The sequence below is a fragment of the Antechinus flavipes genome, chromosome 3, assembly GCF_016432865.1.
Source record: "Antechinus flavipes isolate AdamAnt ecotype Samford, QLD, Australia chromosome 3, AdamAnt_v2, whole genome shotgun sequence".
NCBI lineage: Eukaryota > Metazoa > Chordata > Mammalia > Dasyuromorphia > Dasyuridae > Antechinus > Antechinus flavipes.
Genome location: NC_067400.1, coordinates 517,306,285 through 517,450,463, shown reverse-complemented (window position 1 = coordinate 517,450,463; position 144,179 = coordinate 517,306,285). Strand labels below are relative to the sequence as shown.

The 144,179-nt window shown below is 36.4% G+C and overlaps 1 protein-coding gene and 1 long non-coding RNA gene across 6 annotated transcripts; one reads left to right on the top strand and one right to left on the bottom strand.

Moving 5' to 3' along the window:
* Nucleotides 1–28,942: 28,942 nt before the first annotated feature.
* Nucleotides 28,943–38,160, bottom strand: LOC127555055 (uncharacterized). Its single transcript, XR_007952148.1, has 2 exons — nt 37,799–38,160; nt 28,943–32,184 (listed from the first exon to the last, which is right to left on the bottom strand). It is a non-coding gene; the product is annotated as an uncharacterized LOC127555055 (long non-coding RNA).
* Nucleotides 38,161–38,411: 251 nt separating this feature from the next.
* EMSY (EMSY transcriptional repressor, BRCA2 interacting) lies at nt 38,412–123,041 on the top strand. 5 transcript variants are annotated; one of them, XM_051987070.1, is made up of 22 exons: nt 38,412–38,495; nt 41,043–41,151; nt 46,235–46,334; nt 50,801–50,875; nt 52,274–52,315; nt 56,243–56,418; nt 58,078–58,227; nt 59,842–60,101; nt 64,829–65,105; nt 73,702–73,956; nt 76,101–76,250; nt 77,542–77,715; nt 83,433–83,569; nt 90,064–90,237; nt 93,037–93,235; nt 105,142–105,306; nt 108,327–108,482; nt 109,708–109,749; nt 112,809–112,963; nt 115,907–116,479; nt 117,453–117,950; nt 121,310–123,041. In XM_051987070.1, the coding sequence occupies exons 2-22, from the start codon at nt 41,082–41,084 to the stop codon at nt 121,502–121,504; spliced, it is 4,023 nt and encodes a 1,340-aa protein (XP_051843030.1). In that variant the 5' UTR covers nt 38,412–38,495; nt 41,043–41,081; the 3' UTR covers nt 121,505–123,041. The 5 variants fall into 5 exon arrangements, with proteins under 5 accessions (XP_051843030.1, XP_051843028.1, XP_051843032.1 ...); XM_051987068.1 differs by having other exon boundaries at nt 58,075–58,227; XM_051987072.1 differs by lacking the exon at nt 52,274–52,315.
* The last annotated feature ends 21,138 nt before the right edge of the window (nt 123,042–144,179 follow it).

Here is a 144,179-nt window from a genome sequence, read left to right as displayed (position 1 = left end):
GTATTTGATTTATATCAAATCTCTGTGTGTGTGTGTGTGTGTGTGTGTATCTGTATGTAATAGGGACTGGGACTGGCTAATGAGGGCCCAGTCCTTCAATCCTGCACATTATGTTTTGTTTGTCCATCCATGTGGAGGTTTAAGAGTGAGATGGAAGGGTTTTCTTTCCCTGCTCCAGAGCAGAGAGAGATATTTTCTGTTTTCTATTAGCTTATTATATTGAGATGAAAAGCTTTTTAATTGTTTACTGAGCTCTGAGGGTACATTCAAAAAGCTCAGCTGAAATCTCTATTCCATTCTATAAGTCCACAGGGTCTTATCTTGCTTTTTCTTGGTGGTAAACAAGCCAAAAACAGTCATTATCTTCTGAATCAGGAGAGACATGGAAGTGGCTTGCTGCCTGTCTCTACTCGGTGACTATGTGGCCATGAAGGAATATTGTTGCTGTTTCAGCTGTCTGTCAAGGTTGATTCTCTCCTACTCTTAAGTGAATGAGTATCTAGAGACAAACAGACAAGGTGACATTGTGTGAGTTTCAAAAGGTCAAAAGATCCATCCGAGGTCCAGCTGAGACTGTGGCAAAGACTTTCAGCATCTGTGGCAGCCAGGCCAGGGTAGTGATCTCATTAAATGATGAGCTACTGTACTGGTCAAGCCCATTTTCCCTAGGAACAGAGGTAGCAAAGGAGAATGTGATCTTGATATTTTAGGTCATTGTTCTTAGTTTTTTGCTATACCTTTTCAGTAAATATTTTTTAATCAGAGTTAATTCATGCTAATTATTTAAATAATATTTGGGAGATTAATGGTGATTGATGTGGAGGGAGGAAGGGAGGGACTCATCAGATCGAGGCTTGTCAGTAATAGACAATAATAAAAAAATCCTCAAGCCTTCACTCTGAATAAGTAATATTATTATATTACTCATTACCCCACCCACTGGGGACCTAACTTAAGGATTCAACTCTGAATAGCAAAGTATCCCATAAGTGCTATGCAAAAATATCATAGAATGAAAAAGTATGGATGAGCCACAATTTATATCCAGGGGAGCACTACCTGGATGTGTGTGATGACAGAGAACTTGAAGGAATGAAGTAGAAAGAAAACACATTCTTCTTTATATTGCTCTGTCTTCATCATGGCTTTCTTGGATTAGGAATAATACAAAAGGGCTTAAGTTTATTTAATGACTTGATTAGTCACTTAGTTCCAGCTAGTAATTATGGGAGACAGGCTCACAGCACACCATGTAGCTAAACCCCACCTCCCATCACTGACCCACAGAGCTTCATATTCAGCGAGACAAAATCTTCTTTGCACTTTCATGCTGCTCTGAGAGAAGCTCTCTTTTATCCTTGAACAATGTCCAGTGCTACAGAAGGGTCAAGAAGGATGAGAATTGAGAAAAGATTTCACAATTAATTAGATTTTTAGTAACTCTGAAGAAAACAGTTTTGACTAAATTATGACTGAACAAGAGCTACCAATCAATTTCTGTGGGAGAGCTCCCCTTCTCCCTCCCCCGCCTCGGATGTCCAGTGGGTCTTAATGATATCTTGATTTCAAGATCTCTCCCTCTTCAGCATATGTCCTTTTTAAGATAAAACACTTATGTAAAATAATAAGGCCAGCCAGTTCTGAAGTCATGCTCCAGCTACAAAGGCCAGTCTCTAAAACTATGGTCAGCCTTAGCCTTAAGAATCAGTCATTCCCACTCCTTCCCACCTTATCCCCTCATCTCCATCAGCTGATTTTTTTCTTCTCCCCATTTCTGCCACTTCTCTTGTAGTTTTAACTCTTTTACTACCACATGGTTAATACCAATGCATAATTCTGGCCATTTCATTACCCTGCTCAAAACCTTCAGAAATCAGTTGCTCTAGATACCTTCTGAGACTGTAGTTAGCATAAAATACATACTTCTTAGTCTGGCATTTCAGACTAGCTCCTACTTATCTTTTCAGCCTTATTTCTCCCCATCCCCCATTTTTCTTCTTCATGCATTCTGTATTCTAGCCATATTGGACATGTCAAAAATGAAACTCACTAGCTTTCCCCAAAATTTACCTCTTTTCTGAACCTCCATATTTTTATTGAAGACATCACTATTCTTTCCTTAACCCAGTTTTACAAACTCAGAGTCAAACTTGACTGCTCAATGTCCTTCATATCAATCAATTGCTGTGTCTTGTAGATTCAATTTCTCCAGCATTTCTCATGCTTATCCCCTCCTCTCCATTCAATAGGTAACACCCTAGCCAAGGTCTTCAATTTATTCTTGTTGGTCTAGTGTGGTAGGTAGCTTCCTACTTAGTCATCCTTTCTCAAGTTTTTCCCCTTTTCAATACATTCTTCACTCAGCTGCTGAAGTGATATTTCTAAAGCATTAAGTCAAACAATGTCACTTCTCTGCTTAGTCAACTTAGTTGTTTCCCTATCATTATTAAGATCAAATACAAGCACCTCTGTTTTGTTTTTAAGTCCCTTGACGATATGGTTCCAATCTAACTTTCCACCCCTACTATATATTATTTTACTTTACATGCTCCATGGTCTAGCCAAATTGGCTTTTTTTCTTATGTCTTAACTTTTTACAATCTGGTTTCCAATCTCATCATTTAGTCAAAACTGTTTTCTTCAGAGTTACTAAAAATCTAATTAATTGTGAAATCTTTTCTCAATTCTCATCCTTCTTGACCCTTCTGTAGCACTGGACATTGTTCAAGGAGAAGAGATCTTCCTTTTATTGAGATTCTTTTCTCTCTAGGTTTTATTAAGAGCAGTCTTTCCTGGTTCTCCTCCTTCCTATAAGGAAATTCTTTCTCAGTCTTCTTTGTTGGATCTTCACCCAGGTAATACCTGTTAATGGTGGTCACCCCACAGGAGTCCTGATCTTCTTTTCTTCTTCCTCTTTTTCTCTTGGTAATCTTAGCAGCTCCCATGAATTGAATTATGCTGATGATTCTCATATTTACTTATCCAGCCTTAATCTTTATGATGACCTCCAGTATTGCTTCTCCAACTACCTATTAGCCATTTTGAATTAGATTAGTGCTAAACAGCTTAACATTTTTTGCTCTAACATGCACACATATAAGTATGAACAAACTAAAAACAAAGTAATGGGATGGAGGGGCCAAGGAGGAATAAGAAAATTAGGAGCTGGAAGAATTAGGAAAAATCTCCTGAAGGAGGTAAACATTTGAGCTGAGCTTTGAAGGGTGCTCAGGATTCCAAGATGACAAAAAATGAAAAGGGCTTTGCATTCCAGGCATAAAAATACTATACTTGTAGCAGAAAGTATGTTTTTCATTATTCTGTTTATTAATATCAAGCAAGAAATAAATCAAGGAGGCATATGCTTACTAAAAGTGATTGCCACCATCATGGGAAATGTTTAATGCAGAGTCCAAAAGGAATAGTAATTCTCTATAGATGACAAGGTCCTCCAGAGCTCCTGTTTGCAAGAGGCATTCTTTTGATTACATGAGACTAAAAAGATAAGTGGGAGCCAATCTGTGGAAGGACTGAAATGTCAGATGAAGAAGTGTATATTTTATTCTAGACACAGTCTCATAAGGCATCTAGAGCAACTGATATCTCTGAAATGGCCAGGATTATATATTGGGTAGTATTAACTATTGTGGTGGTGAAGGAGTAAGTGACAGGAAAAGTGGCAAAAATGGGGAGAAGAAAAAAATCAGTTGATGAGGGTGAGATGGTGGGGTGAGAAAGAGTAGAAAACTGATTCTCAAGGTCAAAGTCAACTACAATTTTAAAGACTGGAGCATGTTTGTGGTTGGAGCATGGATTTAGAACTAGCAAATTTTAGTATTTTATATATATTTTATCTTAAGAAGAAATATAACTCTCATTGAGGCATCTCTCTAGTATTACAACAAGAGATATTAATTTCTGTGGGTGAACTCTCCACCTTCACTGATGTCCATTGGGTTTTAGTGATATCTTGATTTTAAGATCTCTTCCAGAGAGTTATATTTCTAAAGAAGAGTGTGACTTAACTATGCACAAAGGTAAACATAAAAATGTAAAGAATGTTTACTTTCTGGTTTATCAATATATTTGTCTTGGGTAGATACTGCAGATGAATTCAGATGGAGAAACAGATGATAGAAAAATCACTTAATTTCATTTATGAAATTGTATAGAACTTGAAAAAAAAGGATTATGAGATCAAAGATCTCAGAAGTTATTTAGTCCAACTCTTTCATGTTACAGATGAAGAATCTGTAGCCAAGGTTAAGTGACTGATTACTCACTTGTAATTACTCAGATTGTAATTATCTGAAATGAGATTTGAACAAATATCTGCTGACTCCAGAGTCAATGCTATTCCTCTGGACCCTATTTCTTCTGTAAAGACCCTAAGTTTCTTCTTGGAACACTTGAATATCAATATTCTTCTGATGACACTCTAAGACTAAAGCAAGGAATACCATAATCTCTGAAGAATCAAAATACTAGGTAAACCAAAGGAACTACAGACAGTGAGATGCACGGTGGGGACAAGAGGCTGCAACTTATTACCAGTAACTATGTACAAAATGATACATGGAAAATATCCTCAGTGCAATGAATGAACAGAAGAGGAAAGGAGCCACATATCTAGCAAGAGTAGGGGGTAATAGGTTTCTAAAATTGTAGTTGACCTTGGCCTTGAGAATCAGTTCTTCCTACTCTTTCTCATCCCACCATCTCATCCTCATCAACTGATTTTTTTTCTTCTCCCCATTTCTGCCACTTTTTCCTGTCACTTACTCCTTCACCACCACAACAGTTAATACTACCCAATGTATAATCCTGGCCATTTCAGAGATATCAGTTGCTCTAGATATCTTATGAGACTGTGTCTAGCATAAAATATACAACCCAAGGACAATACATGAAGAGACTTAGAGGATGTCCTCTTCTCTGTCCCTTTTCAGCATTAGGTGTGGCCACCCTGTGGAGGATTTATAGGACACAGACAAGAGTTGCACAGATTGAGTTGTAGATACATTTCAATCCCCAAGGAGCTAAACTACAGGTCTGATGATGTTATTCTCATGGTCCAGGAGCTTTAGTGACTCCCTAATGCTTATAGGATAAAATGAGATTCTGTCAAATAGAACTACAGCTTCCAGCTTAGAACTTGTCTATCTAATTGGTGAGAGAACTAACCATCTCTAGCTGGTCCCAGACACCCACCCATGTTTTACTGCCATGTTTTCATTATGCTCTTTGGTGTGTACCCTATCTCGCCTTCCCTTTCCTTCTCTTGTTCTAGGAACCACATCAGCACTACCATTGCTACTACAAATGGCAATAATGTATCCATTACTAACTATTCCACTGCACTGATCACCATTCTTATGACTTCCCAGACTATAACACCCTTTCTTGGCCACCATTCCTCTATGTGTGTCATTGCCCCATATGTGAATAAAACTCTTTGAGGGAAAGGACCATCTTGCTTTTTTGTTATCTTTAGGACTCAGAACTATTTCTGGGACATAGTAAGTACTTAATAATGTTCTTTGATTACTTTGAGCACTTAATGTTCTTTACAATCTAATTCTAACCTAACTTTCTAGACTGATTTCACATTAATAGTCCTCCCCTACCTGTGCCTCTATCTACTTTATATTCTGGTCAAACTGGCCTAGGTGATGGATGTTCCCATTGTAACATGGGAACACAGTTCAGCAGTAGATCTACCTGGTAGCTCTCATGCCATGTCCTGCAAGCCAAGGAGAAGTTCTGTCTATAGACTTTGCCAAATCTGAAACATGATTGGGTGAGGAAATACTTGGTAGCCAAGTATTGGCTAAGTAAGTTTGAGCCCATTATCCCTGAGAATTAAGGTGGTAAAAAGGATAGTATGTCCCTGATGTTCGAGAGCCTGATTATACTTCTGTTCCTAATAAATAATCCTTTTTCCAAAGATAATTAATGATATTGAGGAGATATCAAGTAGTGAAATTCATAGTAAGGTGGAAAAGATAACTAACTGAAATTGGGGGAAATACACAAGAATGGGGATTCAAATCAATAACATTAGAAAAATTATCCCAATTACCTGGGTTTACTCCTAGAATCCTGAGGGATGCAACTCCATCTATGCTGAGTAGTAATCATCCCTTTGTTGATCCTTTTTTTCCCCAAAGAGCTTCAAAGACACCTTTTTTATTGTCTCTGGCTTTCCCTGATCATTCTGGACTTTAGATTCCCGGCAATATTCTTACCAATTCATGTCCTGCTTCCTTCTGTACATTTCTTAAAACAACAACAACAAAAAAACAACAAAAAAACAAAAACTACAATGGTTGATGAGTTCCTTGTGGATTTATTTATACCAATTTATTTGGACAACTTTCTCCTTTTCTCCTTATTGAAATTATCCTTGAGAATTTAGCATTCCTTGTGGGCTATTGTCCTACCTCTCTGTTCTCTGAACTATGTATCTACAATGACTATCAAACTTCTCTATCACAATACTAAATTGAAATTGTTACAGTTTCCATAATTTCTATTTTAGCACCTACTTCTTCTTTGTCAATGAGAAAATGTCCAGAATAGCAATTCCATTTATGTCTGTCATCTGCCTTTTGAAGAATGAAATTATCTTCTTTGGGAAAAGGAGCATCTAGGAATGACTGGAATAGCTCATAACTACCAAATGATGCATCTCTGATAAGCTGTTTTCTTTTTTCTTTTGAATGCAGGAAAGATTTATTTTACTTTCTTACAAGAATGGGTGCCTAAGTGAGTAGACATACCTTTGAAACTCCCAAAGGCAGCATTTTATTTCCTATCATGAAGCACAAACCCTTCCCCGTATTCCTCATTAATTCAAAGTTACAGAAATTACAGGACATGAATCTTCACCCCTCATTACATAGCCAGTTCCTGCCCCAAAGGAACTTTCATTCTAGAAGTGGGGGGGGGGAGGTAACTGAGGAAGATTAAGGGTAAAAAACAAAAAATTCTTTTCAAATCTCAGGTCACCACCCTTCATTACAAAAGTCAGTCCCTGCTCCCTAAAAGCTTACATTCTTTGGCAGAAGAAAACCTTCATCCTTTATTATTCCTTGATGTCCTTGTGGGTTTCAGTTTTCTAATTTAAGTTTCATTTCTCCAATTTTCATAACTGTGGAAAACAAATGCCCATCCATTTCTCACAATTTCTCCATTTTTAATAATTTGGTATAAGATGGATAATTAATCCCTGAATTCTTTGCTAATTCTTCTGATAGGGCTGTAGTATGAATGAAACTTCCAGTTGTAACACATGTTCCTCCTCTTCCTGACAGGCTGTTTTCTGAACTCTTTATCCATGTATTCTTTCTGTCCAAGTGGTCTCTAGTATATTGTGATGCTGTCATCACTTTTATTTCTGTTTCTCTTAGTCTTTACCCAAATTTCCTCCATCCCACCATCCAAAACTTCCTTATATGATTATATCTTCTTAATATATACTGTTATTCTACCATTTTCCTTGTTGTCTATCCTATTTGTTTTGAATAAGGCATCCTTTTCAATGACATGTTCAAGGCATGATTCCCATACACGTGAGTCTTAGTGCATAACTGTGAAGACAAATTTATCTCCTCCTGTTAGACTTTCTAGTTCATTTTGATTGCTATCCATCTACTGTGTCCTGTTAACCATAGTTAGTGTTTTGGAAGGAGAAAGATGACATGATGAAAGACTAATCAGGAAGGTTAGACTTAAAAGAGCAGCCATTCAGCCTTGGGATTTGCTTTGATTAAATGGTCCTGGCCTCTGAATGTTAGTTTGCTAAGCATGATTAAGATCAGATTTATTTCAGGCCAATCTGGAGTCGGTCTTCACAGGATCTTAAAGCTGGGGCTGTATCAGGACACAGCCACAGATGTTAATCCTAACATTTGGAAGTTAACTACTACTCCCCAGATGATCACTTTGGCAGAGTGAGTCCAGCATTTCTCAAATACTAATGAGTAACTCACTTTGCCAGGGCAGATCAACAGAGAGAATTCTCCAAAGTTTTCCATACATTTGCATTATTATTCTTTTTTTGTATAGTAAGACCAAATGAAATTTTTTTGGCAGCTCAGGATTGAGTGGTTAGCCTTATGAAGAATGAACTTAACTGTACCCTCCTCATATGTAGCGAAGTAGAAAGGATGGTGGTTTTGAAGTCAGGAGATTTAATCCATCTCTGTCCTCTACTGCACATATAACCTAGAGCAAGTAATTTCAACCTTTCTAAGTCTCTGTTTCCTTATCAATAACATATGGGAGTAAGGAGAATGATCTCCAAGGTCCATTCCAACCAATCTAGTGCTTAGAGTCTTAAGAATATCTGCACTTTGAGGCACCTACATGGTGCACTGGACAGAGCACCAGGTCTGAGTAATGAGGACCTGAGTTCAAATTTGACCTCAGACACTTAATACTTCCTATCTGTGTGATCTTGGGCAAGTCACTTAACCCCAATTGCCTCTCAAAAATAGCAAAATTAATTAATTAAAAAAAGGATACCTGCACTTCAAATATACCCCTGAGGATGGCTGCTTGAAAGTTTGTAGGAACAGAGAATGGGGAATGGGCAAATTTCAGCCTATGGATAAGGTTTGTATTGCATGTTGAAGATCGGAATAGGTTTGGTGGAAGGTAAGAGCTGGACCTTAGAGTGCATAGTTCCTACCATTCCCAGGAAAGGGATACTATACTTTAACTCATTTGACACAGTTGCTAAGTCCCACTGTGGCAGTAACACTATTAAATGGATTTTGGCTAAATAATACATACTGGTGCAGTAAAATGTATGGGAAACTAGAAGAACTGAATTTGAGTCCAGCCTCAATCGCCTATGAGTTATGTGATAACAGTCACTTTAACTTCTTTGAATCCCAAGTTGCCATTTCTGCAAAAAAGGCATATTGTAATATTATATTCAACTAACAAGTGCTGCTATCTATATATTATAATGTACTTTAAAGAGATTTTTTTTAAAGGAAAGCCTTTGTAAAGTGCTATATAAATATGAGCTATTATTATGGATATACACTTAAGACACAGTACTTTCCCTATGAGTTTACAGTAGGATAAGACATCAGGCAAAGTAGCACTGCAGAGTGTAAAGAGCACTAGTCAAGGAGACTGGGTTCAAATCCTGCCTCACTTATTACTTGGGTAACCCTGGGCAAGTCATTTAAGTTTTTTAACTTGTAAAATAAAGGGATTAGGCTAACTTTTAAAGTCTTTTTCAACTCTAACTCTATGATCCTATGTTGTATCATTCACTGGTGTAAATAAAAAGTCAACTGTCTCTTAGCAGATCACTTAATGAGTCGCTCTGGATCAAAACAATCATTGCCTAAAATTGATTTACTTAGGATTAATATGGGGATGACAGATACATACAGTCCATCACTGGTTCCTTATTCACATGGGGCTTTTCTAGAAAACCAGGCCCACCTTCACTTCATTCAAAAGCATTTAAGTATCTACAGTACACCTAGCACCATTCTATATACCTGAGCTACAAAGACAAAAAAAGGCGACAATTCCTGCCCTCAAGGAATTTATAATGGACTATTTTGCAGGGAAATAATATAGACACACATAAACCAATACAAAACATAGAACAAGTAAATACCAAACTATTTGAGTGGGAGGAGATCCAGGAGAAGTCTCATGAAAGAAGCTAATGACTATCTTTGATGTGGTGCTTTAAGTTTTACAAAGCACTTTACAAATAGACAATTATTTGATCTCATTTGATCCTCATAACAACTCTTGGAAGATTTTGTTGTTAGTTACAACTCTTCATGACCCCATTTGGGGGTTTCTTGGCAAAGGACTGGAGAGGTTTGCCATTTCCTTCTTCAGCTCATTGATAAGGAAACCAATGCTAACAGTATTATGTGACTTGCCCAGGGTCACACAGCTAAATGTCTGAGGCTGAATTTGAACTCAGAGAGAAGTCTTCCTGACTTCAAGCCTGGTACTCTATCCACTGTACAACCTAGCTGTCCCTTTGGGTAGGCAGGTGCTTTTATTAAAGAAGTGGCAAATGATACTCCAAAAAAGCAGAAAGGAAAAGAGGGATAGTCAAATTCACAGGGCCATAGATTTTTTTTTTTTTCTTGCTGGAAGGAACATTAGAGACCATCCAGTTTAACCCCTCAAAACTGTATCTGGAGCAGAATTTGAAACTAGGTTTCTTCTAGATCTGCATCTGGCTCTCTTTCCATTATTCTCTAGAGGAGCAAAGGAAAATGAAAATGGAAGGACTGGTTGAGGTGAGACAGCTAAGGATTTTGGACACTCTAGAGGTTTCTGACTAAGAAAATGTCATGATGAAATCCTGTTTTAGGAAAATTAATCTGAGAGTGGGGTGCCCCCCCATAGTTTGGAAGAATAAGGTAACATTAAAAAAGATTATTAATTCTCATCCTACAAGTGAAGGATGGAGGTCCTGGAGGAGGGGAGTGACTGTGAATAGGAATGGGGGAGATGGATACAAGAAACTAAGAAGGAACAAAATAATCTTTGTGGCTGACTGCGTCACTCATGAAGTATGAGGCCTGTAATATCTTCCCAATTTTTGGACACAGGAGTCACACTTACAACTACAGAGATATTGGAATCATAGCATTTTAGAGCTAGGATGGAATCTTAAAATACAAAATGTCAGTGCTAGAAGGGACCATGAGGATCATTAAATAACTAAGGAAGAGTGGTGGAGATTTGGAATCTGAAAGATGAAGTTCAAATTTCTGCCTAAGACACTTATTAGCTAGATGATCCTGGACAAATGTCTGCCTCATTTTCCTACTTCATAAAATAGGGATAACAGCACCTATTTCACCAAGTCATTATGAAGATAGAAATACTAGCTATTGTTGCTGTTTGGAATATCATCCTTATTGGATAGTTGGGTAAGCTGTTCCCCCAGAATAGAGAAGTGTTATACCCTCAAATCAAAATCAGTCATGAGTTTCTTCATTCTATATCTAATGACTTTCCTACTAAGTAATGCTAAATAATAATAATAATTTCACAACTAATCTGTCATGTATTGTGCTAAGAGCTTTGACTTCTTTCCCAGTATTCTCTTTTTGTATACTGGGCTGCAGCACATTTCTTTTTCTTCTTATTCTGGAGTTCTACTCACTCTTCCTTCCCTTTCCTTCCCCCACCCAAAAAGGTTTTGCTTCAGAAGGAAGCATTGTCTGCAGTCAATTGTTTAGGGAATATGGAAATAGCACATCCAATTACCTTTAGTACTATGGTCAGGGAGAAGAACAGTGGAAACAAAGACATCTGGAAGATTTTAATGAAGCTCAGGTTTGTTTGCTTACCCAGGTTGGACTGCTCTGAGATCTCAGCCATCTAATTCACTTCTTGCTACTAAGATCCTTCAGTATTTATTGGGAAAAGACTTGTTACACTTTCTGTCGGCCTCCTAAAACATTGGGCTTACTTGCTGCTGAGGTCATATATCGTGTATTTCTTATACAAATGGTTATTTTGAAAGTGTTTCACAATTAGGTGGATTTCAGACACTGGCCAAAAAAGAAAAATGAAAGTTGCTTAACAAAAACATTATCTGCTTGGGTCAAAAAAAAAAAAAATCAACTTTGTAAGTATATGAGAGGCATGGTGGAAGCAGTTTGAAAAAGATCTGGGAGTCCTAGTGAATTATGGATAAAGTGCTTTATCAATCAAAAAGTGCTATAATATGAATGTATATATATATATACATACACACATATACACACACACATATATAATAAAACTATTATTATTGATTAATTTAATTGAACAAATGTGTATCAAGCACCTATTATGTACAAGGTATTGTGCTAAGCACTAGAGATATTTTAAAAAAAATCAAATAGTTACTATCCAAGGAGCTTACATTGGAGGGAGGAGTTATAGTAAGTAATTATAAAGTACATATAAAATGATAAAAGAAAAAATAGCAACAGTGTGATATGGCAATCAAAGAAGCTACTACAAGGTTAATTTGTATTTAGGGAAGCAGAGTATCTAGCACTAGGGAGATGATAGTCTTGTTATGTACCTTCTGTCCTTTTCTAATTTTAGACTCCAAATTTTAGTAAGATAATTGATGAGTTAGAGAATAGCTAGAGGAAAGAAATGAGGATGGTAAAAGGCTATCAATTCATATGATACGAGGCTCATTGGAAGGATCAGTAAATATTTATTATAGAAAAAAGAAGATTGATCATCATCATCATCATCATCATCATCTTGGAGAGGAAATCTTTGTTCATCTATAGGTTGGACTAAATGGTTTTTGGGGTAATCTACAACTCTAAGAGTGTAATTCTGTAATACTATTGGACTCATCATTTGTCAAGGACCACAGAATATTTAGAGATTCTCTAGGGGAGTCCCTCTTTTTTCAGGTGAGGCCCTAGTGGGGCAAACGTCCCAGAGGCAGTTGTTATAGTCAGGACCAGAATCTAGGCTTTCTGGATCACAGGCTTGTGTTTTTTTATACCACGCCAAGCATTTACAAAGCATTTTTCTGTATGTTATTTCACTGGATGAAAGTATATGGATGGCAGATTAGAGGCAGCCACTCAGCTGAATTCTTTCAACATTCCCCTCCAAACAACTTTTTAAAATTTTATTTTTTATTTTTAAGCTTTTTATTTTCAAAATATATGCATCATTTTCAACATTCATTCTTGCAAAACCTTGTGTTCCAAGTGGTTTTTCCCTTCGTTCCCCCCATCTTTCCCTTAGACAGCAAGTAATCCAATACGTTAAACATGCAAAATTCTTCTATAAATTGTTCTGCAATTATTGTTCTGCACCAGAAAAATCAGATTAAAAAGGAAAACAAATGAGAAAGAAAACAAAAAGCAAGCCAATAACAATAACAAAAAAGTTAAAACACTATGTTGTGATCCACGCTGAGAACTCACAGTCCTCTCTCTGAGTGCAGATGGCTCTCTTCATCACAAGACTATTGGAATTGGCCTGAATCATCTTATTGCTGAAAAGACCTACATAAATCAGAATTGATCATAGCATAATCTTATTGTTGTCATGTACAATGATCTCCAGGTTCTGCTCAATTCACTTAGCATCAGTTCATGTAGGTCTTTCCAAGCCTTTCTGAAATCATCCTGCTGATTGTTTCTTACAGAACAATAATATTTCATATCATTCATATACATAACTTATACAGCCATTCTCCAACTGATGGGCATCTACTCAGTTTTAAAAAGGGGTACTACAAACATTTTTGCACATGTGGGTCTTTTTCCCTTTCTTATGATCTCTTTGAGATATGGACCTAGTAGAGACACTGCTGGATGAAAGACAATTTGTAAGCCCTTGTGCATAGCTTCATATTGCTCTCCAGAATGGTTGGATCAATTCACAACTCCACCAACAATGTATTAATGTCCCACTTTTCCCATATCCCCTCCAACATTCATTATTATCTTTTCCTAACATCTTAGCCAATCTGAGAGGCATCAAACAACTTTTTAAAAGAAAGTCTCAAATCAAATTTTGCAGTTAAATGACTTGTTCAGTCACTCAGCTAATATCCAAGGCTGCACTGGAACTCAAATCTTCTTAACTCTAGACTCTGTATTTTATCTATCATGCCACATAGCAGTCTTCCAAGTCTCTGAAGGACTATCATATATAGAGGAATTAGACTCTTTTGGTCATGAAGGGCAGAATTAGAGCTAATAGGGAAAAGCTGCAGTGGCTCATTTGATCTTAAAGTAAGGAAAAGCTTGGCAACAAATATCCAAACATGAAATGGGCTGCCTTGAGAGAAAGATCAAATGAGATAAAATTCATAAAAAGTGCTTAACACAATGATTGGCAAATAGTAGGTGACAGATAAATGCTTATTTTCTTCCTTTTCCCTTCCCCTTCATAGTGGATGCTCCTCCCTGAGGGTCCTCAAGCCAAAACTGGTAGATCATTTTTAGGCATGTTTCTTCTTAGGCACTGGAATGATCAAAGATGAGTTGGTGGATTCCAGAAAAAGCTGAAGAGACTTAACATCAACTGATATAAAATGAAATGAGCAGGAACAGGAGAACATTATACACAGTAAGGGTAACATTGGATAATGATCAACTCTGAATTACTTAGCTCTTCTCAGCAATACAATGATCCATGACAATCTCAGTGAACTCATGATGGAAAATACTATTCACATCTAGAGAAAGAACTGATAGAGTCTGAATGCAAATCAGAAGCCTACTATTTTTCACTTTATTTTTTAATGCTTTTTTCTTTTGCTCTGTTTCTTATTTCAAAAAGTGACTAATATGGAAATATGTTTTATATGATTACACATATATAATCTATATCAAATTGCTTACTGTCTTAGGGAGGGGGAGGGAAAGTAAGGAAGGAGAATTTGGAACTCAAATTTTTAAAAAAATGAATGTTAAAATTTGTCTTTATAAACACTATTAAAATTGGTCAAAGACAAGAATAGTCAGTTTTCAAAAGAAGAAATAGAAGTTCTCTATATTCATATGAAAAATGCACTAAATTACTTTTGATTAGAGAAAAGCAGATTAAAAAACCTCTGAAGTATCATCTCATACCTTTCAGAAATGAAAAATACTGGAAGTGATATGGAAAAATAGGTATACTAATGAACTATTGGTTGAGTTGTGAATTAGTCCAACCATTCTGGAGAACAAGTTGGAACTAGGCTCAAAAGGCCATAAATCTGTGCATACCTTTTGATCCTGCAATACTGTTACTGTATTCCAAAGAGATCAAAGAAAAAGGAAAAAGACCTATATGTACAAAAATATTTATTGCTTTTTTTTGTGGTACCAAAAAATTGGAAATCAACTGGGGAATGTATGAACAAGTTGTGGTATATGATAGTGATGGAGTACTATTGCACTATAAGAAATGACGTGCAGGGTAGTTTCAGAAGACTCTGGCAATACCTATATGAACTGATGCAAAGTGAGGTGAGAGTAATTGGGGGATTATTGTGGATAACACCAATGTTGTAATGAAGATTAACTGTGAAAGACTTGGTTATGCTGATCAATACAATAATCTAAGACAGTTCCAAAGAACTCATGATGAAAAAATGGTATCCACATCCAGGGAGAGAATTGATGAACTATAAGTGCAAACTTAAGTGTAATTTTCTCACATTTTTTTGCTTTTTGTGTGTGTGATGATTGACATGGAAATGTTTCGCCTGATTTCACATATATAATAGCATGTTTCGTGCCTTCTCTGAAGGTGTATTAAAGGAATTTGGAATCCAAAATTTAAAAAAAAGAAAGTACATGAACAGGTGGGCAGGAGAGTCATGACAATAACTGACCTTTTTAATTGCATGTTAAAATTTTCAAAGTGTTTTACATAAATAGGTTGTCCCCAAAATCTTAGTGCTCTTAAAAGGTTAGGACTTATTAAGCCTTTTGGAATACCCTGCATTTTTATATATTTATTATTATAATCTGGATTAAACTAGATAACACCTGAAGTCCTTTCCCACTCTCAGATTCTCCTCTTCTGTGAAGACTGAATTCTGAATTCAGTCAAATTCAAATACCAACTTGAATTCTAAATTAATAAATAAAACTGAATTTGTTCTGGCTTTGTAAAAATGAGGATGAATTCCAATACATTTGTGATGGAGAGAGCCATCTACATCCAGAAAGAAGATCATGGGAACTGAATGTGGATCATAACATAGTATTTCACCTTTTTTGTTGTTGTTTGCTTGCTTTTTTTCTCCTTTCTTATTTTTTCCCCTTTTTGATTTGATTTTTTTTGTGCAGCCTGATAATTGTGTAAATATGTTTAGAAGAACTGCACATGTTTAAATTATATTCCATTACTAGCTGCTATCTAGGGGGAGGAAGGGGAAGGAGAGAAAATTTTGGAACACAAGGTTTTGGAAGGGTGAATGTTGAAAACTATCTTTGTGTGTGATTTAAAAATAAAAAGCTATTATTATTTTTAAAAATAATAAAAATGAGACTTGGAGGAACAGCTGCAAGTTCTTTATTTGCAAATTCAGAGTTTTAGACTAGATTATCTCAAGGACTGCCTCTGAATTGCAAATTATGATAAGTAGAAGACTTATCATTCTAGACATGTCAGACTAGAATAGAAGCTATCCTAGTTCTGACCTCTTTACTGAGTGGTCTCCTGAACTTCCAACTTTCTATTTGTCATTTTCTTAGGATGTCCCACTGACAAGGCAAACTCAATATGTCTTAAATAGGTCTCTTACCCTTCTTCCCCAACTGGTGATGTCTCCCAAGATTCCAGATTTATGCTGGAGCCAGCTCATACTAACCCATGGGAGCATTCAAACTTTGGAAAATGGCTAAGGTTACAAATCAGGGCTCAATTTATTGTTTTTGGGTTTTTGATTGCCAAGACTTAAGAAAGTAATGGTAAAAAAAAATACTGATAATGAAGATTAAACTTTAAAGATGTCCTGCATACATTCCCACTTAGCCTAGTTAAGCATTTTACCAATACCCCCTCACTAAGAACCTTTGGTCACTTTAGATCCTCCTTTTTCTGTGTTCTTCCTTCATTTAGTCCTTATATCATAAGATTATAGATTTAAGGACCGAAAGGATCTTTAAGGTCCTTTCGGTCCTTAAATACCATTCTTTCACTGAATTGTGCCTCACATCTGTCCTTTTCTCCTTATTTCCTCTATCACTATTCTGGTTTGGGCCTTTATTAGCTTTAACATTAAAAAAAAAATCTGGATCTGTGACTTCAACAATTCAGGGAACCATTGGTCAGAATTCCTTCTAACAATGCAGACACGCAACTATTCTGTAACCTACAATTTTAAAAGAGTGCCTGAGACACTGAAGAGTTAAATTTTCCCAGATTCAAAAAGCCAGTAGATTGTGAAAGTTGTACTTAAACTCAGTACTTCCAGGTTACAAAGCTATCCACTAGACTATGCTGCCTCCCTCCAACTACTTCTGACATAGATTACCACAAATAAGTTTCTACGTAGTCTCTGCCTACCTTCCTCACGAGTCCTGAGTTTACAGTAAGGTTTACAAAGTATTTTATTTTTTTTTTTTTAGTGTTTTAAGTTGCAAAAAATTGTATATTTTGTATACAATTATTTAATTTTTAAATCTCATTTTATTTTATGACCTAGAAAGATAAAAAGTGCAACTATAATGATTCCTACTTGTACAGATATGGAAACTGATGATCAGAAATATGAGGTGGCTTGCTTAAGGTCACACAGATTACAAGTGGCAGACACTGAATGATTATTATATATAGATATATTTGGAAATAAGATATTTGTGCCAAATAAACAGAGATAGAGATTTAACACAGGTTAACATTTTGGAGATCCAGGATATGGAATTTAGAATTTATTTCTAATTCAGTACTCCATCACTAAAGTACCACACATATTTTCAGACCTTTTAAAATAGAAAAGCCTGAATTTTAGGATTATAAGGCATTCATTCAGTTATGACTCTCTATCTCTTGGCCGTATGGACTTCCACATGCTACTTCAGCTCTCACAAGCTCAGATTTCTTGGTTAAAAATGAGGGGGTTGGATTAAATGATGTCTAATTTTCCTATTTTTTTCAAGAACTCAATAAATCTGACCACAGGACAATTGCAACAATTAGAAGAATCTCTGCCTTGGTCAAAAGCCACTATTTCTTTACTATCTTCCAAAGGAGTTCATGTTAACAGAATGATACCATTTTGTGATGGGGAAAAATCAGAGTCCTCAAGAACAAAGGAAACCAACCAACCAACCCAAATACCTAAAGCCTAGTATAGTGTCTGGGATACAGTAGGTACATGCTGATTGATTGATAAAGCCAACTTCTAAACTTAAGTCTCTCTCACCTCCATACAATGTTGATCATCAGTACTCCAGAAGCATCATTTCACATACTTCTCCACATGATTATTCCCCAATGATTCCATACTCTCTAGCTATCCCATCCTCATACTTGATATGTATGGTGGTTTCTTTATTCTTTTGCTTTTAACAGATCAAAGATCTGAACTGCTTTCCTAGGAGTGACAAACTAAAGCTCTTGGGTACCATCTTGTTCTCCGTATGTGCTCCTTTAACCCAAGGAAGGACTCCATGGATCAGACATCATTATGCCAGTAATGAAAACAAAAATGAGAACAATCCACTTTGGGGATTTAAGGAAAAGGATGCTCATTTGAAATGAAAAGAATGTCCAAAGTGCTCAACACATTAAAAGTCAGCAAGGCCACTAGTTCATTTTGTTGTATTTAATACTAGCATGTTACAGCACTCAAAACGAAATCAGGGTTCATACTTGGCAAATCATAGCAGAACTTAACAGCTGGAAACTCTTGGAGGTGAAGACAAGTTAGATAGTGTGTCTGGATTTACAACCCCTTTCCCCCCATCATGCCTGCATAAGAGAGTTTATTCCCATTATTATTTCTACTTTGAGGAATTATCTGGGATCTTACCTTGAATAATTACTGATTATCATCAGCTAATCATCTGAGATTTCTTAGCACTTAAATGAACCTGAAAGATGTTAACATATATAAATAACTAGGAGTATTGTACATACCTGGAACTGGGTCTTTTATTTTTGTTTGAAATGTGTTTTTTTTTTTTTTTTTTGGCTTTCTAATAATCATGGAATTCATCAATGCCAACTCATTGTTCAGCTCATGGAAAACATTTTGTGTGTGTGTGTGTGTGTGTGTGTGTGTGTGTGTCAACTGCTCCATTATTTAATGCATATTTTTGCTTTTTGGTGTCTCTGCTGTGGTACTGGTGTCATCAGAGAAGCAGGGAATTTTAGAGCTAAAAAAGATCATCCGGCCTAAGACCCTCATTTTGCAGATGAAGAAACTGAAGCCCAGAGAAGGGGAAATAGAGCCTTTCATCCTTTCTTTTTTTAGCCAATAGGGGATAATTGAATGCTCCTTCTGCATCCTGTTCATTTAGCTACTTTTGGGAAGAGATGTGCAAGCACGTAGAAGGGGGGAGCTAGTCTGTGATTTTATTTTATTTTTTACTCTTAGTAAATTTATTTGTTTTTAATACATATTGCTTTATGAATCATGGGAGAGAAAAATCAGAGCAAAAGGGGGAAAAAAAACTATAGGAGAGATTTAAAAAACCATAAAAAAGAAATGAACTTAGCATGTGTTGATTTATATTTAGTCTCCTTAGATCTTTTTCTGGATACAGATAGCATTTTCTGTCCAAAGTCTATTGGGATTGCTTTGGATCACTGAACCACTGAGAAGAACCAAGCCTTTCAACCAAGTTGATCATGTGATTTTATTTTTAAAAATTACTTTTATATTCTTGGCCCTAAAAAAGTTATGATCAGTTAGTTTAACCACATGTCATGATTAGTTGGTACTTTTGATGCTTTATGATTCTGTGAACTTCTTTAAATTTCAGGTTAACTTGAAGTTGTTTTCATAATCGGACTTATTTGAGTGAAATTATAACATATTAAATCCAGTGCTGGGTAAGGCAATATTTTGTTTTCTGTGGTCCCATTAGTAGCTAAGAGGAAGCAAGATTCATGAAACTGATATAATCCTCTTTGGCTTGGGGATCTCATGGATCAAGATGTTCTACAACTAGGAAGCTCTTGTACAGGTAGACATTTAACAGAATTGAAAGAAACCAAGATCACACATCATGAATGCAAGCACCTTCAGGGCAGAGATTATGCTTTTTTTTTTTTTTCCCCTTGGTATCCACAGGACCTAGCATAGTGTTTGGCACATAGTATTTTGTAAATATTGATTGATCAACACTTGAAATGATCAGAGTCTCAGAATATGAAGAAACCTCAAAGAACAAGTCAGTACAACCAGTATCTGAAAAGAAATCCCTAGGCCAATTTTTCTGCCAACTGGTACAATGGAAGGAGCCCTGTTTGGAGTCAGGAAGTAGGTTTGAATTCTACCTCAAAACCTAAGTAGCTGGATGAAGTTATGTTAGTCAGTTAATCTCTCCAGATACCTGATTCTTAATCTCTAAAATCACGATATTAATAGCAACAGCATCACAGAGACTTTATTGTGAGGCTCCAGCATGCTAATGAATGAAAAAGGATTTTGCCAGCCTGAAAGCCTCTAGAACTGCCAGCTATTATTATTGGAATTATCCAGCCTCCACTTGCAAATCTCTAGTGATGGAGGATTCAATTGATCATAATTATCATCATAATTATAAAAAGCTAACATATAACACTTATGTTATATATACTATGTGTTAAGCACTGTGCTAATAGCTTTACAATTATGATCCCATTCGAGCCTCACAACCACCCTGCAAAGAAGGTGCTATTGTTATCTCCATTTTACAGAGGAAACTGAAGCAACTACAATATCAAGTGGCTTGTCCAGGATCACACAGCTAGTAAATGTCTGAACTCAATTTTTCCTGACTCTGGGTCCAGATGGAAGAAGCTCATCTCTTTTCCACAGCTCTAATCATTAAGAGAAAAAAAGGAAGGGGAAGAAAGGAGAGAGGAGGATAGAAGCATTTATACTGTACCCACTCTGGGCCAGGCGCCATGTTAAGTGCTTTTATAGATGTGATTTATGTAGATCCAGCCAACATCTGCCTCTCTGTAAGATCCATCTTTTGCTTCTAGTTATGTAGTATGTGTTTGTAGAGGAAGGTGATAGGATAAAAAGGACAAGTCAAATTCTCTTTTTATTTATTTTTTCATGTAAATAGCTTTTTATTTTTTCAAACTGCATATAAAGATAGGTTTCAACATTCATTTTTTAAAAAAAGATTTTGACCAATAATTTTCTCCCTTTCTCTTCCCAAGATGGCAAGCAATGTTAGCCTGTACATGTACAATCATGTTAAACATTTCCATATTATTAGTATTGTGAAAGAAGAAACAGAACAAAAGAGGGGGGAAAAGCATGTGAAAAAAGTTTGCTTCCATCTGCCCTCAGATTCTATCAGTTCTTACTCTGGATGTGGATAGCCATTTCTCATTATGAATCTTTGTGAATCATTGTGATCTAATCCCCTTTTTAGAAGAGATTCTTCCTTGGAGACAGCTATCATGTCCTTCATTACCTTTTCCAAGAGACACTACCACCCAACCTCTGCCAATTTGGTATCTGATACCATTTACCCTTCATGGGTACAATGGGTACCATCCTTGCATGATTCTGGTTGTTCTTCACAGATACTTCAGTTTCTCTGTCTTTTTTTCTCACTCAGAACTAAACCTAATACTCCAAACTTGGTCTAAGCATGTTAGAAATTATAAAGGAAGATCACCTCCCTCATTGTAAGATGAGGCAGATGAATCACAGAACTGAAAGAGCACCAAAAGAAGAAAGGATGATTTCTGCAGTAAAAGTAGGGTCCCATATGGACCCCTGTGGGGAAGCATGAGAGATATAAATCTAAGATCAAGGTCATTCTGTACTGGGGGCCAGCTAGTGAGTCACTAGTTGGTTATCTCAATGAGTTGTAATCTACTGTTCTGTGACCACAGGTATGTTTTGATGCTGTCCAGTTTATTTTGCAGTCCCTTCAACTGGAGAACTTTGTGGCCTCTCTGCTCTTCATAGCAACGGTTTAATTTTTGTGGTTCCTCAATGATAGGAGTCACAGCTGCTTAGAACAAAATACAGTATGCTATTATTAGTATTAGAGAGACAGGGAAGGAAGGAGGAAGGAAAACATCAATACTACTTTTTTTTCCCTTTGCCTTTCCACCTTTTTAAAAAAATAGCTTTTTATACACAAAACATATGAATGGGTAATTTTTCAACATTGACCCTTGCAAAAATTCCTGTTTCAACTTTTCCCCTCCACCCCTTCCCCTAGATGGCAGGTAATCCCATACATGTTAAATATGTTAAAGTATATGTTAAATACAATATATGTATACATATTTATACAGTTATCTTATTGCACAAGAAAGATCAGATTTAGAAAGAAGGTAAAAATAATCTGAGAAGAAAAAAACAAAAATGCAAGCAAACAATAACAGAAAAAGTGGAAATATTATGTTGTGGTCCATACTCATTTCCCAGTGTTCTTTCTCTAGGTGTAGCTGGTTTTGTTCATTAAAGAGCAATTGGAACTGATTTGGATTCTCCCATTGTTGAAGATGGCCACGTCCATCAGAATTGATCATCATATAGTATTGTTAGTGAAATGTATAATGATCTCTTGGTTCTGCTTATTTCACTTAGCATCAGTTCATGTATGTCTCTCCAAGCCTCTCTGTATTCATCCTGTTGGTCATTTCTTATAGAACAATAATATTCCATAACATTCATATACCACAATTTATTCAACCATCCTCCAATTGTTAGGCATCCATTCAATTTCCAAGGGCTGCCACATTTTTGCAACATCAGTACTACTTTTTAATATGACTTTTATAAATGCACTTATTTTGAATGCCCTTCATTTTTAGGTAATCACAAGAACACTATATAAACTGAGAGTTGGGCTTTAATTCTTCTTCAAAGCAATTTCCAGGTATGTACATGGTAGTAAAGGCCTGTAATGCTTGTTACTGGGGAAGCTGAGGCTAGTGGGTCAATAGAGATTGGGAATTCCAAGCTATGGGGGCTTTGCTGATGGGGTCTTAACTAAGTAAATTTGGCATCAATACAGTGAGCTTTCAATATGGGAAATGGTCAGGCAGCCTTTGGAGGATCAAGTTGGTCCCCCTCAGAAATGGTAAAGTTCAGAATGGGACTCAGCTCTTGCACTTTCAGTGTGAAAAAGATGGGAAGATCTAGTTTTAAAAAAAATTTAGAGCCAATTCAAGGAGATATGCTAAGGTCAGTACAAGACCTTGTCTCTTTTTCTTACTACATCTGTATCTCCAAGCAGGCATCCTGTTAATTGTTACATTTTCACTGTGAAGCATTTATACTTCAGAAATTGGCAAATCTGTAAAACTCAAAGTGTGCTCTATACATCTATACATCTACCCTCACTCTTCATGCCAGCTATTTGTTAAACATTTACCAGCAAACTGTGTTTCCAGGACTATGTAGAAGCAAATGACATTGATAACCCTGAGCTATTAGTGATTATCAGTCATTAATAATGATTATAATAGTTAACATTTACATAGCATTTATTATGTGCCTATAGGCACTGTGCTGAGCACTCTACAAATTTTATTTCATTTGATCCTCATAACAACCATGGGAGGTAGTGTAATGCCAGAGAAACTGAGCAAGACAGAGATTAGAGAACAATTTAATAATTTATTAAATGGAGAGATATACTGGGACCAAATGGATGCATGGTTGGTCCCAGGACTGGATGAGACTATCGTCTCAAAGAATCCAGCCCTCAGTATTGGGACAGCAAGATTTTTATAGGATAACAAGAACAATGACATAATGGGGGAGGTACCTAGGATGGAGAACCTAATGGAGAGAGGTACTGGAGAGGTTACTGATATTCTAATGATGTCTAAAATGGATAGACCTTTATCCTGTCAAAAATTAAGAAGGAATGATTATAGCCTGGGGTTTTAGGGCAGAACAACTGAGGTAGATCTTTATCTCATCAAACATTAAGAGGGAAAGATTATAACGTGAGGCAGAGTAACTAAATAGGACAATTAGGGAAACTGGGTCAGGTATAACAGTAGATGCTATTATTTCCATTTTACAGATGTGGAAATGAGGCAGACAGTGATGAAGTAACTTGTTTTGGGTCATACAGCTTATGTCTGAAGCTGTATTTGAATTCAGGTCTTTCTAAACTTTAGGTTTAGAATTCTTATCTGCTGCAATTATATTCATTAGGATAGACTTATTTAACAGGGAAACACACACACACAGAGATGAATTTCAAAAAAAAATTATTTTGAATGGTCTCTAAGGTACAGTGTATCACAAACTTAAAGCTGGAAGGGATACTTATATGGTACTCAGTACAACATCCTCATTTTAGAAGAAAACTGAGATGTAGAAAGAACATGTGACTTGGCCAATGTCACACAGCAGGAAGTGTCAGGTTTAGAAACCACTCCAGAGCCTTCAACCTCCACCTCTATTTACATCTTAAATGATCACTTCAATTAGCAATTCTGACAGATTGAGAGGGGGGGACACAGAGCTGGGAGATCTGGATTTGAATCTGACCTAAAACAAGCTGGCAGTATAACAATGGACAAGTCACATGACCTCTCAACTCTTGTTTTTTCCTTTCCAAAATGGGGATGATAATACTGGCTCTGCTGAGCTCTCTTAGCTGCGGCATTTTCTCTGGCTCTCTTCTGTGCCCAAAATGCTCTCCCTCCTTGTGGCTTCTCAGGTTTTCTTTAGGTTCCAGATAAAATCTTGTCTTTCATAAGAAGCCTTTCTTTTCTCAATTCTAGTGCCTTCCCTCTCTGGATTATTTCCTATTTATATTTCTTGTCTATTCAAATGTGTTTGTCTTTTTGTTGTTGTTGTTGTTGATAGAATTGAGGTTAATTGCACCAGGGTCACATAGCTAGGAAGTGTTAAGTATCTGAGGCCGGATTTGGACTCTGGTCCTCCTGACTTCAGGGCTGGTGCTCTACCTACTGCGCCACCTAGCTGCCCCTGTTTATCTTGCCCATTACATTGCGTGCTCCTGGAAGGAAGAGACTGCCTTCAGACTCTTTTTGTATCTCCAGCACTTAGCACAGTGCCTGATACAAAGAAGGCATTTAATAAATGCTGACCTCAAAGGGTTGTTGTATTATTTTGCCTGTGATTATTGATTCATGCATCTTAAATTTCTATCCTTAGAATTGTTTTTCTGATTTAAGTATTGATCTTTTAACCTTGACCCCTTTAATGACAATTCCCAATTGGATGTCTACTCATGTTGTTTAAAATTCAGTTTACTTTAACATGATTCAAGAAATACAGAAATACCTGCTGTGTTCAGAACAGATAAGCAGCTTACCTAAGAAATGTTCGCCCTCATAAAGCTTAATGTTTTTTTAGGGAAGATGTGTTTTGTTCCCTTTGATCCTATAACATCCTGTACATTGTGGTTCTAAGCTTTCTTGTTCCTTAGTGCCTGTGGTTTAATACTTCATCTGTCCCTCTTAATTCTCTGAGTCAAGGTTTTGTCAATAAATCAAGGAAACACACAATCAGTATTTATTTGTGCTAGGCATCATAGTGAGCACTGAGAACATAAGCATAAAGAAATGAAACAATCTTTACTTGTAAGGGATTTAAATTATGAGAAGACAAGTATATACTGTATACAAATATATACAACATAAATACATAGTGAATAAGTCATAAGATATACAAAGTAGTTAAATATAAGGTAGTTTGGGAGGGAGGAAACAAACAGGATGAATGATAAGGGAAGGCTTCAGATAGTGCTTGACCTGCACCTTAATACAAGAAAGGTACATCATGAGGCAGGGATAAGGTGGGAGTGAGTGGCAAATGCAGTTACAGGGATGGGAGATAGGGCTTCTGGATTGAGGAAAAGAGAAAAATTTGGTTGGATTGCAGAATGTGAGAAAAGGAATAATGTCCAATGAGGTTGAAGCCAGATTGTGTAGGATTTTAAAAACTAAACAGAGAGGTGGTACATGCTTAAATTCTTGCGACTGGAAAGGGAAGGGAAGCCGGTATTGCAAGTAGGTCACCTGAGTTTGGGAATTCTGACATGAGCTACAGCAGCCCCAAGGCAAGCAGGCAATAGGATTAAGTCTGGCACCATTATTGTGAGGGCTCCAAGTAAGAGAGGCTACCTAAGGAAGAGCGTATCAGTTCAGATCCAAAACAGCATGTCAAAGCTTCCAAAGTAATAAACAGTAGAATAGGATGTAGACACAATTTTGGGAATCTCCCTCACAAAACCTTTGACTCCTGCCACAGAAGAATAATGGAAATATTAGTATCAGGCTTGTATTTCTAAAAAAAATAAGTAAATAAAATCCACTGACTCATATTTCCACCTAGAAAATCTCCAAGAATGTCAGGGTTTGGCTCATTCTGCTCTTCCACAAATTGCCCTCAGCCCCCTTACAAGCCAATGCTTGTAGTGAGTGAGTATCTTGAGTGAGAAAGAGGGACCAATTACAAAACAAAACAAATTAAACAAATGGAATTTACATTTCTTCCTAGAGGCAAGAGGAATCCAGTCGAGGGAGTAACATGGTCAAAATCACTTTGGCAGGACAGTCAGAGTAGTGAGAGATTCAAGGCAAGGAGGCTAGGAGGCTGTTACAAAAATCTGGACAAGAGGTGAGGACAGCCTGAGCTGGGGAAGAGGCTGTAGGAGTGAGGAAAGGGATCAAATGTGGGGAGATGTTATGAAAGAAGAAATAGCAAGGTTTGACAAATGGTTAGAAATGGGGGTGAGAGAACATAAGGAATTGAGCATAATAATAATAATGATAGCATTTTAATAAATGCAAAGTGCTTTACAAATATTACTTCATTCAAGGTCTCACAACAACCCCAGGGAGTAGGTATTATTATCTTCATTTTACAGATAAAGAAACTGAGGCAGGTAGTGGTTAAGTGATTTGCCAATATATCTAGTAAGGAGATCCTGATACCAGGAGTAATGCTCTGTCCAATAAAAAACTGAATTTATGAAAATGAGAAACTAGACTGGCCCTCTACATAGGTCCTCTTCTCTTTTCCCTCTATGCTCTTAGTTACCTTAAAAGACCCTATAGGTTTAATAATACAGAAGTGAATCAAAAAGTATAGAGGGAATAGTTAAGCATATGGGAGTTTCTGAGATGAGAAACAGAGAGAGACATACAGAGAAATATTAGGAGGCAGAAAGGAGAAGAGAGAATGTTTGGGAATAACCTTAGTTAGGAGATATGATATGAATGATGAGCCAGCAAAGGAGAATGAGGAGTGGTGGTCAGACAGAAAGAGAGTCAGGAAAGAAAAAAAATCTAATATCCAGGAAAGAGGCCGATCAAGAGTATCAAATTAAGTAGATCAGAAAATTAGAATCACTGAGAAGAGAACGTAAGATCTGGCAGTTCAGAGGACACTGGTAAGTTTGATTAGGGAAGTTTTAATTGATGGAAGAGGTCAAAAGTCAGATGGCATAAAGAACCAGTGACTAGAGAGGAGGTGGAAGCAGTTAGTGTAGACAGATTTTTCAAGGGGTTTGGCTCAGAATGGGAGGAGAGATATAGGATGATATCCTGGGGTATCTCCAGGGTTTAAAGATAGATTGTTAAGGATGGGGGAGATCTGGGCACTTCCCCTCTCTCCTAGGTCCTATCTATTTCTCTTGCATTTTTTAATCTCATTAAGGCTGCAGGCCTCTCCTTACTACCTAATCTGCTATTGCTCCAGGTCCATAAGGCAATACATCAGGCTCACAATGGTTTTGATACTATCCTATCACCCCAGTGTGGTACCAGTTCTTTGGTGTCTATGGATCCTGGCACAGGCCATGTAGCCATACATACCTCTCTTGAGAGGGTGGACCTTACTAATAAAGGAACATAGTAAAGCTTGGATTGTTCTTCCTCAGCATTTATATACGCAACTCCCTTTGAGAGTAACCCAAAGGAACAAAGCAGCTGAACAAAGTGTGAGAACTGAAAGTGGTCTAGGAGTTTCTCCCTATTTTTCCTTCTACAGTGTGGTAGTAGTTTGGCAAATAATGTGAAGGCTGGTTTAAAAACAGAGGAGCAACAAACAATAATAGTGAAAAGGGAGAATGGCATTTTAGGAAATAGGAATCCACGGTAGAACATGCTGATAACAGATGAGGAAGCAAAGGAAATGTTGAGAAAGCAGATATAGGATGCTATGAAAGAGAAAAAGAAATGAGGACAACTGTTATTGTTATGGGCTCCAGTGAGAGAGTGGAAGGAACAGACTGAGGGAACGGCAGAGATAATCAATGGGACCCAAGGTTAAAGCCACTTTTTTCTTATAACCTGATAACAAAACACTTTCCTCACAACAACTTTTCTCTTATAATCTGATTATAAAACACTTTCCTCACAACAACCTCATGAGGGCAGTATTGAAAATATTTTCATTCTACATTTGAGAAAACCAAGATTCAGGGAGGACTAGTAATTTACCCATTATCACAAAGCTGGATCTTCAGGTCTCATGCTCTTGCCACCATAGTGCATGTGAAAAAGTGTACTCTTTTTAGCTTGACCTGTCATCAGACTGTCCTCCCATCCACAACTGTGTATTCTGGCCAAGGGTCACTCAGCGAATTAGAAAAGTTAAATGGACCACAAGTCAGTATTGGGGAGTCAAGAGGCCTGAAGTCCCATCTGCAATGCCGTGTGGCTGTGTGAGAAATCAAGGAGGCTCTCGAAGCCTAGGGGATTCCTGGAGTTTCAGGGCAGCTGGCATCCTGTTTCTGGTCTTACTCAGAGAAATCATAGGTCCGAACCCCAAACAGGAAGAATGAGTAAAGAAACACACTGTGTATGGGTGGTGATGGTGAGAGCTGAATGGCTGAAAGGAGGCCCGGATAAAAGAGGGGTGGCCAAATCCTACCAGGGACATCTAAAAAGACCCTACGGAATAGGAAAGGAGCCAGCTCAATCTCCCAGAAAAAGCCTTACAGGGAATGAAGAAGTCCAAAGCAGCTAGGAGGGGGGCCTAGCCCAGTGCCAGCCCTCCAGGAGAGAAGACTTATTCCCCCATGTCAAATCTGGCCTCAGACATTCATTAGCTGGATGATCCTGAGCAAGTCACTTAACAATGGCTCATCTGCAAAATGAATGGAGGAGACAGCAAGCTGCTCTGTCAAGTTTTCTTTACCGGATAACCTTCTAGTGCAAATGTTCTCTGGAGAAAAAAACCAAACAAACAAACTTGATTCGATTTCTCAAGTCCACACAAGCACAGGACACAAATGTCCCCCCAAGCCTTGAATATTTTTTTTTTTGCTTTGTAAGCATTTTATTTTATTTTTTTATAATAACTTTTTATTGACAGAACCCATGCCAGGATAATTTTTTACATTATCCCTTGCACTCACTTCTGTTCCGATTTTTCTCCTCCCTCCCTCCCTTCCCCAAGATGGCAAGCAGTCCTATATATGTTAAATATGTCGCAGTATAGTCTTGATACCATATATGTGTGCAGAACCGAACAGTTCTCTTGTTGCACAGGGAGAATTGGATTCAGAAGTAGAAATACCCTGGGAAGAAAAACTGCAAACAGTTGACATTCATTTCCTGTGATGTTTTTCTTCTTTAATATAAGATGATAGTTCTCTCTGGGAGAAAGCAGGTTTCTCAGGGAGGTTTTCTGGAGGCAGCCTTAGTTTCAGTTAACTTGGTTCTAAGAGCTCTTGCAGCTTTGTCCTTTGCCTCTGCTCCCTTCAGCCTCTAGCCAGCACCAAGTTGAATCTGTTTTGCCTCCGAAGAGCTCTTGCAGCTTTGTCCTTTGCTTCTGCCTCTGTCTCCAGCCAGCATCAAGGTAAAAGTTGTAATGAATCTTTCTTGCCTCCAAGAGAGGGCTTCTGGCTCTCCCAGAGTGCTCTGTGTCTGGCCCAGAGTGCTCCTCTCCAATGTAATTCAGCTGAACTCTCTTCTGCCACCAGCCAGCCAAGTGGAAAATGGAATGAATCTCTCTCTGAGAGCCTCTGTTTCTTATATATGAGAAAGAGGAATTGTGGGATACGAGAAAGAGGGATTAGTTACACAGTTAACTTTGTGACTCTCCCATAATTGTGAATTCCAATGAGTAAAGGTGTAAATACAAGCACTGTATCAATTAGCTCTACTTAGTACCTTGTTTCAGGTTCTGGCCCAAAACATCTCAACTCTAATGATTTAACAGTTTGTAAAGATTCCAACAATTTCCCAGTGTTCTTTCTTTGGGTGTAGCTGATTCTGTCCATCACTGATCAGTTGGAACTGAGTTAGATCTCCTTGTCAAAGAGATCCACTTCCATCAGACTACATCCTCATACATTATCGTTATTGAAGTATATAATGATCTCCTGGTTCTGCTCATTTCACTCAGCATCAGTTCATGTGAGTCTCTCCAATCCTCTCTGTATTCATCCTGCTGGTCATTTCTTACAGAACAATAATATTCCATAACATTCATATACCACAATTTACCCAACCATTCTCCAACTGATGGGCATCCATTCATTTTCCAGTTTCTAGCCACTACAAACAGGGCTGCCACAAACATTTTGGTACATACAGGTCCCTTTCTCTTCTTTAGTATCTCTTTGGGGTATAAGCCCAGTGGTAGCACTGCTGACAGGTGTGTAGTGATATCTCAGAGTTGTCTTAATTTGCATTTCTCTGATCAATAGTGATTTGGAACACTCTTTCATATGAGTAGAAATAGTTTCAATTTCATCATCTGAAAATTGTCTGTTCATATCCTTTGACCATTTATCAATTGGAGAATGGCTTGATTTCTTATAAATTAGAGTCAATCCTCTATATATTTTGGAAATGAGGCCTTTATCAGAACCTTTAACTGTGAAGATTTTTCCCAGTTTGTTGCTTTCCTTCTAATCTTGTTGGCATTAGTTTTGTTTGTACAATGGCTTTTTAATTTGATGTAATCAAGATTTTCTATTTTGTGATCAGTAATGGTCTCTAGTTCATCTTTGGTCACAAATTTCTTCCTCCTCCACAAGTCTGAGAGATAAACTATCCTATGTTCCTCTAATTTATTTATAATCTCATTCTTTATGCCTTAATCATGGACCCATTTTGATCTTATCTTGGTATATGGTGTTAAGTGCGGGTCCATGACTAATTTCTGCCATACTAATTTCCAGTTATTGCAGCAGTTTTTGTCAGATAATGAATTCTTATCCCCAAAGTTAAGATCTTTGGGTTTGTCAAATACTAGATTGCTACAGTTGACTATTCTGTCTTGTGAACTTAAATCTATTCCACTGATCAACTAATCTATTTCTTAACCAATACCAAACGGTTTTGGTGACTGCTGTTTTATAATATAGTTTTAGATCAGGTACAGCTGGGCCACCTTCATTTGATTTTTTTTTTTTCATTAATTCTTTTGAGATTCTCGCTCTTTTGTTCTTCCATATGAATTTTGTTATTTTTTCTAGATCATTAAAATATTTTCTTGGAAGTCTGATTAGTATAGCACTAAATAAATAGATTAGTTTAGGGAATATTGTCATCTTTATTATATTTGCTTGGCCTATCCAAGAGCACTTAATATTTTTCCAGTTATTTAAGTCTGATTTTATTCGTGTGGAAAGTTTTTTGTAATTTTGCTCATATAATTCCTGACTTTCCTTTGGTAGATAGATTCCCAAATATTTTATGCTGTCGACAGTTATTTTGAATGGAATTTCTCTTTGTATCTCTTGCTGTTGGATTTTGTTGGTGATGTATAAAAATGCTGAGGATTTATGGGGATTTATTTTGTATCCTGCAACTTTGCTAAAATTATGAATTATTTCTAATAGCTTTTTAGTAGAATCTCTGGGGTTCTCTAAGTATACCATCATATCATCTGCAAAGAAGACGTGAATAAATTAATCACCCAAGGACAAAGCAAATATTGAGTCTACTATATACAGATCAGAGGGGATACAAATTAAAGAGATGGTTCTTGCTTTTCAAGAGCTCCCATTCTAACAAATGCTGCATGACGCTGAGTTCATATTCCAGCAGCTTTATGCCTCAGTTGCCTCATCTATAAAATGGGATAATAGTTTCACCATGTGAAGAAAGCATTTTGCTAACATTAAAGCATTGTATAAATTCAGCTGCCAATTTTAGCATGCCAAATTCCACTTTTTCCCTAACTTAGTATAAAATGCCATTCTGGGGCAGCCAGGTGGCTCAGTGGATAAAGCACTGGATTTGGAGTGGAAGACCTTAGCTTAAATATGGCCTCATATACTAGCTATATGACCCTAGGCAAGTCATTTAATCCTGTTTGCCTCAAGTTTTCTCATTTGTAAAATGGAAATAATAATAGCATCTGTCTCCTGGAATTATGGTGAGAATAAAATGAGTGGTCTATAAAGGTCTTGAAAATCTTAGCGTGCCGCTTAAATGCTAGATATTATTATCATTCCTTCTTGGGAAGTTCCCTTTTTCTATTCACAACTCTTGGAATCCTGGCTTCTATTCTGCAGAAGTGTGTGTATCCTACTTTCTCTTTCATTTTCCCAAGAGCAGTCCCTAAGAGAGAGGAAGAGAAAAAGGGAGGGAATTAATTAGATATATCTTCCCTATCTGCATTTAATGTAATTGGTGAAACATAGCCTGAAACTTCCCCTTCTCTATTGAAGTCTACCTGGATAACTGAGAAGACGAGTACATTTCTCTAACTTGTGTGTTCCAGATATTGGAATGCAAAAATTCCTCTTCAATTTATCTCAGTTACATAATAATAAAAATAATTATTAAAAATTGTAACAAAGGCATTTAAGGTGTCCTAAAAGTCTTTGTGCCATTTCAAACTTTAATAGCTTGGGATACCCCAAACTATCTTAAAGTTTCAAAGCACTCCGCACACAATAATCCTATTAGGAAGAAACTACAACTATTGCCTCCATTTTGCAAATGTGGAAACTGAAGTTCAAGGAAGAAAGAAGTGTTCATGCTTTGACAGAGCAAATATGTGCTGGAATTAAGACTGAGCCTAGATCTCCTAACTTCAAGTGCCATGCTTCTTCAGTCTTTAAAGAGACTTGCCCTCGATTTATGACTGATAGATTTATTTGCCATCATCAATATTCTTAGTTTAATATTTCTATTTTCAGAGTCAGCATGAAATGGAAAGAATGCAAGCCTGGGAGTTAAAGGCCTGGGGAAATCCTAGATCTGTCATTTAATAACTGTGTGGTACACTAAGTCCCATTTACGTTCTCTAGGACTCAATTTCCTCATCTACAAAATCTTTATATTTGGACTACATGTGTTTAATCATCATAAGGCTCAAATGAGATGACAAATTTAAAGTATTTTGGTAAACCTTAAAATACATATGTATTTATATCATTTTTAGATTTATATTGTAAACTTGCACAGGGCAGGAACCGAAGGGCAGAAAATGATGTTGCTGGCCTGGATCTCAAGGGAATTCTAGTGCTAGTTTTATCAAACTGTCTGACCTTAGGCAAGTCACTTGGTTTTATTTAACTTATCTGTGAAAAGAGGGAATTGCACTAGAAAATCCCAAAGATCCTTTCAAAGACTAACATACTGTTAATCAATGATCCTTACTTATATTTAACTCTCTGTCTAGGACTAGACAATCAAGTTTTTGATAAATGCTTTTGGAGGAAAGCAGGTATGTTCAGTGAGCAGAATGCTACAGTGATAGGTAAGACCTGATGCTGCACATGGGCAGGTTTGGACTTCCTTCATCTACCAGACTTGTTTGGCTTTCTTGCCCCTTGCCTTCTGAGCACCTGCCTCTCTCAAATCCTGTCTCCAACATTTAGCAGCTGTGTGGTCATCAACAAATTACTTAATAGTTATTTATGTATTCTCTTCTTCTCTTGCCTTAGATTAAAAGTTCTTTAGGAAGAGAACCTGGATTAAATCTTTCTTTGTAACTTTAGTCACTAGCATAGCACCTTACACAGCTGAATAAATGCTTGCTGAATGTGTTCCATTTCAGATACCACATTTTGGGGAGGATACAGATGAATTGTTTAGAAAAGAGCAATCTTGATGGTGGTTGGACTTAAGGGTAGACTGAGAGATTAACTGGAATTTGGGAGGCTGAGGCTAGAAGAGAGAAGATGAGGCAACATACAGAACAGTAGTTTTATAGTATGTGAATAACTGTCATTTGGAAGAAGCCTCAGACTTGTTCTACTTGAGCAGAACTGGGAGTAATGAGTGCAAGTTATATTACAAAGATTTAGGTTTGATGCAAGAAATAAACAAACATTCTAACAATTAGAAACATGGGCTTCTTTAGATGCTCACTTTCATTACACACCTTCAAGTGAGATTGCAGAAGAGACTCTTGGTTAGATATGCCTTTGACTAGATGGCTTCAGAGGGTCCTCCCAACTCTTGGATTGTTCAATATGAATATAAAGGGGAAGCACTTTTTTAGCTGGGGTGATCCAGAAAGGCTTTATAGAGGGGATGTTATCTGATCTGAATCATGAAGAACATATAGGAAGGACTTCACCAGGTAGAAATGGCTGAAGGAGAGGGCAAAGGAGACAGTGTGAACAAAGGCACAAGAGATGAGAAGAAATGCAATGTGTTTGGGTGATGACAAATAGTACATCTTGGCTAGATTACAAAAATAAAGGAAGAAAAAAGCATTAGTGCTTTACAAATATTGTCTCATTTGATCTTATAACACTGGGATGAAGATCCTTTTTTATTATCCCTATTTTACTGTTGAAGAAACTGAAGGCAGTCAGAGGTAAGTGACTTCCTAATTCTATGCCCAACCCTCTATCCATTGTCCTACCTAAGAGTCTCTAAAAGGGGGAGCAGTGAATAAAAAGAAAAAGACAGTTCTGGGAGTTTAAAATTTGGGAGCCATTCATACAGAAATGTTAACTGAAGCCACGAGAGTGGACAAGATCACAAAGGTAAAGGGAAACGATCCAATAATAAAGCATTGGGGAACACTTATATTAAGTACAGAAGAACCCATAAAAAACAAGCGAGTGGTTAAAGAGATAAGAGAATCTAGGTGTCATGCTAGCCAATGGAGAAGCACATCAAGGAAAAAAGGTGATCTAACAGTGTCAAATATTTCAGAAAGGTCAAGGAGAAAAAAGGCAAAAGACATAGTACTGCATATGGTGTTATGAAAGTCAGTAGGAACCACTAAGAGAGAAGACTCAGAGGCCAGGCTGTAAAAAACTGAAGAGGTTTAAAACTCATTCAAGATTTTGAATCATCAGAAGGAGATAAATGGGTAAAGTTCCTGCAGATATAAGCTCAAAGTGAAGGATGCTGTTTTTTAAGATGGGGACACCCAAATATGTAGAAAAAGAGTCATTGGTGCAGGAGATATCAAAGAGCAAGAGGGCAAAAAGGATGGAAATATATGGAATTAAGGCTAGAAATGGAAGGGTTAATCTTTGGCTAGAAGGGTTAGGAGATGGAACAAAAGGAAGGAGATGAGGTCACAGTGTACTTGCTCTATACCTGTCATTTATAGCTTAATTCCTTTTGGCTGAGTCCTGCTTTAAAAATCAAATCTTTCCTGGAGGGAGTCGCATCTTCAACTATCATCAACTGTTACCATATTGTCCTGTTAATACCATAGTAAGAATACTGACTGGAAGAAAAGAACACTTTATGGAAGATCAGTGTTGGCAGATAAACCTAGCAGTTCTGTCCAGGACCTGTTCAAGAATTCTCCCATATTTGCATATAAACTGCAGTCACAGACCGGGGTTTAAATCATGGCTTTGACTCCTTAGAGAGAGAAAGCATTGGGTGATGGGCAGGACAAAGGGATTTGGAGTCAGATCTGGCTCAGATCTGGCTTTGAGTCTTGGCTCAAATACTTTGTAGCTGCATGTAGTGGTCAAGTCATTTCCTTTTCTGGGCTCCAATTTGTCCACTTGTCAAGTGAAGATTAGGATCCTTTCCAATTCTGAGATCTAGTCTTGGTTCTTTCTGCCTCTTACTAGGGTTTTATTACTGTGAGCTATTAGTTCACATTATTATTATTAGTTTATTAGCCTCAATTATGTAATTCTAGGCAAGCCATTTCCTTAACTACTTTATAGGGCTGTTGTGAGAACCTTACTTCCGTCATTTACTAGCTCTATAAACTGAAGAATTATTTTTTACATCTTGGACTTTTATTTTTCTCATCCATAAAAAGGGGTGGCTGATTAAGAGTCTAACCTACAAGACTGTGGTAATGAGCAAGACTCATAAAACTTCATTTTTGTATGAAAGTTGTGATTTCATTGGCACAAGAAGTTCACAATGAGGAACTTCCCTTTACAAAAGCAGATCTACCACAGATCTCAGAGAGTGGCCTGGGCCGCATTAGCAAACTCATTCAAAGTCAACAAGGAGGAAGACTAGTCTTTATCTATCCTGCTTATATAAATCCTGTACTGGATCAATAGTAAACTACATGTTAGTACTTCAAGACTTACATAATGCTCTCTTCACCAGAACTGTGATGAAAGCCAGTTTCATCATATTATTAGTCTTTCACAGAGAAGTATCTAGGTGATACAGTAGAAAGAACCCAGAACCTGGAAACCAGGAAAACCGAGTTTAAATCCTGTCTCATACTTACTGACACACATTGTTATCCTCAAGAAGCTCCAGGAGGGAGGAAGACTGCTTTTCTCCAAACAGGAATGCCTACTAGCTATGTGACAGTAGGCAAATTACTTAAACATCTTTGTACCTTAGTTTCCTTATAGACAAAATATAAAATGAGGATGGTAAATATTTACATCATAGGGTTGTTAAAAGGATCATATGAGTATAATATGTAAAGTGCTTTGCAAATCTTAAAATTCATATAAATGTTAGCTATTATCAAAGCTAGCCCTCCTCACACCCACTTTACAAAGAAACTGAACCTCAGAGAGGAAAAAATGGCTAGCTTAATTCAATCACTTCTACTAAATGCCTGGACTTTTTCTTTTACAAAATTTTTATAAATTTACATTTTATTTTAAGTTCATGTATATCTGCCTCCCATTTCCCATTTCCCCTTCCCCCATTGAGAAAACCAAAAATAAAAGCCATGTCACAAATACGAATAGCCAATCAAAACAAATTCCTGCACTGGCTGAAAGAAAAAAAAGTTTCAAACTGCACTCTGAATCCATCCTGTCAGAATATGGATAGTAGGTTTTTACCAGGACTGCTCTAGAATTGTAGTGGTCATTGTGCTGATCAGAGTTCCTAAGTCTCTGCTAGTTGTTGCCTTTATTGAAATTATTTTATAACTTTTTTTTTCTCATTCTGCTCATTCTTCCCAGGATTCTTTGAAACCATTCCCTTCATTATGTCTTGCAAGTTAATATTCCATCATATTCATATATGATAACTTGCTCAACCATCTCCCTTTTATGTTCCAATTCTTCTAGTAGGTGCTGAATAAAAACTAGTTTGCTGACCACTCTGGCAAAAAGAAGGGTTATCAGAATTTTTTTGTAAATATGAATCCTTTTTTCTTTTCTTTTTGATCTCTTTGGCAAAATATCCCTAATAGTGATATGGCTGGGTCAGAAGGTATGCACAGATTAGTTAGCAGCTTTTTGGGCATCGCTCCAAGTTGCTTTCCAGAATGGTTGGACCAGTTTACAATTCCTCCAACAGGACATTAATGTCTCTTCCCCCTCATCCCTCCAGCATTTGTCATTTTTCTTTTTTCTCGACTCTGCCAATCTACGAGGTGTGAGGTGGAGTAGTTTTAATTCATTTTCTGTAACTGTTATTGATTTAGGACATTTATTCTTCCTTCTCTCCCCTCCTCCTCAATAGGCTACGAATAGCTTGGATTTCTTCCTTTGAGCACATCAGTGACAGCCAGCGCGTTTCCCATCAAACCACACCAGGACTCCCTTTAATAGCTGGGCTTTGACAACCTTCTCCTTTAATGAGATCAGGGTGAGCCCTGCTATCCTCGAAAAACTCCACGAGGTAAGAAGACTGGTTTCCTCCAAACAGCGACGCCTCAGCGCAACGAACTGTCCAAGGAGTCTCACACGCACGCAAGCCAACTCTCGGAAAAAGGAGCCCAAGGCTCTTTCCACCACACCCACCCCCCCTACACGCACTCGCGCTCACACACACCTGCTTGGGGCCTATCAGGTGAAGGACAGACCTGCCTCAACCCGGCGCGCTGGGGAAGAGGGAATGAATGAGAGACTGCGCATGTTCCTTTCCGGCATCCATACCGTCGTCTTCCGCTACCTGCCGCGGGAAAGCTGTTGGCCGTTGACGGGACTCGGTCCGGACCTCTGGGAAAACGAATCCATTCGACCGTTCGGCAGCGAACTGCCCCGCTTTCCTTCACCCACCGCTCCCTTTGGAGGGTAGACCGCCAAGCCTCCGGCTCGGACCTATCTACGCCATCTCGATCACTACGTGTGACGGCACACGTAGCCGCGAGCGCAATTGATTGGCAGGGCGGAGCGAAAAGGAGGCGAGGCGCGCCAAGAGCGCGGAGGGGAGGTGGGCAAGGAGAGAAGAAAACTACACTTCCCAGTCTCCTTCGCGCAATGTGAGATTTCAGGGCGGTGGACGAAGGTTTGGGCAGGTATTCGCAGCATGCCCCTGCCAGGGCAGCTTTGTCCCAGGTTAGGAAAGCTAGGCATGGAGGTCTCCACCACCATTTCTCCGTCGAAAGACAGGAATACCGTGGGCACTACAACTCCCAGGCACCGGCGCGCGGTCGCGCCTGCGCCTTGGCGCCCGTCGCCATCTTGCCCCCTTCTGAGGAACCGCAAAACAAACCCAATTCCTGCTGGCCCGGGTCTCGTCGGAGGAACCTTTTAGATGAGCCGCGAAAGGCCAGGCAGGTGGGTCGCCCCGGGGCCAGGTTTCGAGAAGGGGTGGCAGGCTGTCCTCGGTCTTCCGGGCCTGGCAGCACTGAGGAAAGCGCGGTGTCCCCCCTCCTTCCTCCGCCGTGCCCATCCTCCGTTGTCTCCTAACGGGATTGGGGGGGGCGGGGGACGGGGACTGGGGTTCGGGTCCTTCTGAAGACAGAGGAAGGCAGGCAGGCCCGGCCTGGAACCGGAGTTCGAGGGTGGCCGGGAGGTGTAGGGGCTCTCGCTGCTGCTCTTGTCCCCCTCTCTGCTTGTGCTCACAGCAGCCCCTGCCCCTCTCTGGCCTCCCTGTCCTCCCTCCCTGCAAAGCTAAGGGGGTTGCACCAGATGGTCCCCGAGGCCCCTTTCAGGTCTGACGTCCGGCGTTATTTCAGCTCCCTTCCTGCTCTGACATGCCGTGTTCTCCACTTCCCCGCGGCTCTGACATCTTAGGTTCTAGCATCCAGCTCTGACATTCCGTACTCTCGATTCCAAGGTCCTTCCCGGCTCTAACATCCCGGCTCTCTGCATTCTAGGGTCCTTCCGGCTCCAACATTCCTATGCTCCCCAAGTTTCAGGGTCCTTCTGGGCTCGAGAGCATCCTGTATTCTCTGTGACTGAGCGCCCTGCCCAGCTCTCCCATCTCTTGCTGTCCTGGTTGGAGGCTTCTTTGCAATCCTAACAGCCCGGGCTCTCCATATTCTAGGATCCTTCTGGCTCCAACATTCCTCTGCTCTCCATGTTCTAGGATCCTTTGGGGCCGCACAGCGCCTGTAGCTCTCTATGTCCCAGCGTCCTGCCCAGCTCTCCCATCTGGTGCAGTCCATTTCCTAGGATCCTTCTGGCTCCAACATTTCTCTGTTCTCCATGTTCTAGGGTCCTTCTCTAATTGATAACATCTGGTGCTGTCCTTGTTCTAGGTCCTTTCCAGCCATAACATCCTGGGCTCTCTAGGTTCTAGTATCCTGCCTGTGTTCTCCCTGTTTTAGGATCCTTTCCAGTTCTAACATTCTATATTCTCCATTTTCTAGGATCCTTCTCAACTCTATAACATTTCAAAGCCCTTTTCAGCTCTAACATCTGATGCTGTCTATGTTCTACATCCTTTCTAGCCACAACATTCTCAGTTTGATAATATTCTGTCCTCCCTGTGTTTTAAGGTCCTTCCTAAATCTAACATCTAATATTCTCCATGTTCTAGAGCCCTGAGCTCTAATAGTCTATATTCCCTATATATAGCTCCTTCCTAGCTCTAACATCCTGTGCAATTTATGTTCTGGAGTCCTTCCTGGCTCCTAAATTCCATGTTTGCTGGCCATTTCCAGCTCTGACATTCTTTGAATGGAGGTGCAGGGGCAGGGAGGCTACTGTTGGTTTCCTTGGGGTCAGCACTCCTGTCATTTGCTATCCTGCTGTGACACTGGGGCCCTCATGACATTGGGGGAGGGGAGGCAAACTGACTGTAGGGCTTGGAGGAGAAGGGACTTAAAAGTGTAGGAGTGGGAAAGGTAGGGATGAGGATAAGAAAAGTTGGAAATAGTGGGGGATGGGTGGGTAAACTCTTGTTGCTAAAGCTGTGTGCATATGTTTGGTGGGTGAGAAGCATAGAGGGGGGATCCTTTTGTGCCTCTCTGTATATGTGTTGGGGGGGAGTGAGAAAGGATGGGTGGCCCCTTGTGATCTTGTGTGCCTGTGTTTGGAGAAAAGCTGGAGCAGAGATGGAAGGGGCGGGGTGGGGAAATAAAGGTGTCCATTTATGATATTTTTGTATGATTTTTCAATGGTGTGGAGGCAAAGAAGAAAGATCCAGTTGGATGTTTTAGTATGTTCCTCCTATAATTCTGTGTGCATGTGTTTGGAGGGTAAGAGTTGGGAGAGGTAGAAGCAAAGAAGGAAGAGGGTAAAGGTAGATGTGTCCATCTTGTGTTTCAGAATGCTTGTGTTTAGGGAGAGAGGGAAAAAGTAAGGAAGTTGAGAAAGGGAGTCAAGCTAAGCATATATTATATAGAGGAGGCAAGCTCTAGACGATGGCATTTATGAGGGAGGAACAGTGGATTTGGACTGTGTTTTTTTTTTTAACATAACTAGGTAGCTGAGTTTCTGTGGTGATGTTTCTGGACTGTTGTGTCTGTCAGTCTTTGTTTTGGAGCATGGGAAAGATACTGTATCCTCTGCTTCCATAACCCTTGCCTAAGCAAACTGATTTCTTTTCATGGTTCTATTCCCTTTTTGAAACCTGCTGATCTGTCATTGTACTGTTGGTTTTAATTGCCCATTGATCATTTGGGTTCATAAAGAATCCAGGTAAGGAATGGTGGTCAACATTAGAGCAAATAATTGCCCAGGGATATAAAACCTAAATCCTTTTAAAAAAAACAGATTGACAGGGAAAATGTGTTGCAACCACTGAAAGTCTTGTCTGCCTGTTCCTTAACAGCGGGAAAATTGCTATAGTGGGGAAAGTGTGGTTTTACAGGAGTGTACTGTTCCAGGTAATTAATAGATACATTTTGGTGACTTAAGTTTTTTCCTTTTTTATAGGGAAGATAAGCTCTGTGGGGCTACAAAACAGGAGCAAGGATGCCTGTTGTATGGCCAACCCTTCTGGATCTCAGCAGGGATGAATGCAAAAGGATCCTTCGAAAATTGGGTAAGGTATCATTTTGGGGCCCTGAATTTTTATGAATTATGTTGTTGTTCTGGAATTATATTCATTTAATGATGATTTCAATCATAACAACTTCCTTTTCTTGAGTGCTTTAAGGTTTGCAAAGTATTTTGCTCACAACTTGCAGAAGTAGATAGTATTTTCATTTTTTAGATAAGGAAATTTAACCCATTGGGGATTCTCTGGGATCATAGAGGGATTTATTGAGTCAGAAATTCTGGGTTTTCTAATCCTCAAGACCCAGTAATGCTTTTTCTGCTAACATCAGTGGAACTTAGAATCTAAGTTCAGTTTAACTAAATTAATTATCTAATGCCCATGAGGCAGTGTGGAAATGAATGATAATGAAATTTATATATGCTCTTTTATTTATATGTGCTCTTTGTATTCTGCCTATTTCTCATGACTTTATTATATTTGTTGTTTTGTTAGACTTGCTGTTGTAATGCTTTTAAAAATCATATTTTAGTGTCAGCATTAAACTAAAAATTAACAGTAGCTATTACTTTTGTCAGTCTGGAATGATTCCTTGGGTTGGAATCTTGATTTAAAGCAGTGTAGAAGATCTCTGTTTGACATCCAGATTCTGAGACCTTCAGTTGCATTTTTCCTTTTGAGTGTGAATTTGGACAGTTCACTTATACTCCTTTTCCTTCAGTTTTCACATCTATAAAATGATGGATTTGAACTTGATAACTTCTAAAGTCTCTCTTGACTCTAGGCTCCTAAATGTACTGTTCTAAACTAGTGACTTTTGTTACTCCTTTAATTTTTTCTTCCTGTGTGCCAATTCTTTTGTTTCTAATGGCTTCATCTTCCTGAAGGCTAAAATATAAATTTTTAGTCTGACGTTGAAAACTTTCCACAGTCTAGCTTTAAACTTTCTACTTTTCCCCTTCCTGTGGTCTCCCTTTTTGCCAAATTGAACTTGGTGGATGTTCTTTAATATTTTCTTGCTTTCTTTTACAACTGCCTTGTTATATTGCCCTTCATGCCTCGAATATATTCTTGTATCTCCTTATTGAAATGCTTCTCTCCACCATCTCTATTATTCCTGATCTTTCTGTATATTCCACTCCCAAGATAAAAGCGATTTGCCTTCTTGGATTCTTTTGAAAGCACTTTGTTCTGACTTCCCTTTTGTCCCCATCATATTCTCATTTATGTCATCTTTGTTTATGTACATATTGTATAACACTCCATTAGATTGTATGCCTCTTGAGGGTTTAGACATTGTTACTTTTCATAGTTGCACCCTCAGGGCTAAGTATAACTGCCTTTATTGCACTTTATAGATACTTATATAGATACAGATACTTTATAGATACTTAATAAATGCTTTATATTGATGTTATGGTGATTTGGTGTATATAGGAAATCATATTTTATTTCACAATATATACTAATTTATTTCATTTGATGATAATGAACAAATAATAGCTACACTGAAACATTGCCATATGAAATGACAGCAGTAGATCAGATTGATATTTAAAGGATTTTTGGCTTTTCATCAAGAGATTAAAATTAAATACAAAAGTATGACCTTTAGTTCTAAACATATCCCTAATCACAGTTAGAGCAGTGTCAGTAAAGTTACAGTGGAGCAGGGGCTAAATAAAAGAAAACAGATCCTGGAGTGCAATGTCATTTATAAATAAAGTGATCTTTGGCTTTGAAAGGGTGAGGGTTGGCAAGAATTTGCAGCCATTTCTACCCCCAGCTTCCTCCTACTTATTATCATAACAATGAAAACCTTTGCAATGCTTTTAAACACTAGGGTTCATTGGAAATTTTAGGAGAAAAGCACTGTTTTTTGATGGTCAGTAATTTTAAAACAAACTTTCATTTTTTTTTTTTGATTAAAATTAAGTTTAATGCAGGATAATAAATTCAAGTTTACTTCAGTAAAAATGAATTGCAAGATAATGTCTTTCTTTTGCATCTGTAGAGGCTGTAAATTCTCCCTTTTCTACAATACATGTATTTTAAGTGATGCCCAAAGAAGCACGCTTGAGAGAGAACTTAGTATTGTGGAAGTGCTACAGTATAATTAAATGGCTGATTTGTATAAATTAAAATGTTTAGGGCTATGTAATATAAACACTAATAACAATTTAGTTTATAATGTGTTTATGCTGTGGTTCCAAAAGCCAATTAATACTTACATTTCTTTGGAGGTAACACTTTGAGATAGTTTGGCAACCATGTAGCAATAGAAAATAGATAACTGTACCCTGGATGCTGTACCCATAATGGCCCTCATCAGACATAACTAAACAGTGTGGGAAAAATCATGGTTTTACAGTAGAAAGCTTTATAGTACAGGTGGATTTCTAGAATTTTTCACAGGAGGAAGAGGGAATGAATTGGAATGCAAAACTGAAATCACTATTTTGGCTTTGTGTGAGCTTCTTTGGACTGCTTCTGTGCATGATGATTAAGTTAGGATTAAACTGTGTGAAAATATTGGCAGCATTTAATTATTTTTGAATTTAGCCACCTAAAACTTAAAATTACAAAATTAAATTGATTTGTCCTCCCTAAACTCTTCTTTTTGACTCCCCTACTTTGGGAGGCTAATTTTCTCAAAATTCTCTTAATCATCTAGAATTCAATCTTTGGAATTGTCTTTGATTCTTCCTGTGTGTTTTTTTTTTTTTTTTTAAACAATTTCCAGTTGCCAAGTCCCTATTTTTTAAAAACCTTTATAATATCTCAAATTCAACTCCTTTCTATTCCTATTTCTATGCTAGCATTGCAGTTTAGACCTTTATTACTTTTCACAAAGATTCTTTTTAGTCCCCATACTATCAGACTCTGCTCATCCTTCCAGTTCATCTTGCATATGGATATTATATATTTTTTTACTATGATTATGTCATTTTCCTGCTCAGCATTCAATGGCTTCCTTGTTGACTACAGAGTAAAATGCAAACTCTTTAGTTTGGCATTCAGACTCTTCTCCAATTTGAATCAAACTGTACCTTTCAACCTCATTTATTAGCCATTCTATTCTACATAAAACTGGACTACTTGCTATTCTCTAAGGATACATTTGCTTGTATCCTTCCACATTCTGTTTCTCTCTATGTCGATTATGCTTTTCCATATTACTGCTAGTTGAAATGTTAGCCAAATGTTGCCCCTCTAAAATTAATTTAATTCTCCAGCCAGAAGTTTTCTTCTCCCATTGCATGTCAATTGCTCTTTCTATTTGTACCTTTTCCCACAGCACTTATATATCTATTTGCATTGCTTTTTGTGTACTAGCATGTAAAATCTTCAAGCCCCAAGCCAATATCTTATTTATGTTTATATCTTAACTTTATCCCCTTTTGTCTCAATTCATCCTTTTGTGGAATAAACAGGATGGAGTTAGGGGATCATTAAATGCCCTTCCATCTTTGAAATGAAATTAGAATACAAAAATTTATGCTGTTTCATTCTCTGGAAGGATAGTACAATGAAACTGCCTGGCTCTAAGGCTTGGCAAAAGTTGTCTAGTAGGGTTATTCAGGCTCTTTTGATCTGAGGAAAGTAGAAAATGCCTCCTAGTCTCTCTTTGGTGTTCATTTTGCCATCAAATAAGAGGGAATAAGCAAGATGAAACTGTTTAGAACCCCAGGCTGTTAGACTTGGAAAGAACTTTAAAGATAGTCTAGCCCAACCCCTAATTTTATCAATGGGGTGACTAAGGACCAGAGAGCAGAAATGCCTTGAAGGCCCCACATCAGATTACTGGCAAAGCCAGAGCTAGAAATCAGGTCTACAGAGGGCTTTTGCCACTGTATGAAAATGCATTTTTAGGTAGGACTTAGAGAAGCATTTGCAGGTAGAACAGTTTGTGAATGAATGCTTCTGTGAGATTCCTATAGTTTTATCAGAGCATTTTTGGAATTCTTTAGCATCAGACATAGAGCCTCTTAATGGCACAATCATCTTCCCAGAATTATCAGCCTAAATTCTTCTCTGATTCTTTCCTTTCCTTCATCCCATAGAGCTATTCATGTGGCTAGTTACTGAAATGTCTGTTGAATTCAACTGTTTTTCATTCCAAATGGACCCTTATCAGACCCTCAACATTTCTTGCTTAGACAGTTTTAACGTCTCAACTTCTTGCTTACAGCCAATCCTCTCTTCATTTCATTTGCATCCATTTGAGCTGTGTGCATCCTCTCATTCCTCTATTAGAAAATCTTCAATGGTTTCCCACTCCCTACCAAGTGGCAGTCAAGACTCTCCATGCTTCAGGTTTCAGTTTCCCCATTTAGCCTTGTCTTATACTATTCCCTTTCTCTGTTCTGTCTATACTGGTTTGTTTTTCTTTATCATTCTGTCCTCATGTTAAGAATAGTTTCTTTCAATTTCCATCTATTGAAATCTCTTTTCTCCTTTAATTAACTCAGGTGCCACTTTAGCCAGATAGTCTTCTCTAGCCCTAGCCCTTCTCTTCTCACCACCCCCCATCCCTGAAAGTAATTTCTTCTCTCCTCCCCTCCTCAATTTTTCCCTTCCCCATTATTCTATCCACTTTTCCTTGTCTCTTTCTCTCTGTCACTTCCTCCTCTTAATCTGATGTTTTGCATTGGCCAACTAGATGGATAGAGCACAAGCCCTGAAGTCAGGAGGACCTGAGTTCAAATGTGACCTCAGACACTTAACACTTCCTAGCTGTGTACCCCAATTGCCTCAGGGGGGGAAAAAGATAAATGTTTTCACTGAATTAAATTGTCTTCTGGTAATTCACTCATTGAGTATTTATTTGAATCTTGGTTGTCTTGGTTCCAGTGTCTTATAAAATGGAATGTTTCTTTTCAGATTTACTCTTTAAAGTGTCTTTTTTTTTTTTTTTTTGGTCTTATATTTGAACAAGAGTCATTTACATCAAGTTGGAAGTATTATGTGTTTATTTAGGATGTTTTAGCAATAGGATTTTAAAGAACCTTTTTATTTTTACTTCGTAGTTGATTTGAATGTTTCTTTCAGTGAACTTTTATAGAACACATTACTGAATTAAGCACATTAAAAGTTTATGATAAAAGTTGATTTCTTCTTCTTCTAGAATTGGAGGCATATGCTGGAGTTATCAGTGCCTTGCGGGCACAGGGGGACCTCACGAAGGAAAAGAAAGATCTTCTTGGAGAACTTTCAAAAGTTCTTAGGTAATATCTTTATTTTAAATGTGCAACAAATTTTCATCTTCAGATTTCATTATGGTCAGTAAACATCTATTAAGTACATATACTATGTACCAGGGACTATGGTAAAGGCTGAAGATATAAGGAAAAGTAAAAGATAACTTTTACTCTTAAGGAGTTCATATTTAGAGTAATATAAGATCATGTAAGATAAGCTTTATAACTTATTATAATATCCACTAAAATACTTTGTGAAACAAATTCTTGTATTTTCACATCCTTGGGGTTGTTAAGAGAGTCTCAAATTTTGTTCTTGGTTTGTGGCCAGCATTCCAGTAGGAATGTTGATTAGTTATGGGATTATAGGATTTTGGAGCTAGAAAGGACCTTGGAGATCATCGAGTCTAGTCCCCTCACAGATAAGAAAAGCCCCAGAGAAGGAGTATGACTAATCCAAGATCAGACAGGCAGTACTCACCAAGATCCCAGCCTATGTCCTTTGATTCTGTATCTTTTCCTCTTTTTGTTACATCATGGAGCTATCACTTCCAAGTCAGAGCCTGTATTGAGGAAGATTTTTGTTAGGTCCATAGGACATTTCGTAGGTTGAGATGTCTTTGGATCTAGACAAAGAGTGGGGGAAGATGGCTGCGAAAGGTAGAAATTGCTATTTGATTAAGGTCATAGATAACATCAGGATATAATGTGATAATAGTTTCAGAACTAGAACAGACCTTAGTTACCTAGATGAACTCCCCTTATGGGAAATTGATGCTTTGGAAGTCAAGTTTTTTGCCTGTGGTTTACAGTGTTCTTTCCTTGTGGCAACTCTATGAGGTAGATCAAGTATTATTAGCTCTATTTCACAGAGTAAGAAACTTGAGGTTCCAAAGGTTTTCTCTCTTTCCCACTCTTCCTTTTGCTTCACTTTTTTCCTTTTCTCCATCTTGTTCAGGCTAGAAGTACAGCAGCCATTCACAGGTCCAATACTCATTGTCTCATTGTTTTGGAAGTTTTAATCAGCTTTGTTTATGACCTGATCCACTTTGCCTCTCCTTAGGCAGCCTGGTGAATCCTACCTTCCTGGAGGCACATAATTCTGGTGCTTGATCTAGCATAGATACCTAGTTGGTTTTAACCCTGTTGTAGCTCAGAGCTTTAAGTGATCAGCAGATCTCAGCTTCCCATAGCAGAGGTTGTAGACGTGAGTCACCACATGTAATCATACTTTCTCTAGTAGCACTTGTGGTATGACTTAGTAATGGTCCCAGAGTTGGAATTCAACTCAATAGACATTAAGCATTGACATTGGTGGTGATGGGAGAAAAAGAAGTATTAGCAGACTGCAAAAAAGAGGTAGCAGAATCTAAATTGAACCTGGAAGAATGATTAGAATTCTGAAAGGTGGAAATGGCATGTTTGTCTGCAGTGTAGACTGTGTGATGTGAAATTTTGGAAGGATGGTTACTTAATAAATATTTGTTGAATTGAATTGTTACCCAGAAGAGGAAGTAAATTGTTTCTGTGTCTCTAGGGGGCAGAATTAGACCTAATCAATGGAAATTTCATGATTTTGGGATAGTATAAAAGCTAGAATTTCCATACAATTTAGAGTTCTCTGTAAATCAAATTGGCTGCTATTAGCAGTAATGATTTGAGTTCCTTCTCAGGAAGGATCTAGACATCTAGACAGTTTATAGTGAAGATGATTCTATTATAACCTATCTTGATATAGTCTCTTTATCAGAAACTTTTCTATTATTTCTCCCTGAAATTCAAAGCTATTTTTTCTTGTTTCTTCAATGAAAATGTGAGTAATTCTTATTTGTATTTTTCACGAACTTGAGGACATTATTGATTCATTCCTTAGTTTCATCATCAACAATAAAAAAAGTTTTAGGACTAGTTATTAGTTATTAGACTATTTGTGAAATATAATCTGTTTAATCTTTCAGTATTAATTTTCTATTAGTTTATTCAGATCAGAACACTTTAAAAATTATTAGTAATATGATATGATACAGAAGGTAACCAGTGATTTGAGTAAGATGTTATTGTCCTAATGTTAGTATTCAGAGCAGAGAATCACATTTGGATTACATTCCTACCACTAAAAGTAGGTAGAATGTCTTATCTCTCAAATCCTTTGTTTCATTGGGCATAGAACTGAATATTCTCTGAACTAGTGGCCCATCTTCCCACCTAGAATAGGAATCCTCTTCACAGTCTTCTGGCTAAATGATCATCTCCCTTCCCTTTGAACAAAAAGGTAACATGGTATAATGGCAGCCTCACTGGATTTCTGGATCTGGAGGGTCTGTGTTCAAATCTTGAGTTCTGTTGCTACTACTGGTACTATGGAGGATGATGTGGTGGTGGTGGTGGTGGTGGTGGTGGTGATGATGATGATAGTGATAAAGATGATGATGATATGTTAATTTCTATGGCGCTTCCCAATCACAACTTTACAACTTAGTACAGTTACTTTTATCTCCATTTTACCAAAAAGAAAAGTGAGATTTCAAAAGCTGAAGGGACTTGCCTAGGGTAACAGAACTATTAAGTTTCAGATTGGGTAAAGAGCCCTAGTCTCTAATTCTTAAGTTCAGTACATTTGTCTCTTTATAGTAAATTGCCTTTATCTTTCTGGGTCCTCTCTATAAAATGAAATCAGAGTTGGTAGTCTCTTAAGATTTCTTCCAGTTTAAATTCCATCAAATTTCTGCCGATGAGAAACTCAGTACCCAGTGAAGCTGCTCACCCCATTTTTGGAAAGTTGAAGTTGTTAAAAAGTTTTCCTTAATTTAAGTGGAAATCTACTTTGCTTTAATTTCTTTTTATTGTAATTCTTTTAAGTGCTTGAAGAGATCCATTCATGTAACCCCTAAGTTTTCTCTTTTTTAGACTAAACTCTCCTTTTGTTTTGTGCTTAGATCAGCTACTTATTTGGTCAGAGGAGAGTCTGTACTTCCCCTCCCTCCCCCCCCCCCCCCCAAATCTGAATGGTTTAAAATCTGAATTGAACCTATATTCTTTTTTCTTCACAGCATATACACACAAAGGTGTATGTATATAAACCCACACACACACACACACACAACACACACACACCACACACACTCTTTTATTTTTCAGCTCTTTAGTGTGGACCTCTTATGTGGAAAATACTGTTCTAGGTAATAAAGTTGGAAAGATGGAAAAATGACAGTCCTTTCCTCTAGAAGTTATAACTTAATAAAGTAAATACAGTTACACAGATAAGAATGATATAACATTTTATACTTATGTTCCACACCTGGAACTTTTAAATTACTATTGATGGCACCAGGTTTACTTCTTTGGTGTCATTCTCCAATCCCTATTCTTGTTCTATATTATGTGTTCAGTTTATAAGTTTCTCAAATGCATTCCCTTGTTTCCACTCACACAGCCACTACTGTTGTTCATCATTTCTTGTTTAGAATACAAATCTAACAGTCTCCTGATAAGTATCCCTGCCTTAAGCTTCTCCTCACTACAATTCATCCCTCCCACAATTGCCAAAATGATTGTCCTAAAGCACAGGTACGATCATGTAACCACTCCTTTTCTCCTTCTTCTCCCAAATCAACCCCTGTGACTCTCCATTGATTCTAGGATCAAATAGAAAATCTTTTGGCATTTTCAAGCTCCTTACAACCTGGCCTCTTTCTATCTGCTGTGCCCTTACACATTTCTCCCTCCCACCACACTATAGTCTAGCCATCCTGAAGTCCTTATTGTTATTTATACACTACCTCTATTTCTCTTCTGCATGCCTTTGCCCTAGCTATTCTTTGTGTCTAAAGGCTTTCTTTTCTCTCTTCCATCTCTTAGAATCCCTGGCTTCTTTTAGAAGCTTTCATGGTAGTACTTTTTGTAGAATGATTTAGCTGTCTGGGGCCTCCAGCTGCTAGTTAGTGTTGTCTTCTCTAAGGTACCTTGTATCAGTTCTGTATTTATCTAGTATATAGATGATGTCTTCTTCATTAGAATGTAAACTTCTTCAAGGCAGAATTACTCCTTTATAGATGTATCCTTATTGTTTAGTTCAATTTTTGAAACAGTGTTTAATAACTGTTTGTTGATTGAGTATATGTGTGAGACCTAAAAGAGAGGTCCATATAAAGGGCTCCAGGACAGTTTGAGAAGGAAAGATAAAATTTAGAGATTAAGGAAAATTTTGTAGAACTTTGAAGATTTCAACAAGATTTCAACAAGTGTTGCTGAGAGGGGCTTGCATTCATAGGTGGCCTGCATGAATTCACAATCTTAAGGAGGACTTGCAGGCCAAGAGCAGGGAACAGGAATCATCCTGGGTGCCTGTGTCAGAGAAATCTCACAGAGGGGAAGGGAAGGAGGGATTGGTTTTGATCAATAAGATACCTTGTTACTTTAAAACGTCGATATAAATAAGAAACAGCTTAGCAGAATTCATAATGACTTTTTTTTTTTTTTTTTTTTTTTGACAGCATCTCAACAGAACGCCACCGTGCTGAAGTACGGAGAGCAGTAAATGATGAACGATTAACAACAATTGCACATAAGTAAGCTATTAGTTATATCACACAAAATTTTTATAACAGCTAGGAAACAGTATTCCCATTATATAGCAGGCACCTGAGTCTTTTATCTTTGGGGTAATGTCTTCACTTACTCAGAGAAACTGACTACAAAATTAAAACTGTATTTAACTGTTATTTAACTAGTATGTTTATCAATATCTTATCAGGAAAATAAACATACCCAGGTTAAATCCTATTGCACTAAAACCTCCATGGAACTTGAGATTTTTAAGAGTAATCTGACAGCTCGTTTATATGGAATAATGCTCAATTCAACAGAATTTCAATGCATATAAAATTGGATGGTTCCTCATTTTCTGTAATAGGATTTCACTTGCATAGTATTTAATAAGTAGGAAATACAAATTATCTGATATCTGTTTCATGAGTAGTCAATGTATTTTCTTATTTGTTAGGTGTGGGGTGTTCTTCTTTATGAGATTTGCACTTGGAGTTATGAACATCAGAAGTTGTGGAATAGATAAATCACATCATAGAATAATTACTGTTATAGCAAGTAACTCACCTTGTTCTTTTAAATGTTTTTGAATTTTGAACTTGTTGTTAAGAGGGTATGGGGTGGGTGAAATAGTAAAGGGTAGGGCTCAGGTAAGATTTGGCAGAGTGTTGTAGGAGCTGCTGCCGCTTGAAAATGAATCATGAGTAAAGATAGAGCTGCTTGGCCATGGTGATTGAAAGCAGTGGAAAAAATATACAAACATTTGTTTTTCATACAACTTTTCAGAGGCATATCATTTTCTCGAGTAAAGGATGCTTACATACTTGTATTTTGTGTATTTTTAATTAATATCAGTGTAAAAGAAAGATTAAAAAGTAAATTATTACTATGCAATATAATGTGAGCCATTAAACAACATGTTTTAAGTTATTTAGAAATATTCTCTGTTTCTCATCACTATAATGGTTATTCACATTTTATAGATAGGTAAATTGAAGCTTAGATTTTTGTGGTGATATTACTTTCCTATTTAGTAATGCTCTGAGCATTTACTGGCACTTTAAGATACATAAAAAGTAGCCACTATAGAAATTTTGAACATTTTCATTAGAGACATTTTGTGTTTATTTGGCTCACTAGTTTCAGCATTCATATACTAATTCATTCCTTTCAAAGCTATAAATTTTTAAATTGGAATGTTTTTTAAACAATGTTTAGTGAATTAGATTCTAGTTTGAGAATGGGTAATAGGAAGATGATGTTATTGTTAATAAAGTGAAGAAAAATAGCTTTCAAAGCCTCTCAAAATGAGAGTTTTGGTAGCATTGTTCTTCGACAGCTAGTCGTTAAGTTGATGCGTCATTTTCATACTTAAAGGATAACATTTATTTAGTCTCCTTTTCCTTTTTTCCCCCTCAAAGAATGAATTTATCCTTATATTTGGGTGAGAGACCAAGTTACAGGTATGCAAATAGGTTATTATTATTTCAGGTTTTTACTTGTTTTTATTTAAAAATTCAAAGTTATAGCTCTCAATTATTCAGGGGCATATTATTCAATGTATGAATTAGCCAGGGTCTTTGCTATTCCTTCTTTTTCCCTTTTCTCCTCCCTTCCTTATGCTGCCCACTTTTTAGCCACTTTGTTGCTTGGTAGTATTTTTAGTCAGAGGGTGGGAAGGGAGAGGAGTTGAAATTTAAATTAGTCAGTAGTCCTGGCAAAAGTGTGGTGGAGGAGGAAAAAATTAATTACCAAAATGTCATGGGTTTCTTTAATCTGCCTGACCTCTCCCTTTCCCTCCTCTCTCCATTAGCATGGATAATTGAGAGTTGGTTTTTACCTGCCTTGTGTTCCTTTTTCTTATTTTTTCTCCCATTCTGATTTCTTTTTATACATGAATTTGACTTTTTCTTTTTAAAGTTTCTATTTTAGTGTGTACATATAAACCCCATGGGTGTTTTAGTACTTTTAATTTAGTGTTTTATATTGTAATACCAGCTTGCCCAGATGTGCTTTTCTAATGAATGGAAGGAATGAATGGCACCCCCAATAGTTCCTCCCCCTTCCCTTAGAAGTGCCAGCAGAGTATATTGTAGCTCCTGCAGTTCTTCCTGAGATTACCTGCAGGAGGTCTCTGTACTCCCTGAGCCTGAGAAAACAACCAGAGCTGAGAAGGAATGTAGCCAGGGAGACTTGCATTCACAGATTCCTCTCCCCAGGTCAGGAGAAATGATGCAGAGGGTGAGGAGAAACCAGAGCAGATTAAGCATAAAAGGAGGGAAGGCTAGAAGGAAGGTGAGATGGGAGAGGGCAGGATGCTTAAAATCCAAGAAAAGCTTCATTTGTTCTTCTAAGCAGAGCCAAAATAGATGACATTGTTATTTCCTTGTCATTTATAAATGTTTGGATTGAATTTAATTGAGAGGTTATATTAGAACCTGTAAAGGAGTTAGAGCTAGAAGCCTAAAGTTATCATTTAGTCCATTCCCTTCATTCTATAAAGTAGAGAAGAATGCCAGAGAGGTATAGATACTTGTTTTGGGTCACACAATAATTAGTCAGTAGCAGGGACAGTATTTTAATTCAGTCATCTTACTGAACCATGCTTGGTCACAGTGGTATGATTAGAAAACTCAGAATCTGAGGATTTAGGATCCTTTAACAAAGTCAGTTCTACTCAGTTGTGATTCTAAGAATAGCAGGGAGGTGGCAGAAGGATCTGAAATTTCTTTTCTTTCCTCCAGGAGTTGGGCATGCACAGAATATATATATGAAGTACTTTTAAAAACTAGAGATCAATTTCCTAATGTTCTTAATGTTTCAGGGCCCAGCAGACCAGAGACTTTAAAAATAACTCTTATTTTAGATTATTAAGATTAGTGATTTATTTTATTTACATTACCTAATTTAAACACTTAGCCTGGCACATAGTAGGAGCTTAATAAATGCTTATTATTGACTCCATGGGGTGGGTACTATGTAGTTTTTATTATCCCATTTTATCGAGGAAGAAATTGAGGCTTAGAGAGGTTAAGTGACTTGCCACATTCAGCTCTTTTGCCCACTAAACCAAACTGCCTCTGGAGCATAGCTGACAGGCTCTCTTATGAAATTTTTCTGTAACAAAGAGAGGTCAGGAATTTCCATCAGCTTTCTCTGGTATTTCTCTCAGGATTAATGTTTCATTCCAGAACCCTTTGATTATATAACTTCCTTCCCAAACAATTATGAATTTTTCTTTGATGAGCCTAAGTATTGCATGTATATAATATTTCGTTTGCCGAAAATCAGCTCCATTGAAGAAAGTTTTTTCGGCTATATCTCCATTCCTTGGCTATGTTGGAAATATTTAGAGATTTATAAATTCTCTGCTCAAGTTATAGTGCCCTTTGTACTGTGTTTCTCTGAATTTATGCTCTTGGAATTCATAATCTTCCACAAATTTTGGCATTGGCCACGATTTAATTAGGAAGTAGCAGGATGAAAACCTCCTGCTTTAAAAGGTAAGTGAAGTTTGTTATCTGACACTTAACAATAAAGTGAATAGATGATATTCAATAAACTTGATAGTTAAATAAAGCTTTTTTTCAAACACCAGGGGAAAAAAGTGGAATAATTTATGAAAGACATCTTTTTTTTCCTTTAGAAATAATCTGTTGCTTCTTCTTACTCTTCTTTGCCTTCTCCCATCCTTCTTTTAAATCTCTTGCTTCAAACAGAGATTAGACTTTATCGGTATAGCTTGTAACCTGAAAGTTCATTTCTTCATTTTTTCTATATGGGACTAATTTTAAAATGTTCCAGAGGAGATTTGCACACTTTCACTCAGTATGAATATTGAAAAGCTTTCAAAAAGCACTTTCCTAAACTTAGTTTTAATTTCAATGCAGCCCTTTTCATGTTGTATGGTTATTCATTTTGCACTGTAAAAATGAATGTCAATTAGATAATAGCAATGTCCAAATCAATATGAATAAATTAAAAGTGAAGTTAAGTGAATATTTTAAAAATATATCATTCCTAGTTAATGATTGTACATAGTAATTCGTTTTATTAGGGAGCTGTGTTTTAAGCTATCACTAGTGGAGAGGAACTGTTTAAAATGAAGGGAGTATTTCACTATCCATTTCTAAAACTCCAATGTTTATACATTTTTATCAGCCATCGAAGAAAAGTGTGTGTGTATATATGTCTATAATATATGTGTATACACACACACACACACACACACACACAAACTTGGATTTTGTTTAGGCTATTCTGTGAAATGTCTATTTTTGAAACGATCTAGAAAGACTTGTATGTGCAGTAAAAAGTTTTAATTTAATATTAATTGATTGTGGGTAGGCCTTTAAAATTAGCCAGTAGTAAAAATCATTTTGTTGAACTAACTCAAGAAAAGTGACCCAGCTTAATTTGACACCTCCTTTCCCAATTTGAGTGTTATTGGAAGACATTTGTCAGAAACATCTTTATTGTATAACTCATTATAATTTCTGCTTATTTCCAGTGCTGTTAGGTTTATCCAGAGTCAGCTTTGAACGTGAAAAAGATAATATAATATGTGTGGCTAGACACAGCAGTCCTCTGCCCCTCAGAACCCTGGCCTCTCGGTTACTGCCTTAGGGCAGGAGGTCTTCACCTTATTTGTGTCATAGTCTAGTGATGCCTTTTGATCACTTATCAAAACCATTTTTTTTTTTTTAACCAAATTGAAAGAGATTTTAAATTTCAGTTAGTTATGTTGTGAATACAACCTTTTGGGGTTTTATTCACAATAGATATTAGTGAAAATAAAGATGTAATTTTTTTCTTATCCAAGTTCATAGATACCCTTTCCATTTAGTTTCTTCTTCCCCCAAATCTATTCGCAAATACCATATTAAGACACCTTCTTCCTTAGTCTTTGCTGTGGAACACTTACTTTGACAAGACTTAGTGAAAGTTTAGTTTTTATCAGCATCAATGAACATCTGATAAATCTGATTTGAAAGTTGATTTTTTTCATTTTGTTGGTAAATTAAACTATATCAGGAAGTTTTAAGAATTTCCGAAAAAACAGGTTATCATTAATGAAATCAAATATAAAACAACAAAAAAAATTGGAATCAAATTAAACAAATATGGAAGGGTAACTTTAAAAAAATTCATAATTTGAATTCTGGACATTTTGAGGTTTAGTTTAAAAAATAAAATTTGTTATTTCCTAAGTAAAGTATGAAATAACCTGAAATCTTACTTATGGTCATTGGTTTTGGTATTGCTTCTCTAGAACAACTCTTTGCTATTCAGTAACTGTCTTATCTCAAAAATAATATTTGGTTTGAAAATGTATAGTTGCTTTTTTAGTAATAGAGAACACTTGCAGTGTCCTCTTCTTTTTTGTTTAGTATGTCTGGACCCAATAGCTCTTCAGAATGGTCTATTGAAGGTCGTCGATTAGTACCACTGATGCCCCGGCTAGTTCCCCAAACTGCCTTCACTGTTACAGCTAATGCTGTTGCCAATGCAGCTATACAGCACAATGCATCTCTTCCAGTGCCTGCAGAAACAGGAAGCAAAGAAGGTGAGAGGAAAAACGTTTCTCCCAGGGAGTTGGTTTTAACTAATTTCTTTTTCATTTTATGAAAATTTGATCTGAATTTCTAAGCATTTTGCTCCAGATATTTAAAAGTTACAAGATGGAATGATTGACCATCCTGATTTAGGAAAACATGCTCAAATTAGGATCTTGCATAATTTGAGACTTTGTCCAAATAAAAGGCAAGAGAGGTAAATCACCTACTATTTAACAAATAACAGAAATCCTGTTTGTAATGAGGTTTTTAAGTGATATATACTGGTGAGAAACTTATTTGATTTCTTGCTTGCATGCAAGGGGAATGTTAAAAAACAAAAAAAGGTGATAGCAAGGACATTTTGGCCACTAGCAAAAGGTGCTAATCTGCTAGTCCTGCAAATTGAATCTGTCTTAATCTTCTGGAATCAATTATGTGCTTTTCTTTTTCACCCAGTGTATATATCTACTCAGAGTGTATCAGAAAGACATGGCCTCTCTGATCAAAAGGCTTTTTTAGTTTATTATAATAAATAATTTTATATAGATATATTTCTTAGATAACCAATAATGATGCTTAGATTGGGTGTTCCTATTTAGATATCTATAATGGTTTGCTTGTAAGAATGATCCTCAGAAATAAATGCAGTTACTAGCTTACTTGAGGCAGCTGTCTTTTTCTGCCTAATAGTAGAAGTGAGAAAAAGAACTGGGTGGTTTTTTATGTTCATGCCAGAATTTGGCTTAATGGCCAAAAATAGATATTTTTAGGGTCTGATATTTTCTAGCATTTGAACTAGACCTCCATCAATTTCTTCTCTTCTTTTTTGTTATGGGAATGTTACCTTTCTGATATCACATTTACCTTTTTGCATCCATTTCTTTGGCTAACCAGCTCTGGGATTTGCTGTCACTGCCTCCATTTATTTTCTTCATCAGATGATAAGGCAGTTGAAAGTGGAAACCTATTAACCCAGTTCTGAGAGTTTCCTGATCAATTTACTTTGATATTAGAGAACTGGGCACTTATGAAAGAATTTGGCCCAAGATCTCCACTAGTTGTCAGATAAAAATTTACCATTGCCTGCTAGTTGATGGTTGGACATTTCAAAGCTTTGTCCATTGTACCTTCAGTGGCAGGTCACTAAAATTACTAAAAGGAATTCAATTTAAAAAAAGCTAAAAAGGTAATGTAATCATAACAATAACAATAACTGCTCACATTTATGTGATGCCTTAAGGCTACTACAATTTTGTGAGGTAGAGAGTGCAAGAATTATCCTCTCCATTTTACAGATGAGGAGTTTGAGATCCAGAGAATTGAAGTGACACACAAAGGGTCACATTTAGTAAGTGGCAGAGCAAGAATTTGAATGCAGTTCTCTCCTGAATTCAAATCCATTGTTCTTTATATTTTACCACACTGTCTATATTGTCCCCAAGTGTGCTACTGAATTCTACTTTCCCTTTCATTTCCTCTTGCAGTAGGGGCTGGGTTGAGACTTCTTAGGCCAGAGGATATCTGTGGAGGGGCAGGGCATTTTGGTACCAATTAGTGATGATAAGTTCTTTTCATTGACTTCTAGCTTAATCATGTTGAAATTGTTGAAATGAAAATAGATGCTGTGAAAGTTGACATGATTTGCTTTCTTATTATTTGTTTAGTAGTGGTTTGCTATTCCTACACGAGTACCACGTCAACCCCAACCTCTACCCCTGTTCCAAGTGGCAGCGTTGCAACTGTAAAGTCACCAAGACCTGCCAGTCCTGCCTCCAATGTGGTTGTTTTGCCAAGTGGAAGTACTGTTTATGTCAAAAGTAAGTGATACTCACTGTGTTGCCAAGGCCATCATGCCTTCAGAGTACAGCATTGGGTTGGATTGGCCCTCCTGGAGTAAATTATTGTTTTATTATTCAGTGTTCAGCAGGGTTAATGCTTATGAGATGGGACTAGGTGTGATATATTTCAATCTATCGTGGTACTAGAGAAGTCACTTTCTTTTCATGGTTTTTCTCTGTGGGAAACCTTCCTTTGAACAGTATTTAATTGTAAGTATTTATTTGCCTAATCATTAATGGTAAAGAATTGTGACTTATACAAATGACAAAGAATATCCTATTATTTAATATTTATTTTGTCTAATATTTCCTACAATTAATGTAATTCCTATTATCCTAAGATATTCTTATCTTAAGAATAATAAATTCTGTAAATTCTTAAAGATTCAATGAAATTTTTTATTTAGTTCATCATTACATTTCCAGTTGCTTATAAGATCTTTTCATCATTTACTATAAGTTTGTAAGGTGGTTAGATTTTTAGTTGTATTTGCTTCTAATTGCTATTATATGTTATTTTGCCTCAGATAACTGATATAATTGTCATCTGTTGTCAATATTAAGATTCTAATGCATATCACTCTTTGGCAACCTTTCAGGAATTGAGCTCACAGTGTTTAGATCTGATTCCAGGTTAGTTTTAATTATATGGGAAGGAGAAAGCTGGCGGGAGACCTAAAGGATTTTTGTATTGATCTAATTACCTTTTTTTTTTTTTTTTTGGTCTTTGTATTACTGTAATGCCCTAGGTGGGTTTAATAGTTATTATTTTGATTTTTAAAAAACCATTGCAAAAGTAAATGGATTATAGTGAATAAAAAGAGTCCAAAAATTGAGTTTTCATTTTTTTGTGTGGTGGTAGTAATATTATCCTTTCTGATTATTGAGACTATTTCAATGTAAAGACCTATGTTTGGACTTTTTTTTTTTTTTTTTTTGAGTTGCCAGTTGAATATTCTTAGTATCTAGAGAAGAAACAGTCCAGTCATAGAGCTTGAGATTCTTGAGTCACTTGCTGTATTTTATTTGAACCCTCTCTGTGCTGTTCACATTCTAATGTCTAGGTCACATTCTAGTGTATCTGTCCATACCTCATCTCGCCTGCTGGAATGCAGCTGTCTCACAGACAGGAATATGCCTTGCTTTATATTATGTTCCCACAGGTAACACAAATGACTTGTACAAAATAGGCCATTAGTAAAAGATTACTGACTCACTTCAGTTTAGCTCATTCAGAGTGAGCTCTGTATATTCGGGAGGCATTGTTGTGTTAATGTCTAGAGCACTGGACTTGGAGTCAGATCAGCCTGGGTTCGAGTTCTGCTTCTGGCCCATGTTGGCTATGTGACCCTGAGTAGGCCTTTTAGCCCCTCAGGACTTCAGGCTGTTCTGTTAAGATTCTAAATTGAATAACAGTTGTTTAGATTGGGAGAAGGAATTTCCTCACTGGGAAGATACCTTTACCAATAAAAGTACAGATCAAGACCAAAAAAAAAAACAAAAAAAAGCCAATAATCATTTAAAGTGGTTTCTGAATAACAGACTACACCTAGGGCCAGGCTAACATTAACACCAAAATCTCATCTGTTTCAGGTGTTAGCTGTTCAGATGAAGATGAAAAGCCCAGGAAAAGAAGACGAACAAACTCATCAAGCTCATCCCCCGTTGTTTTAAAGGAAGTTCCTAAGGCTGTCGTTCCTGTCTCAAAGACTATCACTGTGCCTGTAAGTGGCAGCCCCAAGATGAGCAACATTATGCAGAGCATCGCCAATTCCTTACCCCCCCACATGTCTCCTGTGAAAATAACATTCACGAAGCCCTCCACTCAGACGACCAACACCACAACGCAAAAGGTATGGACCCACATGGAGGGTGGCAAGCACTGTCACTAGACCTGCTGTTCCTCAATCTTTTCTAGGCAGTAGAGATAAGATGAATTTGAAACATATACATGTCTATTTTCTCAGTCTCACATTTTTAGATATTGGCCTTGTTCCAGAGAATCTCAGTGTTTGTTTTCTCAGAATGATTGAAATAGGTTGTACCAAAAGTTCAGGCACATGAAAGTGGAGAATTTTCTGTGCTTTTCTTTTGGGGATATCCCCATTACTTCCTTTATCTTGACCTCTTCACCCATTTGAATGACTCCTCAACTCTTTAAATCCAATTCACATGCCATTTCTCCATGAAATCTTCCATGATTTTTCCCCACTTGTTAGTGAATTGCCTTGGGCATCCTGTAAGTTTGACTTTTTCCAATGTACTATTATATTGTATCATAACTTCTTTTGTCATATCATATCCCCCACTTTGATTTGCAAGTTTCAAAAAGGTAAGAGAGAGGGGGTAGGTAACCTTTGTCTCCTGCAGTGCCTGGCCTAGGGTGGCTTCATGTCTGGAGGAAGGGAATAATGAGCAGGTTTGCTGGTGCTTATGGAGAATCAGAAGCTCTGGTCACAGGAGTCTCAAATTGTACACTTTCCATGTGACTGCACTGCCTTCCTTACAGGCTCAAAAGAATCGAGAAACATCTTATTTTACATGTGGGGAAATGGAGCATGTGTCTTCCTCCAGGACTGGATTTAAGAGTCAGGGAGACTGTGTTCTTATCCTTATCTGAGATTTCTGTCTGGGAAAAAACAATCTCTTCTATAATCTGATTTCTTCACAGAATTGTGGGGAGGTTCTGGTGGGTAACATGTACAGAGCTTAGCAGACTTTATAATATGTAGACAAGGTAGCTATTTGTTATTATTATTGTGTCCATGGTGAGTTGTGTAGTAAGTGGCAGAGTAAGCATTTGAACCTGATATTAGGAGCAGCATATGCCCACATATGGTGGTACTTTCCTTCATGTTTAAAAGCCATAACCATTCAGGCTATACTAGATCATTTTACTGCTAATAATAGTCTAATGGGTCATGTGATGTTTTTTACAGCAACTCATTGTCAAAAAATGATGTTTTTCTAGAAATACATTTTCTTGTGACTGAAAAGAATCCTTTTTTTAAAAAATTCTAAAACTTTTTTCATTTATAAGTTCTGAAGTTAAAAAACATTAGATAGACATTTAGAAAAGTAAACTGCATTTTTTTGCATATCATTATTCAGGACACACTCCTCATTTAGCATTTTAATTTTAATTCACGACACATTTATTAATTTATTAGTTATTGATTTACCAATTATTAATTATCATATGTTCATCTATGAGGATACAAGGATGAAAAATAATCCTTTTCTTTAAACAGCTAACCACCTACATGGGGATAAGATGTGTACAATTTAGTATGATATGGCAGAATATAAAGTATCTGGACAAAGTGCTATAAGAAGTAGGAGGAAAAACTTTTAACTTAAGGGGGAAGTGGGTGGTATTAGAGCCATCCACACCTTATAGTTATGAATAAGGAGGATTTTAACAATGGAAATCTGAAAGGGATAGGACTGACATGTGTGATTGAATGGCATTGGGAGAGAACTAGCTGAGAGATGCTAGCAATCCAGTTTGATCAGACTGCATAATGTGAAAAGGGGGGTAGAGTGAAATAAGCTAGGGAGGGAAAGTTGAAGCCAGAATGTGGTGGGCTTAAATGATAGATTAAGGAACTCCCATAGGTAGTACTGAATCCCTGAAGGATTTTGAGCAGGGAATGTCATATTCAAACTGGTGCTTTTTAAAAAATTATTTTGGCAGCAACATGAAGGATGTATTATTAGAAGAGACAGGGAAATTAATTAGGACATTGTAAAAGTAGTCTAAATAAAGGTAAGTGTTTGTTCTTGGGTTGAAAACTTTGAATGGAGAACAAGGGACCAATATGGGAGAGCTTGTGAATATTAGGCAATCATTAAGCCTACTTACTAAATGCCAAGTACTGAACTAGATACTGGAGTTAGAAAGATTAAAACAACAATTCTTAGTCTCAAAGAGCTTACATTTTGCTGAAATATTATAGACTTAATAAGTTTGATTCCCAGTTGGAGGGAAAGGGAAGAGTCAAAGATGCCAGATTTTAAACCTCTTCAGTGGTAAATGAATGCAGAAAAAGAAGAGAAAAGGGCCAAGGAGAGGACTTGGAGAGAAAATTCTTACCTAGGGTACAAGAGAAGAGTCCACAGAAAGAACAGGCAGAGACAGAGAGAAGGAGCAATAATAGAAAGCATTGTTATACAGCCCACAGGTGGCCATCATTTTAGAGAGAGTAGAGTATTGCGGGGAGGTTTAAGCAGAATGTTTGGAACAGTGGTGGAGAGGAGTGTGAATATGCTGGGAGGGACTAGAAAGCTTGCTCTACAGTAGTGAGAATAGTTGAATTTGTGCCGGATGCAGTCATCATGGGTTGGTTTTTTGTTTGTTTGGTTTGTTTTTGTTTTTAACTTAAGCAATAGAAGGGTAGGGTTAACACAGAGGGTGAGAATTAGTAGGATATGAATGACTGAAGCTTTTTGTATAACCCTCATCCTATGTAGGTTAAGAGGGCTAGAGATTTAAAGGTGAAGGATGTTGCATTGTTGAAATGGCTAACTATATAGTCAAAATTTTGAAGGAAGAGAAATGAAACCAGTACAGGATTAAAGGATTAGCAAAACACCATAGGTACAAGGAGCTGATAACTTGTGATAAAGGCAGAGAACAGTTTCCTGAGTAGGGAGGCGGTGATAAAGACATAGAATTGGGATCCATATAGAGAATTTTAGGATTCAGCTTTTTGGAGATGGAATATTTACAAGTAAAGTCTAAAGATATGTTTGCTTTTTTGGGTGGTTGAAGGACGAAGTCATGGAAATAAGCAAATAACTAAGAGGGCTGGTTCCTTGTGAAGAAAGGAAGCTTTCTAAAAAAAATTGTGTAATTTAATAATTTGGAAAAAGATAAATAAACTTTCAGTGAAAAAGATTTTCAAATAATGGCTGAGTGAGGAACTACTTATCAGTGATGATATGGGAGGATTGCTTGATCAAGTATGGCTTAGGCCATATGGCCCATAAGTGCCCTTTCAACTCAGATTTTGTAATTCTGTAAATAAAAAATAGGAAAAAAATTAGAGAAATTTTGAGGTGACCACATCTTTCAAGGATTAAAGTGCTTTGTAAATCTTAAAAGACTGGAGAAATATAACCTTCCCCTAGAGGCAATGTGGTTTAATGGGGAGAACATGATGTTCTTCCCATTAAATTGTCACAGCTTACCTTCCTGACTTTTGGTAGTTAAGTCTGTTAACAGACTTTCATTTCTATGTAATTCACAAGCTCTCAGGAAGTTGGATTTTGTGAATTATTTGTTAAATTTCATTATGGAAGACTCTAGGGAATGGTTCAGATTCTCTTTGTTATAATAATTTTATATGAGTACATGAAAAGCTGTGATTTCTTTAATGTGGAAGCTTCTGGTACGGGAATTCCTTTTATTAGCCACATTGCACCCTACATAAGAGTTAGCAGATAGGCCCCAATAAGTTAATTTAGATACAGAGTTATTATATAAAAATTTTATTCCTAGCTGAGCCAACTATGAAAAATAATTATTTTGAAGTTTAGAGGAAAGGGAGTGACACTACTCTACACTGCCCCATTAGACAGGCACATTACTGAAGTAGAAAGAACACCTGAATGGGAGTCAGTAGGATTGGAATTGAATATTGATTCTGCTGCTTATATAATTGATATGATCTTGGGCAAGTCACTTGTACTCCTATGGACCTGTTTCCTCATAAATGAAGAGTTGGACTAATTAATTTTTGGAGACCTTGCTACTTCTAAATCCTGCCTTTTTATCTTCATTTTTCCTGGATATTTCTCTGTATTTTATCTGACCAATATGAATTATTACATGTTGTAATGTTCTTGCCAAAATGTAATGTTCTCCTGTTGGGTTTTCTTGGGATCTCTGGGAGCAGCTTTCATTTTAGTTCAGTAATCACCACAAGTGCAGCCAGGTGTTAAAGTCCAAATCCTTTATTGTTTCTTTCAAAGTCCTATCTCCTTCACTTGGGACTGGCTAGTTTTCTTAGAGGCCTATCTCTCTCCTTGGTTCTGAGAGCTTAAGCTCCTGTCACCAGTCCTTTGCCTTCTCTGCCTCTTCCAGCTTTTTCAATGAATCCTGGCTCCTAGCTTAAATGCTCTACACTGAGTATAAATCGATTAATCATTATATCACTAGGATACCATGATTTGTTGTAGGATTAAATCAATGCTAAACTAGATTTAACCATGGTCTCCTCAATTCCACTTAGTACCTTGTTTCAAGTTCTGGCCCATAACAACATGTGAACATATCCATCAAATTTAGACATAGTGAAATATAGAATTAAGCTTTTTATAAGCTTATAAAAGCCAAAAGGAATTTGGCTCTCTGTGTCTGTCTTTTGATTTTACTCTGATTCTCTTCTTCAGTAGACACAAGACGTTCTATTGAAAGGGAACACAAACATTCTTGCATTGGCTCAGCATTAATTATATTCACTACAAAATAAAATGTTATGGTTTCATAACTGATTTTTAAACTTATTTGCTAATTCATATTGTGATGCAGTTTGAATATATGTGTGAAAAAACTAATTTTCTATTCCTTTTTTAGGTGATCATTGTGACCACATCTCCAAGCTCAACCTTTGTACCCAACATTCTTTCGAAATCTCATAACTATGCTGCAGTCACTAAGCTTGTCCCCACGTCAGTCATTGCTTCCACCACTCAGAAGCAACCTGTGGTCATAACTGCTTCCCAGTCCTCTTTGGTCAGTAGCAGCAGTAGTGGCAGCAGTAGTTCCACTCCATCCCCTGTTCCTAATACCATTGCCGTAACAGTTGTGGTGTCCTCAACACCATCTGTGGTTATGTCAACAGTAGCACAAGGTAAGAGGAGACCAAACATTCATTTATACTACTGGAATATGATGATAAGGGAGAAATATCTTTTTGGAATTTGGGGTGTATTTTTTCATAGTGGATTGGAGAATGGACTAATTAATCTCTGACCTTTTATCTCCCATTTTCCTATTTATTTCTGTATTTTATCTGATTGGATTATTTGGGAGTTTGTCTGAATTGAATTATTGAAGTACTTGATATGGGGAGAGGTGGCAGATGCCAAACGGAAGTGTCATTTAAATTTAGTAACAGAAAAAAATCAGCTTCAACTTAACTAAGTTATGCTTAGGATTGAATTTTATACAGAATTCACAAAAGGAATAATCAAGCACTATTAATGTGGGCTACCTGGAGGGATTTAGAAGTTGTCTCTTTGTCCAAAGCTTTCTACTCATCTCCCTCTTCATAAAAGATTTCATATCTTTTTAGAAGAAATTAAGGTTATCTATTGATTCACATTTTCCCTATTTTCTCCTTCTTTGCTCTCTAGTCACTAAGAAAAGGGTAGTACTTTTTCCTACCAAGATCATCTTTACTATCTATGCCCTTGAATTCTCCTTATTTTTTTTTTCCTAGTATGACTTTTACTTTGTTTCAATTAGTAAGCACTTTTCGCCCCTCTTATCTCTCCTACTTCTCCCATTGCAAAATAAAACCAAAACCCCTTGTAGTCAATCCAATTTGACCTTACTGGACTTCATAAGTTCCATGTCACAGCTCAGCGGGCCTTTTAAGAGTCTCTGGTCTTTTGCCCTTTTCTTTGTTCCATCAGAAGGCTTACCTTGATGCCTACCTACCACCTCTTCCCCTCTGGTGATGAGAAGCATTCATTGGCTTCACTTTTTGGCTTTGGTTTTGACTTTATTTTCTATGAGAAGTCTTCCCTGATTCTCTCAATTGTTAGTACTGTCTCTGTCCTCAAAATCATTTTGTTTTTAATATTTTTGCTTATATTATATCCCTTTAACAGAATATGAGAATCTTTAGGACAGATATTGTTTAGTTAGCTTTTGTCTTTTTTTCTCCCTCAGTGACGTGGATTTAGTAGGTATTCAGTATAGATTTATAGAGTTGTTGAGTAAGAACACTTATTTGGAGGAGTATTAGATTTAATTAAACTTTACCTGTGTGAGATACTGTTTGAAATTAGTAGGCAAGGACTTGTCTTTTTTTTTAATTGGAGACTTTTTATTGACCTAGGATTTGACTTAGCACTGCTACATGTATTTAGTTTAATAACTTTAATTCATTCAAATTAACTTTGAGTGGTGTGGCAATAGATATGCTTTAGTTGTCTTCTTTACTCTAATTCATCTTCTAGTCTAGTGTATGGCTAAGAATAAGCACAAAAAGATGAAAATATAAAATATTAGATGTTCCCAATCTATTACTTGTGTTCTGTTTCCCTTTCAACACTAAAATGTGCTCCCTTAGTTAACCAGTTCATATTGTCCTACCTTCAAGTCTTTTTTTTTGTTAGGGAAAAAACTCCATAGAATCCACACAGACTCCAACAGACTCCATACACCCTGTTCTATATTCCTGTAAAGAACTTGCTTATCACCTCTGCTTTCACAATCCTTCCTGGCTTAATCAAGGTACACCACATCTGTGATTACCTGATTCTTCTGGCTAAATGTGTTCTCTCTTTTTTCAGATTTTCTTCAGTCTTTTGTGGGAATCTCTCCTTTACTTCCATCTTAATCAACTTTATACTATACTTTATATATATAGTATAATATATTGTGTTTCCTTCCAATAAAAAGGTAAATCCTTAAGGTATTTAAGAATACCATTTAAATAAATTATGTCCTTAGCACCCAGGACATTGTAGGAACTTAATAAATCTTTATTGAATTACAAAACAAGTGATAAGTGACATAGGAACATAAATTTAGTGATTCTATATTCCAACTTTTCCTCTTACAGATAAAGGAACTGTGGTTCACAGAGGTTTTATCACTTGCCCAGGGTTATATATGTTTAGAAAGTGGCTGTACCAGCATCTGAATGCAGACTCGCATTTCTAAATATATTACACTTTCTACTGCATGGAGCTCTGATGGGATAAAAGAAAGCTTTTAAATAAGGTTTGGGATCGGCTTCATTAATACTCAGTGACTAGCAGAGTAGTGTTTAAAAGGGAACTAGTAATAATATAATGCTTCCTTCATCTGCAATCTCTGGCAAGTTCTTTTGAGGGCCTCTGTCACTAATTGCTTATAAATTCTATCAGATGTTTTTATTAATGTTAGAAGTAGCAGAACCTAATTATTCTTTTGAAATACTTTTGAAAAGCCTATGTCCTGAACAAATAAAGAGGAAAAACAAATACTTTGCTAATTTGATCCATAATTTAAAAAAATAATATTCTACATAACCTATTTTTTCACTTAATAGTAAAGATGGTTTTCAACATTAATTTTTTTATTATAGCTTTGATTTTCAAAATACGTGCAAAGATGGTTTTCAACATTCACTCTAGCAAAACCTTGTATTCCAAATTTTTCTACCTCCCTTCCTTCTACTTTTTTCCCCTAGATAACAAGTAATCCAATATTGTTAAACACGTACATATTGACACATTTATCAGATCAAAAAGGAAAAAAATGAGAAAGAAAAAAAAGCAAGCAAAGAATAACAAAAAAGGTGAAAATATTGTGCTGTGATCCACGTTCAGTCCCTCTAGTCCTTTCTCTGGGTGCAAATGGCTCTTTCTATCACAAGTCTATTAAAATTGGCCTGAGTCACCTCATTGTTGAAAGTTGCCAAATCCATCACAATTGATCAACTTGTAATCTTGTTGCTATGTACAATGTTCTCTTGGTACTACTGACTTCATTTAATATCAGTTCATGTCTCTCCAGGCCTTTCTGAAATCCTGCTGATCATTTCTTATAGAACAATAATATTTCATAACATACATATGCCATAATTTATTCAGCCACTCTACAACTCATGGGCATCCCCTCAGTTTCCAGTTCCTTGCCACTACAAAAAGGAATACTATAAACATTTTTGCACATGTGCATTCTTTAACACTTTTTTAGGATCTCTTTGGGATACAAACCCAGTAGAGACACTGCTGGATCAAAGAGTATAGTGTAAAATAGCCTTTTGGTCCCATCTCCAAATTGTTCTCCAGAATAGTTGGATCAGTTTACAACTTCACTAATAATGTATTAGTATCCCAATTTACCCATATCCCTTCCACCATTTATCATTATCCTTTCCTGTCATCTTAAGTCAATCTGAGAGATGTGTAGTCAGCATTCATTTTTGTAAGATTTTGATTTTGAAATTTTTTCTCCTATTCCCTCCCCAAAACAGCAAGCAATCATCAGATAGGTTATATCTATATTATATATATATGTGTGTGTGTGTGTATATAATGATTATATAGGTATAACATATATACACATACATACATATGTTTCATTTCATGTTGTGAAAGAAATCAGAGGAGGGAAACCATGTGAAAGAAAAAAGCAAAAAAAAAAATGAAAATAGTATGCTTTGATCTGTATTCAGTCTCTATAATTCTTTTTCTGGATGTGGATGGCATTTTCCATCACAAATCTATTGAAATTGTCTTGGATCAGATTATATTGCTGAGAAGGGCTAAGATTATCATAGTCGATCATCACACAATATTATTCTTACTGTGTACAATGTTCTCCTGGTTCTACTCACTTCACTTAGCTTCGCTTCATGTAAATCTTTCCAGTTTTTTTTTCTGAAATCAGCCTGCTCATCATTTCTTGTAAAGCATAAGTATTCCATTTTATTTATATTTTACAGTTTATTTCCCAGTTGATAACCATCCCCTCAATTTCCAATTCCTTTCTGCCACAAAAAGAGCTGCTAGAAACATTTTTGCACATGTGGATCCTTTTCCCTTTTTTATGATCTCTTTGGGGTACAGAAATATTAGTGTCACTGCTGGATCAAAGAGTAGGTATAGTTTTATAGTTCTTTGGGCATACTTCCAAATTGCTCTCCAGAATGGTGGACTAATTCACAACTCCACCAATAATACATTAGAACCCCAGTTTTCCACATCCTCTCCAAAACTTGTCATTTTCTTTTCCTGATATCTTAGCCAACCTGATACATGTTATAAACTATTTTAAGGAAAGAACATCAGTTAAATATTCTTTCATTGTTTTCTGTTATGACCATACTTAAAGTTTGATTTTTCAGAATTGATTGTGAGGGGGAAAGAAAGTAACCGATTCCCCACCTGGTTATCAGTTTTATTCTTAATGTGAATTGTCATCTGTTGGGACATTTTTCCTTTCTCCAGTTCAAATCACAGTTTGTTAAATTATGTCCATCTATTACAAAGAAAGGAAACACTGTCTGTATTACTCTTTATCCAAGAATGATACTAGTCTTTTGGCTCTAGCAGGTGGTTTTTATAAGGGTCTTATGGGATACTCTCACAGAGAGAAAAGCACATTCCATGTCTATATATTTTATTTGTATTTTGCCAGGAAAAAGGTATTACTACAGAAATCTCTAGAGACTCCTGGGAATTCCTAAATCATCACTGTCGTTCTTTTAATTCTTACTTGAAATGTCCCTGTATTTCAATGAACCTTTCTTTAGAATGACTGGATGTTCAGTCTTGTTTATTATGTTGTAACTTAAAATGAAAAGTCGGATTTTTGGAGAAGCACAGTGATTTTTATTTCATATCCTGGTATTTAGTGTATTTGGTGAACCCTAACAATATTGAATATTTGGTGCATTTTGATGCATAAAATAATGCTTTGGACTCTATTATATAGTGATGTGGGGGGGAATGATCTAATCCTCATTTTAAAAGCATCATATTTTATAAGCTCACTTCAGTATTTTAGGGAGCCAGAATTCTTCACTTGTGCATATTGTAAATTCTTCTCACTTCTTTTACTTTTATAGTAGTTATATGGTGTACGAGTAATTGTGGTCAACATTTTCATTTGTAACCAAACCTCTGATGATGAATTTTTCCACACCAAGCTGTCTTCTTCCAAAACAACATCTGCATAATCCAAAGTTGGGTGTTAATAACTGAAACCTTTCTAGCTTTGGTAGGAGTTTCCTGTGCTTCAGCATTGTTGGCATAACCTTTTAAAACCCAGTGATGATGGGATTCAAAAAACTCCCAATCATTAGTGATGATTTAGTATCATCCCTTAACCACAGTAAGCCATTAAAATAGACAGCATAGTATCTGGAGAATGTGTTTTACATTTATTTAATTGCTTCCCTTTTCTGCAGTTTAACTATGTAGTCTTAAATATCTTAACTCTGTTGTTAAGTCTAAAGACTGACTTATTATAATAAAGAACACTTATTCTTTATTAAAAGTTATCTATTCTTGAGTTTTTCTAATCATGATGACCAAAAATCTTTCCTCTTTATTAAATTTACTTCTCAATTAAAATCATGTTACCTTTGTCTTTCACCTCTGTGATTTTATTTTTTTCATCCTTTTCCTTGAAACTTTTGTTGGGTTTCTGCACATTTCTTATATTCCTCCAGATTTTCCTATATTTTACTCTTTCAACTTAGCACTAGCATTCATTATTAACTTCCTAATCTCATGTTATCCTCTCTTTTTAATTTCTCTCACACTATTTTCAATTATATTTTATTCTGTGGCTTACTTGGACTGATTTTCTCTTATTTGTTCCTGCTCCCTTGTCCCTGCTTCTAGCAATCTATCCCCGAGACAGTCTTTCTTTTTCTTGTTTTTCTAGTTCAAGGATGGGTAGACATTCTTAAATCAGGATCTCTGCATAGTTGTCAAATCCAAGATATTGGGTGATGTAATGGCTTTTTTGATTTTATGTACTTGTTAAGTACTAAGAACTCTTATCAGTTATAGTCTTATGTTCATAGATTTTTCTCCCTCTCCCCAATTCCATTAATTCCATTAATATTCACTTTCATGTAAAAGGTTTTGTTTTGTTTTGCTGCATTCATGTATGTTCTTTCTCTAGCCTCACTAGTCCAAAACAAAAAATTTAAATGTGTCCAAAACTACCCTTCTACCAAAAAGTGTAATCCCAATAGACATGTACTGAATCTGTTTGCTTTAATAGCACATGGAGAGAAATTAGTAGGATTTTAAAGCTATATTGTTTACTAGGCTTTTTAATGTTTAGACTAATACTTAGACTTTATAATGTTATAAATTTCAGTTTTTACTTCTATACTATGTGTTCATTTTAGATTACCTTATCTAACTACTTTCTTTACATTTGAAGTATACATTTAACCATTGTCTTTTGGTATTTGAATGAGGCTTTTAATAACATTTTTCATTAAAACTAAGAGCTGTAAAGAAAACACATTAGAATAAATATTCAAATGGGGAAACCAAATATTAGATAAAACAACATAAAACAAAGTAGAACTAAGTGAATTGACAACAGTGTATTTGTTATGTTGAAGAGTTTCATGAGCTTATTTTTCTAGAGTGTCAAGGGTTAAAGAATTAGAACTTTATAGTTCTGATACAGATTATGAATTGACTTTTCTCAAATCTAAAGGCATAACTTTTCATAATATGCATTCATAATATGATCCAAAGATCAATTCTATCCTGCTTTAACTTTAGCAGTCTATTTTGAAATTGTATTGAGAAAAAAGAAAAAAATACAATTCTGGTTTGTTGGTAATCAAATTGAAGAAGATTTCACAATTTATATACTATTTAATTGTAATTTTTATCAGTTTTGACTCTTAAATTTTGTTTTTTCCTTCTTTTGCTGTTAAAAGACTACCTATATCAACCAAAAAGTGGTTAATTGACTATAATAAACGAATATGACTTATCAAGTGGAGGGTTGACTCTAAAGTCAGCATGACCTGAATTAGTCCTGCTTTTGCCTTGTGCTGGCCACAGGACCCAAGGCAAGCCACTTAATCTCTTTGGGTTCTGGGGAGACTCTCTAAGGTTGTAAGTTGCAGAACAGTTTCAGTCTTGTGTTAGTAGAGACTTTCCTCCTCAAAAAAAGTCCTAAGCCATTGAAATAAAAGGTACAACCTTCCTCTTTTCCTCTTCCTAGCAGCTCTTAATATGACAGAGGCATTCAGAAAAGCTAATGCCTTCTTGAATTACAGAGAAGATGCAGAGGATATTGATTTCATTGTATATTACTGTGATGAGACCTCATGATATGTTCTTTGGAGATCACATTTTAGGAGGGAGATTGACATATACCTAGAAATGCATCCAGGGAAGACTATGAGGAGAACTGGAAACCATCTAAACAAATGACCAATGAAAGTTTGGGATTGTTTAGCCTGGCATCATTTGTGGTGCAATGGGTAGAGTGCTGAGCCTGAAGATCCATCATCTTAACTTCAAATTCAGTCTTAGACATTTACTAGCTATGTGACTCTGAGCAAGTCACTTAATCCTGTTTATTTCAGTTTCTTTATTTGTAAAATGAGCTGAAGAAGCAATGGTAGACCTCTCTAGCATGTCTGCAAAGAAAACCCCAAATGGGGTCACAAATGATCAGATACAATTGAGATGACTAAAGAGCAAAAAACCTGGAGAAGAAAAATCTCTGCGTATTTGTGTGTGTGTTTTAAAGGGAGATAATTTTTTGCATTTATTGCACAGACATTTGTTGGGCATGTACAATATGCCAGGCACTGTATTAGAGACTGGAGAAGTAAGCATATCTTGTCTGTTGGGGAAGACATCACACATACAGCCTGTTGGTGGGTCTGCCAGCCTCAATTCTCTCTCTATTACAATCCATCCTTCACTTATTTACCCAAATAATTTTGTTAAAGTTTAGCTCCAAACATGTCATCCCCTCCTCAATAAATTCCAGTGTATGTCATCTCCAGGATCTAAGATAAAATCTTTTTTATATTCAAAGCGTTTTATAATCTAGCTGCTCCCACATTTTTCCATTCTTACATCTTAGTCCTTGCCATATATTCTTTGATCTAATGACTCTTTCTTGCTATTCTATGTGCCACACACTATCTCCAGACTCAGGCATTTTCTCTGTTGTTTCCCATGCCTAGAATGCTCTCCTTGCTGGTTTCCTTTAAGTCTTGATTGAAATGTTATCATCTGTGGGAAACCTTCCTCAACCTCTCCTAATTCTAGTACTTTCTCTTTTTAAATTATTTCCTATTTATTTTTTATATTGCTTGTTTGCCCATATTTGTACCCTGTTAAATTATAAGAAGCCTGAGTATGGAAACTGTCTTTTGCCTCTTTTTGTATCCCCGGTTCTTAGCATAGTAACTAGCACATGCTAAATGCTTAATAAGACATCAGATTTCCATTTAGGGAAGAAGATGAAATGGATCTGAGAAATTATATAATCTAACTTTTAGTAAGGAAATACTATGAATTTCTTGATTGCTCTTCACTTTCTATCACAAATACACACACACAAAAAAAAAAAACTTTGAAAAGGTGACTAAAACATATATTTTGCTTGTTTCTTTTTTGATTTACTGAATCAACAGTAAATGGTTTTCCTATCATCATACCCAATTATAATTTTCACCTTTAAAAAAAATCCTTTTTTTCCCCTCTCTTGTCCTTTTATAGGTGTATCCACATCAGCAATTAAGGTGGCATCCACTAGACTTCCTTCTCCTAAAAGTTTGGTGGCCACCCCCACCCAAATTCTAGCACAATTCCCTAAACAACATCAACAGTCCCCAAAACAGCAACTGCATCAAGTGCAGCAACAGACGCCACAGCAGTTAACCCAGCCCACAGCAGTATCTCATCAGCAACAACCTCAGCAATCTCAGTTGCCACCTGGCATTAAGCCCACCATCCAAATCAAACAGGAATCAGGTAACTGGATAATAGTTCTGAGATAATAATGCAAACCCAAGGCAGGGTCTTGAATTTACCTTTTAAAATTGGTCCCTATTGTTTTAGAAACCAATGATAGTTTTTAAATTTTAATGAAGGCAGTTGTTAAATCTTACTGCCAAAAAATGTGTGGTGTTTTACTGTTAAACAATTTTCTGGAAAACTTGTGGTTTGCAGTTGTGAAGATAGGTTGGTAATATCTGTAGCTTGGCAGGGCATAGCAATGCTTCACAAATTTCATGGGGGGAAATGAGTATTTTTAGAGTGATCTACAAATATTCTTTGTAGTATTAGTTTTGCCCTAGTGTTTTGTGGCTCAAATGTTTGAAAAGAAATGACTTTTTGTGCTTCCTTGGATGGAACAATTAGATATAATACCAGGATTTTTACCTTCATATTTTTGAATGTACAAAATCACATTTGAAATGATTATCTTTTGATTGGTGAAGAGATCCTACTATCCATATGATTGGTTAATGAATAATGCTTTATATTTCTACAATTGTTTAATAGTTTAACAACTGCAGGTATTGCAGTTATTAAGATTTGATTTGGGAATATTTTTGCTCAACCATCTGCAACACATCCATGAGATAATATCAAAAGATAATTCTTAACCACAACTTCATTATTTTAGTTTTTCTATCAAGTTAAGAAGATTGAATCTGGAATTTTCTAGATTTTATGTAAAAATTTTAACCTTGTTTGCTTACAATGTGGTGAAATGATTTAATACTATTAAATAAGCAGAGTATCCTTCCTTCCTATTTTGTCAACTTAAGTCATTTCCCCTAAAAAGTAATATAGTTCTTAGTTTTCCACAGCAATATATTCCTTTTATGATTTTGATGTCTGTGAAACATCCTAACAATTTCATTCTCATTTGCTTTTGGTAATTATTAATTTTATAATAAATATTATTACAAATAGGATTCCTTTCAATCAATTTTTAATTTGATGTGATTGAAACTCTCCACTTGTATTTGTCATATAGGTGGTACATAGTTTTTAAAGGTATAATATTGGATCTGGCAAGCTATAGCCCACTAGAAAGCAAGGCTTAGAGTATGGGATCAGTAATAGATTGTATGTCTGCTGGGGACCGCATTAGCTCAGTTCGAGACTTATTACCAGGCGGGGGCTGAAAAGGAAGGAATTTTTCAGTTCAAGCCAATTCTTAAGTCTTTCTACTAAAATATTGAGAGGTTGCAATTTGCCTCAAGATTCAGTCTTTTTCAAGAATCACCTATAAACATTGAGTATATTTCCTGAGATACTTCAAAAATTATATAATTTCTTGGAAATTTGCAGTGTGTCCCCTAAGTCCAGTATTCTTTTTCTCAGTCCTCAGCCAAATGAGTCCTTAAAGTGCAGACATGGCAGGCCATCCTTGGCTTTTGCTTGAAGCTTTCTACTCAATAGGGTTTGTGCTTTGTGGACATAGCCCTGGAGAAGAAGAGGCCACTTTCATAACATGAGAATGGGCCAATGTCAGACTATAGAAGAGGAATGTTACTCTTAATGGAGCTGACAGACTGACACCTATAAAATAGAATATTTAAAATTTATCTTAGTAGCTGTTTATTTCAATGATGAGATTGATGATAGTATTTCAATAAAAGAAACACTTTTATTTTGGAAATCTGTATATGCAAGCTCCCATTTTCTCTTTAACTTTGTTCTTGACTGCTTATCACAGTTTTCCTATTCCAGACTTTTTACATGGAATATGTAACTTAAAATAATTGTCTATAGATTATTCCTCTGGAAAAGCCATTTCTAGTGGTTAAGCTGATCATTCATTTGATCTTAATAGGAAGACTTAGGTAGCATAAGGCAGGAATGAAGAGTTCAATTGATTTTCTTTTGCTTAAATACTTGGTAACTTATTTCTTCAGGGATGTAGGATCTAAAGAAGGGATATTGAAGAATTATGTAAGTTTAGGGGAGGGGTGATAAAGGGCTGACACAATATACTTAATTAAAATTAGGACAGGTGAAACTGCCTTACTGTTCATGTGAAGGAAATGTTTCAGAATTTTTAAAAACTGTGATATATATATATGTATGTATGTATGTATATGTATATATATGTATGTATTTAAAAATTTCTTCTTTTATAGGTGTTAAAATCATCACTCAGCAGGTTCAACCAAGTAAAATCCTTCCTAAACCAGTCACAGCAACACTGCCCACCAGTAGCAATTCACCCATAATGGTGGTGAGCAGCAATGGAGCAATTATGACAACTAAACTGGTTACAACTCCTACTGGTAAGTCTTGAGTCTGTCTTCAAAGGTCACTTATACAAATTGTTTATCTCATTAGGAAATATATTGAGTTTATATAAATTTTACTGCAGCAAGAGGTGGCTTAGTGTAATAGAAGGAGCACTAATCCAAGGTCAGGAGACATCAGTTTCAGCTCTGCCTTTGCCATTTTCTATATTTGTGACTTTGACCAAATCACTTCACTTTTTGCTCTTCAGCTTCCTTCTTTGTAAAATGATGGATTTGGGCTATGTAGTCTCTAAGCTCTAACTTTCTCTGTTTCTGACTTTAAGTGTTGGAATAGAAACATTGCTCATGTGGTTCTCTTAGTAGAAGCAACATGAAATTATAGTTCTTTCATCTTTAGTATTGAACAGTCTCTTATCTTACAACCATCCTCTCCTTTCAGATGACCCTTCTGGAAAGAGCAATATAAATATATTTGAATTTCCTTCTAGGTGATATAATTCATGAGTCATCATAAATCATTGTTTACTTTAAGTGGTGAAACACAAATAAGAGTGAGATACAGTAAAAAAAAAAAATCCTCTCTAAATCCTCTCATGCTTCAATGTTTCACTTCCATTTTAGTGCTTGATTTGTCATATTGTTCAATGACATTTAATCCTGATACCTACATTTAAAATGTAAAATCTTTCATTGGGTCCATTTAACCAATTTTCTTTTTTAAAACTAAAAATTAATTGCAGTTAATATCCTTTTTTTGGCTGTCCTATCACTCTTACCCTGTTCTGTTTCATTTACTCCAGTAGAAAAGAAAGAAAAGAAAAGCCCTTGTAATAAGTACATGTACAAGCAAAATTAATTTCCATGTTTGCCTTATCAAAAAATATATGTCTTCTACTTGCCTCTTTCTCTACTCTATTAGGAGGTAGATAACAAACTTCATCATTAGTGATCTGTAATTATAGCTGGTTAATGTTTAAAATCTAATGGAGGAGAGGCAAATATGGTTTGTATAATTAAAGGTAGAAAGTGATAGTAGTAAAAGAAAGATATGAACAAAATGCTCTAAAAATTTTTTGGTAGAAAGAAAAATTTAAGGGAAGGTTTCATGGAGGAGGTTTAGGAGTTAGGCCCAGAAAAACAGTAAAATAACAGCAGGTAGAGATAGGAAAAGTAAGTTATGAGAGATGCCTTGTGCTAATGCACAGAGATGTGATCAGAGGATGAAATTTGAGGAAATTAATTTACTTTGGTTAGAATCTAGTGTGTTTGGATAGTTTCTGTAATTCTTTAAAATAATGCCAGATTTTGGTTTCTCTTTATTTAGGCACACAGGCAACCTACACTCGACCAACAGTCAGTCCTTCAATAGGGGCTCGAATGACTGCAACTCCTGGAGCTGCAACCTATGTGAAAACAACCAGTGGAAGCATCATTACAGTTGTACCCAAATCATTAGCTACTCTGGGGGGCAAGATAATTAGCAGTAATATAGTCTCTGGTAGGTATATATTATATATTATGGCATGGGTATATATTATCTCATACAGGATTTAAAAAACACATTGTTTTCAAGTGAAGAGCTTGAGAACAGGACCTTGGACAAGACCCTTCTCTTTGAGTCCTAGCTTCCTTCTTTGTAAAATAAGGAGAGATTATATTAGATGACCCTTCTAATTCTAACTTTGACTAATTTTTTAACCTTCTGCTTATACTTTAGTGTAGAAATCCAAAGCTTGATTTTCAGTCTCTATTTTGAATGATTAAAGTCCAGTTTCTAGCTTTAATTCTGATGTGGGGATCACTTAATACTTGATCTATATTAAACTTGATTTTAAAAATATATATTTACATCTTTTTTGTTAAGAACAACAAGGACATTGTTCAATTTATTCTCATTATTAAAGATTAAAGCATTAGAAAATCCTATTTACAGTCCCCCATTTATGCTGCTCTTTTTCTTATAATTGAAATTTACCAAGACAGGAAAAATTACTATTTGTTCTACTTTTAAAAAATAATTTGGAATTGTCTCTGGTTTCTTTTGGCTTATCAAGTGCTGCTAAATTTGAGTTATACCCTTTAAAATGGAATGTTTTCATGAAAGCCATATTCATTGATTATTGTTTTTTAATTGAAATGATATAAACCATCTTTGATCAGGCAGTCCCCATTGGTTCATTTTGCATATGAGGAGTGTTTTCTGCAATCTTGATGTATCTTTAACCTGGTAAAGTTAGGAAATATAATTCCTGGCTTTGGATTGGCATTTTTTTTATGACTGGAGGGTAGAAATAGAAAAGAAAAAAAGCATGAAGTTGGCATAAGGCACCATAATCTGAGCTATGAATTTTGGCCTGATTATAAATGTGAGAAGGTTTAATTTTTGTCAAATTGGTGAGGGTCAGATTTTAAAGCAGATCATCCTATTCTATCTTTTAAGGAGAGATTTTATAAATCTGTTAAAATTCAATCTATAATATAATATATAAAGAAAATGTGAAATAGTGCAATATTTTATTTCATTTAAAAACACTTTTCCCATCTCCTGCCTTTGTATGAAAATTTTTTTTGAATTATAAATTCTTATAAATTTTGAGATATAAATTCTTAGAAGGATAGAAGAAATATTGTGAGGTAAACTAGATTTCTTTTCCCATATTGTAATTCAGGTGTGCCAAATGTCTTGCTTACTGCAAGGATACTTAATTTTTTGGGTCTAGTATTCCCTCCATTGATGCAAGTTGCAATTTCTCCATACCTTAGATGGTCTTCATGTGTTGCTAGAGCTGAAATAAGTGGCTAGTCCTCTGATGATCAGCCTCTTGGTATTTATTATGGTATATACCTTTGCACATAAATGAGATTGTTCCTTAGCCAGTCTGTCTGTGGACCTTTTCAGTTTGATAGGACCTATTGGAACATGTATTAATACTCTAGTGACTTTGGCAGGGCCTTTCTTTGACTATTTTAGCGTAAAATGACTAAATTTAAACTTAGGAGAAGAGAGGTGGTTTACATGTGTATGTTTCCTTGGCCTTGATAATTGAAGATAAAGCAGGTGTGTGTGTGTGTGTGTGTGTGTGTGAGAGAGAACAAAAAGATTAATTGATAAGCTATAATGCATATGCATTTTATCTGGGCCCCAAACTTTTTTGACACTTATGTTTTAAAAATAAAACAAAAAATTCTCTTATTTTTGATTTTTGTATAGTAGATACTGAAGCAAGCAGTAGGGTCTTTTCAGTCTTCTTATACATAAGCACTTCTAATTGTTCTACGCCCATGGATCAATAATGATTGATAATTTCTACTGTTGTAGGTAGCCTTTTTGTAATATTATATGTCACATCATCAGTTATGTCAAAAGTTTTTTTGGATGATGTAGATTTTATGGAAGATACTTTTTTCTCTTTTTTTGGTGCTTTTCCCTCCATATTGATATGATGTCCTAATGCCCATCCTTTCGAAGAGAATCTACTTAGTTATAAACGAATACAGTTAAACAGAATAGTCTAAGATAATTAATCATTGACAATTTCTAGCAATAATATGCCTCATTCTGCACTACTTCTCTTATAAGAAGACATATGTATGTTTTGTCCTCAGGCCTTTGGAATCAAGATTGGCTGTTGTATTGATCTGAATTCTGATTTCTTTTATTGTTGTTTTCCTTTACATTTTTATGGCATTTGTGCAGATTGTTCTCTTCTACTTCTAAAAATTTTATTTTGAACTTAAACATCAAAAAAAAAAAAAAAAGAACATTTCTATACACACATTAGAACATGAAAGAGAATTCTATATGAAACTGATTCTCTGCTTTGCATTAGTTGCTTTTTAAAAAAAATATGTAATAAATTCTACATGGTATTTCCAAAACTGGTTTGCTTGTCTGTGCTTCCTTCTGAACTTCTGTTCCTTTTTGTGCATTTAAAAAATGTTTAATTTTTTTTCTGGCATCACTATTGCCAATTCCCTTTCTTCCTCACTACCTTCTGTTCCCCATTAGTTGAGAGAAAATAAAGAAGGAAAAGAAAGCTTGTAATAAATGCTGTTAAACAAAACACAAAGATATATCAAAAAAAAAAAAAAAAAAGATTTACCTACTATTTGTGTACTACTTCTTTGTGAGGAGATTGGTGTTGTGATTCATCAAAGATCTCTTGGACATGTTGTTGGTCATTGTTGGCATCAGTTTTTTAAATCTTTCAAAATTTTTCTTTACAAAGTTGTCCTTGTATAAATTGTTCTCCTCGTTCTTGATCACTTTACTTTGCATCAGTTTTATAAACCTGGAATACCTAAAATTATCTCTCTTCTCATTTATATTCCATGATTTGTTTAGCCTTTTCCCATTTGTCTAAGGCAATCTAAGGTATCCCCTTAGTCTTATTCTTTTCTTTTTCATCTCTTTTTAACTGTCTATTTAGGATCAAAAGGTTTATTTTGTTTCCAATGCCTTCCCTTTCCCTATCTCTGCTTTTTCCCCTGTTGAATTTGATGTATTTTATTGGAATCTGAGAAACAAAGACACACACACACACACACACACACACACACACACACACAATAGAGAGATAGAGCAGAGAGAGATATTGACAGAGAGAGAGACACACACACACATAGAGAAAGAGGGAGGAAAAAGAGACAGAGAGTGAGTGTGTTCAGGAGTTATAAATTGCAGTAGGTTGAAAATTAATTGTATTATCACACTAAGTCATGTACCATTATGGTGAGCCTCCAGGAGTGGTAGGTCCACAGCCTGCCTCTTGAGGATTGAACTCTCAAGTTGGAAATGGAACAACTCAAAATTTCTGGACTGATCCTTAATGGGATCAGTCCTGTGAATGGCTGCTACATTTTCCATATGGCTTAGGTAAAAGGGAGATTCAGTATTAAAAACAGATGAAGGGAAGTTCAACTGAAACCTCTCCCCCCCACTTTCTCCATGTTTGTATATTCTTCTCACTCTCATTTTGGGAAATAGCAAGCTCTCCCTCTTCATTTCTGTATTAATACATTCGTCTTTTTTGCCCTCTCTTCAATCCTCATAACAAAACTATTTTCTCTTCTAAGCTATTAGACTTTTAATATTTGCCACTTTATTATGTTTATATAATACTTTATTATGTTTCTTCTAAGTTTTTGTGTCATTTTCCTGGAAAATCTACTTTTCCTTTGATCCATTGCTGGTTATTGTAGAGTTGGATTTATAATAATTTTTGATACTTGAAAATATTTTACTTATTCAACTCTCAGATTTTAGTTACAACCTGGGTCTTTGTGCTAGGACCAAAAGTTTGTTGTACTTTGGGGTATTGTAACTGGCCATGTTTGTTCTTGTTCTGGATCCCCTAGATCCTTGTGATGGCCTGTTCCTTCTATCATTTGCCCTGCCTGAATCTTTTAAGATTCAGAATACCAGATCTTTAGGGTTTCTCTGGTGCCTCAGTTTTAGAGAACTTAGAACCCTTGAGACCCCCTATCCCATCCTGATCTCAGTTTGAGCCCTATAGCATTGTCTTGCTAATTTCTGGCCACATTGTTGCTCCTCAAGGCTTCCAAGTTCCCCACCGTGGGGCTTTCTCAGGGGAATTCTCTGCTTTTGCCTTTGTTGCTTCTGGTACAAAATCTTGTAAACTCTTGGTTTTTGGTCATATTAGTGCTTCCCATGAACTGTTTATATATGTGTGTGTGTGTGTGTGTGTGTGTGTGTGTGTGTATGCAATAATTTTTGATACCTGCAAATATTTTACTTATTCAACTCTGAGGTTTTAGTTACTGACCTAGGGCTTTGTGCTTGTCCCAAAGTTTTGGATTTTGGGAGCAAGGGAATGTGAATGGCAGTTTCACTTCTTTGCTAAACATATATTGAGTGATGGCGTTGACACATGAAATAGTAACTCTATTACAAAACTGTGTTGTGGCTTAGGAATTTGGAGCAGGGAAAGAGTAGAAGAGGTACAGAATGTTTCATAAGGTTTCAGTTCATAGAACTTAGGGTGAGCTTTGACGTACAGGTAGAATTAGTTGAAGTGAAGTTTAAGAGTGGGTATTTTAAGCAGGGAAGTATATAAGCAAGGGAAGGAACAAATATGGTATGCTTATATTCTATTGAAAGTGAAGAATATATGCTAAGGTGCAGTAGAAATAAGGTAGAATAAATTAATTGGGAACTAGAATTTGAAGGGCTTTTCAAAATCAATCTGGAATAACTTTTGAAAACCTAGAATCACTTCCACTTTTCAGTGAGGCATTTGAGAAAACTCTTTCAGCATATCAAGATATGCTGATAAGATAAATAGTTACTGATTTCTCTATTTGGTCCTTTTTAAAAAAAAAAATAGACAATTCAGTTGTTCTAGAATAAGCTTATCTTGAAGTTGTTGAAATTAAAAAAAAAAAAGAATTTTGAAAACTTTCAACATAATAAGTGGATAATAATACTTGTACTGACTACTTTCTTTCCCCACAGGATTGTTTATAAAATGTTTTGTAAATCTTAAAGTACTATATAAATATGAACTATTATTATTTCTTTGAAGGAATAAAGTATAATTAATTGTACTCTGAAAACTTAGATCAGTTGTAAGCTATAACTATTGCCTAGAAATAGATTGAATGTTGCATCTAGAGATTAGTATTAACAAAAGGTTAATGCAAATGAATGTTCTTATTCATAGTAGCTCTGGAAGACTGTTTGCTAAGGCATGGAGGGGTTGGATCTAAATTAGGAGAGGGAATACAAAAATAATGGATTTTGGAAATATTGGAGTATGTAGGCCATAGGAAGCATGGTGTAGTGGTAGGAGCATTTGGAGGACCTCAGTGCAAATCTCAGGTCTTTCACTTAAGTATTCTATATGTGACAGCAACAAAGCTCTCTGGGTTACCATTTCCTTTTGTATAAAGTGAAGGGGTTAAATAGTATCCCTGGTCTCTTTCAATCCCAAATCAGCACAGTGCTTTGCATATAAAAGATGCTTAATAAATGTTTGTGGAATTTAATAAAATCATATCAGGTTTATCATTTATGGGTCAAATTTGAGGGTAAAAATTTAGATGACTATAGTTGGATCTGTAAGATATTTGAAACCTTTGTCTTCATCTAAAGGAAACACATGATTAAGGGTAGGAATTTTGTGCAACCTAAGTAAAATCGATTCAACATCGTCACTCTTAACTTGGGCCTCCTTTTCTTCCCCCTTCTCTAAGGAACAACCACCAAAATCACCACCATCCCAATGACTTCCAAGCCCAATGTGATTGTTGTACAAAAGACCACAGGAAAAGGAACAACCATTCAAGGCCTCCCGGGCAAAAACGTTGTCACAACATTGCTAAACGCTGGAGTAAGTAAGAACTTGACCTGCAGGCTCCGCAATCCACCGAGGATCTTAAAGGGCCAGCTATCCAAATATTTGTTTAAAGAAGTCAAAATCCCACGATGGCTTGAACTTTTGATTCCCCACTGTTGCGCTGTAATAACTATAAAGACACCATCTACGGATGCCATTTTTCACAGTAATTTCTAAAGCCCATTGAATATTGCTGTGATGGTTCTGCAGCAGCCTGCTAGATTATGAAGCATGAGTCCTAGTTTCACAGGCTTTGCTTGCTTTCAGATGGAGAGTCTCATGGGCATAGGAACTGTTCTCAGAGGGCATCTCTGTACCTGGATGTGACCAGTGGCCAGGTGGAGGAGGAAAGAGGGCCTGGGCAGGGAAAATGAAGTATTTGAATGACAGAGGCTAGAAGAAATACAGAAACAGGGGGTGAAAGAGGGACAGAGATGCAGAGAGATACCAAGAGATAGACAGACAGCCTCAGAAAGGAGAGAAACACAGGAAAGAGAGAGACACAGTCTCACAAAGAGGAGAGCTGTGAAAAGGCAGCCCTGGCTGGGCCTGAGACCACATCGACTCTTGAGCACAGGACTCAAATCTGCCTGAGCTATATTTTAGCAGTCACAATTCCTTTTAAATTCCCAATAGGGTTTCATGCTAATTCATGTGTATAATATTGGAAGAGCCAATGCAACTTGGGCTTTGTGACAGCTAGTATCCAGGTCAAGGGAGATAATAGCCTTACAGTGCTTTGTCCTGATCAGGTCATATCTGAGTAATTATGTCCAGTTCTAGGTACCATATTAGATCAGTTTTTGATAATGTAATTGGCTTTCTTAGGAGGTATTGAACTCCTTAATACTAGAGGTCTTCAAACAGAGGTTGCTGGAAGACCATTGGAGATACTGAAGATTTCTCCTCAATTTTGGACTGATGTTTTTTCAGGTCAACTCTGACAGTCCATAATTCTAAAATTTAATTAATTAGGAGAGATTTGGTTCCATCTCTCTATTGTTTACTTTTTCTGGGCTAATCCAAAAGGTTGAGTAAATGAGAGACTAAATCTGGCCTGGTATAAAAAGGTGCACTTAAAGGTTTAGCCTTGAGATAGCACTTATCAGTCATGGGTAGAAAATAGAAGGTAATAGCTTCTTTAAATGGAAAATAAAGAACTTTTCAGGCATAACATTACTCTTCAGTGAGGCAACTAGCAGTCAAACATTAACTTTTATTTTATATCCAAGGAAAGAAGTTAAGGAAAATCAGAACCTAACTAGTATTTTTTCTGCTAGAGTTTCTTTCATTCAGATTTTCATGGTAGCCTGATTTGTCTTTTGCCTAAAGCTTGAGTTAAAAAAAAAAAACAACAATGTATTAGTATAGAATAGAGAGGGAAGACATGAATAGATAATAGTTTCTATGAGAAATTCTTGTTAGTTCTAGAGAACTGAAAGTTCAAAATGATTTAACAGTTTGATTAGTAAATTATACTAATGTGATGTTAGAATATGTTAGAAGAGTATAATGTCCAGGATGAAGGGTATTGTGTTTAGTTCTAGGCTCACATTTTAGGAAAAGCAATGACAATCTAGATTTCATTCAAAGGAAGATACCCAGGATGGTTAGGGAACTGGACAACCAACACTGTAAGAGAAACATTGAAGGAACTAAGGATATTTATGCTGGAGAGGACTTAGGGAAGTCATGATCATTATTAAATAGTTGGATGGTTTTTATGCAAGAGAGGGGTTAGATTTGTCCTACCTGGTTCTGGAAAGCAAAACTAGAAGCAGTAGGTGGAAGTTGCCAAGAGATTTCTACTTGATATAGTAAAAGGAAAAACTGGTTCACAGTTATAACTGTCCTAAAATGGAATGGCTTGCCTCAAAAAGTAGTGAATTTCCCCATCCCTGGAGGCCTTAGGATGGAAGCTGACTAATCACCATAGAGAATGTAGAGTAAACTCCTGCTAGGGATTACACTAAATGTCCCTCAAATCTTGGAGAACTCTGTGGAGTTTCTCTGATTCAGTTGAGCATTTGAGGAAATGCATCAACCCTTTTTTTTTTTTTTTTTTTTTTTTTAATGTAAAGCAATATGGGAGAGATGCTTAATCAAATACTAATTCCTTCATTCTACAAATAGTGACTGAGCCCTTACTGTGTGCACACAGGGCCCATTGGTGCTATGGGATTAGGAAGATATGTTTGACACGGGCCCTGATAATATAAGTTGCTTATAGTATACTATGAAGTCCCTTTTGTAGTTGTATGGATCCAGACATATTGTAATGTGAAATTTTTTCCCTGGATTCCATGACTCCACTAGGATATTGGGGGCACCAAAGATGTGAGAGCTCTTTGTGAGTTCTGTGACTTCAGACTTATGTGTAGTAGCCACTTGATATCCATATTAGGAATACTCATATAACAAATGACTTGGGAGGGACAAGACTAGCATCCATGTATAACAGGCTTTCACTAAACATCCTGCAAGTTCACTTTGAGTGGATATAAATGGCTGTCTGTATTTGGACAAGATTCCCCCTGGCCAAAATAATAGGTAAGTGTTCTCTTTGGAAATGAATAGATACCTACATATGGGCTATATCACATATGCCCAAAGCTATTTCAGTAACGATTGCTCTATTTGTGTATGTATATGTTTGACAGAGAGAGAGGGAGAGGCTGGAGGTTGGGGGTTGGGGGTAGAAATATATGGCAATAACTTTTGATACTTTAAAAAAAAAAAAACTAGCAACTAATTAGTGCTTTTGAGCCTCATAGTCAAACACATTATTTTTGTTAAGCTTTAACTCTGGAACATGATATAGTGGAAAGAACACTGTACTGGGAACTTGGAGACTAGAGTTCTAGTTCCACATTTACCACTAAGTATTCATGTGACTTTAGGCAAATCTCCAGGCCTTTTCTTGGTCTTAGTTTTTCTCTCTTTAAATTTAGATAATTGCACCAGTTTATCTTTTAATGTTACTTCTGACTTTTAAATCCTCTATTCAGTTAAAAAAAAATCTTTATTTACTTATCTTTCAAATTTTATCAAAATAGCAGTTTTAGTTTCTGGCCTTGCAAGTTAAAAATGAAGAAGCAGAGTTTTAAAAATGAAGGCAAAAGTAAAGATCGAGACAAATGTGGTGATCTGTGACATCAGATTTTTCATATTTCTAAAATTTCAAATAAGAAAACAGTTTGGTTAAGTTTTTCTTGTACTAAAATCTAAATGAAATGTCACTGAAGCTGTGAATAACTTTGGAATATACTTGGCTTTGGTCTGTGGAGAGAAAAATGGTGACAAGAGAATAGTGGTAAATTCTTTAGTGGTCATACTCAGAATGCCCTGGTGATATCTATACAAAGGAAGGAAATATCTTGAGTTTTTCGTTGGACTCCTCCTTCTAGGGTTCTAACCTGGAAGGACAGTGGCCCATCTGCTTCTGTTTTCATTTTTTCTTATTTTGTTCCATCCAGATAGCCTGGTTTTGGCTCATTATGATTTTATGTGGCCACAAAAGAGCTGGAAGCATATCATTCTCCATTCATGAACTCATCCTTCTATCATTGCCTGAGACTTAGAAAGTGGAAAGGGCATTTGATGTAGAATCACAAGACAGGGACCAGATCCTAGCTCCAGCCTCTGTTAATTCCTCAGTTTACAAAAATAAAAAATGCACTATCTACTTCAGAAATATGAGGAAAAGCTCTGTAGACTTTTGAGTGGCATAGTGAAGTGATTTGTTCACTAGAAACCTATAGATGGCATAGTGTATAAAACACCAGGCCTGGAGAAAAGAAAACCTGAATTTCAAATCTAACTTTAGACCCTTTTTAGCTGTGTGAGCCTGGTCAAGTCACTTCACCTCTGCCTGACTCAGTTTCCTCACCAATAAAATAGGGGTAGTAATAACACCTACCTCACAGAGTTATTGTGAGGATCATATGAGATAATAATTGTGAAGTGCTTGGCAAAGCACCTGACACACAATACATTCTCTCTAAATGTTAGCTCTGAATATTATTCTTAGCTATCACACTTAGTACAGTGCCTGACACATGATAGGTGCTTAATAAATGCTTGTTTCCTTCCTTTCCTTTCTTCATTATATCACTCCAGTGGTAACTATCCATTATCTAGTTATTCAATGTATTTCCCCTTTGAGTAGGGAACGTTTAATCAGAACTATGTCTAATACATTTTATAACTGGCATGCTGTATAGTATATTGTACAATGTATTTTAATTATGAGAACATGAGGAAATTCTGCTTTATTTCTTTATATTAAATTGAGCCTTTTAATTGGGCAATGGATAATTTTGGACATGTCTCTTTAACACATTATATGATGTGATTTCTTTCAGTGTGGGGAAATAGAATGGATACAAAAAAACCTGAGTTATCATTCCAGCTTTGCCATTTATTAGCTGTTTGAATATGGGCAAATAGCTTAACCTTTTTCAGGTTTAGCTTCTTCACCTGTTAAATAGGGATATGAATACTTTTCTAGCCCAACAGTGTTGTGGTGAGGATCAATAAGTCAGTGTATATAAAACTATTTTGAAAACTTTCAAGTATTATATGAACATAAGGAATTAATAGTCTTATTATAAATTCATCTATCGATCAACAAGCATTTATTAAGTACCATAAAAATGAGCAGCTAAGTGGTATAGTAGATAGTATATCATGCATGAAATCTGTCAAGTTCAAATCCTGCTTCAGACGCTTATTAAACTTATTAAAAGTGATCCTAGACAGGACACCTAACTTCTTTTAGACTCAAGTTACACATCTTGAAAATGGGAATGATAATGGCACCTAATTTACAAAATTGTTGTGAAGAGCAAATGATATTTTATATGTAAAAATATATAATATTTAATATACAGGATGCCCTATATAGTGCTTTAAGAGCCTACAAAGAGATTTATATATATAAGTATATGTATATTACTGTGTACTGTGCTAATCACTAGGGATACAAATACACTAATGAAACTATTCCTGTCTTAAAGCTTATATTCTATCATCCAAATAAAGTAAGATATCATAGGTTGAAGGATTCTTTCCGTGCATAGGAAGATTCTCAAATCTCAGAGAATGAAGGCATTTGGCCAACGCTCCATTTTTAGGAAGTGCAGAGCTAAGCATTATACCCAGATCTCGTGACCCTAATCAGTGCTCTTTCCACTGCATTGCTATAAGGGTTAGGAAGAAAGGGCTCTGTAAACCTTAGAGCACTACAGATGTGAGAAGTAATTAATAATGTCCTTTCTAATAAGATCTTCCTATCCTGAAGTATTCATTCAAATTCCAACAAATGGTTGAGTGCCTTTTTATGTGCAAGATGTATATCTTGGTACTGAGATGCAAAGATATAAAGGTAAAGTTGAGAGAGCTTCTGCCCTTAAATTACTTACATTCTAGTACATGAGATTATACATTTAAATTGCTGTCATTCATAATAATCCAATAGTATATATAGCAACTATTCAGGCAATTTGCAGGAAGTCTTTAGGAGAGAGTGAACATTCTTGTCAAAAGAAGTGGGAAAATCTTCATTGCAGAGTTAGTGATCAAGCCAGCAGGAGTAATATTTTAACAGCTTGAAATGGAGCTAAGACATTTGGTATAGAGAGCGATATGACCAAAGGTTTGAGTTAGAAATGATGTAAAATTTGTAAAAGTATGTGTAGAACGTTGTCAGTCCTACTATTTTAGAAAAGACAATTGATAACTGGAGTACATCCAGAGAAAGGTGATTAGGATCATCAAGATACTCAAGGCCACAATTTAGGAGGATCAGTTGAAGGAACTGGGGATATTTGATTTGGCGAAGAAACAACTTAAGGGGAACAGGGTAGCTGTCTTCAAGTATTTGAAGGACTGTCCTGTGAAAGAAGAATTAGAGTTGCCCCGATTGGCTCCACAGGATAGAACTGGGAGCATTAAGTGGGAGTTACAGAGAGGAAGACTGACTTGATGTGAGGAATTATGTCCTAACAGGTTGTCACCAGAGGTCTTCAGGCAGAGGCTGGAACATCACTTGATGGAGATGCTGTGAAAGGGGTTGTGCAAGTTGAGGGGGTGGCAAGAGATGCTAGTTACCTTCTGAGCTCTGTTCCAGCAATGGTCTGATTCTGTGAACATCTCAAAAGTTCTGGTTCAATTCAAATTCAATTCAACTCATTAAACATTTTTTGAGCACCTAGTATGTGCAAAATCCTATGCTAGGCCTGGATATACAAAGATATATGTGATCCAGATCCTGTTCCTGAGGATTTATCATAGTAAAACTGGATTTGTATAGCATATGGCAAGAAACTGTGTGAAGTGAAAGCTGAACAGGTAGGTTGGGAGTAGATTATGGAAAAACTTTAATGTCATTGTAAAACACTGTGCTGTGCTTCATAACATTTTTGTCTTTTCCCTTGCTTCTCCTATAAAGGTTCAAATCTAATATGCAAACTTCGGCTTTGCTTTAGGGGGAAAAGACCATTCAGGCAGTGCCAGCAGGAGCAAAACCAGCTATCATCACTGCTACAAGACCCATCACAAAAATGATTGTGACTCAGCCAAAAGGAATAGGCTCTACAGTTCAGCCAGCAGCTAAAATCATCCCAACAAAAATTGTTTATGGGCAGCAAGGCAAAACACAGGTATATAGGTCAAATATTATAATTTCATTTCTGTGTTTTCTCTCTTGGGGTCAGAGATATCTGAGAATTCAAAAGTTTCTACCATATCCAATATTCCAACATTTGCATCACAGTGAAAAGAGCTCTGGATTTGTCACCAGAATACTGCAGTTCTTATTCTTGGTCTGCTGCTTTGTGTCATTGAGCCGTTTACTTTTCTCTGCTCTGGTTTCTCACCTGTAAAGTGAAGAGGTGGTTTCTTACCTGTAAAGTGAAGAGGTTGAACTAAATGATGTCCAAGATCCTTTCCAGTTCTAAATCTTCTATCCAAGCAAATTACTTTAAGTTGTGGTTGAGTCCACTAAAATTTATATGTGATTTTTTTTCCCTTAAAGCTATTATATCTCAGCCCTTAAGATTGGTTCCCATATCTTTAGATATTTGTGTTTTCATGGATGTTCTATTGAGTAGAAAAGGGGACAAAATCTCATGCCATTGGAACCAACTTTGATGGTGGTTGGACATATAAAAGGTTGTGATGAGAATACAGATCTTCAGCACCTCCAAAGGAAATTCTTTGCATCTTAATTTTGGTTTCTAGGATATACTTATTTCCTCGAACCATCATTTTGTCTGTGTGATTATGACGTCAGTAGATACTAATCAAATCTCCCCAGTCTTCTTAGATAATCATCTTTGCATTGTTGGTTCACCCACCACTGGTTCTCCTTTCTTCACAGAACTAGGCCAATCCTTACCTCACAGGCACACCATCATTTGGCCAGTAATTGAAGCAAGTCCCTTTAGAACATTAGAGGATGATACTTTTTTCTTTAAAAAAAGGCATGTTAATGAAAACAAATTTTGCCAAATGTCTAAATATGATTTCAAGATATCTGGAAAATTTCAAAGGCAAATATGAAAAGAATGGTATCAAAATTGGATCAAGAGAAGCATAGAAGTGACATTTACATGGCACTCTACAATTTATAAATTTTACTTCTATATTATTTCACTTGAATCCTAACTTGTTCTGTCTCCTGTGTGACCCAGGGGAAATTGCTTAATCTTCTGAGTGCCCTAGGCCCCTCTCTAAAACCCCATGTGGCAGATAAGGTACCTGTTTGTATTAGTAGAGGGAATTTCTTCACCAGAACTTCCCTATGGCAATGAAATCATAGATTCAGTCACTTCTCCTAGAATTTAATAAAATAATAATCACAATTTGAGTGATTTTTTTTCCCTTATGATTGCTTCCATCTGTATATTTGTAAAGATCTGTTGTCATTCTGTTTGAAAAGGTATGATTGGAATGTGAGTTGGGTTTATGAATTCTGCTAGCTTTGCTTTGCATCAGTCTATATATCTCTAGATTTCTTTTTATTCATATTTTTTAAAAAGGCACTTTGTATTCCATTAACATTCAGGTGCCATAGTTTATTCAACCACTTGCACCAGTTATCATATAGGTTGACTTAATTTTTCTACTTCTAAAGATAAAGCAACTGCAGATACTTTGGCCATTCCTCTTACGGTAACATCTTTAGACTATGGTAACATTGAAATAGGATTGCTGGATTAAAGAGTAGTTTCAGTTTTGTAACTTTTTTGTATGTTGCTAGATTGTATACTTCCCTCCCCCAACTTAATTTTTAATCTTCTCATTAATTTTTTTCCTTTAAAATATTTTATTTTTTCCAATTATATTTAATGACAATTTTGAACAATTTTTTTAAAATAAAATTTTGAGCTAAAAATTTTCTCCCAGAAAGCATTTGTCTTCTCTTTTAATCAAAAAGTGGCACCTCCATCCCTTTATGAAATTTACGAGCATCCTGTAATTTTCCCAAAATTATATAAAATTTTCTTCCTTATCTCCAAAGTCTCCTGGTTACTTATTCCTTTTAGTATTTAATTTTTATATTCATAAATTCATATAATGTTTGAACAGGAAGAGACCTTAGAAAAAAGAACACAGAATGTTAGAGCTAGAAAGTGATCTAGAGTATTAGAAGCCTAGAGCTAGAAGGGACCTTAGAACAAAGAATGTTAGAGATAGAAGGAATCTTGTGAAGTTGTGTTGGTACAAGCAGAGATTTTGGAACATTGAACATTATACATAGAACTGTAAGGGATCATCTAGGTCAGACTTGTCATTTGACATATAAGGAAACAGATTTAGAGAGGAGAATCTAATCAGCTCTTGGTCACATAGCAGTTAGTGGGAAAATCCCATTGAAGTGTCAACTCAGGAAAAACAAAACCACCTCATCACCACTCTTGAGATTTGTCAAGAAAATGATCATGACTCAGCTGAAAGGAATACACTTCTCATCTCACTGACTTCATTGCTCACTTCTCCCTTGCACTAGATTGGCTGCAGCCCAAATGTTTGTACCCTCTTTCTATTTACTATGAATGTTTTCATACTAGATGGGTGGTAGGTATAAATTGTAGTAATTCTTCTAATGTTTGTTGGGGTTCTGTTGGTTTATTGATTCTCTATCCTGCTAGGCTTAAAATTAACTCTTTGTAGGTCAAGATTAAGTCCTATTCCTTGAGCATATTATTAGGAATCTTAGTTACTTATATGAGATGTGTTATTTGCTAAGTTGGATATTGGTTTCTATCTTTGAAATACAGAATAAGTTACATTCCCCTAATTTTGTAGGAATTATGCACAAAACCCATTAGGTACTTAGTTTACATTGTTAAATTTTTTTTTTTTTAATTAAGACTAGCTCAGACTTCTTAAATATATGCTTAGTTCTTTAAAGAACTCCAACATTGCAACTGGACAGATTTTTACCTTTTTTACAGGTTCTCATCAAACCAAAACCGGTGACATTTCAAGCCACAGTTGTTAGTGAACAAACAAGGCAGCTTGTAACAGAAACCCTCCAGCAAGCCTCCAGGGTTGCTGAGGCTGGGGCTGCCTCTGTTCAGGAGGTGAAAGAAGAACCACAGAACTATACAGACAGTAGCTCCTCTTCCACCGAATCCTCCCAAAGCTCCCAAGGTAAGAGCTGTTTCACTTCTGGTTTCTCCTTTTTTTTCATTAGTCTTAGTGAACTTCAGCTTTCTCAGCTCTGAAGTGGGATTACTGCTTTTTCCCTCCCCATCTCAAAAGCTTGTGAAGACCAAAATGAAGTACTATTATGCATGCTAATGAAAATTGCTTGCATAGATTTTTAAGCTGTTAGATGATAAACAGAATTGGCTTCTACTACTCAAAATAAATGCATTCAGTATCAAAGCTGGGGAAAAAAAAACCCATCGAAAACATGTAATCCATCTTCCTCCTTTTAGAGATGAGCCTCTCTTTCAGAGAAAGCAGGTAATCAAGAACATTGCCAGGATCCTGGCTCTCAGCCAGGGGCTAGTCCTGTCCTTTTACTGAATCTCATTTTCTTCCCTATAATAAAAATATTTCAATAAAGATAGAAAACCTGATGAGAGCTGTCCCTTAGAACTGTTTGAGTCTTTAATGACTGCCTAGATAAGCCGCTGTTTGTGTTAGCCTTCAGGTTCCCTGTTTGAGCTGGATCTAGAACCTGGCTCTTGGCTTTCCTTGCCTGGTTTTTCCATTGAGTACAGTCTTTTGGAGAGATGAGAACAAGTTTATTTTTTGTCTTTCTCTCTGTAATGTGCCTGGCATATGATAAGCCTTTCACATGTTCTAATCAACTAACTGAATTGAGTTGAATTCATAGATTGATAGAGTTAGGAGGTAATTTATTGAGTCCAACCTCTTCATTTTACAGATGGGAAACTGAGACTCAGAGATTTACTCAAGGTAATATTACTATTTAGTGGCAGAGACAGGATTAGAACCCAGGTTTCCTGTCTCCTAGTCCTGGCCTCTTGTCTCACAGTCTAAATTGGTCTTAGCCTTTATCTTACTATTGTCTTGTCATGGTTTTTACCTAAGTATTTAAAACTGTTTCTTAGAGGCTTGGGGTTTTCTTAGAGGGCATGGGGAGCTCAGTCTATTCAACATGTTCTTATGTTTGATAAGAGGCAAGATCACTGAATGTTAAGAGTTGGAAAGGAGCCTCAAGAGATCATCTAGTCCACCCATTATTACAAATGAAGAAACTACAGCCCAGAGAAGGGGACAGACTAGCTCAAGGTCACAGAGCTAGAAATGATCCCGTGTGATGGGTAATGAATTTAATGAAACCTTCTCTCCTTTCCCAGACAATACTTACCAAGGAATTATGAAATTTTAGGCCATATTTTTGACAGGTTTTTTTCTTATCTATTTAGAGACATAATTCGCAAATGATTAGCATTAAATCTATTTTTCTGTCTGTTTGAGAGGAGAATCGAATGCTATTTGAAGCCATAATTCTTGGACCTGAGGAGGGATAAGTCTGACCATGGGTGAGGAGCGAAAGAGGCAAATGTTTGACTAAGCTACATAGAAATATACATCTTGAAAAGTCAGGAGTCTATAACTTCTTGAATCAAATTAAATTCCTAATCATAATCTTAAAACCTTTTAACAGCCTCTCACTCCTTATGCAAGTCTAGTAATTACCAAAGCCCTCCTGGCTCCATTGTGCCCATGTTTAGATCTTCTGGTCCACTTATGCAATGTTGCAATAGAAAAAGGATTCTAAGCTTAGAGTCTGGCAATTGAATTTGAATCTTAGCTCTGCCACTTGCCTTGGGCAATCAGTTCCACTCTCTTGGTATTCCAGATCAAAAGTGTCAAACATATGGCCCTCAATACTCTTGATCATACGCCAAACAGATTAAAATATAATTGAAACAATATTTAACAAAATGCAATCAAATATAGATAATATTTCATGTGAAAACTAAGTCACTATGCAGCCTTCAGGGATCTTTATGTACAGATTAATGGCCATAATTTCTATTTAAGTTTGACACCACTGGATTAGATGATCTCTAAAATCCCTTCTAGCTTTGCATTAAATAATCTTAATGGTTTAGTGGGAAGTGCACTAGCAGTGGAGTCAGAAGAACTGGAATTGAATTTTTGTCCTAACACTTTCTACTTCAGTGGGCAAGTTGCATCATTCCTCATCTGTAAAATAGAAGAAAATCCTTCCATTACCTACTTTTATGTTGTGAGAAATGTACTTTGCAAAACTTAAATCACTCTAGAAAATGGAAAAAAAAAATTTGGGGGAGATAATCTGCTTTACTCATTCCTGTTTCTCTTTGAGACATTACTTTAAATCTTATTGTGTCTTACCACCTCTTCTCTTTTCCCAGCCATATGCACCCCTTTCTTTAAACCATTGCTGAGTAATTTCTGGAATGTGAACTCTTCAAAAATTTTCTCTTCCTGGTTCCACTATAACTTTATCATCTATTCACAACTGCAATTGATTATATGCTTATTTTATGTGATATATGATAGAATATTGATAATCCAGCAAATATCTTCTGTATTTTGTCATATGCTGGTATTTAGAAATACATAATAACTTGACTTCTTCCCACCTTTCCAGCTTTATATACAATATGGTGATAATGAATTCCTTGCTGTTTTCTTTAACTCCATCTTCTGATTCTTTGCATTTTTATTGATTGTTCTCCAGGCCTGGAATTCTCTCCCTCCTCATCTCTGTCTTCTGGCTTTCCTGGCTTCCTTCAAATCCCAACTAAAATCTCACTTTTTATAAGAAGGCTTTTCAATCTCCCTTAATGCTAGTACTTTCTCTTTTGATTATCTTCAACTTATCCTCTAAATATCTTGTCTTACAAAGTTATATGTATGTTCTCTTCCCCATTAGACTGTGAAATCTATGAGATAAAGGATTATCTTTTTCCTTTCTTTATATTCCCAGTCCTTTGTACAGTACCTGAAACATAGTAGGCATTTAATAAATTCTTGTTAATTTGACTAGCAAGCAAATTCTTTTCCTATATTACTTATATCCTATATTTAATTTTTTAATTAGAAGATCATAGCTATAAAATTTTAGAATTGAAAGGGATCTTAGAGGTAAGTTAATCCAAACTTCACCTGGGGTATGACTATCCCATTGGCTTTACCAGCAAGTAGATATCTTAAAGACCTCTAGTTAGAACTCTCTATAGCATCTTTGGTAAGAAACCAGTCGTTGTAATAGAAGCTTTTCTTTGGCAGATAAAATTAATTTTAAATTTCCCACATGAGAATAAAAAGGAGAATTGAAAGTTCTGCATCTACATACTATATAATCTTGGCCTTTATTCTCAAACCAGTGATTTTCAAATATAAATTTTTCATTTGCAGGTAACTCTTCTACACTTTGGGTAAATCTCTCTCATGTTTTTTACATTTATTGCATTTCAAAATTCTAAGTTAGTAATTTTTCTTCTTTTTTTTTTTCTTTTTATTATATTTACCATTAGCTTGCTATGTGATCTTAGGCACTTGTGTTAATTTTCCTTTGGCTTCATTTTCTCCAGCTGTAAATTGAATGTATTATACTATGATCTCTGAAGTCTCTTCTATTCTTGACATTGTGATTCCATTATAGATTACTTCTTTGAAATGGTTTGTTTTTCCCACAATTTTCATTTGATCATAAACTATCTAGAACATAACTGATGTCTCCCACTTTTGAAATCTTCTTTGCTTAATTCTTCACTGTGTAGAAGAGAGCATAAGCATTCTGAATGATAGGGAGTAGATATATTCTGGCAAATAGGACCAGAGTCTTTTGACTGGTAATCCTATGTCCATTCTATTGTTTTTTTTTCCTTTGGAGCAGAGAGGATAGGGTAAGAAGGAGATTATATTTTTGATTTGAGAAAGGGATGCAACATGATACTGTAGAAAAGATATTAGATTTGAAGGCAAGGAACCAAGGTTTAAATCTTGGCTCTGCTACTTAACATTTGTGTAACCTGAGCAAATAATTTTCTTTCCATGGATCTCAGTTTCCTCTTTTGTCAAATGAAAAGAATTAGGTCAGGTGGATCTCTAAAGTCCAACTTGAAATCATATGATTCTATGATGGCTGGCAATTTCATAGAGGACAAATTAAATCTTATACCAACAGAATCACATTGGTCAGGAATTATCTTCACCAAGTAGTTGAGTCTCCATTAGAAGTGATTTTCTTATTTTGCATGTTTTCTAGACTTCAGGATGTTCTCTTTTGTAAAGATCTCAGCATTATTTCTAGACGATAAGAACTTTTCTTATGTCTGGCCTTACACATTCTGGAATTTTAGTAATTGCTCTTGTGGCCCAAAAGAGAAGAATTTAAGTTTATTTCTTGATTATTTCTTGGAGTTTCATAATGGCACCTGATGGTTAAAAGAATAACCAAATGAAGGATTAGGAATTAGAGCCAAGATGGCAGAGTAAAGTCAGAAAGCTGCTGAAGCTCTCCCATTTTCCCTTGTAAACCATAGGAAGCCCAGGCTCTAAATAGAGTCTGGATGACAGAGCCTACAAAGAGCCAGAATGAAACAATTTTACAGCTTAAGATAGGATGGAAGGACTTCAAGAAAGGTCAGTCTCACTGGAATGAAAGGGGTTTGCAGATACCTCAGATATTGCCTAGGAAAGCCAGTGGAAGGGTCCTAATCACAATGAATCAGCGATCGAGATCCTTGGTCCTGATTCTAAAACAGTAGCAGAGCAGACAACTGGAACAGCCTCCAGTCCCAGCGCAGAAGACAAATTATGAGCCTGGAAAACCAGGAAACAACAGGCAAGATTAAATCAAGCTACCCCCAGCACTGTGAGCAAGACACCAAACAGAAGGGGCCCCTATGCTCAAAGCCAAGGCTGAAAGCAGCACAAGAAGTTTGAAACAGTGCCCCGTGAGCCCCAGGAGCAGAGCTTGACTTTAAAAGTCATGAAATAGGAAAAAAAAAAAAAAAACAAGAAAGAAAGAAAATGAACAAGAAACAGAAAAGCATTCTTAACCATAAAAAGTTACTATGGTGAGAGGCCCCCTCAGAAGAGGATGAAATACATTTCTACATGTGAAACCTCAAGGTGGGATATTAATTGGTCTTAAGCCCAAAGAGCCTTCTTGGAAGAGTTTATCAAGGATTTTAAAAATCAGAAAGATTTTTTAAAATGGAAAAAGAAATGAAAGATATGCAAGAGAATGTCAACAGCTTGGAAAGGGGGAGAACATTTTATTAAAAAACACAATTGGTCAAATGCAAAAAAAAAAAAAAAAAATCCACCGAAGAAAACACAACCTTTAAAAGTAGAATTAATTAAATGGAAAAAGAGATACAAAAGTTAACTGAAGAAAATCATACATTAAAAACTAGAACTGGGCTAATGGAAGCTAATGATTCTGTGAGACATCAGGAGTCAAACTGAAAGGAATGAAAAATGGAAGAAAATGTAAAACATCTCATTGGAAAAACAGCTGACCTAGAAAATAGATCTAGGATAGACAACTTAAAAATCATTGCACTACCTGAAGTCTATGACCAAAAAAAAAAGAATCTAGATAGCATTCTACAAGAAATTGTCAAGAAAAACTTCCCTGATAAATTATTAGGATCAGAGGGCACAATTTTCATTGAAAGAATCCATCCACACCCTCTGAAAAGAGATTCCACAAGGAAAATTGTAAGATATGATGCTGCAAAACTCCAGCATTATCATCTCAAGATACTGCAGACTGCCAGAAAAACAAACAAACAAATAAAAAAAAACAATCCATAGCAATTCAAGTATTGAGAAGATACAGTCAAGATTACCCAGGACTTGCTAGCTTTTACATTAAAGAATCTAAGGGCCTGGGAATACCATATTCTGGAAGGCAAAGGACCTGGGATTACAACTGAAAATCAACTACTCAGTGAGATTGAACATTATCTTTCTGGGCAGGAAATGGGTCTTCAATGAAGTAGGGGACTTTCAAAAAAGATGCACTGAGGCTGAAGACTCCCTTGTTCTGTATGAAGCTACATTTGGTTTTCCTTCTCTTGCTATTGCGTTACATTTAGCTTGGCCTTTTGGTTGACCCTAGTGCTTTTGTGTGGCATGGGCAAGGACATCATCAGGTTCTGAGATATAAGCACAGAATACTGGAGTTGGAGTCATGGGAGTTTGAATCTTGATTCTGATACTGACTTTGACTCTGCCAAAGTAATTTCATCTCTCTGAACCTTATTCTGCCCATTTGTAGAATGGGGATAGTTATACTTCATTTACCAACTAAACATGGTATTTTGGCAAAAACACTCTAGAAGTGTGAGTTACTACTGTTATTATTTGTTTTTATTGAACATTTATTGATTAGAGAGAGTGTCTCATATCTTCTATTCAAGAAAAGATTTTATATTGAAAAACATGGATATGAAATGACTTGTGGGCACTCAGATTAGGTTGACCTGCTATCAGTATTCCAGTTTTTGGTGCTGAGGTAGTCTTAATCTCAAAGTAAGTGAATTTTAATAATGAGAGATTAATCTTGAGCTAGATAGGAATACATGAGAAGATGATAGAGACCCAGGCTTCATTACTTCCAAAAATGACTTTGACTTGGGCCCTCAGTTTCCTCATCCATAAAAATGAAGGAATTAAAAGAGATGATCTCTAAGGTCCTTTCTATCTCTAAAATCTCCTCCTTCCTTTTTGACATACTAGTAAGGAAAAAATATGTATTTAACTCCCTAAATTATAGGGCATTCTCTCATGCAGAAAATCCTGAGTCTACTTTTGATCAAAAGGATAAAGAAAGAAAAGGAGATAAGACTAGACGAAGGGACTTAGGTGATATTCAGTTTGTTCTGGTATCTGAGAGTCTTCAAGGGTGTGGACTTAGGCATTTTGGGGCATTTAGGGATCCTTCTGGATCTAGGATCAATTACCTGGCAGCAGCAGGGAAAGAAAAATTCTGAATTTGTCAAGCATTTAGCAAAATCATGGTCAGCATAGAATTCAGGAGGTGCTAGAGACAAAGGTTTGGTGTGCTGAAGTTTGTCAGCATCAAGATAGCAAGTAATGGGTCCTGACAAGGAAGACTGATTAGTGTCAAGAGAGCAAACTAAGAGTCAGTGACTCTGGGAAGACAGGTCAAAAGAAGACTCTAATAATTGTGGATAAATAAACAACATAAAGAAAGGAGTTCTATATTGGATTACTTGCTGTCTAAGGGAAGAGGGGAGGGAAGGAGAAAAATTTGCAACAGATTTTTGTAAGAATGAGTGTTGAAAACTGTCTTTGCATGTATGTTAAAAATAAAAAGCTATTATTAAAATTTTAAAAATAATAATAATAAGAAGAAGAAAGGTGTTAAACGTAATTAAACTAGGACCATGTCCAAAGTGGTTTCCCTTGAGACTCTCAATAGGAAATAGCTATGTTACCAGAGGCAGCTAGGAATACAGTCCAGGTAAAATGCTTGAAAGCAGCTATTCTGTCTTCTCTTAGTGTGTTCTTCTTTAGACACCCTCCATAGTCCCATCTGACATAGTTCCAAATTTCTTTACCATTCTCATTGACAAGATAGCATATAACAAGAGTATTCCCTGTGTAAACTATGTAATTCAACATATACTAGGGAAAGAATGCCAGATTTCATTTTGACATTATAATCTTTAAAAAAAATATTGTTTGATGTAGACATTTCCTATGCTTTTCCTCTCCTACAGTTTCACTAATAGTCTAGTTCTCCTTCCATTTATTTCTGTTTGGATAGTTATAGCACCTTCTACAATTAGATCATAATATCACTCTTTGCCAATCAGTATTGCCTTGTGCTGCCATTAAATACTAGGTACAACAGTCAGAACATTCCTGAAGTTAGAGATTTTAGACTATATGAAAAAAATTAGCCATAATGTAGTAAAAAGAGCCTAAGATTTAAAATAAAAGGATGTTGGTTTGAATATTGACTCAATATTATTGATATTCTTGGGCAAGTCACTTAAGCTCAGAGTTTAATTTTTCATTTGTAAAATTCAAGAATTGGATTAGTTAATCTCTGAGTTAAATTCTAGATATAAATCCTATGATCCCTGTATTATTGGTTCTCTCTTTGGAATTATATATGTTCAATTTATTCAGAAAAATTGATATGAATTACATTTTGCACATGGAATTCAGAACTGTTAGCATTGATTATACATTTCAAATCTCCTATATTGGCACATTATTTCAAAATTGCAAATAAAGGGAAGTTTTGCATACTCAGAGGAGAATATGTGATATTTGAATGTTATGGGAAAAAATACTTTTTTTAAATAAGAAAGAACTATCAAAACTATAATTACATTTTCTAGACCTTATTATGTGTTGATTTTGTTTAATTTTTCAATGTCTTTTTACCTCCTCTTTGCCTCATTTGGGAACTTTGTGGCTTTCAGAAATAAACGATATTTAAAGGATTGAAAGTTTGCCATTATTTTCTTTTCTTTCTTTCTTTCTTTCTTTCTTTCTTTCTTTCTTTCTTTCTTTCTTTTCTTTTCTTTCTTTCTTTCTTTTCTTTTCTTTTCTTTTCTTTCTTTTCTTTTCTTTCTTTCTTTCTTTCTTTCTTTCTTTCTTTCTTTCTTTCTTTCTTTCTTTTCTTTTCTTTCTTTCTTTCTTTCTTTCTTTCTTTCTTTCTTTTCTTTTCTTTCCTTCCTTCTTTCCTTCTTTCCTTCTTTCCTTCTTTCCTTCTTTCCTTCTTTCTTTCTTTCTTTCTTTCTTTCTTTCCCATCCCATGACTTGATTCTAAAGTCAGATCCTGTGGGATAGAGCTAATTTATCTGACTCTTCTCTGCTTATCTGAATCCTGTGATTCCTTCAAGGTCCTCATAAGGCCTACTTCTCTGAAGCATTCAACTCATCCCTCTTAGGTCTTGATGATGTATGTAATTAGTTTCCCAGGGATCCCACTTCCTTGTTGGAACCAATCATAGATCCTTACCCCAGGTCTTAGTGCTTTCACTTTTACTAATTTCTGAATCTTCCCAGATTTCTCAGCTCCAAACTGAGGCCTCAACTCTTTTGACCCCTGAGATTTGGCTCCCTGAGTTCAGAGAATTGCTGTATCAGATTCTTAATTTCCTGTTCTTTCATCTTTTCTTATTTTCATCATAATCAGATGCCCTACTCTGAAGTCTTTTCCCTCTTTTCTTACTTCTGTAATTTCTACACAATATAGACAATGAGTATATTTCTAAAGAAAGAAGGAAAGAGGGAGGGAGACAGAGCGAGAGTGAAAGAGCTTCTAAGCTATATTATCTCTAGCAATAGCTCTCAGGGTTGAACCCAGTTCATTTTGCTATTGAGGTTTAGAACTTGGCTTCATCACAGAGAATGGCATTTTCCATTTCAGAATAACATTTCTCTGCCGATTTGGGATTTATTCACTTATGTGTGCTGAATAGAATGTCATTGATCCATTCTGTTCTTTGCTATTTCCTTTCATTTCTTTCCCCTGCCCTCCAAACTTTAAGTACCCACATCTTTGCTCAGGCTATACTGTTTCTGAAAAATCTTCCTTCCCTTTGCTTATTGGATTCCTACCCATTCTTTCAAACTCAACTAAATGCTACTTTTTTTTTTTTTCTAATTTTTAAACATGAAGCCTTCCTTGGCTCCTTTGGATCCTTCTTCCTAGGACTTCACATGGCAATTTGTTTGCAACTTCATGTATCTAGCATGTGATATTCAGTGTTCTAATTATCTTTGTGTCTTCTTTCTTGTTTGACTATGAACTCTATGAAAAGTAAGGACTGTTTTATCAAAACTTTTTAATTCCCCCAGGGGCTAATAAAGTATTTTGCATACAGGAACAAGTACTATAACAAACATTTATATAGAGCACTATAAGATTTTCAAAACACTTTATACATATAATCAATTATTCTACCCCCAAATCCTGGGGGGGTAGAATAGGGCAATTATTATCTCTATTTTCCAGATGAGGAAACTGAGCTTAAGAGACGTTAAGTTACTTGCCCAGAGCCACACAGCTAATAAGTGTTAGAATCAGGTTTGAACTCAGGTCTTCCTGACTCCAAGTCCAGCACTGTAGCAACTATATGACTGACACTTTACTGCCTCAGTTAGTGGTTGAATGAATGCCTGGAATTTCTCCCTCTTCATTTCTGCTTCCTGTCTTCTGTGGTTTGCTTAGAATCCTAACTAAAAGCATATCTTCTATGAGAAACTTTTCCTGCATCCCCTTTAATGCTGGGGCCTTCTTTCTGTTGATATCTCCAATTTAATCTGTAGATAGCATTTTTGTACATTGTTGATTGCATATTGTTGCCCTCATCAGATTCAGAACTTCTTGAGAGCAGAGATTGTCTTTTTCCTTTCCTTGTGTCCCTAGCACTTGAAACGATTCCTAGAGTAGAATGTACTTGATAAATGTTCACTGAATGATTACCCCTTGATGTCCTGTATTTTTAGGTATACTTATGTGTGCATATTTTATCTTCTCTCCTGTGAGTTCCCAAACTTTCTTGGTTTTTGGCACTCTTTAGTGGTGTCTTAGTAATTTTTTACAGTGCCCTTAGACCAAAAGAAATGCCTAAGCATTTTGTTTATGAAATACTTGAGGCCAAACAGCTTAATAAATTTTTGTGTCCTAATATAAGCTCTTTGAAAAATAATGCACCCAAAATGAGAGAAAAAATGGCATTTTCCTTTCATTCTTAAGCAGAATTTCTACTGAGATATGGGTTTCTGTTGGACAGTGCTCAGCTTCTCAGACTTTGAAATTGTATTGGACATTGTCACCTTCATTTCCTATTCCTTATTGGTTTTTCCTGCAGTGCTAACTTTTTAACCACAGCAGCTTAGTAAAAATCCAATTTCACAAAGATGATGTAGCAAGCAAGAAAATTTGAGAAGTTATTGACATAGCCAAAAGTACAAGTAAACAAAAACATATCTCACATACTCAAAAACATCATTAAAAAGAACAAAGTATGATTTAATGTTAAAATGATGAACTTCTTCCATCTAATTGTTCACATAATATCTGACAGATATTGAAAACTTTACAGTGCCCTTGTGTGGTGGCCTTTGGGGCACAGGACTGCACAGTTGAGGAGGAATTGCATTCCTAAGAGGCAGGAGATATACATTGCACTTCTCTGCATTTGATGTAGCATGGTGCCTTACACATAGTACAAAATTATAGAACTACAGAATGTAAAAGCCAAAGTGAACCTTTTAACTTCCAGTTTATAAACCAATACTTTTCTCTCATAGATCACATAATTTAAATCTTAAAGGAATCTTTAATGATCATTTAATCCTATCCCTTCATTTTAGAGATATTTTGAGGTCCAGAGAGGTGACTTACTAATTAATGATCTTGTAACTAATTAGTGATAGACCCCCAGTCCAGTGTTTTTTCTACTACTCTAAAAGAAACAATTAATAACTGTTGATTAGTTTCTATATCTATTATTCAATAGATATTTTAAGTATTTTTATGAGTTTTATAATTTCACTTCATTCTCAACTCTTGTCCATATGCTTACTGCCAGATAACTTGCATTGTTAAGTCTTCTGTAGAGCGTCCCACAATCTGCTTCATTCCTTCTCCTGGTTCTTTTATTATTTTCAGGATGCCATTTTCTCACTTAGGCCAATTGTTGTTTTGTTATTACACGATCAGCCCTTCTTATTTGGCTACACATATCCTTAAATAACATCTTTCATTGCTTCTCATGTACAAGTCATTTTCAGAAATAGAAAGAGATTTTGGTAATATAAAAATAATTTATTATCCACACATATGTCTTCATGTATATATGAGCAGGCACATCCATGTGAACACTCACATATAAAGTATGAAATGAAGTTAGTGAGCCCTAAATTAGCTTTATAATTTTAATTATTTTTTCTGTGTTATTTGCACCTAACATCAAGGTAAAACAAAAAAAAAAAGAAAACCAACCCAGTAATTTTATACAAAAGTCTTTGTTTATGAAGATTTTTTTGTTTTGTTTTTATAACTTAATATAAAACAGATTCCCAGCCTGTAGTTCATGTAATTGCTTCCCGGCGTCAGGATTGGTCAGAACATGAGATTGCAATGGAGACTAGCCCTACTATAATTTATCAGGATGTATCCAGTGAATCACAGTCAGCTACTTCAACAATCAAAGCTCTCTTAGAACTCCAGCAGACAACAGGTATGAATCCACATGCTATCTTGAATGAAGCACATCGTCTCTTCATGGGTTTTCGTCATATTTTCATTGTTGCATCTTGGGCATATTTCATTCCTTTGTACTCACCTGTCATTATTGATCCAACCTGTTTGTCTCTGACACATGCAGGTTCTCTAAAGGAACAAAGAACAAAATTGTTGACAGAGGAAAGAAAAAAATGAGTCTTCTCTTCCCTTCTTGCTCAACGGAGTAACCTTATTATATTCCAAAACATTGAGGAGCCTGTCTTTTGGGTATTGGCTTTAAGATAGTTGTTATTTTTAATCAAGAGGAATGGAGAAGTAGGAATGAAGGATCTCCTCCCCTTTCTTCTGATGTTATCTGAGCCATTTTGAAGTCTTAAAACTACGTCCATAGCAGCCTCTGTCCCATAGCCTAGATTCTTGGTGGAAAGGCACTGCAGAAGCTTAGTTAGTCCTACCCCTTCCTGAGATGTGTGAAGCCTGTTTGATTGATGGTTTCCACTTGAAATCTCAAGCAAGCTTAAGGTACGTCCCTTCTTGCTAAGGTCACTCATCCCCTTGTTGGAAAATTCTGATTATCAGAAAATTGTTCCTTACATTGAATTGAAATCTATGTTCATGTCTCTTCCCTGTCGGGAATGAACTCCTTGAGGGTGCAGGAACTATGTCATCTTGGTCTTTGTGGACAGCATCCAGTGCATTGTGAGGACTCACTTGTTGATTGGTTGATTTCCTCCATTTGTCCTAGGACTGCCCTCTGAGATAATGCAGAATAACTCTTATTCCTCCTGTGCACATAGTAATTTGTTGTTAGACTCCAGTTTTTTTGTGTTTTCAGGTTATGGCAGAGAAATTATATTATTGATATAAACACTCTTCTGGATCTATAAAGTAGAACTTTGACAAAGGAGGTCTTCCAGTAGTTTGAGTAGTGAAATCTTGTTCAGTTATTAAAGTTCAGTTCCTTTTAGTGTGGCATCAAGTTACACTCTGTGTGTGTGTGTGTGTGTGTGTGTGTGTGTGTGTGTGTATCTCTCTCTCTCTCACTCACTCTCATCTGAGTCTGGTGAATGTTATTATAGAGAGGATTTTCTGTCTTTCCTAAGCATCCAACAAGTCTTTTGGATGAAAATTCTGTGGGATTAGATTAGTTTAATGTAGTTTGTATTCTTGGGCTGCCGCAGTATCTCTTGATGCCTCCTTGTGGCAGCAGTCATTCTGTCTTTTTGAGGGCTGTGGCCATGGTCCGAGTTCTTATAGGGCCTGTCATGTTAGAAAGACTGGGAACATGAGCTTGACAATAGACTAGGTATGTTGGGGAGTTTGTATTTGGCCACAGCACTTCACAGAAATTGTCTTCTGAGCTTTAGAATGCTGTGTTCTGGGTCACAAAAGAGTTGTAATTGAGGAAACCCCAAGAATAGGCATATTATTTAATTGTTTATTATTTGTTGTTTATTGTCTGTATATATCCTGGCTTCAAATTCTTTGCCTAGAACAAGACACAATAACTCCTTATCTATTCTGTCTTGCTTGACACAATCCTTTTCACCAGTTTATTGATTTCTCGCCATCTCACTTAGCTCGACAGCATTCCTAATCCAAATTCATAAGCACAGACTTAAAAAATAAAAATAACTTACCTTTGTATAATGTTATATACCCACAGTGAACCTTGTGTCCTTTACATATGCTGATCTTCATCATAAACTCATGATGTAATGTGAACAACATTATCCCCTAGAGAAACTGAGTCTCCTTAAGGGCAGAGTTGAGTCAGATGCAGCTCTCCTGACTCCAACCCTTGCTTTGCTTTCTTATTATACAAAGTCCAGTGGATGGACCAAGGTAAAGGGGAATATAACTTTACCCTCTGAGATCTTCTATATTTTTTCTTTTCCTACCTGCCAGTATATCTACAAAACTTGGCAGTTCTGAGAAATTTGCTATTTTTAATTGTATGTTTTCATTCATTGACACATACTATTATGTGAAAAACTGAGTTGTTATTCATTTGTTTTTGAGGTTGGTTTTTATGTTTTAGGAAAACAAACCAAAATAAATGGTTAAGGCTAATTCAAAAAGTTGTGGGCAGACATAAATTTCATTTATATGGTCCCCAGGATTTTAGGCAAATAAAATCAGGAGCAGGCATCCTAGGGAAGAGCTAAAGAAGAAAGAAATCACACCAGATTTTGCCATGAGGTGTGCTTTTGAAAAACCAGAAGCAGTCCCATAATGTCTTAGAGTTGGAGTAGGTTTCAGAAGTTATCTTCTTCAAACTATATCTTAAATAGAAATCTACTCTGAAATATCCCTAGCAAATAGTCTTCCATTCTCTACCTGAAGAGTTAAGTGTGAGTGTAGTGAAAAGAATTCTGTTTGTAATCAAAGAACCTATGTTAAAACTCTACCTATATTCCTTACAACCTGTATGATGTTGATCAGTTAACTTAATCTCTCTGAGCCTCAATTTCCACATCTGTAAAATGAGCGTATTGTACAAAATTGCATCTAAATCTATGACCCTGTGATCAGAGAGGAATCCCTCTTTACTTCCTCAGTAGCCTATTACATTTTTGGATAACTCTTAGATTGCTAGGAAGTTTTTCATTATGTTGAGACTGCATCTGCCTCTTGATAACTTGTACTATTTTGCCCATGACAGTGCTTGAATACTTGAATCAGTGTTCATATTGTCCCTAAATTGTTGTTCCTCTAAACTAAATGGCCCAGTTCCTTCAACATGCACTGTTTAATACGTAGTAGTAGCAGGGGCACTAGATTTAGCGTTACAAGACTTGATTTCTAACCCCAGCTTTGATACTTGTTAGCTAAGGTGACATGTAAAAATCATTTCTGGTATCTGTGCTTCAGGATCTTCCTTATTCTGTCCACTGACTGAGTAGTTTCCAGGACTTTGCTCTAGAAAATTTTTGTTCCATATCCCCAGGTGCTACTCTAGTTTGGGTATTTGTCTGAACTGCAAATGAAATTCCTTCTAACTCTCTTGAACAGTGAAAGAGAAATTGGAATCCAAACCAAGACAAGCCACTATTGACTTGAGTCAAATGGCAGTTCCTATTCAAATGGCCCAAGAAAAGCGGCGCTCTCCTGAGAGTCCGTCAATCGCTGTGGTGGAGTCAGAACTTGTCACTGAGTATATCACCACTGGTGAGTGACAGAAAAGTCATACCCCAAGGCTGGAAAAGCACCTTTTCTCTTTGAACCTGCCTCGTGTTCCCTTTTACTATAAATTTGTGGAAATAGGTTTTTAGCTCTCATTGGACTGGAAGTTCCTCAAGAGCAGGATCTGTCTTCTATCTACATTTATATCCCCAGTGCCATACACATAGTCAACACTAAAATGTTTGTTTAATTGTGCTTTTGGGTTTCATGGAATAGTGATTATTCTGGAGGAAAGAAAGGATAAATATTCATGTATTGCTTCCAGGATACTTCCAGTGCTAGTTTATATCAGTTTTAGAATATGCCCTGTTATTAACATCTGGAAAATACAGATAGTATGTTAATATAGTTTGTGAGTAATATAAGATTGCGAGATGATCATAAACAAATCCCTATGTTTAGGGTTGTAGATGCAGGGGGAAAATAGTATGATGAGGTTCATCTTTTAAATCAAATATTTTATTATAGCTATTGAAAAACAAACAAATCCTAGCACAGTTATTTAGTATAAAGGAGAAATCTGGATAGCCACAAATCTCCCTACTGCCTAAGGGTTATGGTGGAAAGCAAATGAAATATTTGATTAAAATGCATTTTAGCAGCAAAAAAGCTAATGAGATTTTTGAATGGCATATACAGAAAGGTTAAACAGGAAAGATAATATAGCTTCTCTTTCCCCTTCTCTGTTGAGACCACACCTGGAATACTGCTTTCTGTTCTGAACACTTCATTACCCAAAAGGTTTGTACAATTTGGAGGATGTTCAGAGAATAGCAATGTGAATAATTAAGGGGCAATATTTAAAGACTCTAGTCTGCATGGTTTTCTTAAGTGATGATTAAGGGAGAACATAAACTTCTAAATATTTGAAGGATGTTAATACAGAAGGAAAGGAATTACTTGACATTATTCCAGAACTCATAATTAAGAGTAATGGGCTGAAATTACCCCAAGGAGAAAATCTAGTAAAAACTTTGTTTTAAAAAAAAAAAAAGTAAATTAATGAAAAGAGTGTATGATAATCATAAAGGGAAAGGTGAATTTTTTTAAAGCCTTCTCTTTAGAGACATTTAACATCAGGCTTGAGAAAACAGTAGCAGGCATGCTTGGGAATCAGTCTAAATGCTTGGGGAAGAACTAAATGACATAACAGTAAAGATAGAAAATGACCTGTGATTTTTTTTCCTTTTTTTTTTTTTTTTTCCCCCAGAACGCACTGATGAGGGAACAGAGGTTGCTTTTCCCCTTTTAGGTAAGTAGTACACTTTTCTCTTAGTCCCATAATAGATGAAAAGTGGTGGTGTTAAAATAGATATTTTGTATAGATACATTCTATCTAATTTGATTAGATAGAGGAAGAATAAACTCCTGAAGAAAGGGAACAAGAAATACCGTGAGTAAAGAAGTAGAAGACATTTTCAAAAATGAACATTGTCCATTTTGAAAGAAGCTATCATCACAATATTATTAGATATATTTAGATATATTAGATACGATTAGATTTAGTAGGCATTTAACAAATGCATGTTAATTAACAGAGTAAGCCTTCTACATAGCTCAATTAAGATCACTCTCATTTCTTCTCCTTGTTTCCGCACTCATTTTCCCCTTATTCATCAATTGTGGCCAAATAAGATTTGTTAATAAAGCATCTAATGATAATAGTAATAGTTTAAATTTATATAATATCAGCTCATGTTTGTGTTATGTTTAATAATTTGCAAAAAACTTTCCATACAACAATATTGTGAGGTTATTAGCACACAAATGTGGCATCTAAGGCTTAGAAAAGTTAATAAGAGATTTTTGAGGCAGCTGTGTGATGTAGTGAATAAAATTCTAGGCCTGTGGTCAAAAAGACTTGAATTTAAATTCTGACTCCAAACGTTTACTAGCTATGTGGCCCTACGCAACTATTAACTTCTACCTGCCTCAGTTTCCTCAATTCTAAAATGGGAATAATAACAACATATCCCTCCCATAGTAGTTGTGAGGATTCCGTAAATTAACATCTGTGAAGTGCTCTGCAAACCTTAAGAGTACTCTGGAAGCATTAGCTCTTGTTTTTATACAGTTTGTAAGTGTAAGGATTGGAATCCTCCAAGTCAGCAGACTCTATCTCTGATTCTTTCCACTGGGCCTCTTATCTTAGCTCATGTTTCTATAACATTTAAAGTTTACATGAGTCTTTTCTTCTTTAACAACTCTGTTGGATACAGGGAAGATTCTGAAGCACAGAGATGGGAAATGATTTGCCCATGTCACCTAGCTAGCAAGTATCAAAACTGGGATGGGAAATCAAATCTTCTAACTCTGAATGTAATACTGTTACCACTACACTAAACTGCCTCTTCTTTATCTCCTTCTGTGTACTTCCTAGCCATTGGCACTTTTTTGTCTCTCCTGCCACATATGTACTAAAAGTTATTTTAAGAGGGGTTAATAATGTTTTGCATAGAAGACACAAATATGCATTCCATTTTATCTTATGGTTTTATCAGAAGTATACTCTTATTTTTTTCCCACTTCTTTTAATGTCTCCTGATGTTTCATTAGAGATGTTCATTAGGGTAGGCTGCTTATTTTTATATATGCATGACTGTAGTAGTATTTTAGAAGAGTTTTTGTTCTGATGCAAACTCTAACTCAGATATTTATTTTGGGTTGAGGACATAAGGTTATGACAGTTTTGGTTAAATTGCATAAATTTAAAAATATGTGTGTATCACAGTGAAATGTAAAATTCTGCTATGTTTATTTAAATAAGAAAATAAAAGCAGTAATCATGTAGGCTAACAATTTTATATGGTATAAGTTTTTGTATGCCACTAATATAAAATGTACACCTCTATTTATATGGAATGTGTAATAAGGATAGATTAACTCTGTTCTCATTGTGGAATCCTTGAGAGGTTTCAGATTTCAATCTTAATGTCATAAGAATGGGATTTTCTACATTAATTTCCTTTATGTTTGCCTCCCTCCTAGATATCCCAGCATGACCTTTCTAAGAATAAAACCAGTGCTCTGTGTATGTGTATGTGTGTATATATGTACGTGTGTGTGTGTGTGTACACACAAGCATGCATACACACACATATACATATATAGCAATCTGGGCCCTCCTACCATCAGAATATAGATGAAATTGAAAAAAATTACGGGCTTTTTGTGTACAGAAGATCCCTAGCTCATACTTGGCCTATTCTGTTTCCTGGCTGATTCAGAGCACTTATTCTATACCTTGTGAAATATTTCTAAAACCTATAGAACAGCAAGCATCAGATACTACCAATTATTTTCAAATTTTTAAATCAAAGCTGATAAAAGAAAATAGATCAACATCTTTTGATGTGAACTTTTAACTTATTCCTACTACTGCTTTAACAAACTTCCTTTTCTTTAACCTATATTTTCAAATGAGCTTTGTCTGGGTCAGAAGAAAGAACAGTTCATTTTCTGCTGTTTCACATCTCATTTATTTTTCCCTGTTTGCATTATGGCTTTCTAGTTTCCAGAATGCTTTTAATGCCCATTTTCTCATTGGCTCCTCACAATAGCTTTTTAAAGGAATCAGGGGAGGCATCATTCGTTACTCCTGTCCTGTCTAGAAGAGGAAATTGGGACTCCAGGAGCCTAAGGGACAGGTGTAGGCCATTTCATTGATTAAGTGGGTGAGCCAGAATTCTGGAAAGAACCCAAGACTGGGATTCTGAGGAATGTTGGAATCCTAGCTCTTTCACTTAACTCCTTTTGTGGCTTGGGCAAATTACTTCCTTTCTCTGTATTTCTGTTTCTCCTCTCTGTAAAATGAGGGGCTCAGGCTAGATGATCTCTGAGGACCATTTCAGATTTAAATTCTCTGATCCAACATCTAGAAACCAGATCTGACTCTTAAGTTCCCTGTTCTCTCCACTACACTATGATGTCTCACTTCTTCAAGAGCTCTGAGAATGCCAACCAGTGTCATGCTGAAGTCAGCTTGGAAAAACTTCCAACTATTTCAGGGTTAAATTTGGAGTGAGTGTTGAGAAAGTTAAAGCCCATGTAGCTCCACACTAATCTTGGAAACATTCAGTTTAGCAAATATTTAGCAATATGGGACTGATGTTCTCAATAAGATGAATGGAATAAGCCTCATTGAAAAAATTGGAGGAATGATCATTCAAACATCTATTCTCCCAAGCTAGGAACACAAAGGGCCTTTCTTTCCTTTGCCATGTAATCTCATGTACATTTGCTTAAAACTACTAGTGGTTTCAGATACTGTGGTTATTTCTGAAGAAATACCATTGCCTACTGTATTTGCAGTTAGCCATCGTTCCCAGCCCCATCAGCAGTCCTCCCAGCCCCAGCGGACTCTGCTTCAGCATGTGGCCCAGTCTCAAACAGCTACACAGACTTCGGTGGTGGTCAAGTCCATCCCTGCATCATCTACAGGCGCCATTACCCACATCATGCAGCAGGTTGTAATTACCCCCTTATTCCTTCTCTTCCATACCATCTGCAACTAATCCTTCCCTGTTTTAAGATTTCATCCTGCTTTAGGATCACTGTCTTCAGGTATCTGAGAAGTTATGTTTTGAAAAAGGGATCAACTTATTCTACTTAGCCAAGGAAAGCAGTACTAGGAGCAGTATGTGGAAGTTGAAGGGCAGCTCAGTGTAAGGAAAAACTTCCAACTAATCATTGCTGTGCAAAACTGGAATAGGCTGACTCATGGAGTAGTCAGTGTTTTGTTACTAGAAGCTGACAAATCAGAGGCATCTTGTCAGGGATGTTGTTCTAGGGGCTTGTGTTTGGGGAGATGGGGAAACAGAACAAGATGATCTCTGAGATCCCTTCCAGTTCTAAATCTATGATCCTACAACCTATCTATATCTTTATATCTGTTCTGTTTGGAAAGTATAAATGATTCCGTGATGTCTGTAACTCATAGAATATTTATTTCAAAAGAGAGGAGGAGTGATGGAAGAGTTGACTTTCCTGAAAATAAATAACCTGAAAATAATTAGTAGTTGAAGAGTCTTCTCTGTCTAGCAGTGAGCTTTCACATTTTAAAGAACTATTGCTACTCAATAAATCTTATTTTCATGAAGTCCGTCCACTCTGATGACCTATATTTGATCTGATAACCTTATATTTATTTTACTCTTAAGTCAGACTCTTAAGGGAGCTTAGAGGTGAGTAAAGTTCTAAAACATAATAGCATTTGGTTTGTCTGATAGTCTAGTTGTTTTTTGTAATTGGTAGTTAATCCTTGGTAGTTTATCCACAGTAGTGGCGTGTGCCTATCATCCTGGCTACTAGGGAAGCTGAGGCTGGTAGATTTCTTTAGCTTTAGGAATTCTGAGCTACAACTCATCAGTTGTATCACTGCACTAAATCAAGCATCAGTATGGTGAGTTTCCAAGAGCAAGGGACTATAAGGTTGTATGAAGAGGGATGAACCAGTCCAGATCAGAATTGGAGCGGCTTAGGGCTATTATACTGGTGCTGACTGGTGCCGGACTGAAGTCCATGACAGGCACTTGAACTAACTTGGACAAAATGGAAAACCCTGTTTTTTTAAAAGAAAAAAAAAAGCATTGCTAGGTTTGGTGACCACCAGGGAAGAAGTAGACCCTGTTTTTTTAAAAGAAAAAAAAAAAGCATTGTTAGGTTTGGTGACCACCAGGGAAGAAGTAATTCAAAAATCAAGGAAAACAGGGACTAATTAGAAATGTCAAGGTATTTTTCAGATAAAATCTTCCATTTTTTATCAGAATGATAATCAACTCTTGAGAAAATAATTAACAGATGCTGTATTGTTTACAGCTGATTCTTGAGGTTGATACTCCAAGAATTATTCCTGCTTTCAGAAAAGGAAACTGAGGTTCAAAGATGGGGAATGATTTGACTAAGAACTTCTTAGAAAACACTGAGAGTCAGACTTTCCTGATTTTAAATTCACTGCTTTTTCTACTACACTGTGCTGCCTAGCATTGGTGGTATACACATCTATTGTTCTAACCTGAATGCAAGGGCTTGGTAGGTGTCTTCTTGTTAGGATCACAGAATTATAGTATAACCTGCTGTAGCTTATCATAATTGCAAATAAGCTACATCAGAGAAGGAAAAAAAATAAACTCCTTAGAAAAAATAAAGAAGTAGCCTTGGACTTGAAACTGTATTGTCAAAGTGATAATAACATGTAACTCTTAGAATGTCAGTGCTGAAATGGATCTTAGAAACCCTCTAATCCAGATCTCCCCTTTTCCAGAGGAGGGAGACAGCTTCAGGAAGGGAAAATCAGAAAATCAGAGTTGGAAGGGGCCTCAGAGATGGTCTAGCATAGTTCTTGCTTGACTACCTTCTACAGCATTCCTAGCCAGCTGTTATCTGCTGCTTGAGTGACTCTGGTGATGGTGAAAAAACCATGACATCTTGAGGCAACCTGTCACACTTTAAAATAGCTCTGATTATTGTAAGGTTTTCCTTACATGAATTCTAACTCTATCTCTCTGCAACTTCTACTTATTTTTCCTAGTTTTGCCCTCTGGGGCCAAACAGAACAAATCTAACCCCTCTTCTCCATGACAACCCTTAAAATGCTTGAAGACGGCCCTCATAACTCCCTGTTAGTTTTCTTTTCTCCATACTAAACATCCCCAGTTCCTCCAACTGATCCTAGGACATAATTGCCAGTTCCCTCACCACCCTGATCATCTACAGTCTCCAGCTTGTCACTGTCCTTCTAAAATACAGCATCCCAAAGACTTGCCCAATTTCATACTGGCAAAGATATGCATTTCAGTTAAATACAGTAGGGGATGCACCTTGAAGTAAAAAGAACGTAGGCTGATCCCAGCAGAAATTATGATTTTTGACATAAGTGGGACAGTTTCCTTCTAAAACCATACTTTTTTTTGAAGGATCATTTTATGACTTCTGAAGATCTCAAATCTTGGACAAATTTTGAGTGATTCTCTTAATCCACTAATTTGAGGGCTTTTATACATTTTGTAGTAATGCAACTTGAACAAAAGGATTCTTCTGTGTCTCTAAAAAGGGTACAGCAGAGGGGTACCTGGGCTCTCAGAGACAAGGCCAATGGTGTTCAGGCTCTGGCAAGTTCTCGCCAAGCTGGAGAAGCTTTGCTTATGAGCCCAGTGACATCCTGTGTCTTTGTTGGAGGAACAAGCCTAGCTGAGGGTAGAAGGCTCTTCATCAGAGGGTTCGCCAGCAGAAGATGAATCTTTTTGGCCATAGCAACTCATAAGACAGCCCAATAAGACTTCTAAAGGGTTGCTGTCTGCATCAGCAGAGGACACATCCATAATGATGAAATCACAGCCCTTTTGAAGCTGAAGAAGTGGCAATGCAGGTGTTTTTATTGCTTCTAATTTGTTTCTCTCCCTTCCCCCTAGGCATTAAGCAGTCATACAGCTTTTACCAAACACAGTGAAGAGCTTGGAACTGAAGAAGGCGAGGTGGAAGAGATGGACACTTTAGACCCTCAGACAGGTCTGTTTTACAGATCAGCCCTGACTCAGTCACAAGCCCCCAAACCACAGAAGCCCCAACTGGAGCCGACTCAACTGCAAGTTAAAACCCTTCAGTGCTTCCAGACTAAACAGAAGCAGACCATCCACCTGCAGGCTGATCAGCTCCAGCATAAACTTCCACAGATGCCCCAGCTTTCCATCAGACACCAAAAGCTTACCCCGCTTCAGCCAGAACAAGCCCAGATCAAGGCTGAGGTACAGCATACCCCGCATCACCCGGGGGTCAAGGAAAGGCAATTGCCCCCGTTAATGGCACAGCCCCAACAGACTGTAGTACAAGTTCTGGCTGTGAAAACCACACAGCAGCAGCAGCAGCAGCTCCCCAAACTCCAGCAAGCACCGAATCAGCCAAAAATCTACGTGCAGCCCCAGCCCCCGCCCTCACAGGGCCCCCTGCAGCTCCCTGCAGCTTCTGAGAAACAGCCGGCGAGCCAGGTAACGGAATATTGATAGCATGCAAAGTTAGCCTGCTCTTTCAAGGAAAAAATGAAAACACCACGCACGGCCCAAGCATGGTAGCGGGGCTTTCTCCTGGCAAGAGGAAAAAAAAACGCACAACCTCATTGCGCTGGTAATACTTGTCCTGCCTGGAGGTTGGAAGTAGGAAAGAAATGTACTCATTAATATAGGAAGAAAAAAAATTGGTAGCGCACAGAACTTGATTTTTTTCAGTTTTTGTTTTTGTTTTTGTTTTTGTTTTTTTTTGTTTTTGTTTTTAATGAAATTACTTCAACATTGACCAACAGTGCATGGCATCCATGTCCCTAATTATTTTTATTTTTGTTTTTTTAGGTATAAAATATTATTCATTTCTATGCCCATAAATTTTTATTTCTGTGGCAATAAAGCTGAGTATACTGCAGTCTCCTAAGGATCTCCATTGTATGTCTTCCTTTGTAGTTTACATCACCATCTAGTAAAATTTGTCTCCTATTTTGCAGAAGCAATATTACGTATGGGCAATTAAAAAAATTAGACTGAGAAAAATCAGTGACTTTGGCATGATTAAATCAATATATCTTTTTTAAAAAAGGCAAAATCAAAAATTAACTCTTCTCTTGCCTTTTATTTGAAAAGGCCAAAGTGTGTACATATATAAACATATATGACATTATTTTTAAAGGGGACAATAGTGTTCCATTTGGGGATGTAAATCCCAAAGGAAAATGAGGCTGCTATGACTTTTTCCTATTAGGAGCCTTGGCTGGCTATTCAAGGAGTATTTCAACCTCTTCCCTCCTTCTCCAGCCTCTTTTTAAAAAATATTATCCTTATTTAAAACACTGAGCTTCAAACTGTCTTCCTCATGTCACAAATGTTTATTTTGCCATTTTGTCCAGGTGATATTGATTAGGTTTAAATCAAAGAGACCTAGCTGTAACACACAAAACCCAAATTTGATTTTCAGGTGGAGCAGCCAATTATAACTCAAGGATCCTCTGTTACAAAGATAACCTTTGAGGGGCGGCAGCCTCCCACTGTTACAAAGATAACTGGTGGCAATTCTATGCCTAAGCTGGCAGTGCCAGTGACAGGCATATCTCCCATGCAGGCATCTGAGAAGACAGCAGTCTCAGACATTTTGAAAATGTCTATGATGGAAGCTCAGATTGACACAAATGTAGAACATTTGATAGTGGATTCCCCCAACAAGGCTATTGCCACTAATAAACTCCCTGGTGAAGCAGACTCGTCACCCTCTACTCAGGTGGTGGCAGTAGGGCTGGCGACTTCTACTCCTCAGCAACAGAAATGTAGAGAGTCCTGTTCAAGTCCTTCTGCCATTGGCCCATCTTTAACACGGAAAATCGAAGCACCAGGAGTACCTACAACAGGCCAGTTCATACGTATTCAGAATATAGGCCAAAAGAAAGCTGAAGAGAGCCCTGCAGAAATTATTATCCAGGTAAGAGTTGGCAGGAAAGTGAGAGAGTCTGGGGATGTTTGAAGAATGGTTGTGCATGTATGTTAGAAAGTTACAGAACTACCTTTTAAATCCTTGGCAGCAAGGAGAAAAGAGAAGATGTTTTTTAAAAAAATTATGTGATGAAAGTGCTTTTTAGGATGACAATGAAGATGTCATTTAGTTATAAACTCTCTTTCTTTAAAAAGATCAAAAAACCTTGTAGCTGTTACCTAATTCCTACAGTACTCTTGGGAATTGAGGACTTTGTTTTATATAATTAGATACTTAGCCATCCATCATACTTATTTCAGCAAGTTGATGCTAATATCAGCCAAAAAAGCCCTAGTGTTTAAGCCCCTTTTAGGTGATCCCCCAGCTTTTTTTCCATGAGAACTAAATTACATGCATTTTTCAAGTACCATTACCTTAATTCTTAGCCTTTTTGCATTTTATTATATAGCAGAAACATCATTTAACTGATCTGGAGAATAGATGAGTAGGATTCTAGAATCCCAGAATCAAACTGTCTCAAGGCTTATCTAGTCTAATCGGTTATCAATACATGAATATTCTTGTACAACTTTCTTGACTATGGCTCCTATAACCTTAGTGTGAGCACCTTCAATGTTGAAAGACTGTGATGTGATCTGTGAAGAGATGCTGCCTCTGAAGGCAGCCAATCATTTTTTGGCTAGCTGCTGTCATTAGAATGTTCTTCCTTCTCTGGAGATAAACCCCACCTCCCTGGAACAGCTTTTCTTGCTCATGGTTTTACCTCTGACTTTTACCAAAATATATGTGCTCTGCCCTAGGACAACCTATTAGACATGGGAAGACAGCTATTATTTTATTTACTTCCTTTGCTCACTTCCAGGGTGCCTTATAACATATTCCCCAGTTCCTTTAGTTGCTTCTTACATGAGATGGTTTTGAGTCCCCTCCTCATTCTGGCCTCCTTCCTTTGGACGGACCCCAGTTTTAACTCAGAAATTTTTGTTATACCCAGAACTAGCCATAAAATATTTTTGTTTCAATTCTAATTGTTATATTAACTTTTAATGTGTCTGCATCCTACTTCTTGCTTTGGTAAACAAAGGCTAATGAATATTATTCTTGAATGGCTATCTTGCAGTTCCTTTAATCCTTTACTTTAGGCATTATTTATCATTGTACAGTGATTGTAGATTTAGGAGAAATAGAAAAGGCTGAAAGTATACAGGGGTGTGTGTCTGCATGAGAGAGAGAATATAGGACTTTGTGTATAGGTGGGGATGGAAGGAAGCAATCTCAATTTTTGATGTTACCCTGTTTATTTTCTTTTGATTTGTAGCTTTATAGCTCTTAAATTAGAATGCCAAAGGCTCATTGGTTCATTGGATTTAAGGTTGAAAGAAACCTTAATGATTATTTTACAAATGAGGAAACTAAGTTTCAGAAAGGGCAAGCCAGCCATTAAGTGGCAGAGTTATTAATATTTGATTCCAAGTCCTCTGACTCCAAAACCATTGTTCTCAGAGGACATAGAATAGGTAAGAGTCTAGGAGTATTTAATCAAAGATTGGATAATAAATTCTGGTTAATTAAGATTTTAGAGTAATGTCAGCCATAATTATTCACTGTGTCATGCTCTATGATGCAGTTGTAAGACCTTCCCTTCTTATTGTTCTTCTGGTCCTTGCCCACCATCAGTCAGTTTGTGAAAATACTAATGTTAGCTCAAGAAAAATGGAACAAAGTAGGTAAATGGACTATGGGGGAAATAAGATTCATAATTTATTTTAAAACTAAATAGAAATGATTTGAATTATCCACACTGTTTTCACCTCTCTGTAATAGCAGATGTTTTAAGGAGCTTTATGTTACAGAAAGAGGACTGTAAAAAGACTTTAATTGTGGCACAGTTACAGCCATGCTACTCATACTGGACAAGTCCTTTCCCCACTTGGCTCCTCTGTTTGCTTACCTTCTAAAAGCAATGGGTTTAACTAGATGATTTCTGTGGTCCCTTCCAGTTCTTAACCATTCCATGAATTGGCTTCAGCTTTCATAGGGATATTATTGACACATACTTATAGTCTCTATAAACAGTAGAATCACTAAATTAGAATTCAGTAAAAGATCCTTAAGGATTAATGAAAGATATTTATAAAAACACTTTGATTTCTCTAAGGGAATAATAATAATTATTGGGTTTTTTTATAGTATTCTCAGGTTTGGAAAATGCTGTGTGTGTGTGTGTGTGTGTGTGTGTGTGTGTGTGTGTGTGTGTGTGTGTGTGTATTATCTCATTTGAAAGTGCTATTCAGACAGTATGTTGTATTACTACATATTTAGGAGGAATAGCATTTTAATAAGCTTAAAAGGGCATATTGCCATCTTATAAATATGTAGTTAGTCTGACCATAAATAATAGTTTTAGAATTTTAAAGGGCTTTCTAATTAAGCTAGCATAATCATCTCATTTTATATATGTGGGTACTGAGACCCTGAGAAAGTACATTAGCCCCTCTTGTAAGTTCCTTAATCAAGTAAATAGGATGGCCATGACTAGAACTCTGATTCCCAGGCAGGTGATAATTCTCCAGTGCTTGATTTTTTCCCTTTCTTTGGCCATGGAGGATGATATTAATAAAATAGAACCAGCACTTGAGTGTGTTCAGTTGCCATCAGGATATGATGTAATAAATAATTTATTTATATCTAATATATAATTTCTTATATCATGAACTGTCTTTGACCCCACACAGCAGTCTGCATATTTCAGGTTTGATTTTTTTTTTTTTTTACTTTAAATGTACCCTTATCAAATGAACTAAGAAAGTTAGCTAAGGCATGTCTTAGTAAATGCTATTATAATAATATTTTAAAAAAAGATTATTTACATATATTTCTTTAGATACACAGTTACTCCATCCTCAGTTTTATGACATAACATACACATGACCACACATATAAAGTGTAAAATATCATTTTGGCTTGTAAGGAATCTTAGAGAATATCTAATCTGGTCTATCTCTGCTATCATCTCATTATATGACAAGTTTTCCCCCTGTATGTCTCAATTTTTTCATCTTCATCTCTAGAATGAGACCAGACTAGATCTCCAAAATCACTTCGAGCTCTAAGATTCTGTGATTGTAAGGTCAGAACTGTATCTCCAGATCTTTTCCTTTCTTCTAATCTTATAACATTCCTCTAGCAAATGCCTTTGAAAAGCATTCATCATCCAACTTCCATGCTGTGGTCTCTTATTAGTGGTCACTATCTCTTTAGTCTTTATTCCCCAAGACCCCCACCCTATTCTACCCCCTGGTCTATTTCAGAGGTTAAAACTTTGTCATGTGTGTCTTCTGTTACAGACCATCCCTCAGTATTCCATTCCTTGTCACTCCAGCTCCAATGTGGTGGTAGAGCCCAGTGGGTTTCTTGAACTCAATAACTTCACTAGTCAACAGCTGGATGAAGATGAGACGGTACTGGAGCAGGACTTGGACAGCAGCACAGAGGAGGGGACAGAACCCAGCCCTTCTCAGAATTCAGCCGAACGGTCCTAGTGTTTTGGACACCAGAGTGCACTTTAAAAACCTGCTGGGTTCCCTTCCCAGGTGTCCAGGGAATCCCTTGTATTTTGATGTATAGAGAGCACTTTGCAGTTAGTTATGCCGTGGAATCCTGAAATGACAGGTGCATTTCACCAAGGTGTTGCTGCCAAAGCACCATTTTAAAACTTGAGTTGAAACTCACAAGGGTGGAATGTCCTTTTTTTTTAAAAAAAAAAAAAGAATAAAATAAAGTTTAAAAAAAATAAAGGAAAAGGAAAAAAAAATTCAAATCTGCAACAACTTGAGATCTGATGTTTGAACTTCTCTTGGACTATAATCAGATACAAAACTTTGTCCAGCAGTGAAGAGAGACTTTTCCTGTTTTTGTTTCTCAGTTGGCATCTGCTAAACAAATACCATTGGAAAGGACTATGAATGGACATTGTGTTTTTAGAAAAGCACACCAGGGACAGTTTTAAATATATATATATTTTTTGCAAAGCCCCAGGAAATGTTGAGCTGGTGACGATTTTGCACTTGGCCCAATTCATATTGAATTACTAAAAACTTAGAAATATATTAGCACTAAAGCTTTTTTGGGATCCTTAAAAGAGGTTTGATCATTCACTGTTGGTCACATGTGGATTTGATGGCTGTCTTTGAGGCTTGTATACTTTCACAAGTTGTATGCTAATTTATTTACAAAACAATATTCTTAGAGCCACAGGCAGCACTATTCACTTTCTGTTTAAATGTAAAGATTTTAAAACAGGCCTTGCCCTTTTTGACATACTCCTTTTAATTCCTTTAGGAACACATTTTTGGAATATACCTGAGAGGATGTTTCACTGTGATGTGGAGGGAAAGAAACTTTGAGCCTAAAAAAATGTTCATTCAAATTAGGAAAATATCATAATTATTTACAGGATGAGTTCTTACTGTGAAATTGCACATTTATATTGAACTAAGGATTTGAGAAAACACACATACATATGTATACTCACACATTCGCCTCTTTCATGTGGTTATCTACCCCCTTGTGAATGTACAAACGTTCAGTTGCTATTCTAAGCTTACTATGTTTTAAAGGTGTTCTACCTTCTTAGGGCACAGTCTATTCAAGCAATATGTTTGGGTCTTGTGATCACTGTATGTCACAGATAGAAAGGGGGTGGGTGGGGGAGGGAAGTGGACTTGGAGGGTTAGAGAGTCAGTTTTGACCAGTTGTGGAAAAGGAAACAGTACTTTTCATTTTTTAAAATAATGTAAATAAAATAAGTTTTTAATGGTTTTATATAGATTTCACTATAAATAAGCATTTTAAGACTTTGAAAAATTGTTGACCTGTATATATATATATATGTGTGTGTATATATATATATATATATCAGCATAACTGCCCAATTTTTTGGTGCTGAAGTACTGTAAGTAGAATTCATCAGCAGTCTCCTAATTTTTGCGTCTACGTTTTTTTTAAACTGTGATATTGTAGTTAATAAATTCCAACTAAAGGAACACTGAGGATTCAAATATAAGAATTCAGAAGATATACTGGTTTGTTGGTTTTTTGGTGATGATTATAGCTATTTCTAATTAAGTAATCGTTTGACTTGGTAACCTATAGATGGAGCTGTTGTATACCATTTAAATGTGTTGACACTAGTCATAAAAATCTTTGAAACTTTGATTCTAATAAGTGGTAGCAATGAAACAAGAATTTAAAACTGAGTAGCAGTCTAGGGCTATTTATGCTGTACCATGTTTGAGTTTTAATTATGGGTAATATGATAAGGGGTTCTGAAGAATTAATATACTCTAATATTATCTTCTATTTATCAAGTTTAGCCTTAATTGATTTCAAATCATTATGCCAAATTGAACTGCTGTGGGCATTAAAAAACAATTTTTTAAATATTGATATTGTCAGATTAGAATCATAGAACCTTAAAGTTTGAAGATACCTTAGGATAAAGATTATCAGAGGTAGGAGGGATCAGAGAATACAGAATGTATTTTTATTAAGACCTTGGAAAAGAATAAAGGTGTGGATAGCATACTTCTCAAATTTTCAGATGCTGATAATAGCAGGAATGCTAACCTTAGACAACAATATCTAAGAAAACTTTGGCAGGCTCAAACATTTGAATTGAAGATCAAATTTAGTAAGAATCAATGTAAAGTTTTGTAGCTATGAAGCCAGTTTTTAAAATATGAGATGAAGAATCCCTAGTGGAATGTGATATCCAAGAAAGCTTATCTATAGATCCTGAGGAGCAGTCCTATGCTTCCTTATCCTGCTAAGAATGTGAAACACTGTGTTCAAGTTCCGAGCACCATATTCAAAGAAGGGCATAAAATCAAAGGGTAACCAGGAAGGTAAAAGGTCTCAAATCTGTGTCATCCAAGTATTGTCTGATGAAATTCGAGATCTTTAGCCTAGAGAAAAGAAGACTGGGCATAGGGAAGACATGAGAATTTTTTGAAAGGCAGTTATGAAAGAAGGATTTAGATTTGTTTTCTTTGACTTCAGAAGGCACAACCATTGTTTTCTTTTTATTAAGTCATTTTTTATTCTCCATTAGCCCATTTAGGGTTTTCTTGGCAGAGATACTGGAGTGATTTGTCATTTTCTTTTCCAGCTCATTTTATAGATGACAAAACTGAGGTAAACAGGCTTAAGTAACTTGCCTGAGGTCACATGTCACAGTATCTGATACCAGATTTGAACTCTCAAAGCTGAGTTCTCCTGACTCCAGACCAAAGCACTCCATTCATTATGTCACCCAACTGTCCCTAAAACAAAGAATAATCAATAGAAATTGCAGTGCCATTTTTAGGCTTGAAGGAGAAAACTTGTAAACAATTAGAATTGTCTCAAAATGGAATAGCTCCTCTAGCTCTATCAGATTCCTCCTTGCTGAAAATCTTAATGAAAGATTGGATGATCACTAGTTTGGGGTGTTATAGAAGGAATTTGTTTTCATGTTTAGGTTGCACTAGTTGGCCACTAAGGTCCATTCCAATTCAAAAATTCTGTGACTTTGAAAACTTAGATGCCTTCCCCTTACCTTGTAGATAAGGAGACAGAAGTCTGGAATAAGGTTACACCCATAGGAATCATTAACAAAGTTAGGACCAAAACTTAAGTTTTCCCCAGTCCAGGTTTTTTTTTTTTTTACTCGAATGTGCTGTAAAAGAAGTAATGTGTAATAGAAATCAGAATGCTAGACTTGGAATCAGGAGTATATTCAGATCCTATCTCAGTTATTTAACTAGCTATATGACCAATGACAAATTGGTCTCAAATTACATTCTCAGGAGCTCAAGTAACTAAAAGTATAAATTTAAAAGTTAAATATTAAAAGTTGAATATTTCCATTGGTAGAAGGAGTTTATACATTGGGAATTCCTTTTCTAATGAAATCAAAGGTCCTTATACTCATATATGTGTGTATATATATGTAGTATACATATATATGACATTTATATAGCTCCTTTTCTGCAAATGTAGGTAATGTACATTATATTATATGTATGTAACTTTTTAGATACATTCTCTTAGTCCTCATAAGTATTTGAGATAGGTTATATCAAACTTCAAATTCACGAATAATGACTTAACTTTTTTATTACCTACTTCTCTTAAGATCATTTTCTAGATCAGGGCTTCTTAAATTTTCTACTTGTGACCCTAGGTCTATAAAATAGGTATATAAATCAAATAATGATAACGATTTCATGACCCCCACATTTTGTTATAAGACCCCATATGGGATAGTGAATCACAGTTTAAAAAGCAGGACTCTTAAGTGACTTAACCAAGTAGTGTTCTTCCCCTTTTCAAGGTTATGGAAAAGGAAATAACAAGGTTATTTATATTACCAATCCATAAATGGACAAACAGTTGCTTAAGTCATAAAAGTGTTTCTCGTTAAGCTTTGAATTTGGCTTTTCTATTTTTTTCCTTACAATTCAATCTTCCCTCCTCCACCTTTTTTTGAGTAGGGAGTACGTATTTGTATTTATCTTTTTTTTTTTTTTTTTTTTCCTGTGTGGTCTCATTTCCCCTAGAATACTGGATCAGAGGACATTTCATCCAACTCCCTATCCAATGGATCAGGCTCCTCAGTAACATCCCAACTAGTGGTCATTCTGTCTTGACCATGTCTACTAAAGGGAAGCTTAACTTCTTTCTGTAGCAACGCCTTCCATATTTGGACATTTCTGATTATTAGGAAGTCTTTGCTTATATGGAGCAGAGTTGTATTTCCCTCTCACCTTACTGCCCCTATGGTGTTCCTAATTCCTCTGTTTGAAGATAACAATCTTGTTCCCATCATTCTTAGACTTACCTGAACCTCATGGTTTCATAATCTTCACTTCCTAACCTTGTCATTCTCTGAACATTCCCCATCTTGTTAAGGCTTTTCCTAAAATTTAGAAACAGAACCTCAAATGGGGTCTGACTGTGCCTGAGGATTTTCTGAGAAGTGCATCAGACTGACTGAATCTTTGCCTAAAAAGTTGTTTCAAGTTAGAAGATTGTTGTTTCTTCTTTATTCCATGCAATTTCCCTTCTACTTTCTTCTCTTCTCCATTATGAATTAAGGACCTCCTTTGAGTCTGTCCTTAGAAAGAATAAAGCCCCCATCACTTGCCTGGAAACTTTTATGAAAGGTATTTGTATTTAGCACAATAGTGCTGTTTTCACTATTGTCTATTCCTATTCTTTTTTTTTTTTTTCCCCTAGGATCATCACATTGAGTGATACAGTGGAAAGAGTTGATTTTATTATCAGAACATGAGTTCTAAACCCAGATCTCTCACTTTAATTGCTTGTGTGACCTCAGTGAGTCAGTTCACCTAATCAAGACTTCAGTTTTTTCAGTTGTAAAATGAGCATGTTGGTTAAGATTCCTTCCAACTCTTAACTGATCCTGTGATCCATTTAAACCTTGGGGATAGCTAAGAGATCCTCTAATCCAAAATACTCATTTTACAGAATAAACTAGCCTTTGAAGAAGGAGTAAGATTTCAGCAGGTGGATAGAAGTGTATGGGGGGGGGGGTGTTCAGTCATGGGAAATGGCATGAGCTTGAGATACTAGAAAACACTGGATTTATTTGGAAAGTAGAGAAGTCACATTTGGATGGAGCTTATGAAAAGGAGTAATAATGAGATAAGACAACAAAAGTGAAGATTCTAAGATCTAGAGCTAAAAGGGCCTTTGGATCTAGTTTATCCCCTTCCACCTTCAGTGTGACAGGCTTAGAAGAGGGAAAGTGAAATACATGGTCATCCCGGAAGGCAGCCAAGCTTCAAACAAGGTCTTTGCTCTCTACCCTATCATTTATATTTTGGAGAAGGCTTTAAATACCAGGATAAGGAGTTTGGACTTGATATGTGGATCCAGGGGGAGCTTTTGTATTAAGCAGTGTTCTTAGCTGTATGCCCAGAATGTGAAGAGGGGAGACTGGATATTAAGAGGCTGACTGTTGTAGTCTAGAAGGGGAACAATAAGGATGAATGAATATAGATGTGAATGAAGAGAGGGTGGCTGTGAAAGATACTACCAGAGGGCAGCTACGTGGTGCAGTGGATAGAGTACCAGCCCTGAAGTCAGGAGGATCTGAGTTCAAATGTGACCTCAGACACGTAACACTTCTTGTGTGACCCTGAGCAAGTCACTTAACCCCAATTGCCTCAGCCAAAAAAAAAAAAAAAAAAGATACTGGGAGAGGTAGAATTGACTGGATTTGTGACCTGATTGGGGAGGAGGTAGGGAAAGGACAAGGGAGAAGAATCAAAGAGGAGAGATGGAAGTCCTGTCTCTGTGTAACTGGGAATATGGCAATGCCATCAGCAGAAACAAATCAACAAAAATAGGGATGGTAAGGAAAGACACTGTGCTAAATGCTAGGAATACAAAAAGGGTAATCCTTGCCCTTGAGGAGTTTACAGTCTAATGGAGGATATAACTTGTAAACAGATATATGCAAGGCAAGCCATGTGCAGGATAAATAGAAAATAATTAACAGAGGGAAGATACTAGAATTTAGAGGAGTCAGGAAAGGCTTCCTTTAGAAGATGGGAATTTAGTTGGGATTTAAAGAAGCCAGAAAAGTCAGTAGTCAGTATGGAGGAGGGAGAGAGCATTCTAGGCATGGGGGTTAGTCTGATAAGTGTGTTGTAACTTGGAATTTTAATATATTATTATGTCCCAGTGATGATTGTTTCCAATTGTTTATACCATGTGCCCAGATAGAGATAAGTCGCAGATTTAGAAAATCTCGGAATTGGAAGGAAAGAGAATAAACATTTGTGTAGCACAATGTATCAGGCCCTCTACTAAGTGCTCTACCAATATAATCTCATTAGATCTTTACAACTCTATGAGATATATGCTGTTATTGTTCCCATTTTACAATTGAAGAAACTGTGGCAAACTGTTAAGTGACTTGCTCAAAGTCACATAGCAAGTATTTAAAACTGTATTTGAATTCAGATGTTCTGTACTCCGGTCCAGTGTGCTTTATTAATTGCTCCATCCACCCAGCTCAGAGTGTGATCCTTACTAAATCGGGAAGTAAATCTCTAAAGATTCTTAAGTTGCAAAAGCAGTGAATTGGGAAAAGATGTTTAAAACAACAAAAATTCTGATGAGATTTTTTTTGAAGTTATCATTTTGATTTTCCAAGTAATTAGTCAAAAAGAGAATTTGACATCTAAACAATATTCACCTTTCATTCGGCATTTAAGCAGCATCTACTATATAGAGAGTCCCATGCTAGACACTGCAGAATATGGAGATAATAATACAACTCCCATTTCTCTCGTGCTTTAAGATTTACAAAATACTTTAATTGCATTTTACAAAAGAGCAAGTGGGGCCCAAAGAGGTGGAATATTTGTTCAGGATCACAAATCTTGGCAAGTATCTGAGCTAAGTGAGTCTTTGGTTCCACTATCTCCTGATTCTTTTAAGTCTAAGACTCTTAAAATGACAGCACATAAATGAATAAGTGCAGAGGTGGTAAGAATGGACTAGACTTAGTTAAGCCTTTGTTTTCAAACAAGTTTGTAGTTTAGAAAGAAAGACAAGATATAGAGAGAGAACAACTCATATCTATAATGCTAAATTTTGTGAAGTGCTTTTCCTGTTGAGATAAAGTGGTACAAGCATTATTGTCCCCATTTAACACATGAGAGAACAGACCCTATATGACTAAGTGATTAGTTAACCATCATACATCTATTTAGTATCTGGTGAAAATTTTGAATTTATTCTGATTCCATGTCCCATTATCGACCTACTTACCAGGGTCAAATTCAAATTGAAATATGCTAAGTGCCCCCCAAAAATAAAAAGTGCCAGAAAGGAGGGATCAAGTAACTGTGTTCAGCTTGAAGTCAGGAGACCTGAATTCAAATTTTATTGCTGTGTGATCGTAGATTCATCTTCTCAGTATGTTAGCTTCATCCTCTGGATAATGGATACAATACCTCCCATTTCCTATTATATAGGCTGATCGATGAGAAAGTGCTTTATAATTCTTAAATAGCTATAGAAATGTGAATTATTATTGATAGTTGGCACCTGACAGGAGTGTGTATGGAGGCGGGGAATCATTACAGGCATATGAAATATAGAAGCAAGAATGCCGGGTATACCTTGTCAGATATATCACCAGAAAGCTAGGAGTTTCTGTCCCCCAGGTAAGTGACACAAAATATTCCCTTAACTGAGCTATAGAGGAGACAGACCTTAAGATACTTGATTGGAGATGCTGCTGAGGACACTACTCAACAGAGTTGGGGATGAAGATGAAGAAGCAGGAAAATTTCCAGTGTGGTTGATAGCTTACTATTTTAACTAAACATTTTTGCCAAGTAGGTACTCTTATACCTTTTTTGTGTGTTTTTTGTATTACTGAAGCCTTTCAAGTGTGATTGATACTTCTTCATTTCAAAGCAAAATTGTAGTCATCTTAAATGAGATCAGTAATCATTCTGAAAATTTGACTTATTTATATAAGAAAAAACGAGTGGATGAAGAATGATATCTGGAATGATAGTAGTTGAATAGATAGCTTATAAAGTTTCTCTACCAGAACACTAAAAGCAGACAAAGGATTGGACCCCAAGTTGAAGAGGAGGATGACTGAATGCTATTCAGTCAGATTATATTTGGGAAATTTCCAAAATTTTAAAATAATCTTGAGTTTCTCTTTCAAACAAGGGTCTATCCTTTTAAACCAATATTTTTTCAGTAGTATTATATGATTGCATTAAAAGCAAAAGATTAAGGGTGTAGGATGTTCGGAAAAGAATAGTGCCTATGGAATGAGGGCTGTCAAACCCTTTTCAGGGCTGCTTTCCAACTCAACTTTTATTTGTGGCTCTAAGAAACTATAACATGTTCAGTGGCCACACCTAAATAAACCATTTTGGCAGATAAGCTAAACTGGTTTGAAGGTAACCAAGGAGTCTCAAACCCATTGGTGAGTTATGGGGTTGTCTACCCCAAACACGAAGACTTCCCCAAGCAGAATGGGCAAATGAGAAAAGTTTTTTCCAATGACCATGAAGGCGGTTGAAGCAGGGACTAGGGAGTGCTTAGGACTTGGTTACCAACATCATCCACTGCATCCGGAGTCATCACCAGGCATCTTGACTTTTGGCTTACCACTGAACTTTGATGGCTCTGGAAAAGTGAAAACAACAATTTTGTGCAATCCTTGCCTCACTGAAATCCAGTTTATGTGCTGTGAGTCAAAAAACAACCCCATGCCATTTTACCATTTTTGCCCATCTCAAAAGTCCTGTGTCAACAGGCAAGCAATGAAGCAACAGGTACAGATACAGGGAAGTTATAGTCACAGCCCTGCCCGCAAGCAGTCCAGGTCATAGAGTTGTCTTCTCACTAGACGGAAGCAGCAGTGGGATTCAGTAACCCCCTAGATCTAAGCAGTTTTTTAAAAAACATATTTCTATATCATGTTGTGCAAGAAAAATCAGACCAAAAGAAAAAACCTGTGAGAAGGAAAAAAACCCAAAAAGGTGAAAATACTGTGCTTCAATCCCATTCAGACTCCATATTCTCTTTCTCTGGATGTGATTGGCATTTTCCACCCTTTCTACTGGAATTGCCTTGAATCACTGCATGTTGAGAAGAGCCACATCCATCAGAGTTGATCATCATATAATCTTGTTACTGTGTACAATGGTCTCCTGGTTCTGCTCACTTCAGTCAGTGTCATATAGGTCTTTCCAGGCTTTTCTGAAATTAGCTCTGAACAAACTTTTTAAAGGACTGCACTATTCAGTCCTGATGTGAAGAAGGGACTAGAAAAAGTGCCTACTCTATTGTCTCTATCACTCAACCCTGGCCTATTATTGTGACACAGGAATTCCATCATATAGTAGAAACACAGACACATACACACACACACATATACAAAATGAAGATTATTTCCACTCACCATCAATACATGGAGAATGCTTGTGCTTATTGACAGGAAATCTGGCAGATGTGAAAGCTGAAGAGCTCTTGATGTGAAAGAACTCAGGAGGTATTGCATCCAAATCACAGTGTTGAGTGAAACAAGGCTGGCAATTGAAGGCCAGCATATCTAAGTCAGAGTTGGATACATTTATTTTTCCTGGAGTGGCTGTAGTGATGGGAAGCACCATGAAGGTGTTATAGGTTTGAAATCGAAACTAGTCTAGTCAACAAACTTGTATGCCACCCAAAAGGAGTGAATACTGAAATTACTGCCTGTGTCATCATCAGAATATATGCTCTCACCTTGAAGCACCTTGAGGAAGTCAAAGAAAACTTTTACGAAAACCTGGAGACCCTTATCATCAATGTGCCAAAGGAGGACAAGTGTACAATTCTAGTGACTTAAATGCCAGAGTAGGCATGAGAGGGAGTTCGTGGGAGGAATGGAATCAGAAACAGCGACAGCAACAATCACTTATTACTGAAGAATTGTGCAACTCATGACCTCATCACCAACACTGTCTTCTGTTTACCTAAATGCAACAAAACTTTATGAGTGCACCTTTACAGCAAACATTGGCATTTAATGAACTATGTCATCATAAGAAGAAACAGGATGTGAGAGTGACAAAGGCAATGTGTGGTGCAGAATGCTAGATGGATCATAAACTTATTCTCTCCAAACCAAACATTCACAGTCAACAAAAGCAGTGACCCCAAGGTAAGACTACTACTAGAATAATCTGCAGATTAGAGTGCTTTTCCAAGAGTGAACAGTTTGTGGCTAACTTGGAGAACATGCTGAGCCAATAAATGCTTAGCAGCAGAAGAGCAGGAACAGGTAGCTATCAAGAGATTTGTACAACATCACATTTATTTATCTGGACCAGAATATCCATAACCATCAAGATTGGTTTGATAAAAATGATAGGAAAATTCCAAGCTGCTAAATGCAAAATGAAAACTTCACAGAATTAACTAACAATTGGCTAGTTTATCTGTCTGTAAGAAGGCTTTTAATTCCATCAAAAATAAAATGCAAATGAAAATTAGAAAGATGCAGGATTCTTGGCTCAATAAAAAAGCAAATAAAATTCAGTTTACACTTTTAGTAACAATCCAAACCACTTTTATGATTCTCTGAAAGATATTTATGGGTCAAAGACCTACTCAATGCTGATGGAGCTACATTGATTAGTGGTAAAAATATGATCTTGGAGAGATGGGCTAACCACTTTGATACTATCCTCAATCGATCTTAAGCCATTGACTGTATAACTCAGTTTGAAATTAATCTTTTTAGCTAACCTTCCAATTAAAGAAGAGGTTTTGCAGCCTCTGAGACTAAAATGCAACAACATATGGATTGATTTTCTGCTAGTTGTGCTTTTTTGGACTAACAATTAGGTTCTCTGCTAGCTATTATCACATGAACAATATGTGGAACCACTGATTACAGTAAATGGAGAAATTTTGAATGCTGTGAATAACTTTACTTACCTTGACATTTTTCTTTTCAGGGATGTACATATAGATGTTGAAGTTGGCACATTTATTGAGAAAGCTAGGACAGTGTTTGGGAGGCTCCAAAGTAAAATGTAGGAGAGAAGTATTAACTGCCTGACTGCTAAACTAAAGGTCTACAGAGCTATTGTGTGCATCTTTTTGTTGTAGGCCTGGACAGTGTACCAGTGCCTTGCCAAGAAACTGAATCGCTTCTATTTGAATTGTCTTAGGAAGATTCTGAATATCACCTAGCAAGGTAAGATACTGAACAGTGAGCTCCTTCTTTAGTTGAACTGCCAGGCATTCAGAGAACTGTTTGAGAGCTCAACTCTTAAGAGCTGACCACATTGTTTGAATGATAAGCAAATATTTGCCTAAAGGACTATTTCATGCATTCACACAAAGAAAGCAGTCGCATAGAGATCAGAATTGATATAAAGATACTTGCAAGGTCTCTCTGAAGAACTGTGGAATTGATTATTAAATATGGAAGACCCTGACACAGGACCACCCAGCATGGTGTGCCCATATCAAAAAAGATGGTATGTTCTATGAGCTAAGCATAGTTGTAATAGTTCAAAAGAAATGAGAAATGTGCTAATTTAGAGACATCTCCATTCCAAATGTTCTTGTGAACTATTTGTATCTGACTTGTAGTGGAGCCTTCTGAGCTCATATTGATCTGTTCAGCCACAGTTGGGCAACCTGTATTTTGACTCCAACATAATGCTATCATTTTTGTCCTTTTTAACAGTCAACCATGGCTGCATTGTAGAACATTATAGTCTACCAATAATTTAAAAAGAGTTCCTTGAGATCCTAGACTTATCCATTGTGTCAGAGGTTGGACCTGAATTTCAATCTTCCTGTCTCAAGGCCAGTCTTTTAACTTTTTCCAGTCTACTTCTCTGCTAATAAATACTAGTGCTTAGTATGCAAAAGACCTTATTTTAAATATTGTGAAAAATTTGTGGAAAATCTTTCTAAAATGCGCAGATATATCCCACAGAATACTGACCCAACCAATGTTAAAATTTCTTTAATGTTAGAAAGATATAATCAAACTTCCTTGAAATGATTGCCACCTTAGTTATGATATGACCTGGCATAATAACAATTATAATACTATGTAAATAAATCTACAATTTTCATACTATACCAATTAAACTTTATACCAGGTACTTTATAGAGTTATACAAAAAACAAAATTTATATGAAGAAAGAAAAAGGTCTAGAATCTTAAATAATGGAAAGAAAAATAAAACTACACAGAAAAGAGACTAGCACTTCTAGATCTCAAATTATATTATAAAGTACTAATCCTCAAAACTATTTAGCATTGGTTAAAAATAGAAAAATAAATTAGTGTAACAAACTAGATAAGCAAGAATTAGAAATAATTGAACTCAATAACTGTTAGATAAACCCAAGAATATAAACTACTTGAGGAAGAAATCCCTATCTGGCAAAAACTGGGATTATTAGGAAACAGAATGGCAAAAAACAGATTGGACTAGCATGTTAAATTACATATCATAAATTCCAAATGGAAATTTGACTTGGTAAAAAAAAAAATCAGAAGAAAAATGGATAGAAATGTCCTTCATAATTACATCTAAGCTAAGGAATTCTTTAAACAAGAGTTAAGAATAAGAAAAAAGAAGATAAATTCGATTAAATGAAATTAAAAGCATTTGCATAAACAAAACCAATGCAACTAGGACAAGAAGGGGAACATCAATTGGGCAAAGTCTTTAAATTAAATAACTCTGGTAAAGTTCTAAAATGTATATCTGGATGGATGGATGGATGCACCCACATTCACACCCACATCCATATATATATATATATGCATATATATATATATATGGAATTAATATATAAATCAAAAGTATAAAAATTGTTAAAGTAAGATAAACAAGAAGTTCTTTAAAAAAGAAAAAGAGACAGACGGGGTGGGGAGGAGGAGAGAGAGAGGAGAGAAAGAAAAGCAAGTAAGAAAAATGTAAACTTTTAAGAGGAAAAAAAACTATTAAAACTGACCAGTACATTAAAAAAAATAATAACCTGATGGTATGCAATTTTCCCCATCCATGGACCCTGACTTCTGCAAAGAAACAAGGTAAGGTGTTTTTTTTTTTTCCTTTTTTATTTTAAGTAAAATTTTATTTTTGTGTGATTACACATAAAAACAATTTTAGATTTTTTTTTTGAGTTCCAAATTCCCTCCTTTCCTTTCACTCTCCTCACCTGGTTGAGAAGGCAAACAATTTAATATCGATTATATTTATGCAGCCATTCCATATTAGTCAAGTCTTGAAGGAAAACAGACAAAATAAACATGAAAAAAGTAAAGAAGAAAAAATTGTATGTCTCAATCTACATTCAGACCCCATCGATTCTTTTTTTGAAAATGGATAGCATTTTTCATCATAAATACTTTGAAATTATTTTGAATCATTGAATTACTGAGAACAGCTAAGATACTCACAGTTTATCATCATACAACACTTTCTAGCTGTTATTGTATACAGTGTCCTTGTTCTGCCTACTTCTGCATCAGTTCATATAAGGCTTTTCAGGTTTTTCTGAAAGCATCTTGTTCATCATTTCTTGTAGCACAATAGTATTCCATTACAATCATATATCATGAAGCACAATAGTATTCCATTACAATCATATATAATATGTTACACAGTCAGTCATTTCCCATTGATGGACATCTCCTCAATTCATAATTCTTTGTCCCCACGAAAAAGAGGTGTTATAAATTTGTACAAATAAGTCATTTTGTTACTTTTTTATTTTAAAAAATTTGGAGGGAAGGGATACCACCTAATAGTGGTATCACTGCATTAAAGAGTATACGCGGAACTATAGCCCTTTGGAATTAGTTCCAAATTACTGTCTGGAATGATTAGATCATTTTACAACTCTACCAACTGTGCATTAATATCCCAATTTTCCCACATTCTCTCCAACTTTTGTCATTTTCCTTTTCTGTCATATTAATCAAGCTGATAAGTATGAGGTAGTATTTTAGAATTTTTTTAATTTTTATTTTCCTAATCAGTGGTTTAGACCATTTTTTTCAAAGTTATAGATAGCTTTGATTTCTTCATCTGAAAATTTTGTGTTCACATCCTTTGACCATTTATTTATATGGGGAATGACTCATATCTTATAAAGTCGACTTAGTTCTCTACATATTTGAGAAATGAATCCTTTATCGGAGTCACTTGCAGTAAATATTTCCCCCCAGATTTCTGCTTTCCTGTTGGTTTTGCTTGTGCAAAACCTTTTTAACTTTACCATTATCAAAATTAGCCATTTTACACCTTGTAACGTTCTCTAGCTTTTGTTCCTTCTCCTCTTATCCATAGATCTGACTGTAGAGTAAATTATTCCCTGCTGCCCTAATTTGCTTGTGGTATCATCTGTCTAGATCACATTACCCATTTTAACTTTAGCTTGGTATATGGTATGAGATGTTGGCCTGTACCTATATTCAGCCAAACTGTTTTCCATGTTTCCCAACAGTTTTTGTCAAATAGTGAGTTCATGTCCTAAAAATTTTGTAATACAGTTTGTGATCTGGTACACCCAGACTGGGAAGATATCTTTTCATAATATTTCTTTGTGAGTCAAGTATAGTCATTATAATTTTGTGACATTCAGTCTTCATTGTTTGTAAGTGGTTGATCTTTTTATTTTCATTGTTGTAATTATTGCATGTATTGCTTTCTAGTCCTCCTTATTTCATTTGCATCAGTTTATGTAGGTCTTTTTATGCTTCTCTTTATTCATATTCATTGTTTAGGCTAGCACAGTAATATTCCATTACATTCATGTGCTACATTTTGTTTAGCCACTCCCCAATTGATAGTCAATCTATAGTTGTGGTTTCCATTTTTTTGCTACCACAAAAATAGTTGCTATAAATTTTTTGATATGTATGGAGCCTTTCTTTTTCTCAATGGCCTCCTTGGGATATATATCCATTTCTGAGTGAAAGATTTATAGACATTTTAGTAATTTTATTTTATTTTCATCATTTCAAAATGCTTTCCATAATACTTCTACCAGTTCACAGTTCCATCAATAATTCATTAATAAATCAATCTCTCTACAACTTTTCCAGTATTTATTGTTCCTATTTTTTGTCATCTTTTCCAATTTTGAAGGTGTGAGGTGAACCCTCAGGATTGTTTTGGATTTGCATTTCTCTTATTATTAATGATTTGGAGCATTTCTTCATTTGGTGGTCAGAAGTTTAGAGTTATTCTTTTGAGAACCATTTGTTCATGGAAGAAAGAAGGAAAGGAAGGAAGGAAGGGACGGAGGGAGGGAGGGAGAGAGAGAGAGGGGCAGCTTCAAATATGACCTCAGACACTTAATATTTCCTAGCTGTGTGACCCTGGGCAAGTCACTTAAGCCCAATTGCCTCAGCAAAAACAGAGAGCGAGTGAGCGAGAGAGAGAGAACTATTTGTTCATATTCTTTGGCCACTTTTTAACTGAGCAATGACTTTGGGTCACATATCTCTTAGTTGTTCATAAATCTCAGATATCAAGACCTTATCAGATATATTTTATATACATCTTTCTTCCCAGGTGACTGTTGCAATGTGTTACCAAATGTGTAACCAAAATGTGTCAATTTTGATTGTGCAAAGGCTTTTTGATTTCATGTGATCAAAATCTGTACAATTTTTACAATTATCTCTATCTCTTGTTTAGCATTCATCTCCTATGCATAGTTGTGAAAGAATCTACTTCTCTTCTAATTTTTTATGGTGTGATTTTGAATTTTCAAGGCATAGAATTTGAAAGTATTATGGAATATGGCATAAGATGTTGGTCCTAGCCTAATTTCTGTCAATCTGCTTTCTAGTTTTTCTGAGCAGTTGTCATTAAATAGAAGATTCTTTCCTAAGAATTACATACTAATTTAACAATCATATGAAAGATTGTTTCAAATCACTAATAAGAGACAGGCAAATTTCTTATCCAGAAAAATAGCAAAGATGATAAGCATATAAAGAGTTGGTGTTGACAAGAAGAGATTGTGTGAAAACAGGCACATTAATACACTGGTAGTAGAGGTAGGGATTGGTCTAACCACTTCTGGAAAGTAATTTAGAATGATCCTTCTTGAAAGAAGGAAAAAATTTTTCCTCTTTCTTTGTATCCCAAGTGCTTAATGTAAGTACATAGTAGCTGATAAATGCTTATTAAATTGACATGATATTGGGGGAGGGGGAAAAGGCTAAAATGTCCATATCTGTTGATCCATCCCATTGCTAGATCAAAGATAGAAAGGTCACATATATACCAATATATTCATAGTAGCAATTTTGTGGTAACAGAGAACTAGAAAAAATAGCTGTCCATTAATTTTGTCTGTTTTTTTTCTTTGAGTGCACTTTTATTTGAACCAGTAGTCAGTGTACAAGAGTCAGTGTACAAGTAAAGCTCCTTCTCTCCCTCAATTACTGGCATCAATCTAATGTAACTCTCAGGGAGACAACAAAAAAGTATTCATTTACATTTCTGTTGAGGGCAGGGAGGGAATTAGGAGGCTATTGGTCCAGCAATTTTGAAATGATTGAACAGATTGTGGTATATTATTGAAAATTACTCTGTCTTCAGTAACAATGAATTGAAGGGTTCAGAGAAGTATGGAAAGACATCATATGAAATGATGCAGAATTGAGTAAGTGTGAACTAAAGAATTAAAAAATACATATATACAAAATGACTATAACAGTATTTAAAAAACCCAATGAAATGAATTTAAATGCCAAACAAAATTACCAGGTTTGATCTTGGAGAAGAGTTGAGAAAATGTATTTTCCTGTTGATCTTCATGCCAAGCATGTCTTCTATGTTCTCAGACAAGGTGAGGCTTAGTCTCATCTGCTTAAGCCATCTCTTTTCTGCAAGATGAGAATCAAAATTTCCTTGGAATCCTTTAACTTTTCTGCCTTATGTCCTTGTCTGTCCCAATAGGCTTTTCTCTTCTCTCTGTCAGCCCTCTAATTTTCGCTCTCAATTATCACCAACCGTATTTTGGGTCCAGATAGACTTTATTGTCCTTTTTCTTCAGATAGGAAAAGGAGGGATAAAGGGAAAATATCTTAGAAGTTGACATATTTCTATCAGGAGAGTTGAAAATCATATTCATTTTGAATCAGTCTCTTCATGTGGAGCTTGCAGACCACTAGAAACTGCATGTCTTTTTCACACAAACTGAAATCTTAAGAGTTCTATTATCCCTTCTAATCCTAATATTTTTGGTAGACTGAAAAGCACACAAGACAATCAGTCATAAGATTGTGTTAGTTTCTAGTCATGGCTCTAACCTTATTAGGCCTGGGACAGTAGGTGGGCCATTTCCCTTATCTGGGTCTCAGTTCTCTTATCTATAAAATGAAATAACAATCCGTGTGTTTTGTTTTTTACAAGCTTGTGGTGAGGATCAGTCACATCATGAAAGTGAATGTACTTTGTGCCAAAGTGATGTTAATGCTTTGAAAGAACACCAGATTTGGAGTCAGAAGCCCAGAGGTCACAGCTATACCACTTATTGCAACTGTGTGAACTTGGAAAAATTTCATTGTTTTATAAATTTAGCTTAGGAAGTAACCCTAGAAATCATTTTGTCCAACCTCTTCATTTTTCAGATGAGGAAACAGGCCAGGGAAAGGTAAATAATTTGTTCAAAGTCACTCAGGGAGTAGCATTTAACCTCTCTGAACCTAAGTCTCCTCATCATTAAATGGAGATAATCATATTTTCTCTATAAGGATCAAATGAGACCATTTCTGTAAAATATTTAGGAAACTATAAAGTGCTCTATCATTGTGGAATGTCAACTGTAGTTATTATCTTTATGGTAACAAAGATTTTTCTACTATGAGAAAGCTAGGGGTGGAGCAAGTATTAAAGTTTTACTGTAAAGGAATTTAATTAAGAGGGGATGGAGAGAGGGGAGTCTAGCTTAAGTTCAAGAGGCTTATCACAGAAGGCTGGTCACTACAGATAAATCTTTTAACTATGGCTAAAGCAATTCCTGAAACTGTCAACAAAGGCACAGAGATATTGCTTTTGAATAAGTAGAGGAATTATCTACAAAAATGAAATCCAGGGTCACCAAATTCCAGAATCACAGAATTGAAAGGAACTGTAGTGACTAGCCCATATTTGGGCAAAGATCTCCTTTGTGACATCACCAACAAGTGGGAAATCACTGCCTCTCAAGGCAGTCAGTCAACAGGCATTATGTGTCTATGCTAACACTGGTCATACAAGGAAAGACAAATGCACAGTTCTTGACCACAAGGAGTTCCATTCTAATGAGGAAGACAGCATGCAGATAATCATGTACATATAAGAGATAGATATAAGAAAGAAGGAAGGAAGGAAGAGAAGAAAAAAGAAAGGGAGGAAGGAAAGAACAAAGAAAGGGGATATCAGTGAAGATATAGTCTCTGTTGTTGTTTGTCCTTTGTTTTTGAAAAAGAATCCAGTAACAAGACAATTGGTGATAGCCGAGATGCAGTGGATGACCTTGGAGTCTTCGATGTCGACCATGCTCTAAGTGCCAGAGAACCTTCTTTAGCCGCTTTTATGGCCCTTGGAAAAAATTGTTCACATCTACCCATTCCCCTCCCCCTCCCCCACCCCGGCTGAATGCTTGGAGTAGCCAGCCCCTAATTCACTAATGGATCTGAGGCCTCTGGTCACCTTCAACCGGTTTTAGCCCATTTGCAGAGACAGTTTTGCCAGGCGTGGCCTCTGCACATGCTACAGCTTCTTGAAGCCACAGGTGAGAGTTGAGTGCCAGCTAAACACCAAAAGTGGATGAGCAGCTCTGAGAGCTGTCCTCTCAAGGGCAGAGAAGAGCAAGCCTTCACACCAGTCTTCCCTGAACACCCCATGCACCCCAACTGTGTAGGAACAGCTAGAAGTCAAGTGATACTGGATTACATAGAACATGAAGGAAAGGGGTCTGGAAAGCCAGGAAGGGGCCAAGATGTGAAGGGCTTTAGAAGACAACGAGAGGCTTTGGCATTTGATCCTGGAAGTAATGAGCTAATAATAAACTAGAGTATAAGTGAGGTGGGGACAGGTGACCTGGTCAGAGCAACATTAGGAGTCTCACAGAGGCAGCCAAAGTGGAGGCTGCGGGTACTTTGGGCAGGTCGATCTACCAGATGGATATTGAAATAGTCCAGGAATGAAATGATGAAGGCTTCTTCAAGATGGCAACTATGTGATTGGAGAAAAGGGCACATATGTAGCTCATTCCACTTGTGGACCACTGTCATTTGGAATGTTTGTCCTTACACTGAACTGAGATCTTTCTCCCTTAGCATCTTTTCATTATCTTCCTCTCCGTGGTAATTTGCTCTTTGTCCTATGTTCAATTTAGTTAAATATTTATTAAGATCCTCCGTTTCAGACAATATTTAAGCTTTTGCTAGTCTTAATAACTTACCTTCCACCAAAATAAATCTCGATTTATTTTGATAAAAAAATAATCTTAGCATCTCCTGTTTCTATAATAACAATAGTTCACCTTTCTCTGAGGTGACTTGGTGGAAATATTATTACTTTTTTTTTAATAGGATAAACTGAGGTTTAGGTAATTTAAGGAACTTAATTAGTTATCTTGTGCTCAGTGCTGGGAATACAAAGTAAAATGAATAGCCCCTGCCCTCAGAGAGCTTACATTTTACTAAAAAGGATGCAATGTGTAAACAGATAAATTCAATACAAGGTAGAATGTAAGGATGATAAAGAAAATATTTGGACAAAGTGCTCTAGGAAAATTTGAAGGACAGAATATTTTCCCCTGTGGGGAGAAAAAAAGGCTTCCCAGAGGAGGTGGTTCTTGAGCTGATCCTTAAAAGAATCCAAGGATTCCAAAAGGCACAAATGAAGGGAATGAACTATGTAGTCACAGGAAATAAATAGGTCTCAGTTTTCAAAAGGTGGAGATGACAAGTTGAATTCAGAAAACAGCTAATGGTGGGATCGGAGGAGTATAAAATCAATGGTAAGAAAATGGATAAATTCTAGATAGGTCTCTGACAATTGCTGTGTCACAGGGAAGTCTGTTTTCCCCCAGTTTTCTTTTATATAAAATGAAATTCATCATCTTTTTTCTTCCTTCCTCATCAGGCTGTCATGAACCTGGCAAGATCAGAATGCTTCCCTCAATTAAATCATGGGGAGTCATGAACATGGAAAGACAGATTGGAATCAGATTGTGGAAGGCCCTTGTGTACCAAAATGAGGAGTTTATAGTTTATCCCAAAGGTAATAGACAACAACTGAAAAAATTTTAGTAGGACTGTGGCATAGTAAAACCTGAGCAAAAGAAAAATTATTTTGGCAGATGTATGAAGGATAGGCTTCTAGTTTGGTAGGTAGGTAGTCTTAAGGATGGATTGAAATTGGAAGAGATTGGAGGCAAAGAGAATGTTTAGGGGCATATTATAGTATTAGAGAGTATGAGAACCAAAAATCTGCTATTGATTGGGCATGTATATCAAGAGAATGGAACAATTACAAGGGACAAGCTAATTATATGCTTCCAGGGATCCAAGATGGCAGGGAATAGAGCTGTGGAGAGGGGAAAAATCAAAATACAATGAACTTGCCTCCATTTTCCCACAACTGCCTGTGAGACACTTTGAGGAGAGCAATCCCCCAATTGCTTCTTGCTTTGTCAGGATTGGGCCCAGGCAATCCTGGGAGGTATCATCTTCTTTCATTAGAGAAAAATAAGCATCAGAGTAAAGTATTCAACTATAGGGCATTTCAATTCAATACTACAAATATTCCTCAAATACAGAGCACTGAGCTAAGTTGTGGAGCTTCACAAGGGTTTGATAAGGCAAGATCTTTGACTTTGTCTAAGAGCACATGTCTAATGAAAGCGTTGGATGAGTATGTGGAGATCACAGCAAGTGACTGAGCAGGATTTGAACACAGTGCTTTCCTGACTTCTGGCCCAGGGCTCCCTCCTCAATACAAACATTGATTATTTCTGTCTGATAGAGAAAGAGCCTTGAATGGGGAAGCAGATGTCCTAACATCTAGTCCTCCCTCTCACACTAACTCACTGGGTAATTTGGGCAAGTCACACTCCCTGTCTCCACTTCAGTGCCTCCAGTTGGCAGAACCTACTTGTTTATATCAATTTGCCCTCCTGCTTGCCCTCATGCCCACCCCCATCGCCATGCAGAGAAGGGGAATACCACTGTCTCCCTTGGTGTCTCCCATAGTGTGGGGCCTGCGGCTCTGCATGCAGGGTGCTCCCCTTTGTGATTAATTCCCCACTTCCCCAAGCTGCCTGCAAAAGCAACGTCTTCATTTAGACTTAGAAGCTGCTTGGACATGTCAGCGATTCCTGACTCAACCAAGTCTACCATCACTCACTCTCTCCTTTCTTCTGGTCTTTTCAGGCCCAGGAAAAATCTGGGTAGTGAAAAAACAAAATAAAACAAAAAACCAAAAACAAAAACCTGAAAATGGGAGCCGGAAGATGCGGATCTATTCAACTCCTACCTGCTGCTTCCTGGCTCTTCACCTAGCATTACTCCTCACCTTGCTCAGCTCAGTTGCCTCCTCTAGAGGGGACAATAATTCTTGTGCTCCCTCTCTCAAGAGCACTGTGATGGTGTTATTGTTATTAGAATATGCATATGATAATATCCCATGACTCTCTGCTTATGCCCCTCCCTCCTGTCTCCGGCCACTGATATTCTACCCATCCTTCAAGGCCCAGCTCTAATACCAGCTCTCCAGGAGGGCTTCCAGAATTTCCTCAGCTGGAAGTGATTTCTCTCCTGATCTCTCAGACTTGGGGCAGTCGTGCACTGTGTAATTTAGGACTATCTGTATTCATATCTATTCCCCGCTTGGTTTGTGAATTCTTTCAGGACAAGAACCATGTCTTCTTTATCTCTGTTTTTCTCTAAGCCTTAGCACAGAGTAGGCCCTCAACACACATTTGTTGAGAGAGTTATGTACGTCTCAGACAGCAAGATGCAATAAATGGCTGCAGGAGGCCTGAGCTTGGTGCTCTGAGGGGAGAATGTTTTGAACCACAAACCACTAGAGATCTGGGAGCTATTATTCTCATATGCTCCATGAAAGGCCTCCACGGATGCCTCCCTCAAGGTCTCCATCTCTCACTTTTATCCTCAGTTTGTAAAAGGAGTTAAGAACCTTTTCCATTCCTCCCCTGACATCATTTTTGGATGTCTCACCATGACATAGAGGAGACCCTAAGTTCTCAAAATCTTTTCTGGAAGGTGCTACCCAGCTGGAGAGGTCTCTACACCAGGCCCCCTCACCAGACTGGATGTGTATCCCAGGTCTGGCCTAGCCAAGTGCCATAGGGTCCGACGCCAAGGGGATGCTTTTTTTTTTTTCTACCACAGCAACTTATGACGTTTGCTGCTCAGTAGTGGAGGTGGGGGATGAGGGTAAGGCAGAGACAAATGGGGTTGAGCTGACTGCATAGCTCAAACACCCAACCTTTGAAGTTCCAAAGGAAATCCATCTTTACAGAGCCCATGGAACAGAATGCTAACAGAATCACAGAATGTTAGAGCTGGAAGGAATGGAAGAGATCATTTAATTCAGGGGTCCACCATCT

Excerpts from the sequence above, each read along its gene's own strand:
- EMSY (XM_051987068.1), top strand. The coding sequence starts at position 41,082 with ATGCCTGTTGTATGGCCAACCCTTCTGGATCTCAGCAGGGATGAATGC. Across the intron at positions 58,228-59,841 it reads AAGTACTGTTTATGTCAAAA|GTGTTAGCTGTTCAGATGAA; the intron begins GTAAGTGATACT and ends CATCTGTTTCAG. Across the intron at positions 65,106-73,701 it reads TATGTCAACAGTAGCACAAG|GTGTATCCACATCAGCAATT; the intron begins GTAAGAGGAGAC and ends GTCCTTTTATAG.